The sequence below is a fragment of the Thalassophryne amazonica genome, chromosome 8, assembly GCF_902500255.1.
Source record: "Thalassophryne amazonica chromosome 8, fThaAma1.1, whole genome shotgun sequence".
NCBI classification, from domain to species: Eukaryota; Metazoa; Chordata; class Actinopteri; order Batrachoidiformes; family Batrachoididae; genus Thalassophryne; species Thalassophryne amazonica.
The window spans coordinates 114,519,928-114,646,148 of record NC_047110.1 but is presented as its reverse complement, the minus strand read 5'-3'; the positions used below and the strand labels follow the sequence as shown (position 1 = coordinate 114,646,148).

Below are 126,221 nucleotides of genomic sequence, written 5' to 3'. Positions count from 1 at the left end.
GAAAGACGTGCGGGCATCTGTGTGCGCCGCGACAGGAAAAACACCTCCGTGTTGAAAACCATTTGTAAAATTCAGGCGGCTTTTGATGCCTTTCAACAAGTGAGTAACTGAGAAATTGTTTAACAACTTGGGCATGTTCCAACTTGCCGTTAAGGTTTCCAACGGAGGTGTTTTTCCTGTCGCGACCCCCCGCGGTCGGGTCCGGCCCGACATGCGACTCTGCCCGCACGTTCTTTCATTACAAAATGTCCGTTAACAATGGAATGTCCGAATAAACTCCTCATGCCGACTTCTTCTGAAACTTTTCTGTTCTCTGACGACTTCCTGGGTCAACAGAGCCTGAAATGTGGAAGTTTTCAACTTGAAATGGCGAGACTCTGCCGCCTCAAAGCGCAGATCGCCGTCAGGCGCCGTGGGCCGTCCTTACGGCGACACTACCAGACCAAAATCTCTCATCAGCCGTTAAAATTTTTATCGAAAACCAGCTGAATTTATCGAATGGTGTCCACTCAGTTGTGCCTTACAGTTTTGAAAAAATTTTGATCAAACAAAGCAGCAGTCTCTGAGCCATTCCTAAACAATGAAAAATTGACGAGAGGGTGGGCAACTCCTCACTTAAAGACTGCCCACAGGCGAATGACGTAACCGACAGGCGTGAAAAAACTCTTGCATGCCCACGAGGGTTCAAGCATGTCTGATGTAATCACACGTGTGTCAGAGTAAGTTTAACACTTTCCTGACATAATTTTATGTCATTTCATTTTACTGGCTCCATATCCAGGTCAAAATGGCATTTTTTAACACGTATTTTGCGAGCATTTTTTTTTAGTGTGTTCAGTTGCGAATCTCCATTGAAAATGCATTAACATCCAGAAACTTCATCAATATTTTGCCCGGTTAGGAGACGTCATGTCGCTGTCCACGTTTTCATTTAAAAGAAAAAAATATATACAGATAATATCATAAAATGCATTAAAATTGTAATCCTGCAAACTAATCCCCATTTTTACTAAATATACCTGTAATGTGAATACGTCTTTTTTTCTGTAACTGTAGCGGAATACAGTTACCTTTTTTTTGTATCCTAATTACGTAACACCATTACATGTATTCCGTTACTCCCCAAGCCTGAAGATGAGAACCACAGCACAGGCCACAAAACCACCATTTGAACCCAGTTAGGTGGATCGGACTCAGAGGGGCGTGTTCAGATGTCTTTTGTCACACATGGCACCACCCAAGCTCCGCCCCTTTATGCATTAATGAGTTTGTTGTTTAGCTGCTGTAAACATGGTGACGAGCTTCAAATCGGCTGTTGGGGACACAGACTCTATCCAGGATAGATACAGTCTACCAGCTGATTGGCTCCTCCCTGCTGGCCAATCAAGCTTCAAAATGATGTCACAGCCAACTGACAACAGCTTCACAGGTTCTACACACATGGTTGCTAAGGAAAAAATATAAACGCCATGACAACAGCATTATTAGCATCCTACATACCTAACAAAACAAAATTACTACAGCGAGGGGAAAAAAAATCTGTATTATTGTTTTCCAGGTGACTGTGAGGAACCGTGCATGCTAGTTACCACCGCTGGAGATCCCCCCTCACAGGTCTGTATCGTTTTGAGCTTTATGTTAAATGCCACAAGCTAAACACGAAAACAGACACGATGACAGCAGCGTGAATGCCGGCTTGCACATGATTGCAGCGCATCTTATCATTTTTAATAATATTACTGATTAAATAGTTCTATATTTACATTTATGATCTGTGAATCACATATGATGAGCAAGCGCTTACAGTGCTGCAGGCACAAAACTACGGCTTGAAACGCTGACTGCATATAAATAACTCACCTTATTCATTTTGACCATTTCCACTGTAAACGACGAGTTCTAAGTGTGACATCACGTATCCATGACAGCGCACCAGCTGGTTTGACACCATCTTTTCAAAACAGTCATTCCGAAATGCGCAGTCTTTTCATCCTCGTAATTACAACGTTCCACACGGTCAGATGTGTTGTGATTTTCCGCTCGCTGTCGTGGGGTTTGGACTCATTGGGAAAGTAAGGTGTTAATGTTGGTGCTCACCCAACAATGTGGGGGTCAGGAGGCTGTGACATCAATTTCAATTCAATTTCAATTTATTTCATTTATATAGCACCAAATCACAACAAGGCCACCTCAAGGTGCGTCACACAAGTAAGATCGAACCTCAACCCCCAGAGCAAGAACACAGGTGACAGTGGGAAGGAAAAACTCCCTCTGATGATTTGAGGAAGAAACTTCAAGCAGACCAAAGTCAAAGGGGCGACCCTCTGCTTGGGCCATTCTAACAGTTACAAAGTTTTACAAAGCTGAAGAAACAGAAAACAGGAAATCAAACAACATAATAATATAAATGGTAAATGGACTGCATTTATATAGAACTTTTCCATCTGCATCAGACGCTCAAAGCGCTTTACAATAATGCCTCACAATCACCCCAATGTAAGGGTGCTGCCATACAAGGCGCTCACTACACACTGGGAGCAACTTGGGGATTAAGGGCCCTTAGTGATTTTCCAGTCAGGCTGGGATTTGAACCAACGATCTTCTGGTCTCAAGCCCAACGCTTAACCAGTAGACCATCACCTCCCCTAAAAAGAAGATGACACAGTCCACACAGGTGTCAGCACCACAGGCAGGAGTCATCCAGACCGTCAGTGGGCCTGTCCCCGCGACAGGGTCACCCCTGAATGCAGACAACAGCATGCAGCACCTGTGTCGGACCGGCCCTTACAGTTTGGATCCGTTAATCCTGCAATTCCACACGATGTGGTTCGTACCTCAGACAGAGAGAAAAAGAGCAGAATCATCACCTCAGAGCTCTGAAAAGTTAAGGTGAGGAACCAAAATAAGATTTTAAATTATTATGTAACAGGTGCACAGGATGCCACTCAGGGAACGTAATACCCCTCAGTTGCAGTTGCAAAGGCCAGAGTAAGAGGTCAAAGGTCATGTGAGCAGTTGCTGCTGAGAATGTGTCCGACGATCTAGTGTGGCATTCACACGGTGACATGAGAGCGCGCGTGTCCAAAGCACTGGTTTGGAGTCTGTTAAATACGTCCTTATGACATCACCAAGTGTTTGGAAATAACTGTTTCCAGACGTTCCATTTGATTTGGGAGTTCTGGCGCTGAAACGTATTAAAATACAAATGAAGGAACTGCAAAGGCTCTTATAAGATGTAAAGGCTACAGTCAGCACGTGGACAAATGTGGACATTCATCTCATTCTCACCTCTGATGTGTGCGCGTGTGTGCGTGTGTGTGTGTGTGTGTGTGTACTCTGCAGGCTCTCCACTTCACTGGTCCTTAGATAAATTGCCATCTTTTTCACATGTGGTAGTTTGTTCTTTCTTTACAGTACTTGTTGGACGAGTGGGCGGCACGGTGGTTAGCGGTTAGCACTGGTGCCTCACAGTAAGAAGGTCGTGGGTTTGCATGTTGTCCCTGTGTCTCTGTGCGTTTCCTCTCACCATCAAAAACCTGCTTGTTTATGGTCTGTTCCTTTCTCTGTCCTTGGCCAAGGCAGCGTCTCTACATCTGGAGTTGGTCCCCGGCCAGACTGCGACTGCCCCTAGTGGTTGGATTGTGTATAACTGTAATTAGGATGGTTAAATGCATGTTGTTTGAATGTACGGGTGATTCTTAGACTACGGGCACTTATTATGTCCTTTGATCATATTGTATGAAAAACAGAAAAAAGGGGAAATTTCACACTTTTATAGTTATCTTTACAATGAAAGTGTGTTAAGAAATTTGTTCTAGTAGTCTATGATGACTTTTTCACCTTTTTTCAGCATCATTATGCAAATATTGCCGTTTTGTGCTTGTCCCACACCCAGACTTTTGATCTTCAATGATAAAAATGAATGGTAAAGAAACGTTTTTTCTAATGTTTTAAAATATCTCTGAATAAAATATCAGTAAAATAATCAAAACATAATTGGGGTATTCAATGTCATACAACTGTTGTGATTTTATTAAACAAAATGTAGTTGTCCCACACTATTGCCGTAATTTCCACCACAACACTGTAATGTCCCTTTAAACAGTTTGTATGAAAGATTGTTTGGGTAGTTTCTATGGAGATAAACAGTGACATCAGAGCACATGTATATAGCGCCAAATCACAACAAACAGTTGCCCCAAGGCACTTTATATTGTAAGGCAATGGTGTGGTGGAAATTACATTTACAAGGCCAATAGTGCCCGTAGTTAAGGAATCACCCGTACATTGACAATAAAAGGCTGTTCTTTTTCTTAAAGTGTCATCACACTGTGACAGATTGAGTTAATGAGTAAACTGATTAATAAATAAAGGGTTGAAATAATTTGACCAGTGGCAAATATCACTTAATCCGTCTGTCTCCGGTGAATTTGGGGGGTCTGATGAATAAATAACATCACTTTTCCAATGGCAACACGGAGAGTCGCTCGGGCATCATGACGTCACTCTTCGTCACTACGTTCACACGCTGACAGCATCTTCTCATTGTGCCAGCAACAGCAAAGTCAGCAAGCAGCCTTCTTCCTCTGTGGCCATAGCAGAAAAGAAGTTCTAGGTATAGCCGCACTGTTATTAACGTCAGTGCCAACGATGTTAGGATGTGACAATCTGTGGTCACAAACATGGACAAAGAGAGGACCTGTGGCCTCACCAGAAAGATGTGTTCAACATCCATTATTAGTCTCTCTCCCCTCTCTGGGAAATGACAAGGCCTTTAGCAGGCTGAAATCTTTGAATAGGTGACTGGCACAGTTTTGTAGACAGCAAGGCTTAACTTTTATTGATAACTGTCTCTCTTTCTGGGGTCACCATGGCTTGCTGATGCCAGACAGAAGGTTTCCTGAAAGAACATCCATTCATCCATTAATCCATTTTCTTATTTGCAAACACAGATAAGCGTTTTACAGGGAGGGTAACGTTAGGACTCTACAGCAGACCACAGACCAGGTGGTTAGAGAACCTGCAGGGCCTACAATTAATGTAGGTGTGGAATCCATTAGCTTAGCAGTGAATCGAGGACAGGAAATGTACTAACAGTGAAGTTTATGTGCCAGAAATGTAAATTCTTCAAGTTGAGACTGTGGCCTGTTTCTGCAGAGCATAGAGGCTTACAGAGCTTTCTCTTATCATGCACCTGCTCTGTGGAATGATCTCCCTGCATCAATAAAACAGTCAGATTCTGTAGAGACTTTCAAGTCCAGACTTAAGACACACTTATTTTCCCTTTCGTATGGCTAGCATACTGGTATAGTATGTTACTATGCTTTTTACACTTTTAATTCATTTTATTAGTAAACAGAGCGTGCTGTGGCCTCAACTTTACCTAAAGTCTGAGTCTTTTAGTGAAGCTTAGGGCTAGTGGCCGGCGATCACCTTAGTATTTCTTCTGTTTTTCTTGTTGTTTAATGCTGGCAAATTATACTGTATTTGTTGTCTTTCTGATGCTTGATTCTGTTTTTTTCTCTCTGTTTGAGGTGCAGCTCCATCCAGAGATGGGTGTGGTGTCTGTTTCTGTAACCCTCCTGTCCTGTGCACCGGCAAAATTTCCTGTATATTCGTTTTGTTTGTGTCTTTATCATGGCCCAAGCAGAGGGTCACCCTTGAGTCTGGTCTGCTTGAGGTTTCTTCCTCAAATCAACAGAGGGAGTTTTTTCCTTACCACTGTCGCCTGTGTGCTTGCTCTGGGGCTTGATAAGGTTAGACCTTACTTGTGTGAAGCACCTTGAGACAACTTTATTGTGATCTGACGCTATATAAAAAATAAATTGAGGGACACGCTTTGCTAATTTAGTGCCCATTACTACACTGGATAACAGTTGAGGATGCCCCACTGGGTGTTTCTGCAATGTCAAATATTCTGTCTGCTACCTTCAGCCTGTGTGGAACTTCACAAAACCAAACATAATCAAAGGCATCTTACATATGGTACTCAGGAACATCCCTGAATCCAAACAGTCAAAATGTCAACCCTCGTGAGGTCCTTAGTTTGGGTCTCATGAACATAAGGTCAGAGTCCTCAAAATCACTGTTGATAAATGATCTAATGATGGAACACCACCTAGATATGATCAGTTTATGTGAAACCTGGATGAAACCTACTCCTGTCCTCCCTATAAATGAAGCCTACCCACTGGCGTACACATTTAGTCCTCTCCCTCATGATACAAAGCAAGGCAGAGATTTTACTTGAATTCATAAATCTGGGTTTAGCTTGCTACCTCCTGGAAGTCTAAAGTCTAAATTTCCTGGATTACTTTGAGATGAAAATAGAAGACATTAGGTTAAACATATCCCAGCATGCCTTAACCCAGTCACTACACCCTGTTATTGAGGTGGGCGCCACTACTGAGGTATTACTTAGATTTACAGAATTTGATAGTATCTCACTAGACATGCTGATGAAACTCGTAACATCAACAAAAAGCACAACCTGTTTATTTGATCCTATACCAACTAAACTGTTTAAGGACCTGTGGTCCACTCTTGTGCCGACTGTGCTGGAAATTATTAATCTCTCACTAACTTCTGGATCTGTTCCTAAATGTTTCAAATCTGCAGTGATTAAAGCATTACTTAAGAAATCTAATCTTGACCCTAGTGTATTGAAAAACTATTGGCCAATATAAAATCTATCATTTTGCTCTAAAATTCTTTAAAAAGTGGTTTCACAGCAGCTCGTAGACTATCTTACTGAGAATAATCTCTTTGAGCCACTGCAATCGGCTTTTAGAAAATATTCCACAGAGACGGCTCTCACTAAAATGGTGAATGATCTTCTGCTTGCAATGGATTCGGACACCACTACGGTTCTGGTGCTGTTAGATCTCAGTGCTGCTTTGATACCGTGGATCATCATATTCTACTTGACAGGCTGGAAAATCATTTGGGGATTACTGAGAGTGCCCTTGCATGGTTGACATCATACCTGACCAGACGTTCTCACTGTGTCTCGCACAATAAGGTGACTTCAAACCTTCTTCCCATGTAATACACGGTGCAACAAGGGTCTATTTTAGGCCCCCCTACTTTTCTCCCTTTATAAAGCACATCTGGGGCACATATTGCAATGCTATGGGAGGATTTAGAAGATTGTCTTGCTTCTGAGAAAATCTGGATATCGAACAATTTCCTACTTTTAAACTCTGATAAGACTGAAATGATGGTTCTTGGTCCAGTGAGACATCGGCATCAATTTGACACAATTAACATTTAGCCTAGGCTCATGTGTCATACATCACACTGACAAAGTGAGGAACCTTGGGGTAATTTTTGATCCTACACTGTCCTTTGACCTCCACATTAGAAATGCTACTAGGACTTCTTTCTTCCACCTGTGAAATATAGCGAAGATTCGTCCCATCCTGTCTATGACTGATGCTGAGACCCTGATTCATGTGTTTGTCTCTTCTAGATTGGACTACTGCAATGTTCTATTTTCTGGTTTACTGCAGTCCAGCATTAGGGCTCTCCAATTGGTTCAAAATGCTGCTGCCAGACTTTTGACATGAAGCAGAAAGTTTGACCACATTACACCCATTTTGGCGTCTCTTCACTGGCTTCCTGTCCCAGTGAGATCAGATTTTAAGGTTCTGCTACTAGTCTATAAATGTGTTCATGGACTGGCACCTCCCTACTTAGCTGACCTAATTAAACCCTACATACTGACCCGGGCTCTGCGTTCTCAGGGTGCAGGATTATTTTGTGTCCCTCGGGTGAATAAAAAGTCTGTGGGTCACAGAGCTTTCTCTTATTGTGCCCCTGTTCTGTGGAATGATCTCTCTGCATCAATAAAACAGTCAGATTCTGTAGAAACCTTCCAGCCCAGACTAAAGATGCATCTATTCTCCCTCTCGTATGACTAGCATAGTGTAGTATGGAACTATGCTTCCTCTCCTTTCATTTCATCTTATTAGTAATGGAACAGGTCTCAGCCTCACTCCATCTAAATTCTAGGTCTGTTAGTGAAGCTCAGTTCTAGCTGCCGGCAACCACCTTAGTATTTTCTCTGCTTCCCTGTAGAGTTAATGCTGGTGAATTAATACCTCAAGTGCAGTTATTTTCATCTGACTGATTCTGCTCTTTTTCTCTGTCTGAGGCACTGAGGAGACCTTTATTGGATGCTGGCCTTGCACCCCAGGGTGTCGGACTGACCTCAGGAAAACCCACCTGTTCAAGACCTGGAGACTGCACGAAGACAGACGTTTTTCTGTCTCAATAATGGACTGTTTTTGTTGCTGTTCTGTTTTTTCTGTCTCTTCTGCTTGTGAAAAAAAAAAAATATATATAAAAACCTTGTAAGGGCCCTGTCACACCTTGACAATTTAGCCTGCGTATGCCGACGTGTTCGTCAGACTGTGATGGTGAACTGGACTGAAATGAAGAGGTCAGACTTTATATTTACTCCGCGTGTGAATGAAACAGTCTGTTCGCATGAGGACTGCAGCTTTCAGCCAATCAGTGGCCAGCATTAATGGATGTATTTAGACATACGAGTAAATTACAAGAAACGTGTGCCAGCCATCACAAAACTTACCTACAACACGTGCGAAATGTATGAAGCACACGCTGGCATTTGTTGAAAGTTTTCAGCATGCCCAAAATTTTTCTAGGAGCTCAGCATATTAGGATGAATATCAGCAAGGTTCAATGTGTTTCAGCGTGATTCAATGTGCTCTTAACTTAGGAAAAAAAAAAACTTACCCATAACTTATTAGACTTATGTCAGCATTTTTTTAATACAGTTGGCATACGATGACTAAATCATCAAGGTGTGACAGGGCCTTAACTTTTAGAATGGCCTAAGCAGTAGGTCACCCCTCTGATTCTGGTCTGCTTGAGGTTTCTTTCTCATTATCATCAGAGGGAATTTTTCTTACCCCTGTCACCTGTGTTCTTGTTCAGAGAGTTGATAATGTTAGACCTCATGTGAAGCGCCTTGAGGCAGCTTTGTTGTGATTTGGTTCTACATAAATCAAATTAATTGAAATTGAATTGTGACACCTTCTTGCCAAGAGAATGCATCAGGTGCGCCCTGGCGTTCAGATAAAAAAAAAGTTTTTCTTCAGTTTGTCTAAATGAACAGTCGTGCATGTTGCTCCATCAAGAACTCTCCTCTCTCCCCTGGTGCTGAGACATCGGACAACCACAGGATATAAATATACTACATGAATATCGTAGAAGTAATGAACAAGTAGAGGACAAAACTGTAAACCAACCTACAACCACCAGGAAAGAGGTCCACTTGATATCCGCTCAAAGTTTTGAGCATGCACAAAACTTTACGACAGAGTTACCAGACATCAGCTGACAAGGAACGCATTTAATGAATGAGAACTTTCACAGAACAAAAATGGACATGAACGGATGTCAAAATTTCATAACTGTTACTCATATTTCTTTTCGATCCATCACAGTGCAACAGACTTTATTTAGGAGTTAAAATCAGTGTATTATCAGACTTTTTCTAGCTGCTCATTAACGAGTGCCAAATTAATTGCCTACATGTGGTTCTGTTCTGGACCATTTAAAAAGGTCCATTTAGTCTCCAGTTAGACTGGGTTGGTTGGTTGGTTTCTTTATTTCTATTAAATATTTTATGAATCCAATTCAGCCAAGTTCCAAACTTTTATTTGTGTAACTTGGCCCCCAGTCATCAGGACAGCATCACGTTGAACCAGTTTAGTTTGATTATCATGTTTGTCAGCAAACCGGCAGCGTGTTAAATTCTGGAACGTGTGGCTACAGATTGAGGAACAGGTCTGTTTGTGCACTCTGGGTGTATCCATCATCTACACCACCAACCGCCACTGCGCCATCAACACTGAAGCTCCTGTGATACAATCAACACAAACTCAACGTGGCTTAATACTGGACACTTAGAAATTAATCGGATTCACCACATTTCACTTGTAACTTCCCTGGATTTTTTGATGGATTAGGGAAAGAATATATTTTTGAATAGTTTATTGTGTAATCATTCAGAATGTTTCCATTTGCCTGGATACCTGTACGGTCATCATTTTGGATTTTAAAAATGATGGGCATACAGCTCACCTTCTAAGCACGTAGAGCTTCAATTTAAACAACTAAAATTACATTTTCAGGGTGAAAGAAGGCAACAGTATCGCTGGAGAAGTTTAACTGATCCATTTGGTGGCTATTTTTCTTCTCCAAAACAGCAGCTGTAAAATTAAAGTTTATTTGTGCCACAAATTCTACATTTTCTAGGAAGATTCACATCTTTAATGAAAGTGAGTTAAGTTATATGAAATTAAAGTGAGACTCCTTTGACAGGGAGCTGCCTCAGCGGGCGTGGTCCCTGTGATGATGGAGAAGGTGCCCCCTGCAGGCTTCTCCATCATCAACAATATTAAGTTGTCTTCCCAGAAATGTATAGTTTTCCTAATCACTTCAAAAAGCCAAGAAAATTACACAATGATACTGAAGCAAACTCAAAACAAGAGTTTTACAATAAATAAAGGAAAGGGGGACGTGGGGGGCACAACCAAATCTGATAAAGAAAATTAGAAAAAAAAAAATCAACATACAGACAAAAGGGGAGCTGTGGGGGTGAGAGGGTAGATTTTTCTTTTCTTTTTTTTTTGTTTTTTTACAGGGAGAAGTTGATCAGGAGCCACAAAACATGAACAAAACAAAATAAGTTCACAGGACTGAAAATTACGAGACAAACCACGAACAGCAGGAACACATGGAGTGAGATAGATGTGAAAGGAACATCGATTTCTATTTAAACCACTAGATGCCTGTGAGCTGTTGCCAATAGCCATCATCTTGCTTAGCGTCATTCCGCATCGTAAGTCATGACACTACAACCCCAATTCCAATGAAGTTGGGACGTTGTGTAAAATGTAAATAAAAACAGAAAACAATGATTTTCAAATCCTCTTCAACCTATATTCAATTGAATACACCACAAAGACAAGATATTTAATGTTCAAACTGATAAACTTTACTGTTTTTGTGCAAATATATGCTCATTTTGAAATGGATGCCTGCAACACATTTCAAAAAAGCTGGGACAGGAGCAACAAAAGACTAGGAAAGTTGATGAATGTTCAAAGAAGACCTGTTTGGAACATTCCACAGGTGAACAGGCTAATTGGAAACAGGTGAGTGTCACGATTGGGCATAAAAGGAACATCCCCAAAAGTCTCAGCCATTCACCAGCAAAGATGGGGTGAGGATCACCCACCACCTTCTCTGGGCCCAAGCTCATTTGAAATGAACAGACGCAAAGTGGAAAAGTGTGCTGTGGTCTGATGAGTCCACATTTCAAATTATAGAGAAGCTTGAATCTTCGACTGGACTGGGTTGCTTGACGTGAGGATGCTTCGCTTCAAATCGCATAAGCTTCCTCAGCTAAAATTCTTGCTCTGGTAGTCTGACTTCTGTCTTGACTCTTGTAGAGAAGAATAAACAGAAGCCAACAAAAGCTGGAGTTTTTTAAACCTAACCAGACCCTCCTACCGAGAGGCCGACTGCTATAGGCTAGTGACTAAACAATAGCTCTAGTTAGTTAGTTGTACAAGTTGTTGTTCTTTAGCCCTTCCCTCTGCAGTTGTGGGCACCTGTAGGGCTCTGTGTTGAAGAGTCCTGATCACCCCGAGCTTGTGTTCAAGGGGGTGGTTTGATCCAAAGAGCAGATATTGGTCAGTGTGAGTTGGTTTTCTGTAAACTCCTGTCTGGAGCTGCCTGTTCTCTCCAATCGTAACATCACAGTCCAAGAAGGCTAAATGGTTGTTTCTGGCATCCTCACGTGTGAACTTGATATTGGAGTCCACCGAGTTGATGTGTTCTGTAAAGTCCTCAACCTCCTGTTGCTTGATTTTGACCCATGTGTCATCGACATATCTGAACCAGTGACTGGGTGAGATGCCCGTGAACGACGTCAAGGCTGTCTTCTCCACTCGCTCCATGTACAGATTGGCCACAGTGGGGGATACCGGAGACCCCATCGCACAACCATGAATCTGCCTGTAGTAATTCCCCCTAAACAGGAAATACGTGGTGTTGAGACAGATCTCCAAGAGTTGGCAGATGTGGTCTGGTGTGAGTTTGGTCCTTTCAAGTAGAGACACATCCTCCAGCAGTCTCTGCCTCACAGCTGAGATGGCCTCAGCGGTGGGGATGCAGGTGAACAACGATGTCACATCAAATGACACCATAGTTTCATCTTCCTCCAGCTGCAGGTCCTTGATCTTGTTCACAAAATCTTGTGTGTTCTCCACATGGTGGTCTGAGTTACCCACTAGAGGAGCCAAAATCCACTTGAGGTGCTTGGCCACATTGTACGTGATGGAATCTGTGCTACATACAATAGGCCTGAGTGGCACGTCCTGTTTGTGGATTTTGGGCAGTCCATAGATGCATGGAGTGGCGTCCCCAGGGTACAGGTTTTGGAGGTAACTAATGAGGATTAGGAGGATTTTGGGTCTTAGAATTAGAAGGCTTCATTTTAAAATATTAGACCTCCAAAATAATCTTGATAGTCTTCACAAAAGGTTAGAAACCTTAGTGCGGGAAGAGGCCCATAATAAGATCACAAAGTTCATAGTTAAAATTCAAATGGCTGAGCATTTAAAAAGTAAAGAGCGGCAAATCAGGAAGTTTCACAACCTTTTAGTGCAGAAAAGGCGTACTTTCAGTGGGAGTAGTTTTAAAGATACACCCAGACAAATTAGTGACAACAAGGAAAATTGGGTAAAGAATCTGTCCGACAGGGTTCTTACACAGACAGAAAAGGATGTGATTTCTCAGTGACCCCTAAACATACACCGACAGTAGATTACATCACTGCAGTAGAGTTAGCCATTAAACATAACAGTCTGTCAGAGTCAGAAGCTGGGGACCTCCGACTAAGAGTCACAGCAGTGCTGAACAGTGCTAAGCCTCGTCCGTCCAACATCACAGGAGAAGAACAGAAAGCTTTGTCAGCACTGCAGAAGGACCAAAGCAACCTTATCCTGCCAGCGGATAAAGGCACATGCACGTTGGTCCTGAACACATCAATCAATCAATCAATTTTATTTATATAGCGCCAAATCACAACAAACAGTTGCCCCAAGGCGCTTTATATTGTAAGGCAAGGCCATACAATAATTACGTAAAAACCCCAACGGTCAAAACGACCCCCTGTGAGCAAGCACTTGGCGACAGTGGGAAGGAAAAACTCCCTTTTAACAGGAAGAAACCTCCAGCAGAACCAGGCTCAGGGAGGGGCAGTCTTCTGCTGGGACTGGTTGGGGCTGAGGGAGAGAACCAGGAAAAAGACATGCTGTGGAGGGGAGCAGAGATCAATCACTAATGATTAAATGCAGAGTGGTGCATACAGAGCAAAAAGAGAAAGAAACACTCAGTGCATCATGGGAACCCCCCAGCAGTCTAAGTCTATAGCAGCATAAATAAGGGATGGTTCAGGGTCACCTGATCCAGCCCTAACTATAAGCTTTAGCAAAAAGGAAAGTTTTAAGCCTAATCTTAAAAGTAGAGAGGGTGTCTGTCTCCCTGATCTGAATTGGGAGCTGGTTCCACAGGAGAGGAGCCTGAAAGCTGAAGGCTCTGCCTCCCATTCTACTCTTACAAACCCTAGGAACTACAAGTAAGCCTGCAGTCTGAGAGCGAAGCGCTCTATTGGGTGATATGGTACTATGAGGTCCCTAAGATAAGATCAATCAATCAATCAATCAACTTTTTTCTTATATACCGCCAAATCACAACAAACAGTTGCCCCAAGGCGCTCCATATTGTAAGGCAAGGCCATACAATAATTATGAAAAACCCCAACGGTCAAAACGACCCCCTATGAGCAAGCACTTGGCCACAGTGGGAAGGAAAAACTCCCTTTTAACAGGAAGAAACCTCCAGCAGAACCAGGCTCAGGGAGGGGCAGTCTTCTGCTGAGACTGGTTGGGGCTGAGGGAAAGAACCAGGAAAAAGACATGCCGTGAAGGGGGGCAGAGATCGATCACTAATGATTAAATGCAGAGTGATGCATACGGAGCAAAAAGAGAAAGAAACAGTGCATCATGGGAACCCCCCCACAGTCTACGTCTAAAGCAGCATAACCAAGGGATGGTCCAGGGTCACCCGATCCAGCCCTAACTATAAGCTTTAGCAAAAAGGAAAGTTTTAAGCCTAATCTTAAAAGTAGAGAGGGTGTCTGTCTCCCTGATCTGAATTGGGAGCTGGTTCCACAGGAGAGGAGCCTGAAAGCTGAAGGCTCTGCCTCCCATTCTACTCTTACAAACCCTAGGAACTACAAGTAAGCCCGCAGTCTGAGAGCGAAGCGCTCTAATGGGGTAATATGGTACTACGAGGTCCCTAAGATAAGATGGGACCTGATTATTCAAAACCTTATAAGTAAGAAGAAGAATTTTAAATTCTATTCTAGAATTAACAGGAAGCCAATGAAGAGAGGCCAACACGGGTGAGATATGCTCTCTCCTGCTAGTCCCCGTCAGTACTCTAGCTGCAGCATTCTGAACCAACTGAAGGCTTTTTAGGGAACTTTTAGGACAACCTGATAATAATGAATTACAATAGTCCAGCCTAGAGGAAATAAGTGCATGAATTAGTTTTTCAGCATCACTCTGAGACAAGACCTTTCTGATTTTAGAGATATTGCGTAAATGCAAAAAGGCAGTCCTACATATTTGTTTAATATGCGCTTTGAATGACATATCCTGATCAAAAATGACTCCAAGATTTCTCACAGTATTACTAGAGATCAGGGAAATGCCATCCAGAGTAACGATCTGGTTAGACACCATGCTTCTAAGATTTGTGGGGCCAAGTACAATAACTTCAGTTTTATCTGAGTTTAAAAGCAGGAAATTAGAGGTGATCCATGTCTTTATGTCTGTAAGACAATCCTGCAGTTTAGCTAATTGGTGTGTATCCTCTGGCTTCATGGATAGATAAAGCTGGGTATCATCTGCGTAACAATGAAAATTTAAGCAATACCGTCTAATAATACTGCCTAAGGGAAGCATGTATAAAGTGAATAAAATTGGTCCTAGCACAGAACCTTGTGGAACTCCATAATTAACTTTAGTCTGTGAAGAAGATTCCCCATTTACATGAACAAACTGTAATCTATTAGACAAATATGATTCAAACCACCGCAGCGCAGTGCCTTTAATACCTATGACATGCTCTAATCTCTGTAATAAAATTTTATGGTCAACAGTATCAAAAGCAGCACTGAGGTCCAACAGAACAAGCACAGAGATGAGTCCACTGTCCGAAGCCATAAGAAGATCATTTGTAACCTTCACTAATGCTGTTTCTGTACTATGATGAATTCTAAAACCTGACTGAAACTCTTCAAATAGACCATTCCTCTGCAGGTGATCAGTTAGCTGTTTTACAACTACCCTCTCAAGAATCTTTGAGAGAAAAGGAAGGTTGGAGATTGGCCTATAATTAGCTAAGATAGCTGGGTCAAGTGATGGCTTTTTAAGTAATGGTTTAATTACTGCCACCTTAAAGGCCTGTGGTACATAACCAACTAACAAAGATAGATTGATCATATTTAAGATTGAAGCATTAAATAATGGTAGGACTTCCTTGAGCAGCCTGGCAGGAATGGGGTCTAATAAGCATGTTGATGGTTTGGATGAAGTAACTAATGAAAATAACTCAGACAGAACAATCGGAGAGAAAGAGTCTAACCAAATACCGGCATCACTGAAAGCAGCCAAAGATAACGATACATCTTTGGGATGGTTATGAGTAATTTTTTCTCTAATAGTCAAAATTTTGTTAGCAAAGAAAGTCATGAAGTCATTACTAGTTAAAGTTAATGGAATACTCAGCTCAATAGAGCTCTGACTCTTTGTCAGCCTGGCTACAGTGCTGAAAAGAAACCTGGGGTTGTTCTTATTTTCTTCAATTAGTGATGAGTAGAAAGATGTCCTAGCTTTACGGAGGGCTTTTTTATAGAGCAACAAACTCTTTTTCCAGGCTAAGTGAAGATCTTCTAAATTAGTGAGACGCCATTTCCTCTCCAACTTACGGGTTATCTGCTTTAAGCTACGAGTTTGTGAGTTATACCACGGAGTCAGACACTTCTGATTTAAAGCTCTCTTTTTCAGAGGAGCTACAGCATCCAAAGTTGTCTTCAATGAGGATGTAAAACTATTGACGAGATACTCTAACTCCCTTACAGAGTTTAGGTAGCTACTCTGCTCTGTGTTGGTATATGACATTACAGAACATAAAGAAGGAATCATATCCTTAAACCTAGTTACAGCGCTTTCTGAAAGACTTCTAGTGTAATGAAACTTATTCCCCACTGCAGGGTAGTCCATCAGAGTAAATGTAAATGTTATTAAAAAATGATCAGACAGAAGGGAGTTTTCAGGGAATACTGTTAAGTCTTCTATTTCCATACCATAAGTCAGAACAAGATCTAAAATATGATTAAAGTGGTGGGTGGACTCATTTACTTTTTGAGCAAAGCTGATAGAGTCTAATAATAGATTAAATGCAGTGTTGAGGCTGTCATTCTCAGCATCTGTGTGGATGTTAAAATCGCCCACTATAATTATCTTATCTGAGCTAAGCACTAAGTCAGACAAAAGGTCTGAAAATTCACAGAGAAACTCACAGTAACGACCAGGTGGACGATAGATAGTAACAAATAAAACTGGTTTTTGGGACTTCCAATTTGGATGGACAAGACTAAGAGACAAGCTTTCAAATGAATTAAAGCTCTGTCTAGGTTTTTGATTAATTAATAAGCTGGAATGGAAGATTGCTGCTAATCCTCCGCCCCGGCCCGTGCTACGAGCATTCTGACAGTTAGTGTGACTCAGGGGTGTTGACTCATTTAAACTAACATATTCATCCTGCTGTAACCAGGTTTCTGTTAGGCAGAATAAATCAATATGTTGATCAATTATTATATCATTTACCAACAGGGACTTAGAAGAGAGAGACCTAATGTTTAATAGACCACATTTAACTGTTTTAGTCTGTGGTGCAGTTGAAGGTGCTATATTATTTTTTCTTTTTGAATTTTTATGCTTAAATAGATTTTTGCTGGTTATTGGTGGTCTGGGAGCAGGCACCGTCTCTACGGGGATGGGGTAATGAGGGGATGGCAGGGGGAGAGAAGCTGCAGAGAGGTGTAGTAAGACTACAAGCTCTGCCTCCTGGTCCCAACGCTGGACAGTCACAGTTTGGAGGATCCAAGAAAATTGGCCAGATTTCTAGAAATGAGAGCTGCTCCATCCAAAGTGGGATGGATGCCGTCTCTCCTAACAAGACCAGGTTTTCCCCAGAAGCTTTGCCAATTATCAATGAAGCCCACCTCATTTTTTGGACACCACTCAGACAGCCAGCAATTCAAGGAGAACATGCGGCTAAACATGTCACTCCCGGTCTGATTGGGGAGGGGCCCAGAGAAAACAACAGAGTCCGACATTGTTTTTGCAAAGTTACACACCGATTTAATGTTAATTTTAGTGACCTCCGATTGGCGCAACCGAGTGTCATTACTGCCAACGTGAATTACAATCTTACCAAATTTACACTTAGCCTTAGCCAGCAATTTCAAATGTCCTTCGATGTCGCCTGCTCTGGCCCCCGGAAGACAATTGACAATGGTTGCTGGTGTCGCTAACTTCACATTTCTCAAAACAGAGTCGCCAATAACCAGAGTTTGATCCTCGGCGAGTGTATCGTCGAGTGGGGAAAAACGGTTAGAGATGCGAACGGGTTGACGGTGTACACAGGGCTTCTGTTTAGGGCTACGCTTCCTCCTCACAGTCACCCAGTCAGCCTGCTTTCCCGGCTGCTCGGGATCTGCCAGGGGGGAACTAACGGCGGCTAAGCTACCTTGGTCCGCACCGACTACAGGGGCCTGGCTAGCTGTAGAATTTTCCACGGTGCGGAGCCGAGTCTCCAATTCGCCCAGCCTGGCCTCCAAAGCTACGAATAAGCTGCACTTATTACAAGTACCGTTACTGCTAAAGGAGGCCGAGGAATAACTAAACATTTCACACCCAGAGCAGAAAAGTACGGGAGAGACAGGAGAAGCCGCCATGCTAAATCGGCTAAGAGCTAGTAGCTACGCAACCTAGCGGATTCCTAAAAACACACAAAGTGAATAATGTGTAAATAATTTAGAGGTGATTCAGCAGAAGGAGTGCCCCAATCAAGGCACCAAACAGGCCATGAAGCAGCACAGGAAACGCACGACAACAGCGAACGCACGACAACGGTGCTAAAATAAAATAAAAAAAAAAAAAATAAAAAAAATAAAAACGAAAGCGTTAGCAAGCTAGTTAGCTTGCCAACGCTGATGAAAGTTAGCTGATAAAAGTGCTCCGTCGCGATGTTTCGACCATTAGAGGTCTTCCTTAGGCGTTGGAGCACAGTAAAAAAGTAAAAAGGTAAAAAAGTAAAAAAGTCTTGAAAAAGACTGTTAATTCAAGTCCAAAGCAGCAGGTAGCAGTCTCTGTGTAAACAGTCCCAACAGAGAGCCAAAATTCTGATGCAATCTCACTCGCTGTAGATCCTCCTCGGAATGATAGACACTTTGCATATTCTGCAGGCAGCAGTAGTTGATCACAGAACCAATGTTCATAGAGTTAGGGTGAGATGGGACCTGATTATTCAAAACCTTATAAGTAAGAAGAAGAATTTTAAATTCTATTCTAGAATTAACAGGAAGCCAATGAAGAGAGATGGTGTCTATGGTCTATGGTGTCAACTATTCCAGAGTCTCTTTTTCATCAGCAGTTTGAGCCAGGGGGTTTGGGGTGGCTGAAATCATGTAATTGGCTACAGCTTAAAGCAGCTAATGGCTTAGCCATCCCTTACCTGGGCTATTTGGAGTTGGATGTGGAGCTTTGTGGTAAACTGATGCCAGGATGTGGCATTTTGGTGGTTCAAGATGTGCCTGGTGTGTCTCCGCAGGCTTCTGGGGTCCTGGGGATGAATGTCATCCGCAGGTGTTATGGGGAACTTTTTGGGCAGTATGGGGTTTCCCTGTTTGATTTGCCAGCAGTGGCGGAGGCTCCGGAGTATGTCACGCAGGCGTTTCAGAAGTGCCACAAGGCTAGTGGTATTGTGGATCAAGGAGTAGGGAAGGGTAAGGTTCATGGGGGAGAGGCTTGTCAGATTCCGGGCGGTGTAATGAAGTTTGTTAGGGCGACATGCTCGGAGCGGTATTCTGGTGGGGCGGCTCTGTTTGAGCCTGTGGAGTCTGGCTTGCCTGCTGGACTGTTGGCATCTCCTTCATTGGTGCAGGTGGAGCAGGGTATAGCCTACATTCCGGTGATGAATGTGGGGTCGGTGGATGTGTGGTTACGTCCCCGGGTTATGATTGGCACTTTAGAGGAAGTTCGGGTTGTGAGTCTGCCTGCGGGGGTTGCCGAGGTGCCCCCGGTGGAGGCAGTAGTGGCCTCGCAGTCCATTTCTCCATCAGTGCAGGATCAGATTGCAGCCCTGGAATTGGGTCACTTGCCTCTGGAAGTACAAGGTAAGGTGAGAGCATTGTTGGGTCAGTTTAGTTCTGTCTTTTCAGCCCAAGATGGGGATCTGGGTTGTACTGACCTAATATCACATGAGATTCCGCTTCTGGATGATATTCCAGTGCGACAGCGGTATCGCAGAATTCCGCCTTCTGAGTATGAGGTTGTCAAAGATCACATCAATCAGCTGCTTGGAACACAAGTTATTAGGGAGAGTAGTGTCCTTATGCCTCACCTATTGTGCTGGTTAAGAAAAAGGATGGCAGTTTGCGCATGTGTGTTGATTACAGGCTCTTGAATGGAAAAACTAGGAAGGACGCCTTCCCTTTGCCTTGGATTGATGAGTCCTTGGATGCCCTCACTGGGGCTCGTTGGTTTTCTACCATGGATCTGGCGAGTGGGTATAATCAGGTTCCTGTGGCGGAGGCTGATCGTCATAAGATGGCCTTTTGTACGCCTTTTGGTTTGTTTGAGTGGAACCGGATGCCCTTTGGGCTTTGCAACGCTCCTGGTACTTTTCAGAGATTGATGCAGAGGATTTTAGGTGATCAGCAGTGTCTCTCCTTATTGTTGTATTTGGATGACATTGTGGTTTTTTCCTCTACTGTTGACCAACATCTGGATAGGTTGAGGGTGGTGCTGGAGCGTTTGCAGCATGAGGGGTTAAAGGTGAAACTCAAAAAGTGTGCATTTTTTCAGCAGGAAGTGCGTTACCTGGGGCATGTCATCTCTGATAAGGGGGTGGCTACTGACCCTAGCAAGGTGGAGGTGGTTGCTCATTGGCCACCTACGGTCACACTCTCGGAACTGTGCTCTTTTCTGGGCTTTGCCAGTTACTACTGCCGGTTTGTAGGTGGTTTTGCAAGGTTGGCAGCGCCCCTACACAAGCTGGTAGCAGAGTTGGCTGGGGTGAAGCCCAGTCGGGTAGATCAGCCAGTTTCAGGTTATTGGACAGAGGAATGTGGCCGTAGCTTTGAGACTTTAAAAGCTAAGCTTACCTCTGCACCTGTGCTGGCATATGCCGATTTTAGTCTTCCATTTATTTTGGAGGTGGATGCTAGCTATGGGGGGCTGGGAGCAGTGTTGTCTCAGGAACAGGATGGTAAAGTTAGGCTAGATTTTGGGGTACGGGCCGTCATAAGATCCAGGACCAGTGGTCCTCTGTGATGTATCGTGTCCTGAGGGCACCACAAGGAGAAGGGACTGTTTATACAATTGCCCCTAAGGATGATTTAACCAGAGCCAAGCAGGTTCATCGCTCATTGTTGAAGGTAGTGGTAGGGCTTGGGTCCCCTGATGAGGTTGTGGCCCATTCTCTGCCCCCTGTGGAGTTTTCTCCACCTGTGGTGGAGCAATTACAGGACAGGTGGTGGAGTAATGGCGGGTGGTTGGTGTCAGGATTCGAGGACCCTGCATCTACTTCAGTTGTGCGGGAAGTGGTGACTCCGCCTGCTCCTCAGGTGGAGGGGGTGGGAGAGGTGACCCAGGTTGCCCCTCAGGTGGAGAGTGCGGAGGTTGTGAGTTTACCTGCTTCCCCGCAGTTGAGTCCACCAGTAGATCCAATGGTTGCTGTGCCACCTCTGCCAGTGGAGTCTAGTATGTCTTCCCTCCCCCCTAGTGAAGAGGTTGTACTTCGGCGGACGACTAGGGTTACTGCGGGTCATCATTCTAATATTCATCATCTTCCACGGTCTGCAGTGCAAGTGGGTCCTTCTGGCCCTATGTAATATAGGTGGTATGATTAAGGTTAAGGAATGGGGTCTATTCCATCGTCTGGGCGACGACATAATTTGTGGGGGTGGATTGTAGCAGGATGGATGACCTTAATGATGTTCAGCTGGTGGATTGAGTGCAGCTGGTTGTGGCAGAGGAGTGTTTGCATAAAAGAGAGAGTGTGTGTGCTCTTCTTTCTCTTTCTGGAGACTGACTGCAGGTGTTTGGACGTGTTCACTTCCATGTTCCCGTGAAGACAGGTAGGTGCCGGCCACAGCTGCAGGCTCGTTGAGGTGTAGTGGTGAGTGTTTAAGGAGGTGGTTTTGTTGTACAGAGACCTCTGTGTGGGCTGTCGGTGGTGGTGCGCTGCTGAGTTTGTGGTGCTCTTGACGCTCTGGGGTGGTGTCGAGTTACAGCTGATTGCTGTGACAGACGGTTCGGTATGTACAGCACAAAGTAAGCTCCTCTTTCAGATATTTGTGTTATATTTATTTGTTTAAAATGTAGGATTTTGGACCAAGCTGTGGAAGGAGGCCCTGCTGCTTTGCTCTGGTGCTCTGCTGAAAGATTTCGTCCCGTGGGACCAGTGGATGTGCCCTGTTTGCTGTGCCAGCTGCGTGTGCTGCCGGGCTGCGTGATGCAAGGGCGCCCTCATGTGGTCATAATTGGTGGTGTTTTAAATGAGTTTTTTATAAAATTGTCTTTTTAACTAGAACTTCAATTGTTAATAAATTGTTTGTACTTGGGAACCACGTCTCTGTCTCAATTACAACGAACCTGTGTGTCTTAGGTTGAAGTTATTCAATTGTCGAATTCCCTGGGTGAAATTCCCAGGGTGGTTTCAGAAGTCCGACATACCATGTTCATTCATGATTTCTAATTGCCTTGACGATTAAGGAGTAAATTGTCCGCTTTGCCACATTTTGGTGTCGGTAGGCATCAGACTACGAGGCCAAGATCAACAACTTGCTCAGTGACTCCAGTACATACGAACGTCTGAAGAGAGACCCCACGAGTGGCTATAAGAAGAAAATCATTAGCTACCTCCAAAACCTGGAGAAAGAGGGACTCATCGACAGGCAGACATACTACAGACTGTACCGTGGGGACGCCACTCCGTGCATCTATGGACTGCCCAAAATCCACAAACAGGACGTGCCACTCAGGCCTATTGTAAGTAGCACAGATTCCAACACATACAATTTGGCCAAGCACCTCAAGTGGATTTTGGCTCCTCTAGTGGGTAACTCAGACCACCATGTGGAGAACACACAAGATTTTGTGAACAAGATCAAGGACCTGCAGCTGGAGGCAGATGAAACTATGGTGTCATTTGATGTGACATCGTTGTTCACCTGCATCCCCACCACTGAGGCCGTCTCAGCTGTGAGGCAGAGACTGCTGGAGGATGTGTCTCTACTTGAAAGGACCAAACTAACACCAGACCACATCTGCCAACTCTTGGAGATCTGTCTTAACACCACATATTTCCTGTTTAGGCAGAATTACTACAGGCAGATCCATGGTTGTGTGATGGGGTCTCCGGTATCCCCCATTGTGGCCAATCTGTACATGGAGCGAGTGGAGAGTGGAGGGCATCTCACCCAGTCACATATGTCGATGACACATGGGTTAAAATCAAGCAACAGGAGGTTGAGGACTTTACAGAACACATCAACTCAGTGGATTCCAATATCAAGTTCACACGTGAGGATGCCAGAAACAACCATTTAGCCTTCTTGGACTGTGATGTTACAATTGGAGAGAACAGGCAGCTCCAGACAGGGGTTTACAGAAAACCCACAAACACTGACCAATATCTGCTCTTTGGCTCAAACCACCCCCTTGAACACAAGCTCGGGGTGATCAGGACTCTTCAACACAGAGCCCTACAGGTGCCCACAACTGCAGAGGGAAGGGCTAAAGAACAACTTGTACGGAAAGCCCTCACAGTATGTGGGTACCCACGATGGTCCCTGGACAAAGTGCAGAAGTCCCAGAAAACAAAGAGACCGGGATAGACAGGAGACGGAGACAATAAGAAGAGGAGTGTCTCTCCCGTATTTAGCAGGAGTAGGGGAAAAACTACAGAGGATCTTCAGACAGCACAAAATCCCAGTTTACTTTAAACCTGTTAACACCTTGAGACAGAAATTAGTTCACCCTAAGGACAGGATCCCTAGTTACAAACAGAGCAATGTAGTGTATTCTATCAGATGTCAGGAAAACTGTATTGATCACTACATAGGTGAGACTAAGCAACCTTTACACAAAAGGCTATACCAGCACCGCAGAGAGGGTGAAAATGGACCTCAGTCTGCAGTTCATCTCCATCTGAAAGACACTAACCACATGTTTGAGGACAAGGAAGTTAAAATCTTAGCCAGAGAGAAGAAATGGTTTGAGAGAGAGGTCAAGGAAGCATTCTATGTGAAACAGTTGAAACCCAGCCTTAACCGGGGAGGGGGTCTGAGACACGCTTTATCCCCTGTTTACAATGGGGTACTCAGATCAAAGCAGTTTCAGTCTTTTGTTCATGGTAATGAGTCATTCACGTCATCGGCAGAGTCGTCAAGGGAGCCATCAGGAGAGGCTTCCGTCCCACAATTAGGAGGGACAGCTGCCCTGTCATTAGGAGGGTGCCAACTACAGCACAATAGGTGCTAACTAGAGCTATTGTTTAGTCACTAGCCTATAGCAGTCGGCCTCTCAGTAGGAGGGTCTGGTTAGGTTTAAAAAACTCCAGCTTTTGTTGGCTTCTGTTTATTCTTCTCTACAAGAGTCAAGACAGAAGTCAGACTACCAGAGCAAGAATTTTAGCTGAGGAAGCTTCTGCGATTTGAAGTGAAACGTCCTCGCTGCAAGCAACCCAGTCCAGTCGAAGATTCAAGCTTCTCTACTATGGAAACCAGCTGGACAACTGAGAGCCTACACAGAAACATATTTCAAATTGTTTTTGGAAATCATGGACGTTGTGTCCTCTAGACAAAAGAGGAAAAAGACCATCCAGATTGTTACCACTGCAAAGTTCAAAAGCCAGCATCTGTGACGGCATGGGGATGTGTTAGTGCCCATGGCATGGACAACTTACACATCTGTGATGGCACCATCAATGCTGAAAGGTACATCCAGGTTTTGGAGCAACACATGCTGCCATCCAAGCAACGTCTTTTTCAGGGACGTCCCTGCTTATTTCAGCAAGACAATGCCAAGACACATTCTGCACGTGTTACAACAGCGTGGCTTCATAGTAAAAGAGTGCAGGTACTAGACTGGCCTGCCTACAGTCCAGACCTGTCGCCCACTGAAAACGTGTGGCGCATTATGAAGCACAAAATACGACAACGGAGACCCCGGACTGTTGAACAACTGAAGTCGTACATCAACCAAGAATGGGAAAGAATTCCACCTACAAAGCTTCAACAATTACTGTCCTCAGTTCCCAAACGCTTATTGAGTGTTGTTAGAAGGAAAGGTGATGTAACACAGCGGTAAACATACCACTGTCCCAGCTTTTTAGAAACGTGTTGCAGGCATCCATTTCAAAATGAGCAAATATTTGCACAAAAACAATACAGTTTATCAGTTTGAACATTAAATATCTTAACCCAAGGCTTAAACTTGGGTTAAAGTGATCTGAAAATGCTGTTTTTTGCTGCATTCAGGTGCTGCGACAAGCTGACAAAAGGACTGCTGTTCAGCTGGTTAAATAAATAAATAAATAAATAATTGTGGAGTGAGCTTTCATCAGTGTGTATTATATGTAATATTAATGATGTGGGGAAATGATGAAATTGCTGATTAAAGGTTAGAAAATTATTTATTTTTTAATAACAAATTCATTCAAGTCTATTAATTAAACACTCTGATCCTCTTCTGTGTTTGTTTGACAAATAATGTCTGAACAAATATGAGACTGAGTTTGAATAAATGTAACAACATGGAAAAAGCAGATTTATCCTGAAACTCTCTTAAAAACACTGATCATGTCCACATTCATTTCTACTGTCTGGTTGTCACACATTAACCAAGATGGTGGCAACAGCCAGCGAATGAGCAGATCGCCGCGGCCCTCCGTCTAGTGATTAAATAGAAATCGATGGACAGGAAGGAAATGATGAGTTCATGGAGTGGTGAGAAACACAAACATCATCTCTGTCGACGTAATTCGTTTCAGTCGAGACCCCGACTTTCACCAAGCTTCATTAGAGTTGATTCATCAGGGTCTTTTAATAATACTAATAATTTGACAAAAGGATGATCTGGAAGAAAACGCAAAGTTTCCAGTGAGTTTGAAACTTACCGCCGCCGGAAATATGAAACCAACACGTTTCACCGCGCCTGCAAGAAAAGACAGAAACGACTGTAACATTCAAAACGTGACGTTAACGCCTCAAAATAATAATAATTATACAACCCCTGGCAAAAATGATGGAATCACCGGCCTCGGAGGATGCTCATTCAGTTGTTTAATTTTGTAGAAAAAAAGCAGATCACAGACATGACACAAAACTAAAGTCATTTCAAATGGCAACTTTCTGGCTTTAAGAAACACTATAAGAAATCAGGAAAAAAAATTGCGGCAGTCAGTAACGGTTACTTTTTTAGACCAAGCAGAGGGAAAAAAATATGGAATCACTCAATTCTGAGGAAAAATGATGGAATCATGAAAAACAAAAGAACACTCCAACACATCACTAGTATTTTGTTGCACCACCTCTGGCTTTTATAACAGCTTGCAGTCTCTGAGGCATGGACTTAATGAGTGACAAACAGTACTCTTCATCAATCTGGCTCCAACTTTCTCTGATTGCTGTTGCCAGATCAGCTTTGCAGGTTGGAGCCTTGTCATGGACCATTTTCTTCAACTTCCACCAAAGATGTTCAATTGGATTAAGATCCGGACTATTTGCAGGCCATGACATTGACCCTATGTGTCTTTTTGCAAGGAATGTTTTCACAGTTTTTGCTCTATGGCAAGATGCATTATCATCTTGAAAAATTATTTCATCATCCCCAAACATCCTTTCAATTGATGGGATAAGAAAAGTGCCCAAAATATCAACATAAACTTGTGCATTTATTGATGATGTAATGACAGCCATCTCCCCAGTGCCTTTACCTGACATGCAGCCCCATATCATCAATGACTGTGGAAATTTACATGTTCTCTTCAGGCAGTCATCTTTATAAATCTCATTGGAACGGCACCAAACAAAAGTTCCAGCATCATCACCTTGCCCAATGCAGATTCGAGATTCATCACTGAATATGACTTTCATCCAGTCATCCACAGTCCACGATTGCTTTTCCTTAGCCCATTCTAACCTTGTTTTTTTTCTGTTTAGGTGTTAATGATGGCTTTCGTTTAGCTTTTCTGTATGTAAATCCCATTTCCTTTAGGCGGTCTCTTACAGTTCGGTCACAGACGTTGACTCCAGTTTCCTCCCATTCGTTCCACATTTGTTTTGTTGTGCATTTTCGATTTTTGAGACATATTGCTTTAAGTTTTCTGTCTTGATGCTTTGATATCTTCCTTGGTCTACCAGTATGTTTGCCTTTAACAACCTTCCCATGTTGTTTCTATTTGGTCCAGAGTTTAGACACAGTTGACTGTGAACAACCAACATCTTTTGCAACATTGCCTGATGATTTACCCTCTTAAGAGTTTGATAATCCTCTCCTTTGTTTCAATTGACATCTCTCATGTTGGAGCCATGATTCATGTCAGTGCACTTGGTGCAACAGCTCTCCAAGGTGTGATCACTCCTTTTTAGATGCAGACTAACGAGCAGATCTGATTTGATGCAGGTGTTAGTTTTGGGGATGAAAATTTACAGGGTGATTCCATAATTTATTCCTCAGAATTGAGTGAGTCCATATTTCTTTCCCTCTGCTTGGTCTAAAAAAGTAACCGTTACTGACTGCCACAATTATTTTTCCTGATTTCTTATAGTGTTTCTTGAAGCCAGAAAGTTGCCATTTGAAATGACTTTAGTTTTGTGTCATGTCTGTGATCTGCTTTTTTCTACAAAATTAAACAACTGAATGAACATCCTCTGAGGCCGGTGATTCCATAATTATTGCCAGGGGTTGTAATTCATCAACTCACCTTCAGCTCAGGCAGCTAAATAAAAGTTAAAAAGTAAAAAAGTGTTTATCCATAAACATTAAAAAAGAAGCTGTAAAGAAGAAAATTAACTCATTAATGTTGTGCGTTATATTAAAAAGTTTTATTAAAAGGATAAAAGAGGTGTTGAAATATTAAAGTCGTGCAGAAACTTGGTCTAACTTTTGATTAAGTTCTCACGCGCAGTTTATTCACGTTTCTGAAGTTGGTCACCTACAGGTTGCACACACACACTCACAGACTGCACATGGGCGGGGCTCAGGCCTCGTTCACGCGTCACAAAGGCCTCTCTGAGCGCGCGGTACTCACGGTCAAAACAACCGGCGGGGTGGCACCGCACAGCAGTGTTAGCAGTGTGAAGCTAACAAGCCCGAACACACCTGTAAGAAGGTGTTTGAGAAGTACAACAACCGACAGGTTAAAGGTTTTCTTCTGCTTTAGAGGTTCTGGTCTCCAAGAGCACCACCAAAAGGCTCGGAGGTTAACTTCCAGGTGGTTAGCACTGTCACCTCGCGGCAAGAAGGTCCTGGGGTCGCTTCCCGCCTCTTCCTTTCTGTGTGGAGTTTGCATGTTCTCCCCGTGTCTGTGTGGGGGTCCTCCTCCAGTCCAAAAAAAAAAAAAAGGTCCAGGCACAGTTTAAAAAGAACTGAAGAACCAATAAAAGGTTCCGTCAGAGTTAATCTCCACTGGGACATTAAGAGCAAACCTCCAGTGGAGGAGGAGCTTCAAATTTGATTTTGTCAGGTTTTGTGACCTCATAAAGCAGGCTGAGATCAAAGTGAATGTTTTATTTATGACATCACAGTCAAGTTTCCCTCCACAGTGCTGGAAGTAACGAATTTTGAAGTGTGTTTCATGAAGCGACACTGCTTCAAACACAAACCACAATAATGAACATGTGAACAGTAAAATGCATTTTTAATTTCAAGACCACAAGCAACATGATCGTGTAGCTTTTGTGTTTACGATACGATACGATACACTTTATTGTCCCCTCAGGGAAATTTGTCTTGGACTCATGCTAGGTGCCTTACAAGAAAAGAGAAAACAAACAATACAGATAAAAACACAACCACATCCGTAACAAATTAACATGACAGGAGTCAGGAGAAACACCATAAATATTGCATAATTCCAATTTTAAACATTATTGTTTAACAATTTAATAGACATGGGGACGAATGAATTTTTAAATCTATTCAGTCTACTCCGAGGAATTCTGTACCTTCTCCCAGAAGGAAGGAGAGTGTACTCTGCGTGAAGAACATGAACTGAATCCATCAGTATCCTCTGAGCTGCTTTCAAAACAGACTCTTCATAGAGTGAACTGAGGGACTGATATTGTTTCTTTCCGATTATCTTCATTGCATCATCAATTTGTCTGTTAAGTTTCGTTTTAAATTGTACAGAAAGATTGCCGTACCAGGCAGTCATGCCATACCTAACTAGGCTCTCTAACACTGCCTGGTAAAACAATAACATAATTTTCTGATTGACTCCATACAAACGAAGTCTACGAAGGAAATAAAGTCTTTGATGGAATCGGGAGCACAAACTGTCCACATGTGCAGTCCAGCTGAAGGTATTGTCTATGTGCAGCCCCAAGTACTTGTATGAGTTGACCTGGTCAATGGGAATACCATGTATGACCACAGGAGTATGGTCCCCAACAGTCCTTAATGTCACAGAAATCACATTCCTGTTTGTACATTAGAACAATCAGGTGAACGGACACAACAGTAAGATGATTTTTGTCTGTCAGCCCATCTTTTGTTCACCAAATGTTAAATTATTAAAACTTAATTGATAATGTTCGAGCTAATCTAATCTGAATAAACAGTCGAGACCTTGCCACACATTGGAGCAGCTTTTGTCGCCATCTAGAGGGCAATGTGAGTATTTCAGGGCTTCTCTACATATATTCTACTTGTAAACTCAAACTTGACTTTTGGCAGCCGGAGCTTTGACCTCCCAGTGTTAATGGATAAAAATTTTGATGTGGAGTTTTACGGTTCTTGAGTTTTAGGAAGCAAAGGTTTTCCCGTACAGTCAGACGGGAGGATGGACGGAGCAACAGACAGCTGTGAAAAATCTGACAATACTGATGTTTCGATGTCAGCCTCCAGGGGGTGCTGTTGCCGCACAGACAGAACTGTGCCAGAGGAACAAAAGATGACAAAAACATCACAGTCTGCAGTCAAGAATGTCACTTTTAGGTTTTTTTTTTTAAAGCATGATGTGAGAGTTAAAGAGTATAAAGTCGTAATCTTTGAGTTGGACGGTAAATGGACACACTGACGCCACATGTTCAGTGACGTCACTTTTTGCACAAACAGAACGAAACCTGAACACAACTGAAGGGTTTTATTCCAAAACTGAAATCCACTTCCACATGAAATGAAGAGACTCTTTAGACTTAATTTTTTACTCGACTTTAAGGCTTTCAAAATGCAGACCCACTCCCCACCACCTCAAACAGCACACCTGGTTGTCATGGCAACGATGCCTGCCGCATCAAGTGACGCACCGTATGGCCATCCCACAAAATTAAACACGAACATGAAGATTAACTACAAGGTCCACACGGGCAACCAGGACCTGCTGGAGCAACTAAAGCTCCAACTATGGGCGGGTCCTACTCACAAACTACACGTCTGGTCCTGTGGCGTTCCACTGAGTGGAGTGTACTCATTTTTCTTCCCTAAACAGGACTAGGTCACGTGAGAGACAGCTAGACAAATGACAGCTAAACTCTGAGTTTAATAATTAACACAGTCTGTTTTAGGCCCCGTGTCCATACAGCACTTATAGGTCAACAAGAAACACTTCGTCCCAGTGCTTGTAAAGAGTAAATGCATTCCTCATGGGATTTGCTTCTATGATAATGAGGAATAGCTTGCAATGTTTTCCTATTAAAAAGCACTCACCCTCAGCAATAACATGGCATCTGCTCAATCTGCCATCACGGACAAGCACGTTTGTTTCTGCTCTTATAGATTTTGTGTGACAAAGCAGCTAACTGTAGACAGAATCAGCAAAAAAAAAAGTTCTCTCCTTCCATGACAGTGAAAAGTTTTACTCTCTCTCTGATTGGTTGCCTGAAAAGGTGCAGTGACGTCACAGCGTCTTTCTGAAAAGATTTTCAACTTGAAGTATTCAAAATGGCTGCACAATAAAAGACAAAGCACCTCTGAAACAGATGCTGGGGCAGGATTGTTTTGTTTTTTCCTCTGGGAGGCTGCATGTGGGTGCAAACGGCGTTCTCATTTAAAGTATTTTTAAAGAAAAAAGATACTAGTGGCCATAAAAATAATTACAAGAAGAGCTGCTGTATGGACACGGGGCCTAATGTCTGCATCCTGTAACAGTTCTTTTTGAGTGTCATATAAAAATTTGTGCCACAAATCCAACAGGTGCAATACTGAACCGCAAGCCCACAAACAAAACAAAGCACAGAGAAGAAGAAGTGACCACAACCTTAAGTGTCTTTATGACATCATCATGGATATTTGAACAGACACTGGTGATGCACAGATGATGTCCGTTACAAACAACCACAAAGAAGTGAACCTTTACCTGGACGACTCACTGTAACGTACAAAGCTGGAAATTACATCAATAAATGTTCATATTTACCTCCTTTAATTTAGCTAACAGCAAAATTCTTACTTTGAAATGTCAAATTCAATAAATATTGTTCTTTCTTTGCTCCAGACATTTGCCTTTCTACAAACTTAACCTTGAGCAGAAACATTTAATCTTTCAGTGACCAGACCTCCCACCCTGCAGACCTCCCGTCCCACAGACCTCCCACCAAGCCTAAGGTGAGCCTAAAGAGCACATATCAGCAAAGCTCCAAGATTAATGCTTCATGTCTGTAAGATTGTCCTTCATTTTAAACTTCTGTGGATGTATTTTCTTTTAAGACAGCTCACTGATGACATCATAAAGTAATAACTACAGATTGAAGCAAATAAGACTACCAGATGTCAGTTCTTTGAATTAAATTTTTAACAATCCGTTTTAAATACCAGACAGGATGAATTTGGAGTTAGTTTCTGTTCTTTTAAAGGCAGATGTTCAGCACTTTGGAATAAAACTCATCATTGACAAACATTTTACACCTGAAGCGTTTCTTCTTAAAGGAACCACCGACACTTTAACTGTCAAACATCTTCTTCCTGTCAGACTTGTCTTCAATGTTCTTACGCCAGTCTCCGACGTCGCGCAGCTGCTTGTCCTGTGAACACACAGAATATCTGTGTCAGTCAGCAGAACTGCCGGCCCACAGATGAGACACGTGCACAGAACCGCCGGCCCACAGACGAGACACGTGCACAGAACCGCCGGCCCACAGACGAGACACGTGCACAGAACCGCCGGCCCACAGATGGGACACGTGAGCAGAACCGCCGGCCCACAGAACCGCCGGTGCAGACAGGACAAGCAGAAACAATGAGCCTCAGTTTAAAAAATAAAACAAAAAGAAAAAACTGAGTGCAGCTTGTGCAGTTTGAACGCCACCATGGCCACGTACATTTGCTTGCTTTGATCCAGTCAATAAATAGAAAACAAAGTCAACATTGTACAAAATATAATACAGTTTTATGAAATCCTGCTTTTTCACAGAAAAAGAACTATTAAGCAGGTGAGTCTAGACTTTGAAAACTTTCAAAGTTGGTATTAACAGATTATTCAGTCTAAAATAGCTCTGTAGCTACAATTTCTCACAAAGCCAGCTAGCTTGGCTAGCATGCTAGCATGTAGCTATTTTGAAAACAATTTTACAGAGTTTGTTCGAGAGCAAACAACCTTTCCTGATAACATGTTCATTGTGATTTTACTAAATATTAGTATTTTGTGAAAGCAGCTCAGAAATATTACACTTTATTAAAAAAAAGTCTGGTGTTCTTCGTGAGCCGATTTGATAGATGCTAATATTTGTTTTTTGCAGGTTTGTTGGGCGTCCGCTGCATGAATCTGAACAAGGTGATTTTTAAAGTTATAGGAGGCCGTGCTGGTTTGCAGAATTCTCTCTGCTGACTGCTATTTCCACACTCACACGCATCACATGCTAACCTGTTTCAATGTTTCAACACACCACTCGCTCCTGTGTGCGTCCAGTGAACAGCAACACACCGGGTTCTGGGTGATTTCAGGATCTGACTACAAAACGACCATGAATAATATGGCGGTTTACACTACAGTCTGATTAGCGACACATGAGGATGACAACCAGTCAGCGTTCATCGCTTGAAGGGCGTTTCTGGGGCATGGCCAGTTCATGGTTGTAATGTGGACAATAATTAAACGGGTAATAAAAGTCAGGGGATCACAATAATGAAGCCATTAAGTTGTCGCTAGTTAGCATGCTAACATCTCTAAACAATACCTTGTAAAGAGGCGTTATCTGGTTACAAAAACAGCAACTTTAGATTTAGATGTGTTTATTTCTCACTAAATGTACAAAAAGATGTCAAACACACATTACATTTATACAGAAATCAAGTGGTTTTGAAGCATTTGCTGCCATCTTGGATTATTTTGTTGGAGTGAACCAACCAGTTGACATCACATTGCCATTTTACTCTGATTGGCAGTCACCGTATCACGATGCTCTGCATTTGCATAACATAGACTTCTGGTCTATCTTGGCCCCACCCAGCAGAGAGCATAGAGACCACTGTTCTTGACGGTCCAAAATGTCCACAGTGACTGAAAATGAATGGTGGCTCACCGAATGTAACTAATGTGACCAAAGTGTTAAACCAGCTGCGTCCTGGGTTAGGCAGAGATTTCCCGTCACTGAAAGGCAGCATGCACTTGGACACGCCCCAAATGGATTTTCACACATGCAGATAATGTTTGTGAATCACTTTTTCACATTTAAAAATAAATAAATCACCAATGAAACAAGTAAAAACTGACTTGTTATAATTTCAGAGAAAACTGACCGCTTTATTTTACTAGTTTTAGAAGTGTTTCATCTTTTACAAACAAAACAATGGCTTAAAAATCTTACAGTACTTACATACAGTAATAAAATAAAACAAAATAATAATTTTGCCTCAGATTTGACTCAAAACAAAAAGTTTTAAAAACTCACTTGAAAACATATTTAAGTCCTGATATGAAATTTGACTTTAGTGAGTCTGTCTTATACTATATATATAGATTAGACAGTTAAACTAGCAATGACGCACCATATTTAACAGATTATAAATCTTATTTTTTCTTTTTTACTAGTTTGACACTTTCATTAATAATGAATGAGTGAATGAATTTAGTCAGCACACGTGTGCGCACGCGCGCACACACACACACACACACACACACAACACAAAACCTTGTAAAAAAAAAACAGTTTCAGAGTTTCGTGCAGCTGAAAGGGTGTAGGCAGAAGCATAAGAATAACTACAATGACTATTTGTACAGAACTTTCCCAGGAAACTCTAATAAAAAAAGCAGAACCGTCAACAATATACTGCACAAAAATCCCAAATTAATGAGCTTAAAATACAGAAATAGGTGCAAGTTGTACTCCAGAAAATACAGCAAATATACTTGTTCATAGTTTGCTTTTTTTCCTGGTGTAAACATCCAAAGACAAGTAGTGAATTCTAACTAGAAGAGTTTGTGTTGGAGCCAAACCTTCATAATTTTGGAGAGTTGATATTGATCGTGATGGAGGAGGAGGATCCTGAAAAGGGTTTTTTTTTTATGTAAAGGTGGCGTGAAGCTGACACACGTGCTCACCTCCTCTTTCACCTCCTTCTTGACCTGCTTCAGGTTGGCCCTCAGGTCCATGTTGACCGTGTGTTTGGAGCCCAGCAGAGCCTTCAGCATGGCGTCGGCTGACATGCGGACCTTCTTCAGTCTGGGTCTCTTAAACTTTCCCCTCAGGTCCACAATCTTGATGTTGAGGTCTCTCACCTTCACATGGACACAAAAGGTTTTAATAAGGAAGAAAACCCAGACGACGGCCCAAACAATCAACCAAGACCCGTTTACCTTAAAATGCTTTAAAACACTTTGATTACACACGAAAAACTGATTTCAGTAACAGGTCTTAAACCAGGACAAACTGGACAGAAACTGGTTTGAACTCTACTAAACTGATGCTAACTGGATTTAAACTAAGTTTGAGAAACTGGCTATAATTGTCAAAAATGTATTCAATGTTTTTAAGTTTTCAGGAACAACATGTGAGGCTGTTGTCTGTATTTCTGTTCTCATTTCCTGACAAGAGACTAAATGGTTCAGTCGTCGTGGGAACCCCTCACGGACGAGGATGATGGTTTCTTGGTCGGTTCTTGGACGGGATGGTGGGTGTGGAGATGATAGAACAGGTCTGGTCTCCACGTGCACAGTTTCTCACGCACGCTGCACGTGGTTGCTGCAGGAAGCTTCTGCTGGTCAGGATCTTCCTCTTTCTCCTCAGTATTGTTCATCCACTTTTTTTTCCAGACGTGAGTCAAGGTTAGGGTATGCATTGCAGCGCAGAAAATCTACATCCAGGGTCGATCTACAGCCATCTGTATGGGTTTGTTTAAAGACGCTGACAAACTCGTGGTCCTTCACAGGTCCTTAGCCTGATTCGCTGGCTGGGAAATCCCGGCCGATCGGGGTCCGAGGACCCGCAGCAGCCTTCATCCACCATGGAGGACTTCTAGTTTTGTGTTCAAGGTTCGTGTTGAGCCGTCATGGTTACTGAGCCACCACAGGGTGAACAACATCACCTCTAGTGGGGCGGCACAGCAAAACAATTATTCATTTTGTGATAAAATCATGGAAATTGGCAGACATATTCTAAATTAATTACTGTTTATTTTCAGATATGGAGCCATCCTGGAGCTGACCTCTAATGAGCTACAGGTGTCAATAAAGAATTACACAGGGGTCAAAATTTAAAAATGTTCCAACCTACACCACATTATTTGTCTGATCATAACAATTCCAAAAAGGTATAGTTTGGACTATCTGTGGCTGAATGTTCTGGAGTTATGGGGTAAAAACAGCAAAAATGGTGTCAAAGATCAGTTTGTCACCATAAAAGGAAATAAAAGGATTAATAAATGGAATAGTTTTGACTGTGTTGAATGTTTGGTCTCCAAAGTAAAGGTCAAACAATGTCGACGTCCATTGGATTCTATGACATGTGACATATGTTACCCTGTAACATGGTAACTAAGCATGACAGATGGTGCAAACTATTCCTTTTTAAAATGCTATTAACTCAACCAATAATTTGCATCATTTTTACCAAAATTGGAGCAACTTTAACATTTGATGCTTGTACAAACTGAAACTGACCTTTGTCACCATTTTTGCTGTTTTTCCCCCATAACTCCAGGGAATTCAGTCATAGATAGTCCAAACTATACCTTTTTGGAATTGTTATGATCAGACAAATATGTGGTGTAGTTTTCAACATGGTTGGAGCATTTTTAAATTTTGACCCCTGTGTAATTCTTTATTGACCCCTGTATCTCATTAGAGGTCAGCTCCAGGATGGCTCCATATCTGAAAAGAAACATTAGTTAATTTAGAATATGTGTGTCAAATTCCATGCTTTATCACAAAATGAACTTTTTTTTTTTTAATGGAAATTTTAGCTAAGCTGCACCACTACACCTTATGTTGTCCCAACAGACGATCACCTACTTCATCTGTTACCCAGCTGTCAACATGGAAGAGGGCTTAGATTTTTTACATTTTAAGGTTGATTACTTTTTGAGTAATAAATGGAAATAGAACATGTAATCGTTGTACTGGAAGTCTAATGACAAAGATCAGAGCCGAAGTCCGGACTCACCTCGTTCTGAACCAGGTTGAGTTTGAACTCGATGCAGTATCTCTCTTCTTCACTGACGTCAATCTGCTCATGAAGCTTCTTACAGAGCTCCTAAACACAAAACAATTCACATGTGCATTTATCACGCACGCCAAATCAGAAAACGCCTCCAGGTGCAGTTGTTATGGAAAATCAAACTCCCTCAGCTCTGGTTTGATTCCTTTTTTAAACAGGATGAAACCTGAAGCAGACCGGACTCAGCAGGGCGAACATCATTTGTCATGTTTAGAAAGCGGATTAAAGAGTCCACGAGACCTCTGAGCCTTGTGAGTCCTCACAAAATATCAGAAAATGTCAACAAACTAAACTACAGCAAACAGCACTATTTATAATATGCAGAATATTATAAGTTTGTCAACAAATCTGTTTCCATGGAAGATTTTTTTTCCATTGTGAGTTTTAATTTTAATCTAATAAAGTGGGAGACAGTGAGTGAGTGTGTGTGTGTGTGTGTGTGTGTGTGTGTGTGTGTGTGTGTGTGTGTGTGTGTGTGTGTGTGTGTGTGTGTGTGTGTGTGTGTGTGTGTTAGTGTGTCCCTGTCATTTTAAAAATGAAGCTGTCCTTCAGAAGGAGCACCGTGATTTTGACCGACATGAACCCAAACAGCTCGGCTTCTCTGCTCCATCAGGTGCACAGACAGTGCGCTGATGTAAAGTTTGGAGCTTCCAGGTGATGTGACAGATGACATCAAGTGTGGATCTGTGACCTCTGGTCCTCATTAACTCATTTTTCATGCTGGTGCCTCCATCTGGTGGTTGTCAGATGTAACTGTGACAGATTTATAACTTGTGACTGTTGCACTGTAAACGGCCACCTGATTTTAGGAGAACTGACTCCTGACACGTTGACCTGGATTTGTCCGTGGCAGCGGCTGCAGGTGACGGTGCAGTTTCTGACGGTTTTGGTTTCTCACCTCCAGCTCTTCTTTGGACAACGGCAGCTCCAGAGGAGGACATTTCTCTGCCAGGAACTTTTCTCTTTCATCAACCTTCATTTTTGCTTCAGCCTCCAGCATCCCCATCGCCACCTGCCAGTATGGAGCTCTGGGAATGACATCATCACGCCGCATGAGCTACAGTGAGGCCACGTGACAGCGGAGTTGAGACACTAATTCTTTATTCGTTTCTTACTTTGATGGTATGTTTGCGTCTCGCGGACAGTCTCGCCCTGCGCGTACAGACACACAAAGAAACGTTATTTTTCCAGAATACAAGTTAAAGCTTCCTGTCAGTGCAGACAGGAAGTGTAGTTTGGGGGTTTGTTTTTACTAAATGTGAGAATCTTAAAAATTAGAACAAAACAAAAAAGTTCAAGATCTTTTGTCAAGTATTTCAGAAAGTGACATTTTTATATGTTCTAGACTCATTACATATAAACCTGAATGTTTCAAGCTTCTTTTTTTATTTTGATCATTTCGGCCTGCAACATGTGACAAACAGAAAACATTAATGTGGTGAAGAACCTTTAAAAAGAACTGTTACTCACTCTGACGCCATATTGTTGCTTCCTGAAAGAAACAAAAACCATCATGAGGTCGCTGTGCATTAGAACATACGACAGACACACACATCACAGTCAGTGCAGACAAACAGACACACGGTCACTTAGAGCATGCTGGAGTCATTTTTATGACACTTGTTTGATGAAGTGACAAAGATCTACAGATATGATGCTTTATTCACTTATATCTGCTTCATACCATTAAGAATACACGTTTAATACTGCAACAGCAGTTTACTTTTTCTCCATGAATTCAGACTCACAAACCAGCCGCATTGCAAACGAATCAGAGTACAAACAATATATAAACTACTCTGCGCCTTCTTACATGTGGCCAGTGGGGTTAATTAAAGGTTAATAATGGGTTTAGTAAGGGTTAATTAAGGTTTAATTAAGCACTAATTGAGGTTTACTAAGGATTAATTAGGGGTTTATTAAGAGTTAATAAAGGGTTTATTAAGGGGTACTTAAGGGTTAATTTGGGATTATTAAGGATTAATTAAGGGTTAATTAGGGTCTTTTTGAAGGCTAATAAAGTGTTTATTAAGGGCTAATTAAGGTTAATTAAGGGTTTGGTAAAGGTTAATTAAAGAAGTGACAAAAACAAGGACAAGGACAATGTCTGCAAGGAAAAACACAGATGCTAACAAAGACAGTCAGAAAAAAATGCTTACGTCCCTGTCATACTTTGACGATTTAGCCAGTGTATTCTGACAGCCCCATTTCCACTGAGTGGTCCGGGTCAGTATGGTACGGGTCAGAACAGTTACGTCTGGCTTGGTTTGTGTTTCTACCACTGGCAGAACCCTTTTGTTTGGCAGGTGGTGCATGTAGATGTTGACAAGCACACCATCGAGCGCGCGTACACTGTCATGTGACCTCACCCCTCCACATGGAGGCCAGAGTAATTGAACATTTTTTAAAATTTAGTTAAATTTAATTTTAGTCTTGGTGGATCATGGGATTTATTTTCATGGTGTGCAGAATGCTGAAGAATCGACTGATGTCTATAGTAAACACTGACGTGAATGGATGAGGCATTGTGACTCAACTTTTTTCAACAAGTGCCGGCATTCTACGATTCAGGCTGAGAAACACACAAAACACAGAGGGACTTCTTTGAAAACGAACTAAAGTATTTTCAGATGTCGTTTTCCAAAATCAGGATGCTTTATGTGGATAAGTTTTTGTCAGGCTGTGATGGTGGGTGGAAAGTCCCAAAACAAATTACAAATGACAAACTCTGACAGAAGGGGAATGTCTGTCATTTGGTACATTCTCCTTCCATCAGAACCTGTGCTTTGTAAATTTGTTTTGGTCGTTTGTAAATTTGTTTTTGCACTTCCCAGCCCCCGTAGGCTGTGATGATGAATCCGACTGAAACTAACAGGTCAATTTAAGACTTTATATCTACTCCGCGTGTGAATGGTTTTAATATTTGAAACAGTCTGAACAGTTCACATGAGGACCGCAGCTTTCAGTTGTTCAGCCAATCAATGGACAGCATCAATGGACGTATTTCGACTTATGAGTAACTTACAAGAAATGTGTGTCAACAATCGCATATTGTAAGGCAAAGCCATACAATAATTACGTAAAAACCCCAACGGTCAAGTAGAGAGGGTGTCTGTCTCCCTGATCCGAATTGGGCGCTGGTTCCACAGGAGAGAGATAACTTACCTACAACTTATGTCCCGCGTATTCAGGACATGAGACCTACGCTGGCACTCGTATATCAGTGCTCTTAACTTACACAAAACTTATCCATAACTTATTAGACGTACGCCCGTGTATTCGGCGTATTTTCATCAGCATACACAGGCTAAAAGGTCAAGGTGTGAAAGGACTTTGAAGAGGATTTAGTCGTGATGATCACAGTCGTAAAAATACACAGTATTGTTGAGTAACTGTGATTACGTGAAGGTACGTGTCCACATGTGTCTGTGAACACTATAAATATATGTGCAGGTGTGTGATCATGTGAATTATTGTGTGTTGCATCGTTGCTACACAGCCCTCAAACTGCAGCTGCAGCCCCACAGATGTCAGAAGCCCACCGCTAGGACAAACACCACAGGGCACAGAGCCCCTCCCACCCCATCAGGAAGGGACACAATCAGCAGTAGGACAGACATGTTGTGCTACCAGGAGTTGAGACGGGACTATGGACCAGCAACCCAGCATGAGGGTGCACCCCTCCACCTCACTGATGGAAGCAAAGCAGCCCTGTGAGCATGTGATAGAGGACACGCACCTCCAATCCAATCACCTGACAGGACCTGACACACCTCAGAAAGAGCAGGTTAATGTCCCACTTGGGGCGGTCCACCAGGTGCAGAGCTGGCAGCACCAAATCACTGTCACAGCCCCCAGAGCCAACAGATGCCAGGCAGGCACAGAATACAGCTGTACAGAAGGAACCTCATAAGGCAACCCATACTGCCCAATGAGTTCCCCCGACACCCCTGAGGCACACCCCTCCCACCTACGCCCAAGGCCCCACAAGGATACACGGAAACAGCAGGACCACCAAACATGTCACTGAGAGCTTAAACCGCAGAGAGCAGGGGCTCCAGAGGTCCCCAGTTGGCTCAAACCCCCCCACTAACCAGGTCCCCAAACCCCCCACTACCCACCCCACACTACACTAACATTGTGTGTTGAGTGTAGTTATGGGAGATATTTTGAGGACCACAGCTGACAGACCCCTCACCACGTCCCCCACACCCTTAAGACACCCTGCCCCCCCATGAGGAGCCGTGTGGGAGTCCAGTGTTAAGATGTATACGGAGTGTGTGCCAAGGTTGAGCCCATTAGACCCGTAATGCCAGTGGAGACCGAGATGTCTCAGTGAGGCAGCAGGTGGCCGAGAACCCTTAGGTCTCCTGGGCCTGGTTATTTTTATGGTGGTACTAAAACGTTTTAGGCTAAGTCACAGTCTCATTCGACCAGCGGTTAAAACGTAACATCAGACTAGAAAATAACCGCTTTATTAGCTGTTTTAAGGTTCCCGACTACGAGGACTTTTAGGAGGGTCCCAGGCCAAAGCTGTTTAAGAACAAGTCATTGTGGAAACAGCCTGAATTTTTATGTTCTTTGCCCGACGGCCCAGAAACACCTTAGTTTTGTTGTGGTTTTGTCATTGCGTTTGTCAGCACATTTTCTATGGATGTGAACCTGCTCTTCACCCGCAAAGAACGGAAACAATGCAACAACAAAAGGAAAAAGAACGTTTTACCAACGACGAAACAAATGTTCTGATTACAGGGTTAGAAAGGCATGAAATTTGAGTACTAAGCTTTAGTCTGAGTCCCAAATGCTTCACAGAACCAGGACCCGGAGTGTGCCCTAGAATTGGTGGAACATCCACCACCCCTTCATCCATCAGGCTATGGGACGACCTCACCTTACGGGGTTACATACATCAACCATCATCGAATCCTGTTGTACGGAGGAGAGTGTGGACAGGAAGACAGAAAACAAGAATAATCCAGCAACTAAAGAGGAACTGTGACAAGTTTATATAGTGACACCAAATGAGATGACAAGCAACAGGTGCATGATGTGACGAAACTATAAATTTAACAGGAGACTCGTGCAGAGAAAATAAAGCAGAACTCAGATTATGTCAAACAGAGGATCAGTGACCACAAAACTCTCAGAAACTATAATTATCAGACAGAACACAAGGCAGGGACAAGGGACGGATACTGACAAATCCAGTGGACGTCAACATTGTTTGACCATCACTTTGAAGACCAAGCAATTCAACACAATCAAAGCGATTCCATTTATTAGTCTTATTAACTCAACCAATAATTTTCATCACTTTTTACAAAAATTGGAGCAACTTTAACTTTTAACCCCTGAACAAACTGAAATTGCACTTTCAGAAGAGAAAATCACATCTTCATCAGAGTTTTCGGGTCTCTCATGAAGATTTGATTTTCACATCGAAACGTGAGTCTCTTCTGTATGTTTTCAGCACCTTAATACATTTTTCAGCACCTACTTCTGTGTTGCACCAGCTGCTCTTCTCTTCTACAAGTCAGTCCTACCTGGTTGCACCGGATTTTTTTGTGCTGTACAGATGCGCGGAGAAGTCTCCTTTTTGTTCTGAAATTTAACTTTGTCAGCATTTTTGCTGTTTTTACCCCATAACTCCAGAACATTCAGTCATAGATAGTTCAAACTATACCTTTTTGGAGTCACTACAGTCAGACTAATAATGTGGTATACCTTTTCAAAATGACTGCAGCATTTTCAATTTTGACCCGTCCCTGGCTACAATGACCACATCTGACTGTGGGATCCCAAGGTGTTACCAGGCCAGTGTGGTGATATAATCTTCCCAGATGGACATGCCAGGAACACTTCCCTAGGGAGGCACCCTGGGGGCATCCTTACCACATGCCTGAACCACCTCAGCTGGCTCCTTTCAACGCGAAGGAGCATCAGCTCTACTCCGAGCTCTCCACGGATGACCGAACTTCTCACCCTATCTCTAAGGGAGACACCAGCCACCCTCCTGAAGAAGCTCATTTCTGTCGCTTGTACCCGCGATCTAGTTCTTTCTGTCATGACCCGATACTCATGACCATAGGTGTGAGTAGGAATAAAGATTGGCCAGTAGATTGAGAGCTTTGCTTTTTGGCTCAGCTCCCTTTTCGTCACAACAGTGCAGTAGAGCGAATGCAACATCGCCCCTGCTGCACCGATTCTCCGGCCAATTTCACACTTCATCGTCTGCTCACTCGTGAACAAGACCCCGAGGTACTTGAACTCCTTCACTTGGGGCAAGACCGTATTCCCTGCCCGGAGTAGGTAATCCATTGGTTTCTTCTTGAGAACCATGGCCTCAGATTTAGAGGTGCTGATCCTCATTCCATCCGCTTCACACTCAGCTGTGAACCGATCCAGTGAGTGTTGGAGGTCACAGGCCAAAAGATGATATCAAATCATCTTTCATCCAAATATATAAAATGTGGCCTTGGCAACAAAAAAAGTTACAATCCTGTGGGTGGATTTTTCCTAGATATCAAATTAGGCTTGAAACCACATTTTTCTGGTCAGAAACTATAAAAGTTCTGTGAGCGATGCTCACTGGGAGAAACGTTCCATACTGACCCCCCCCCCCACCAAAAAAACCAACATCAAATGAACATCAGAGACATGATGATTAAATGATTAAATACAGCTAAGATGGTTTAAGTGGGATTCCAGGTCGGTTTCGACAGAAGGTCAAAGTGCCAATGAAGTTTCCCTCCATGATTTCTGGTCCGTGTTATTTGAATCTGGACACCTGATTTAATTCCAGAAAAAGTGACGAGCAAGGCGGGAACTGAACCGTTCACCCAGGAGGTGTTAATACCTACGAGCAGTGCAGGACTATTCTTAGCTGGTGGAGCTGCGTGACCAATTTGCTGCCATCGGTGGTTCGACAAACATTCTCGTCCTCGCAGTTTGTCCAGTCGCACCACCAGCAGGTCACAATTTACACTTTTCACAAAAAAAAAAAAAATAAATAAATAAACAGCTCATGCTGATTCATGACAGCACAGAACTGCTTTGGGTCCAACCAGGCAACCCAGTGGTCCATCTACCTGCTGCACCCAGGTGACATGTGGGCGTGTCCTTGTCCTGTCTAGTCTCTGGAGTCCTCAGCACTGAGACGTGCTTGATCACATGACCACAGTGTTAATAAGTCATCGATAACTAACTCTGGAAGTTACTTCAAGCAAATGGTAGCAGTGTGCTGTCCTGGTTTGTCCTGTGGGGGGCGGCGTGGGGCCGTGTCACAGCTTAGCCCGGCAACCAGCCTGAATTAGGCCGGATACTGGCCTCTCTCTCCTAACCTGTGATTGGTTGGTGGCCGAGATGCTGACATCAGCCTCACTCTGGTGTCACACGAGCGTTGCTCTCCTATTGGTCGTTTCGGAGTGGGAATTCCCACTCCTAAATGGCGGCCAGTATCCGGCCTAATTCAGGCCAGTTGTCGTGCTAGTCCCAGCTGACTGGACCAGAGCCGATATTTATCTGTGCACTTCTTTGTGCTTTGAGGTCACATCACCAATTTCACCACTGTTAGCATTTAACATGCTAACATGTAACACAGTAACTGTCACATGGCAAAGTCTTCTCAGTCACGCATCTCATGGATTAAATATTCCACAGTCAACACGTCCACACAGACTGGTCCTGTTGATCCCTTTGTGATTTTTTTCATGTGACTAGATTTTTGGGGTTTCAAGTCCAGCCCACCTGGTGCAGCTCTTTGCAGATGACACTGTGTTGTTCAGCACCAGAAGAGAGGACGCGGAGAAGAAGCTAGGAGAATGGAAAAGAGAAAGACTTCAAAAAACAAAGATTAACAGAAAGAAGAGCAGAAAATCCAGATTCAGAAGGTATCATGCAGTGAGACGTACTGCAAAGACGGAATCACATCAAATCCATGGTGTCGGTGGGAACTGAAGCTGGAGAACCTGGAGCAGAAACAGTTCACAGAACTGGAAGAGGGGATCAGGAGTGTGTGACCCCAAGAATTAAGGCAAAGGTTAAAGATTAGGTTTATTAGGCAGCGAGAAGACCAGCAATGACTTTTGGGGCTGAGACATGAACAGTGAAGGGAGCACAGGAGAAGAAAGCTGGACAGAATAAGAAGTGAGAGAACCAGAGGGTCAAAAAAAGAAAGTCCAGGAAAGCAGGTGAAGGTTTTCTGGATGTGTGACAAGATGAAATAATCAATATTTCTTTAAAGGAGAGATGAGAACGGAAGTACACAGGAAGAGAAAGAGCAGAAGGCTGAAATGGGGGTGGATGGATGAAAGACAACTGGAAGGAAACTGAACATGAGAGTAACAGCTGGGTCAGCTGTTACTCTCATGTTCAGCATCACCAGGTAACAACGAGGTGAAGAAGGAGCTGAGACAGCAAAGTTCTCTGTGTACCAGCTGGTGTGAGTTCCAGCCCCTCAGCGATTGTTCTGAAGTTTGGATCCTGATGAAAGACTGATATCACAGATACAAAGGACGGCCACGTTCAGCAGTGAGGACTCCTAACATCAGAGATGACCTCAGAGAAGAACCACTGCTGATGGTTCTCCACTGGAAAATGGACGGGTTTTCCTGAAGATATGGTTTTGAGGTATCAGTGAAGACATCCAGAGCCAGGCTTCTTATTTTGGTCCAAAAAAACTTCTCATTCAAGGGTTAAATCAAAGGAGATATTTGGATGAGCAGTGAAACATCTCCAACACCTAAACAGGAACTCTGATTTCTTTCAGTGTAACTTCTGGACATTTTGCACAGGAAGGACTTTGGAAACATCTTGAGGAGAGATTTTGTTTGTTACTTCTGCACTTCATCCTCTCACAAGCGTCCTCATACTGTTACATATAATCACAGATTTGGTACAGAATTAGGCCGTCAACTTCAACCAGAGATTTCCTGTAAGCTGTGGACATAAGGCCTCTTCTGAAGGTCCCGGATCGTCACATGTCTGAGGAACTGTGGCTGCAGATTATGGCTCTATTCCTGGAACCACAGCTGTTCCTGAGCTCTTCCTTATAGAGAAAAAAAAACAAACAAACAAACAAAAAAACAGCAGGCTCCTCCTAAAAGAAAAGACATCTGACAGGCATCCTGGAACTCACAGTGGCCAAGAACAAATAACTGTAAACCTATATCGGGCCGGGGAGGGACCTGAAGACCCCACCACGTATATTTAGACACTTGAAGCTGGGAGGACTCGGCAGCAGGTTTCTCTGACTAAATTTATCTCCTGATTCTACTCTTCAGTAATTTCTATCAACGGGCCGGTCTTTGGTCCCGGGGTGGTAAGGTTCACAGTATCAGGGTTAGGCCAGACCCCTGAAAGTGGGCGTGGCACTACCACAGAGGGTGACTGAACTTACCACCCATACATTACTGGGTATACATCCTTAGTTAATATTTATGTATGGCGGCCATCCAGGGTGGCAGCACCAGACACCAGGTCAATGAAGTATTCCACAGGGGTCAACATTTAAAAATGTGAAATGCTAGTTTGGACTATCTATGACTGAATGTTCTGGAGTTATGAGGTAAAAACAGCAAAAATGGTGACATAGGTCCATTTCAGTATGTTCTTGGGTCAAAAGTTAAAGTTGCTCCAATTTTTGTAAAAAGCGATGTAAATTATTGCCTAATATGGTTTCAAAAAGTCTGTTATGCTTAATTATCACTTTACAGGGAAACAGCCTTGTTTGACTGTTATTTTGGAGACCAATTATTAATCCTCTTAAGTCAACCAATAACTGTATAAACTGAAAGTGACCTTTGTCAGCATTTTTGCTGTTTTTACCACATAACTGTAGAACATTCAGTTGTAGATAGTCCAAACTATACCTTGTTGGAGTTTCTATGATCACACGCATAATGTGGTACACTTTTTCAGTATGATTGGAGCATTTTTACATTTTGACCCTATGTGGCTACAGCTGCCACACTGGATGGCCACCGTACATTTGCCTAGGTCATGGTATACTGAGGGTGGATTGTAAATTAGGTCAAAATTAGCTGTAGGCTCATGGAGTATCTGGAAAATTGAAGGAAATGTTAGATATATGACTGGATTTCCAACATAAAGCTCCCAGGTTAAAGTCTAACTTTAATAAACTTCCAATAGATCAGTCACCAAAACTCCTCACTGCTCAGATACACACACATTTAATAAAGAACCTGACAGAAATGTGTGCTCTAGTCTTTAAAAATAACAGGATCCAAATAAGAATTCAAGAACAAAGAAAAGTTTGCACCAGCTACTACGTGCTAACTGGCTAAGCTAGCTGTCTTGTTAAACAGCAGTAGTTTCACTTCTTATATTTTCATTCTGTTGGCATTTTCCAGTCACATGTTGTGGACAAACTAAGTCCCACACAGACATTTTCTTATTTCAGGACACAGAAATAAAACTTTATTAAATATTTGCAAAAAAATGATCTGTGCTAGCCTGTTTTACAATTAGCATCAAACTTTATTGACATAAAAACAGTTAAGAGTCAATCCAGATTTTAGAAAACTTATGTTACGCGGCTAGCTAACGTCATCACGAGCTGTGTTTTGACATGGTTTGCGTTAGTGGGCTCGTTGGATTGTGGTAGAGCAACATGATCAGGTGTATGTGCGATCTTGTAGGTGATTGCGCGAAACGATACTGGACTGGAATTTGCTATAAAAATTCAGCAAACATGATTTTGCGAGACATCCTGAAATCCGCAGATGGTCCACCGGAGTCCCAACAAAAGTCACTGATGGAAAGATGTGAATGTGACACCATTATTACGTTACCGTTACTTGGACTAAATTTGGCAGTGGGGGATTAAAGCGACTGAAGCCGGCAGCTGGAGGAGACAGTCCGGTTCGCCTTCGAGCTCCTCGGCGCTGACAGGAGGATCAACACGGCAGGATTTACATTTTCAAGTACGCGCCTTGTGGTGGTGTTAGCTTTCACCGTCCACACGTCGCCGCCGCTTTACCGCCACATGGCCAAAAAACCCCTGCAAACTCCAGAAAACTGCTCAGGACTAAAGATCGGGAGAGAACTAAAACACACAAACAGAATCTGTTACCAGGTAAACCTATTGATCAGTGATTCTCAACTAATAATCAACCAGTCAATACAAAGTCAATGACATCATCAACAGCTCAATCAATCACAGAGGAAGAAGTCATTGATCAGTCAGAGAAGATGTTCACGTTAAAATTCTGGTTTCAAGCACGAAAACAACAATAACAAAAAAGTAAATACGTAATTTAAAAATCCAACTACACTAATGAATACATTTTTGAAAAAAATGGGTTTTTTTTCCAAAAAGGTGAGGAAGCGTGACAAAGTTCCTACCTGAAGTGTGCAGCGAGTGGAGCTGGTGACTGAGTTCCTGGTGGGTCGAACCCTCTAAAGGTATATATTGCAGCCGGTGGCAGCGTTTGAAGGCTCCGGCGTCTCGTTATGGAAGCAGATTACGAGTCACACCAATGAGCTGGCAAGGTCATGAAATACAGTCCAGAGGCACCGCTACCGCCGCCTTCCTCATTAAAAATAACCGCCCTTTAACAACATGCTGTTCCACCAGAAAACATCCACACAACAAATAAAAAATAAGTAAATAAACATCCACACAACAAATAAACATCTACAAATAAAAACCTTAAAAAAAACATCCACACAACAAATAAACAATAATAAACACCCACACTACAAATAAAAACATCCACACAACAAATAAACAATAATAAACACCCACACTACAAATAAAAACCTTAAAAACATCCACACAACAAATAAAAACCTTAAAAACATCCACACAACAAATAAAAAATAAGTAAATAAACATCCACACACCAAATAAACATCTACAAATAAAAACCTTAAAAAAACATCCACACAACAAACAATAATAAACATCCACACAACAAATAAAAACCTTAAAAACATCCACACAACAAATAAAAAGTAAATAACATCCACAACAAATAAACATCTACAAATAAAAACCTTAAAAAAACATCCACACAACAAATAAAAAATAATAAACATCCACACAACAAATTTAAAATAAGTAAATAAACATCCACACAACAAATAAACATCTACAAATAAAAACCTTAAAAAAACATCCACACAACAAATAATAATAAACATCCACACAACAAATAAAAACCTTAAAAACATCCACACAACAAATAAAAAATAAGTAAATAAACATCCACACAACAAATAAACATCTACAAATAAAAACCTTAAAAAAAACATCCACACAACAAATAAAAAATAATAAACATCCACACAACAAATAAAAACCTTAAAAACATCCACACAAACAAAAAGTAAATAAATATCCACACAACAAATAAACATCCACACAGCAAATAAAAACCTTTAAAAAAATAAACATCCACCACACAACAAATAAAAAATATACATCTACACAACAAATAAAAACCTTAAAAACATCCAAATAAAAAATAAGTAAATAAACATCCACACAACAAATAAAAACATAAATGAATAAACATCCACCACACAAATAAAAAAATAAGTAAACAAACATCCACACAGCAAATAAATAAACCTTAAAAAATAAACATCCATGAAACAAAAAATAAATAAACATCCACACAACAAATAAAAACCTTAACAACATCCACACAAACAAATAAAAAAATAAATAAACATCCATGCAACAAATATAAACCTTTAAACAAAACATCCTTTCAGTTAAAATACTTTTAGATTTTATTTCTGGCTGTTGCACGTTCCGTGCCTCGAGCTCAGCTTGTGGGTCAGTAATCTGGATCCACTTTCTTTCAAACATGATAACTCTAAACCTAAAAATGCCAGCCGCCCTTTAGCCGAAATTTGAGAATTACATCCAAACCAGGTGAAACGTGCTGCGTTCAAACTCCTCATGGGGAGCTGGAAGTCATGATTTCATTTACTGAGCTGAAGAACAAGAAGTAGGACCAAGGCACAAAAGGTTTGCTGCCAAACAAAGAGTCTCTGGACTCTGCAGGCATCAGTAAAACTCCAGACTTCGCCCCCTTGTGATGTCACAGGGTTGACTGTGTTCTGCGTTACCGTTACGCTCCTTAGTGTCGTCACAGGAAGTGTCGCTATTGCTGTCAGCACTCTATTGGATTGCTGAGCTGATTCTGCTTTTCTCCGTCGCCACCTGGTGTCTAATTGCAGGATAGTTCATTAATGCTGCCTGTTAAAGGGGCGTGGCTCTGCCATATTTACCACACAGTGATTAGACAAAGGCGAGCGCCGTTAGCTGACTCGTGTAGCATTTGTCCCCAAAAATTCTGACGTTTAACATCGTGCGTTTGTTTTGCTTTTTGTTTTTTTCACGTTGTTAAATGCTGCTTGATTATTAAAAACTAACAGTCGCATTTTCGTGGCAAAACTTACGGAAATCATCACCACACAGTCGGTAAAGAACTGATCCTTATTAATTCAGGGTTCAAATTCCAACATTTAGAACTTTAACTTTTTATGTGGAGAAACTAATGAAATCAGGAAAGCGACAGTTAACAGGAAGTAACACGGTTCAGTTTTACCTCTCAGGCTGAGAACAGGTCAGGTCAGGTCATGTCAGGGAACAAGCACTGGTGCTGCTGCATCCACCACACTACAGAAACACCTTTGGTCCTGGATGGCAACCACCCAGGCAGAGAGTTGGTCCTTCAGGATATCTCCAATGTTACCATCTGTCTGCTGCAGCAGGTGAAAGGTGGACATGTCCTTGACCTTCTCCAGCTGTTGAAGTCCTCACCACTGAGGCACCTGCATGCTGGATCACGTCCACAGGATCATGGACAGAATGTCGTCCTGAGCTTTGATTACTTTCTGCCATTATCTGTTGATGCTTGTGAGAACAGAGTGTGACATATTTGGGGTTTGTAAAGATGAGAAACTACTTCAGCAGGTGTCACATGTTTATTTGGTGAAGATTCGGGAAGGTGCACATTGGCTCCAAACACTATCAGGCAGATTTGACAAATAACCAATAAGTTTAAGCCCAAAGGAACTTTGGGAATGAAGCTTTTGACAGATGATGTTGTGGTTTATGCCTCAGCCTCAAACATCTTCTTTCTTCCGTCCATGCCAGATTTGTCTTCAATGTTTTTACGCCAGTCGCCGACGTCACGCAGATTATCCTGAAACACAAAGAGGTCATCTGGTGTGAAAATGTAGCTTGGTCAACGTGCACTATCGTTAGCTACTTTCATCCACAAACGTCTGAAAAATTACCAAAAATACCTGTGGATTTTCAAACTAAAGTTACTTTATCATCCCAGTTGTAGGTTTGGGGGACACGAGTCTCCTCACCTCCTCTTTGACCTCCTTCTTGACCTGCTTCAGGTTGGCCCTCAGGTCCAGGTTGACTGTGTGCTTGGAGCCCAGCAGAGCCTTCAGCATGGCGTCGGCCGACATGCGGACCTTCCTCAGGACAGGCTTCTTGAACTTGCCCATCAGGTCTTGAACTTTGATCTTCAGCTCGTCGATCTGGAACACGTTGAAAAGACAGTGGTCATGAAGACTGATAAGACTGAAGTGTGTATGGAAGACAAAAACTTCTTCAGGAAATTACGGAAAGTTTTACTGTCAACACAAGTGAAGAATTTAACGAAACACCACAAGGAAGCTCTGAAGCTCCACGAAGTCGTTCCAACCACGTATTTTTCAAAGTTTCCACACAGCCAGATTGCTCTGTGACAGGTTGACACAGACGTGGTCAGAAAACACGAGTCCTGGGATGCCCTGAAGTTAACCCTAACCCAACCACAGAGGGGACGTAAATCCTCCTCCAGAGTCTCCGTCCAGTTGGACAAATGTGTTCTATACAGTGTGCAAATTTGAGAAATTACAGAATCAAACCTGGATCTTAGAATTCTGCTACTGTGCAAGACTTCCAGAAGTGTGCAAGCCAAGGTCCGGGAGTGTCAGTATTCCCAAAATTCCAAAACTTTTATTAAACCATAACTCTTTTACCAACCTTAACCCCAGATTAGTTAAGAGTCCTTTGCAAGGCACGGACATCTGGTTTAGAGCATCCTTCCAAAACCGGAGCAGTGCAGCGACATTCAAAAGACAGTGGACAGTATTTGGAGTGCAAATATTCCAGGTTTGTTCACAAATCTGCAGCCTTAAGTCAAATCTAGGAGCATAAACTGCTGCTGCGCTTCACTGCATCCAGGACACCAGGGAACTGCCTTAGGTCCAGAATGTCAGCCACCCAGGCAGACAACTGGTCCATTCCCACATCTCTAAAATAACCGTCTATCTGGACCACAAGGAACAAACACAGGGATCTCCTCTCTACTCAAAAAACATCTCCAACAAATGAGTTCTACGTCTGTGTGGAGTGCAGAACTTCCAGAAAGCACAACATTTACTTACAGTACCTCTTTGTTGGTTTTGTTGACCTTCATCTCCAGGTCGTATCGTTCTTCGTCAATCACATCGATCTTGTGGTGGATCTCACGACACAGCTCCTGAGCAAAGATGCAAGTGGCAGCGTGGAGAAAATCACCGAACACAAACACCCAACAGCTGAATTTTTCAATTTCAATTTATTTTCATTTATATAGCACCAAATCACAACAAAGTTGCCTCAAGGTGTGTCACACAAGTAAGGTCTAACCTTACCAACCCCCAGAGCGGCACACAGGCGACAGCGGTAAAGAAAAACTCCCTCTGGTGATTTGAGGAAGAAACCTCAAGCAGCCCAGACTCAAAGGGGTGACCCTCTGCTCGGACCATGATACAGACACAAAATACAAAACAATTCACAAAATGAATATACAGGAAATGTTCCCGGTGTACAGGACGGGAGGGTTACAGAAACAGACACCACACCCATCTCTGGATGGAGCCACACCTCAAACAGAGAGAAAAAAAAAAAACAAGAACAGAAGAAATACTATGGTGATCGTCGACCACTAACCCTGAGCTTCACTAAAAGACCCAGACTTTAGATAATGTTGAGGCCGCGGCATGCTCCGTTTACGAATAAAATTAATTTAAAAGAGTAAAAAGCATAGTAACATACTATGCCAGTATGCTAGTCATACGAAAGGGAAAATAAGTGCGTATTAAGTCTGGACTTGAAAATCCAGAGTTTTATTGATGCAGGGAGATCATTCCACAGAACAGGGGCACGATAAGAGAAAATTCTATGACCCGCAGACTTCATAGAGCAAGATGAAGCAAGATGGCGGCGCGCACGGGTGCAGCGGTTTAGCTCTCCAATTTGGTGCTTGTTTTTGTTACTTTTTGCGCGTATATTCTTCGAGTTTTGTAAAGTGACCCACAGCTACAGCCGCCAGAACCTTATCGACCTTGGTCTGAGGTACAAACTGTCGGTTACGAACGAATTCCACCAGTACCACAACATCCCAGAGGACATAGCGAGAACACCAGGCTCTCCATGGATTACCAGCCTGCCCAGCAGGCGGAGAAGGCGGCATAGAGACAGGAAGCAGAAGCGAGGATGTCGGTCCGGCTCCGATGCTAGGTTACGTAAACAACCACACAGACCAGCATTACCGAGCCTCTTCCTCTCAAACGCCAGATCCATCACCCATAAAATGGACGAATTGGAGCTACAGATGGCCACAAACAGCTTTGTGCTGAACTGCAGCGTTATTTTCATCAAGGAGACGTGGCTTCACCCACTGATCCCCAACGCTGCAGTTGAGCTAGCAGGCCGCACGCTACACCGGCAGGACAGAACCAGTGATTGGGGTAAGTGCAGAGGTGGAGGGCTCTGTGTTTATGTGAACCGCGAGTGGTGCTGTAGCAGCAGGGTCACTGACTCTCACTGTTCTCCTGATTTAGAGGTGCTGGCAGTCTCGTGCAGACCTTTTTATCACCCAAGGGAGTTCACAGTAGTCGTTGTGTTTGCTGTTTACATCCCACCCGATGCTAACATTAGCACAGCCCTTAGCCTCTTGCTTGCCTGTGTAAATAAACAGCAGCTCGCCCACCCGGACGGCGTTTGTATTGTTGCTGGTGACTTCAACCAAGCGTGTTTAAAGACTGTGCTCCCTAAGTTTGTCCAGTACGTGAAGTGTGCCACCAGAGGGGAAAATACTTTGGACCATGTCTACTCAAACATAAAGCACGCGTACAAAGTCACACCCCTCCACCATCTCGCTGGATCAGACCATCTCTTCCTGTCCCTCACCCCCACCTACACCCCCCTGCTGAGGCGAACAAAGCCACAACGGAAGACAATCCAAACCTGGCCTGAGGGAGCGCTCTCCCAGCTACAGGACTGCTTCTCACGGACTGTATGGGATTTAATCTCCAGCCACAACCTGCAGGAGAACACTGACACTGTACTCTCTTACATTAAGAACTGTGTTGACACTGTCACCGTCAACAAAAGGGTCAGGGTTTTTCCAAACTAGAAGCCCTGGATGAACAGCGCAGCCCAGTCCCTATTAAAAAGCCGCAACACCGCCTTTAAATCAGGGGGCAGGGCCCTGTACAGCGCGGCCAGGTCCGATCTGAAAATAGGCATCAGAGAAGCCAAGGCTGCCTACAAGGAAAAGATAGAGGACTACTTCGCTGTAAATGACCCCAGAAGGATGTAGCAGGAAATAAATCATATAACCAACTACAGAAGCAGCAAACCAGGAAATGCTAGGTCTGACGCCTCGCTGGCAGAGGAGCTGAACCGCTTCTTTGGCCGCTTTGAAGCAGCCAGACCAGCAGCAACTCCACACCCACCACCCTCCAGCACTAGCACGCTAACACTTCAGGAACACGAAGTGAGACGTGTGCTGAAGGCGGTGAACCCCAGGAAGGCGGCCGGCCCCGATGCCTCAATGCGTGTGCTGACCAACTGGCTGGAGTTTTCACCTGCATCTTCAACCTGTCCCTGTTGCAGGCCATCATTCCACTATTCCTCAAATCTTCCATCATCATTCCAGTCCCAAAGAAGTCAGCAGTGGAGAGCATAAATGACCACAGGCCTGTTTCACTTACGCCTGTGGTCATGAAGTGCTTTGAAAGACTGGTCTCTCAGCACATCAGGGCCTGTCTGCCTCCCACTCTGGACCCCCACCAGTTTGCCTACAGGATAAACCGCTCCACAGAGGACGCTATCACCACAGCGCTCCACACCGCGCTGAGCCACCTGGAGCACCAGGGGAGCTATGTGAGGATGCTCTTCCTGGACTTCAGCTCAGCCTTCAACCACATCATCCCGGAGATCCTGGTTCAGAAATTGACACATCTGGGCATCTCCACCCCCATCTGCCAGTGGATCAAGGACTTCCTCATAAACCGTCCACAGTCTGTGAAACTTGGCCCCCACCTTTCCTCCACCATCACACTCAGCACCGGTTCCCCTCAAGGCTGTGTAATGAGCCCCCTCCTGTTCACCCTTTACACGCATGACTGCTCTCCGACCCATCCCACAAACACCATCATAAAGTTTGCGGATGATACCACCGTGATTGGGCTCATCTCAGGGGGTGACGAGACCGACTACAGAGACGAGGTTAATCGACTGACAGCGTGGTGTTCAGCTAACAACCTGCCGCTGATCACTGGTTGCTCTCTGCCCAGCCTGGAGGACATTGCCAGCTCTCGCTACCTCAACACAGCTGCCAGCATCAGCAAAGACACATCCCACCCCAGCAACCACCTGTTTGACCTACGACCCTCAGGCCGACAGTATAGGTCAATCAAAACTAGGACAAACAGACTCAGGGTCAGCTTTCTCCCCAGAGCGATCACTGCACTGAACAATAACAAATCACTCTAATCTGCACCTTCAAGTCTCTTGTGCAATATCTGTAAACCATGTGCAATATTCCTGTGCAATATGATTCCACAGTTGTATATAACTCTCATTTTACATTACTTAGTCCACATTTCATTTTAATTTATTTTACCTTATGTTTATATTAGTTGTACATATACTCTGAATAATTTATTGTTAAATTTCACTATCTTTTATCTGGCTAAAAATTACTCGCACCACGAAAAGCATCTTTTTGTAGTTGCACTCAAATCTCGTTGTAATGCAAATTACAATGACAATAAAGGAGATTCTGATTCTTATTCACCCTAGGGACACAAAGTAGTCCTGCACCCTGAGAACGTAAAGCCTGGGCCGGTACGTAGGGTTTAATTTGGTCAGCTAGGTAGGGAGGTGCCAGTCCATGAACAATTTTATAGGCTAGTAGCAGAACCTTAAAATCTGATCTCACTGGGACAGGAAGCCAGTGAAGAGACGCCAAAATGGGTGTAATGTGGTCAAACTTTCTGCTTCGTGTCAAAAGTCTGGCTGCAGCATTTTGAACCAATTGGAGAACCCTAATGCTGGACTGTGGAAAACCAGAAAATAGAACATTGCAGTAGTCCAATCTAGAAGAGACAAACGCATGGATCAGGGTCTCAGCATCAGCCATAGACAGGATGGGACGAATCTTCACTATATTTCACAGGTGGAAGAAAGCAGTCCTCGTAGTATTTCTAATGTGGAGGTCAAAGGACAGTGTAGGATCAAAAATTACCCCAAGGTTCCTCACTTTGTCAGTGTGATGTATGACACATGAGCCTAGGTTAAGCATTAACTGGTCAAATTGATGCAGATGTCTCACTGGACCAAGAACCATCATTTCAGTCTTATCAGAGTTTAAAAGTAGGAAGTTTCTAGATATCCAACTTCTCACTGGTGCAAGGCAATCTTCTAAGGGTTTTATGTGACGAGATTACCAGCAGTTATCAGCATTTATAGCTGAGTATCATCAGCATAGGTAATCCCAAAGCGCCGCAATATGTGCCCAAGGGGTGCTATATAAAGGGAGAAAAGCAGGGGGCCCAAGACGGACCCCTGTGGAACCTCAAATTTCACGTCACTTAGGTTAGAGGTCATGTTATCGTACAAAACACAGTGAGAATGACTGGTCAAGTATGCAAGTCCACCTGTTGCTATTTTATTGAATACCTTTAATATCTTCCATTTCACTTGTCTATGTGTTTGTGGATATTAGTTACATTAAAACCCTGAAATATAAAACTAAAAATTCCAACATGAGGAGTAAAAACAAAGAAACAACCACATGAATCTCCAACGCTCTGTACACTGCATTAAAGGTGAAATCAATGAGCAGAAAAGTCACATGTCACCTCAAAATGCTGCACATGGATCCGGTTTAAACCTTCACCGGGTCTCAGTCACAGTTTGTAAAGTCTGTAAAACAGCATCTGGACTTTTCCTCACAGTATTTTGATGGTCACATGGACATTTTTGCAGGTTCTGGTCTTTGGACTCTGGGGAGACGTGGGTCAGTACCTGCAGCTCCTGCATGTTCCTCGGCATGGACACCGGGGGACAGTGTTCAGCCATGTGCCTCCTCTTGTCCTCCGCTCGCTCCCTCTCCTCCTCGTCCAGGATGCCTTTGGCGATGGACAGCATCAGACTCTGACAGCACACCCAGTGATTGACAGCTGTCATTCAAACATCGCTGACATCACAGAGTCTTTATGCCATCATAAAAACAAAACTCATTTACCTTTAGGTGATGCTTCCGACTTGAAGATATTTTTTTCCTGAAAGATTTTTTTTTTAAACATACACACAACAATGTGAGGAAAGTGTCAGAAATCATATGATCTGTTTTGCAAGAAATAACATGTTGACCTTTGATGTGTCACTCATGGTTACAAGTTTGGTGTTTAAAGGTCAAAGGTTGCGAGTATGTACTTTTATTGAGCTGTTGTAAGCTTCAGATTTTGTAGAAACCTGTTTGAGTTTACGTGCGTCAGAAATATGAATGACTCACTCTGACATCTTGGTGACTCTGTTGGTGTCAAACCTGCAAACAAACAAACAAACATTTTCAGCACAGTTAATGTACACACCACACACACACACACACACACACACACACACACACACACACACACACACACACACACACACACACACACACCCAAGAGAGCAGCAACATGCACAGCAGAGATTAGTGAGGGAAGCCACCAAGACACTGACGCTGGAGTGACACACTGGAGCGGCTGTGACTGGAGAGTCAGTGAGTGTTGCTGCACCAGTCACAGTTTCATAGTCGAGTGGAACAAAAAGACTGATAAAAAGACGGGAGGCAAAATCTAGGCTTAGAAACGTGTTTCTGTCGAAAGAAGCCAAAGTGGTAAAGGTCAAAGGTGGCGAATCCTTTTAATAGGCAGGGACGGGAAGACAAACAGGAGGTGACGGTCAACTCAGGCCAAGGAGGATCAGGTCTGGAATCCTTCTGTCCCGTCTCAGAGAAATAATGACGCCACTTAGAGGAAACATGACACCGAGTCCATCAGCCGAGGTCCAGCTCCAGGACTCAGCGCAGACCAAATTAGGACAAGAATCTGGGTGCAGTTGTTCCTGCTTGACATCTCTGGCATTAAAGCTTCTTCTTCTGGATGATTATCAGAAAACACGTCAGTCTGTGGAACAATCCGGATCCAAGCTGAGGTGACAAACTTCACCTCTAAGTGACAACAAGGTCAAAGGTCAACCTGTTCCAGCTTCAGGCATAAACCAGAAATGCTGAGACAGAGTTTCACAGGTTCTCCTGGTTGGCCTTTAAATTAGCAGTGATGGGGCACTTGCTCACAGCTGGGCGATGTCACGTTTCCACCTGCTGCCTCACAATCCGCTGTCAGTTCCTTGGCTGTGATCCTGAGGTTCTGTTGGACTTTTAGTACTAAAGTTCATTCATTCCTGGCTGTTAATTTGGAGCTCTGTCCTCAGTGAGGTGAAGTCTGTTTGGGCCTCAGACTGTACAGTTCCTTGTGGCACCATGAACCATTTAGAGATGGTTCATAAGGACATGGGTGCAACCAATTGAAAATGTTTTGACTGAACATTTTCTGTAAGTGGACGGCCAAGCGCTGAAGGCGTGAAGTCCCTTAGAGGGGTCCGGGGGCATGCTCCCAGCTGGAAATTTTGAAAAACTGGTGTAATTTGGTGCATTCTGAGAACACTTTGGTCAGTTTTTCTTGGTTTGAAACACAATTGGATTTGACTCTTATATTGGAACAAAATATGGCTCAAGTCTTGATTTCATTAAAATTTTCAATTTCAATTTAATTTTCAATTTATTTTCATTTATATAGCACCAAATCACAACAGAGTTGCCTCAAGGTGCTTCACACAAGTAAGGTCCAACCTTACCAACCCCCAGAGCAGCAGTGGAAAGGAAAAACTCCCTCTGAGGAAGAAACCTCAGGCAGACCAGACTCAAAGGGGTGACCCTCTGCCTGGGCCATGATACAGACACAAATTACAGAACAGTTCATAAAACGAATATACAGGCGGCACGCTCCGTTTACTAATCAAATCAAATCAAATCAATTTTATTTATATAGCGCCAAATCACAACAACAGTCGCTCCAAGGCACTTTATATTGTAAGGCAAAAGCCATACAATAATTACAGAAAAACCCCAACGATCAAAACGGCCCCCTATGAGCAAGCACTTGGCGACAGTGGGAAGGAAAACTCCCTTTTAACAGGAAGAAATCTCCAGCAGAACCAGGCTCAGGGAGGGGCAGTCTTCTGCTGGGACTGGTTGGGGCTGAGGGAGAGAACCAGGAAAAAGACATGCTGTGGAGGGGAGCAGAGATCAATCACTAATGATTAAATGCAGAGTGGTGCATACAGAGCAAAAAGAGAAAGAAACACTCAGTGCATCATGGGAACCCCCCAGCAGTCTAAGTCTATAGCAGCATAACTAAGGGATGGTTCAGGGTCACCTGATCCAGCCCTAACTATAAGCTTTAGCAAAAAGGAAAGTTTTAAGCCTAATCTTAAAAGTAGAGAGGGTGTCTGTCTCCCTGATCTGAATTGGGAGCTGGTTCCACAGGAGAGGAGCCTGAAAGCTGAAGGCTCTGCCTCCCATTCTACTCTTACAAACCCTAGGAACTACAAGTAAGCCTGCAGTCTGAGAGCGAAGCGCTCTATTGGGGTGATATGGTACTACGAGGTCCCTAAGATAAGATGGGACCTGATTATTCAAAACCTTATAAGTAAGAAGAAGAATTTTAAATTCTATTCTAGAATTAACAGGAAGCCAATGAAGAGAGGCCAATATGGGTGAGATATGCTCTCTCCTTCTAGTCCCCGTCAGTACTCTAGCTGCAGCATTTTGAATTAACTGAAGGCTTTTCAGGGAACTTTTAGGACAACCTGATAATAATGAATTAATTTTAGAGATATTGCGCAAATGTAAAAAAGCAGTCCTACATATTTGTTTAATATGTGCATTGAATGACATATCCTGATCAAAAATGACTCCAAGATTTCAAATGAATTAAATGAAGTAAATGAATTAAAAGAGTAAAAAGCATAGAAACATACTATATCAGTATGCTAATCATACAAAAGGGAAAATAAGTGCGTCTTAAGTCTGGACTTGAAAGTCTCCACAGAATCTGTTTTATGGACGCAGGGAGATCATTCCACAGAACAGGGGCACGATAAGAGAAAGCTCTGTGACCCAGAGACTTCTTATTCACTGTAGGGACACAAAGTAGTCCTGCACCTTGAGAACGCAAAGCCCGGGCTGGTACGTAAGGTTTAATTAGGTCAGCTAGGTAGGGAGGTGACAGTCCGTGAACAATTTTATAGACTAGTAGCAGAACCTTAAAATCTGATCTCACTGGGACAGGAAGCCAGTGAAGAGACGCCAAAATGGGTGTAATGTGGTCAAACTTTCTGCTTTGTGTCAAAAGTCTGACTGCAACATTTTGAACCAATTGCAGAGCCATAATGCTGGACTGCGGTAAACCAGAAAACACAACATTGCAGTAGTCCAATCTAGAAGAGACAAATGTATGGATCAGGATCTCAGCATCAGCCATCGACAGAATGGGACAAATCTTCACTATATTTCACAGGTGGAAGAAAGCAGTCCTCGTAATATTTCTAATGTGGAGGTCAAAGGACAACGTAGCATCAAAAATTACCCCAAGGTTCCTCACTTTGTCAGTGTGATGTATGACACACGAGCCGAGGCTGAGCGTTAACTGGTCAAATTGATGCCAATGTCTCACTGGACCGAGAAGCATCATTTCAGTCTTATCAGAGTTTAAAAGTAGGAAGTTTCTAGACATCCAACTTCTCACTGATGCAAGGAAATCTTCGAAGGATTTTATGTGGATGAGATTACCAGCAGTTATAGGCATGTATAACTGAGTATCATCAGCATAGCAGTGAAAGGTAATCCCAAAATGCTGCAATATGTGCCCAAGGGGTGCTATATAAAGGGAGAAAAGCAGAGGACCTAAGACGGACCCCTGTGGAACCCCAAATTTCATGTCACTAAGGTTAGAGGTAGTGTTATTGTACAAAACACAGTGAGAACGACTGGTCAAGTATGACGTTAACCATGCAAGGGCACTCCCAGTAATCCCAAAGTGATTTTCCAGGCTATCAAGTAGAATATGATGATCCACTGTATCAAATGCAGCACTGAGATCTAACAGCACCAGAACTGTAGTGGTGTCCGAATTCATTGCCTGCAGAAGCTCATTCACCACTTTAGTGAGAGCCATCTCTGTGGAATGATATTTTATAAAAGCAGATTGCAGTGGCTCAGAGATTATTTTCAGTAAGATAGTCCACAAGCTGCTGTGAAACCAGTTTTTCCAGAATTTTAGAGCAAAATGATAGATTGATATCGGCCGATAGTTTTTCAATACACTAGGATCAAGATTAGGTTTCTTAAGTAATGGTTTAATCACTGCAGATCTGAAACATTTAGGAACAGATCCAGAAGTTAAAGAAAGATTAATAATTTCCAGCACATTAGGGCCCAAGAGTGGACCACAGGTCCTTACACAGTTTTGTTGGTATAGGATCAATAAACAGGTTGTGCTTTTTGTTGACGTTATGAGTTTCGTCAGCACACCTAGTGAGATACTATCAAATTCTGTAAATCTAGGTAATACCTCAGTAATGGCGCCCACCTCAATAGCAGGGTGTAGTGGCTGGGTTGAGCCATGCTGGGATATTTTTAACCTAATGTCTTCTATTTTCTTCTCAAAGTAATCCAGGAAATCTTGTGCTGTAAAAGGAGAGCGAACTACAGGTGGTTGTCCATGAATAAGAGTTGCCACCATGTCGAACAAGAACTTTGAGTTATTCCTAATGTTACCCTCCCTGTAGAGCTCTATCTATTTTCGCAGACAAGATGGCAGCACCTTCCCCAGTAGGGTGGAGGCCGTTCGGCATCAGCAAGCCACGGAGGCCCCAGAACGAAGTCCAGTTATAAATAAAGCTAAAGCCTTGCTGTCTACAAAATTGCACTAGCCACCTATTCAACAATGTCAGCCTGCTAAACGCCCCATCATTCCCCCCTGAGGGGAGGGGACCAGAGACTATTAATCGATGCAGACACATTTTTCTGGCAAGGTCACAAGTCCTCTCTATGTCCATTTTTGTGACCTCTGAGTGCTAAAATGTATTTACTATCTTGTATGTGTCTGTAATAAGTTTCCTCAAATGGACTGACTGTCTGCATTAACGGACTTTAACTCTGCTTTCACTGTTTTCATTTTACATTTATCAAATTCTAAGTGTGGCTTAAAAAAAACAAATCAATAATTACACCCTTTCTGCTTTTAGTAAACAATATACTTAAAGACATGATAACTACTGTCAATGAAAAGTCTTTTACCACTTGTAAGTCATTTAAAACTGATGCACTAGTTACAAAAATAAAATTAAAAAAAGACCATCACCAGATCAATGCCACATGTTAAAGCCAAATACCACCAGACCAACTGAATTCTAAATAAACTGTGAAATACTATCACTGGAATGCAGCACTTTCAAATGCTACCAGTTGTAATATAAATAATAAAAATCATAACCAGTGAATACACCTGTACACTAGGCATGTGGAGATTAATCAATACGAATGGGTGTCTAGATATAAGTGTATTGATTTATTCAGTGTGCATCGATTCAACTGAAGGGTGAAATCGTGATGCATCGCTTGCTGACTGCTTTCATCAATTTTTTTTCCGAGGCACATTGAACGCACCATCACTGCTTCGCGTTGTGTTTTGAACACAGACGGAAGCCAGAGAGCACATTTCTACCACAACAAAATGGAGGTCCACGAGAACAGCTGCAAGCAGTCGGAAGAGATTTTTGATGCACCTAAAACATTTAAATCAGGCATTTGGAGATACTTTGGCTTTTTAAAAAAGATGGGAAACTTGACAAGACGCAGGTCGTTTGTAAAGAATGTTGTGCTGCTTAACAGTATCGACACGGCTGCAGATTGTAAACCGAGCTCCAGCAAAACTGGTAAGAAAGTATCTGAAATTACTTTTGTCAATGAGTGACTGACTTTAAGTCACTCACTGAGAGTGATGCTGTCTTACTGTTTAAGTTCCGACAGTGTGATGAAACAGGTTCCAAATATGAGGGAACCGATTCCTGTTCCTTAACCCTCTGGGGTCCGAGGGCATTTTTTGGACAGTTCACTCGCCTGGCATAAATGTTTTATTATTGCTGTTAACAGCTCTCCCTGCATCCCACAATCAAGGTTTATGTTTCTTTTTTTCAGGACAACCTGTGCTTTCAGAATACGAGGTCTATTAGAAAAGTATCCGACCTTATTATTTTTTCAAAAACCATATGGATTTGAATCACGTGTGATTACATCAGACATGCTTGAACCCTCGTGGGCATGCGAGAGTTTTTTCACGCCTGTCGGTTACGTCATTCGCCTGTGGGCAGTCTTTGAGTGAGGAGTTGCCCACCCACTCGTCGATTTTTTTCATTGTTTAGGAATGGCTCAGAGACTGCTGCTTTGTTTGATAAAAATTTTTTCAAAACTGTAAGGCACAACTGAGTGGACACCATTCGATAAATTCAGCTGGTTTTCGGTAAAAATTTTAACGGCTGATGAGAGATTTTGGTCTGGTAGTGTCGCTTTAAGGACGGCCCACGGCGCCTGACGGCGATCTGCGCTTCGAGGCGGCAGCGTCTCGCCGTTTCAAGTTGAAAACTTCCACATTTCAGGCTCTGTTGACGCAGTAAGTCGTCCGAGAACAGAGAACTTTCAGAAGAAGTCGGCATGAGGAGTTTATTCGGACATTCCATTGTTAACGGTCATTTTGTAATGAAAGAACATGCGGGCAGAGTCGCATGTCGGGCCGGACCCGACCGCGGGGGGTCGCGGCAGGAAAAACACCTCCGTTGGAAATCTTAACGGGCAAGTTGGAACATGCCCAAGCTGTTAAACAATTTCTCAGTTACTCACTTGTTGAAAGCCATTAAAAGCCGCCTGAATTCTACAAATGGTTTTCAACACGGAGGTGTTTTTCCTGTCGCGGCGCACACAGATTTGCCGAGTCGTCACGGAAACGACTCGGCGAATTTGCGCGTACGTCTTTCATTAAAAAAATGTCCTTAAACAGTGGAATGTCCGCATAAATTTCTCATGCCGGCCTCTTCTGAATCTTCTCTGTTCTCTCACGACGTCCTGGGTGAATTAAGCCTTAAATTAGGATGTTTTCAGCTCGAAACAGGCCGACGACAGCGCCTGGAAGCGCTGCAGGACGTCCCGCTCCGTGGGAAGTCCTTACACCGACAGAAACACCCCATAATCTCTCATCAGCCGTTAAACTTTTCACAGAAAACCAGCTTAATTTCTCGAATAGTGTCCACTCGGATATTCCTCACAGGTCCAGAAAAATTTTTGATAAAGCAACGCGCGCCGTCTCGAGCAGCGTGTGAAACAAAGGAATTCAGCCGAGAGGGCGGGACCACATCTCACTCAAGGACTGCCCACAGGGAAATGACGTCACCGACACGCGTGAAAAAACTCACGCATGCGCACGAGGGTTCAAGCATGATTGGTGTAATCGCATGTCATTCAAATCCATATAGTTAAAAAAAAAATAAAAGGGTCGGTTTATTATCTAAGAGACCTCGTATATATGTTTTTGTTGTGTTTTATAAGTGTAATAAAGGTTTACAATCAAAAATAGGCAAGGAAAAAAATAAAGCAAAAAATAATTTTCCACACACATTTATTCAAAACACACAGCAAACTTTAATAAACAACTGTTTTGACACTTTATAAAGGTAATTTGAGGTCTTATGTGAAAGACTGTACAACAAAAAGGTTTGAACAATAAACACAAATGTACATTTTGAACAATATATATATATAAAATGGTCTATGCGTTTTGTTATTTTGATATGGTAAACAGTGCTTAACGCTGAGAAAGCAAGAGTTATCCAGTAACATTCACATGCAAACTGGTGGAGCAATCCTGATAGTTACACACTCTTTGTTTGAGCACGTGAGATTGTCATCAGAGGCTATCCATCTGCTTTCACTGATTGCTGTGCGTAATGGCGCAGGGTGCGCATTGGAGACCAATAGTATGTATTTGGAGCACCCAGGGGGCTATTCAAACGGGCCAACTAGTAACATATCACTCCTGAAAATGATCTTTGGCTTTTCACGTGAGGTAAATCTGCCCTACGATTGGATTTTGGAAAACCGTGTGACGGTGAATCAATTCAGACTGGACACTCACATTGTGCACATCATCACACAGCTTCAATGAGGAGTACAAAGATGGCCAATGGCTGGCTTGAAAGTCCGCGGTGTTAACTTTTCAGCAAAAAAAAGTCTCATATCATTAAAAAGTTATTTATAATTTAGTAAAGCTTGGTCTTAGCCGTCGTATACGACGGCGTCGGCCCCAGAAGGTTAATGTTGACTCTGGTAAACTTGCTGCTTATAAGGAGCAGTGGTGGGCACAGTTCTGCTCATCCGCTAATTAGCGAAGCTAACTTTTTCATTAGCAGATTATCTTTTCAGCTAATTTTGAAAACCTTCAGAAGTTTAATTAGCTTCCGCTAAATTTAGTTCCACTAGCTTTCAGTCCGCTAACATCTCTTTACTGGCATAGTGAGTAAGAATGGTCAAAAATGTTTGTAAACCCTAAAACCAAATGTTAATTCTCGTCTGTTAGGTGTTTTGCAACAGCCAGGCTGCTGTACGAAATTTTGCCCCTCTGCCCTCCCTCAACACTCTTAAAATAACATGTATTACAGTAATAATAATAAACAAACAAACAAACCCCGAACTCCCATAATGCATTGCTGCAATGCATTATGACCGACAGTGTGTCTGCTTTAAAAGACAGTATGTGCATAACATGTACTACAATAATAATAATAAAAAACAAACCCCGAACTCCCATAATGCATTGCTGCAATGCATTATGACCGACAGTGTGTCTGCTTTAAAAGACAGTATGTGCATAACATGTACTACAATAATAATAATAAAAACAAACCCCGAACTCCCATAATGCATTGCAGCAATGCATTATGATTGACAGTGTGTCTGCTTTAAAAGACAGTGTGTACATGCAAACATTTACTTTTTTTAAGTGAAAAGACAGTTATTTATGGAGTTAAATTTGTCTCATTAATACCTGCAAATGCACAGAGGGTGATCTACAAATAGTCCTTGATTTGCACACGTGTTTTGTGATTCACAAACAAAAATTGTAAATTGTTGGTTTTTACAAATAGATGTGTATTTCGTAAATACATCATTTTTTCCATTTGTAAAAAACAAAAAGCAAAACAAAAACAGCATTTGCAAAACTGATAATTCTGTTTGTGAAGTATAACTCAGCATGTTGGCCGCTTTATTCTTTTTTCTTCATTACTTTAAAAGTGCGATATTTTCACTTTGTAAAAATGACAAAGTTGCTGTTAATGTGTTGATAAACTGTCCGGAATTAGTCTGTTTATAAATGAAACCATGAGTGAAAGTGCCTTCCGTTTTATCTGCACTGCCACTGTGAAAGGTAAGCGAGACGTTTTTGCTGCAGGTGACAGGATGTTTAAAGACACAAGCACTGCACCTGTCCTGTACACCAACAGCATTTCTTGTATATTCGTCCGTGAATTGTTCTGTGAATTGTTCTGTAATTTATGTCTGTATCATGGCACAAGCAGAGGGTCACCCCTTTGAGTCTGGTCTGCTTGAGGTTTCTTCCTCAGAGGGAGTTTTTCCTTACCACTGTTGCTCTGAGGATTGGTAAGGTTAGACCTTACCTGTGTGAAGTGCCTTGAGGCAACTTTGTTGTGATTTGGTGCTATATAAATGAAAATAAACTGAAAATTGCACTGAAGTTACTCAGAAGCCTCTGCAGCACTAAAAGGCGCCAACAGTGTGCAAGTCAATACTGAAAGTTAGCTGTTAGCAGTCAGCTGTAACTTCCACTACATTTTTTTTTAGGAGTTTATGGGTTTAGCATTCTAAAAGTTAACCTTTCAGTTAGCAGATTAGTGGTTATAGAAGCTAACTTTATGGTCAGCTGTGCCCACCACTGTTAAGGAGAAAAACAAATCCTCTGCCTCTAGTAGAATCAGAAGAAGAAGAATACCATAGTACCATACTGAATCGCAGCTTTGATTTCTTTGCATCACGTTGAATCACATTGTATCACACCAAATCACATCATATTGCATTATGAGGAATTGAATCTCCATCACATCGGGAACAGGGGTGAATCGTATCGCACTGTCAGTATTATCATGTATCGCTAGATGTATCGTATCGCAAGTAGTGTATCGATGTGCGTTGTCATTGTCAATGATGAGACTCACATGCCTGCTGCACAGTATTTAGCACAGTGCTTTAATTTTACCTCAAAATATTTTATTTTACTAAATATACAATATATAATATAATATATATATTATATATATAATATACAATCCGCGAGCTAATAAAGGCATGCAAAGCCTTTTCAAGGTCAATCAATTGTAAGGCCTGAAAAGAAGTTTCTGTAAGAAGTATTTTAGCCATAAGGTCAAATGAGAGGGGGAAGTGTTGGGTTTTGAAATACTTAAAAGACACTGGACTCATCGACAGGACTTAGTGCTGCTGTAACGGACTGATAACAGCAGGTGGCTGCAGTGGAACAATAAGGATGCCAGCTGCTGTTAAACGCCACAGAAGAAGAAGAAGAAGAAGAACAACAACAACCTAAAGACCAGGGATCAGTATCACGTATGTCTACGTAAGGAACGTCCACCAATTCTGAAAAGAAACCATGATCCAGGAGCTTCACACTGCAGAACCCGGACAGTGGCACCGGCCCAGATGGATCACAGGGTCCAGTGGGACCAATTCAACACTTCAGTCCTGAATCACAAACCAAAGTTCACTCATTAAACCCAAACTCTGTTACTTTTATCAGGTTGTATGTAAATGTTTTGTCACTCTTGCTGACATTCTTCAGTCACAAATCACTCCTGCCACCTTTCTCCACCCACTCCACCCTGCCTGCACTCTCTTCTTCACCTCTTTACCACACTCTCCATTACTTTGGACAGTTGACCCCAAATATTTAAACTCATCTACTTTCACCACTTCTACTCCTTGTAACTGCACTATTCCACTGGGCTCCCTCTCATTCACACACATGTACTCAGTCTTGCTTCTACTGACTTTCATTCCCCTTCTCTCCAAAGCATATCTCCACCTCTTCAGACTAGACTCAACTTGCTCTCTACTCTCACTGCAGATCACAATGTCAGAGAGAATCAGAATTGCCTTTATTGTCATTGTAAATTGCATTACAACGAGATTTGAGTGCAACTCCAATGTCATCTGCAAACATCATAGTTCATGGAGACTCCTGTCTGATCTCATCAGACAAGCTGTTGTGAACAAGAAAGGGCTCAGAGCTGATCCTTGGTATAATCCCACCTCCACCTTGAATGAGTCTGCCATTCTTACTGCGCATCTCACCGTTGTCACACTATTCTTGTACATGAAAATTCAGTAAGGTATGTCTTCTATAATATATTCCAGTTCTAAGGTAGAACTATGCTAGTGTATACTAAGGTATATCTAAATATCTAAAAAAGGAAGAGTAGAATAGAGTAGAGTAGAGCCACTTACGTGCCTGGTCTTGAGAACCAGGGATGGTTCTCATGACATGTCCTGCACTACCCTCACATACTTCTCTTCCACTCCAGACTTCCTCATATAATACCACAGCTCTTCTCTTGACACCCTTTCATAAGTTTTCTCTAAAGCCACAAACACTCAATGTAACTCCTTCTGGCTTTCTCTATACTTCTCTATACTCCATCAGTATTCTCAGAGCAAACACTGCGTCTCTGGTGCTCTTTCTCTGCATGAAACCACACTGCTGCTCATGCTCACAGATCTTCACCTGTTTTCTAAGCCTAGCTTCTACTTCTCTTTCCCATAACTTCATGCTGTGGCTGATCAACTTTATGCCTCTGTAGTTACTGCAGCTCTGCACATCACCCTTGGGCTGCACGGTATGACCTAAAATTCATACTGCGGTATAAATTGAATCCCTGCACGGTAACGGTATATATCACGATATAAACCTAAGTGTAAAAATTATAATGTGCTTCTGAAAGGGTCCCTTAGCAAAGGTAAATTGATCAAAATAAAAAAAAAAATGACAACAAAAAATAAAAACATATATAATGGTAAATGGACTGCATTTATATAGTGCTTTTCCATCTGAATCAGACGCTCAAAGTGCTTTACAATTATGCCTCACGTTCACCCCGATGTCAAGGTGCTGCCATACAAGGCACTCACTACACACCGGGAGCAATAGGGGATTAAAGGCCTTGCCCAAGGGCCCTTAGTGATTTTCCAGTCAGGTGAGGATTTGGACCCATGATCTTCTGGACTCAAGCCCAACACCTTAACCACTAGACCATCACCTCCCCCAATGTAATGTAATTTTGAAAGCACTTACTGTGCAGACCTCAAAACTACTGGTACAATTTGCCGGAAGGTACATCTAAGATGCACCCTAGATTTGATGTTTTGGTAAAAGAATAAATTTATGGTCAACGGCTGAGGTTTCATCTCTTGAACACTAGATGGCACACCCACTCTGAATACTTGAAGCACCTTCAGGACAAAAGTCAACACGAAACCACCAAACCCACCAAAACATATATACAGTGAGGAAAATAAGTATTTGAACACCCTGCGGTTTTGCAAGTTCTCCCACTTAGAAATCATGGAGGGGTCTGAAATTTTCATCTTAGGTGCATGTCCACTGTGAGAGACATAATCTAAAAAAATAAATAAATAAATAAAATCCGGAAATCACAATGTATGATTTTTTTAATATTTGTATGTTACTGCTGCAAATAAGTATTTGACCCCCTGCCAACCAGTAAGAATTCTGGCTCACACAGACCTGTTAATTTTTCTTTAAGAAGCCCTCTTATTCTGCACTCTTAAGAAGCCCTCTTATTCTGCACTCTTTAGCTGTATTAATTGCACCTGTTTGAACTTGTTACCTGTATAAAAGACACCTGTTCACACACTCAATCAATCACACTCCAACCTGTCCACCATAGCCAAGACCAAAGAGCTGTCTAAGGACATCAGGGACAAAACTGTAGACCTGCACAAGGCTGGGATGGACTACAGGACAACAGGCAAGCAGCTTGGTAGAAGACAACTGTTATTATTTATTAGAAAGTGGAAGAAACACAAGATGACTGTCAATCTCCCTCGGTCTGGGATTCCATGCAAGATCTCACTTTGTGGGGTAAGGATGATTCTGAGAAAGCTCAGAACTACACAGGAGGACCTGGTCAATGACCTGAAGAGAGCTGGGACCACAGTCACAAAGATTACATTAGTAACACATCATGCTGTCATGGTTTAAAATCCTGCAGGGCAGCAAGGTCCCCCTGCTCAAGCCAGCACATGTCCAGGCCAGTTTGAAGTTCACCAGTGACCATCTGGATGATCCAGAGGAGGCATGGGAGAAGGTCATGTGGTCAGATGAGACCAGAATAGAGCTTTTTGGAATCAACTCCACTTACCATATTTAGAGGATGAGAACAACCCCAAGAAAACCATCCCAACCGTGAAGCATGGGGGTGGAAACATCATACTCTGGGGGTGCTCTTCTGCAAAGGGGACAGGACGACTGCACCGTATAGAAGGGAGGATGGATGGGATCATGTATTGCGAGATTTTCGCAAACAACCTCCTGGCTGGGTCTTCCAGCATGACAATGACCCCAAACACACAGCCAGGGCAACTAAGGAGGGGCTCCGTAAGAAGCATTTCAAGGTCCTGGAGTGGCCTGGCCAGTCTCCAGACCTGAACTCAATAGAAAATCTTTGGAGGGAGCTGAAACTCCAAACCTGAAAGATCTGGAGAAGATCTGTATGGAGGAGTGGACCAAAATCCCTGCTGCAGTGTGTGAAAACCTGGTGAAAAACTACAGGAAACATCTGACCTCTGTAATTGCAAACACAGGCTACTGTACCAAATATTAACATTGATTTTCACAGGTGTTCAAATACTTATTTGCAGCAGTAACATACAAATAAATTATTAAAAAATTCATACATTGTGATTTCTGGATTTCTTTTTTTTTTTTTAAGATTATGTCTCTCACAGTGGACATGAACCTAAGATGAAAATTTCAGACCCCTCCATGATTTCTAAGTGGGAGAACTTGCAAAATCGCAGGGTGTTCAAATACTTATTTTCCTCACTGTACCTAATACTTAATTTACTCATATTTGAAGTCAGTCTGGGTAAATTGATGTTACATGGCTGATTTTGTCTTTCTAATAATAAATAAACAACAGCTTTGCAAATATCAGTGATATAACAGGCGTCTCACAAACTTACATGAACAGCAGTGAGAGTCAGTCACCTTGTGTACCCGCAAGAAACTGGTACACACACACACACACACACACACACACACACCCGCTTCACAGAGGAGTTTTCCTTGATCGAAAAACTCTGTGGCTGCTATCGCGGTTAGTCAGTGGAGTCCAAATCTCTACCGTTGGCCAAAATTATACTGTGTACCGGATAAACCGGCTAAATTGTAAAGTGCTTTGAGTGTCTGATGCAGATGGAAAAGCGCTATATAAATGCAGTCCATTTAAACCGTGCAGGCCTTGATCACCCTTGTTCTTAAAAATAGGAACCAGCACACTTCATCTCCACTCCTCAGGCATCCTCTCACTTTCCAACATTTTATTAAACAATCTGGTTAGAAACGCCACTGCCATCTCTCCTAGACATTTCCATACCTCCACTGAAATGTCATCTGGACCAGCTGCCTTTCCACTCTTCATCCTCTTCATTGCTGCCCTCACTTAATTGTTAATAATCTCTTGCACTTTCTGATTTACTGTCACCACATCATGCAACCTTTTCTCTCTCTCATTTTCTTCATTCATCAGGTCCTCAAAATATTCACTCCCCCTTCTCAACACACACTCACTTGTCAGCACATCTGCATCCTCTAACCTGCTGCACATCCTTTCAGCTCTGTCCCTTTGTCTGGCCAATCAGTACAAGTCCTTTTCTCCTTCCTTAGGGGCCTATCTCACTGGACTGTGACAGCGAGAAAAATCGCTTGATTTAACCTAACATTTGCTGAGTGGCGCTCTTCCCTCGCTTCATTCGCAGGGTGTAGTACCTAGATTTTGACGATTAGAGGTGGTTTCATCAGTCACACTGTGACAACAAGTATAATTATTTTATATAACGAAGCGTCCAGCAGAACACAGCAGGGTGCATTGGCACAACAAATTGTGCGGCAGTGTGTGGTTAAATGTGTGCAAGTGTCAAGTTACCATTAGCCTGATGTTTTTGTTACCATTGTTGACCGTTCCTTGTCTCCTTTTTTGCCTTGTGACATCAGCAAAACATGTTGAATGCCAATCACTCAAGTCTGGGCCCAGCATTTCTGTCCAGCCATTTCAGTACATGGAATGATCTGGTCAAAAATGGAGTGACTCAGACTCTTTTTGGTTAACAGTGCACGCGCATGGTCAACAGCTGGCACAGCAGGAAGACAAGCTATCCGTGCCATTTGCTGGTTTTAGTGAGCTGGCTAAATGACAAGATACCATGATGACCTCATTAAGCGCTCAGGTCAGACAGCATTTGGCCAGACAACATTATCAAGCTCATCTAGCAAAGTGGACCGAAAGTACCGCGAGCCTGCTTCCGGGACCGTCGCCAGCGCCACTGGTTCCAATTTTGGACTCTATTTTTTGTAATGAAATCTCCCGTTTGGAACGTTTTTCTGGGGAGTCCAGTGACGTCGAGCCGTTCATCATCCAGTGTGATTTACTTTTCGAATTAATGCTGTTAGTTCTTTGAGCCCACGAGTGACTTCCACTCCTATCTCCAAGCCGAAATGCCAGGCTTTAGTGATAAGGGATTCCATCACTCACAAAGTCAGTTTACAGACACCAGCTGACATTAAATGTAGTCCGGGAACCAGAACTCATGAACTGCATAAGGGTAAACAGACAACGGAACATGAAACTAGATACAGCCACATCGTTATTCACGTCGGCGCCAATGATGTCAGAATGAAGCACTATGAGGTCACAAAAATGGACATAGAAAGGACTTCTGACCTTGCCAGAAAGATGTGTCGGCATCAATTAATAGTCACTGGTCCCTGTCACTGATGAGGCGTTTAGAAGGTTGACATCGTTAAACAGATGGCAGACGCAATTTTGTAGACTGCAAGACTTTAGTTTTATTGATACCTGGCTTTCGTTTTTGGGCCGCCGTGGCTCACTGAATGGCCTTCACCCTACTGGGGAAGGCGCCGCCATTTTGTCTGCGAACATAGAGAGCTCTACAGGGAGGGTAATATTAGGACTTTACAGCAGGTCACGGAACAGGTGATCAGAGACCCTGCAAGGCTTATGACTAATGTGGGTGTGGAATCCATTAGCTTAGCAGGGAAATTAGTGCAGAAAATCCACTGTGGTGATAGTGCAGTTTATGTGGCAGGGAGGGAAATTCGTCCAGTTGAGACTGTGGCCTGTTTCCGCAGACGTGTCCATAAAAATCAGAGGTACATACTTTGCAAACTTAATATCCATTACTACATTGGATGACGTTGAAACTGAGGATGGCCCGCTGGCTGTTCCAGTAGTATCAAATATTCTGTGTCTGCTACCAACAATCCGCATGGAATGTGTCAAACCTAAACTGACTTCCAGGCATCTTATATATGCTACTCTGGAGCCACTCCTAAATCCAAATACTCCAACTGTCAACCCCACTGAGGTCCTGAGCCATACCGCAGCTATGACTGTGCCACTGAGTTGCTCCCGGGAACCAGTCCTGCAAGAGGCAAGCTGTACTCATTGTCAGTGCCTGAGCGCCAGGCTATGAAATACTATATCTAGGACTCCCTCACTGTTGGACTAATCTGTCAATCATCCTCTCCAGCCAGCGCTAGATTCTTCTTTGTAGAAAAGAAAGACAAGACACTACATTCCTGCTTAGGTTACAGGGGGCTTAATGACATTACTGTTAAGAATTGATGCCCCCTCCCCCTCATGGCTTCTTGTTGTTGTGTTTACAAAATTAGATCTGCGCAACACCTATCATTTGGTCAGAATAAGGGAGGGGGACAAATGGAAAACAGCATTTAACATGTCCACCAGACACTATGAGCATTTAGTCATGCACTTTGGCCTCACAAATGTTCCCCCGATTTTCCAAAATTTAGTCAATGATGTCTTGTGTAAGGATTTAAACAAGTTTGTCTTCATTTAGTGTGATGACATTTTGATTAACTCCCCCGATGAGGACACTCACTCCCATCATGTCCATACAGTGCTTCTGTGGTTTCTCCAGAACCAGTTGCACAAGGAGAATAAGTCTGAGTTTCACAAGCCCACAGTGTCTTCCTTGGGGTTTATGTTAGCTGAGGGGGAGATCAGAATGGACCCTGAGAAAATCACGGCCGTAGCTGATTGGGAAGTGCCCCGCACCCAGAAAGAGGTCCAGAGGTTTCTCTGGATTACAAACTTTTACAGAAAATTCATTATTAATGTTGTGAAAGTGTAGTGACACGGACCCACAACAGGAGGCGCAAATGAACGGTCAATAGATGAGCCAAAAAGTAACAATTTAATGTTGTGAAATGTGCACAACGAATATACAGACAATCTCAGAATATGATTACAGTCAAATTACAAAGGTGACGTGTGGGCAGGCTCGAGGATAGAAGACGTCTGTCCTGAGAAGGGCCGGAACCACACGATTTCCGCCACCACCGAACCTGGTGAATACTGGAGCCGCCAAGTCCCAAATTCCCAGGTGATCACCGTCTCCGACTGTCGGATCTGGTACTGCTGGCGAGAACAAAGACAGTCAAGTGTGGGTGTGTGTACACCCAGTAACAACAACGGTGGGAATGTCACCTCCACCTCTCACTCAATATGTGATGAGTACCGCAGTAATTCGTCAGGGGAAAAGAGTGCCGTCCTACACTCGCTCAGCTTCCACAGAAAAAGGAACCGGTACTCCTGCAAACACTCACAATATACAGATATATTGTAACACAAAACGGCTGAGGATATTACCTTCAATGAAGTACGATATCTCGGCGATGAGGTGGAGATGACGGGTTTTATGGAGTGAGATGATGAAGAATGAGTGACAGCTGTCAGGAAGTAATGAGTGAGTAACAGCTGTCACTCCCGGCTGTGTCCGTGGCGGCAGCGCCCTCTCGTGCCTGAAGCCCGCACTTCAGGCAGGGCGCCCTCTGGTGGTGGGCCAGCAGTACCTCCTCTTCTGGTGGCCCACACAACAATTAACTTCAGTTTAGTGGCTTTGCCTTGACACAATCTTACCTCCTCTCATAGGTCATTTGACTGGTCCCCGGAGTGCAACAAGGCATTTTGGATGCTAAAGAGCTCTCACAACTGCCCCTGTGCTACTCCTCCCAGATCCCACCCAGCAGTACATGGTTGAGGTGGACGTGTCTCACGTTGGCATATGGGCCGTTCTGTCCCATATTTGTCCCTCAGATGGTAAAGTACACCTTTGTGCCTTTATATCCACGAAACTGTCGTCCACAGAACGCAATTATGACAGTGACAACCGCAAACTGCTAGTGGTCAAAGTGGCCTTGGAGGAGTGGTGCCACTGGTTGGAGAGGATACAGATGCCATTCCTGATGTGCACGGCCTCACGACCAGCGTCGTCAGTGACTACGGCCTCAGGTGAACAACGTCGTCACTCACTACAGCCTCACGTGCACAGCGTCATCATTCACTACAGCCTCACGTGCACAGCGTCATCACTCACTACAGCCTCACGTGCACAGCGTCGTCAATGACTACAGCGCCATCACTCACTACAGTCTGACGTGCACAGCGTCATCACTCAATACAGCATCACGTGCACAGCATCATCACTCACTACAGCTTCACATGCACAGCGTCATCACTCACTACAGCCTCACGTGCACAGCGTCATCACTCACTACAGCTTCACGTGCACAGCATCATCACTCACTACAGCCTCACGTGAACAGCGTTGTCACTCACTACAGCTTCACGTGCACAGCATCATCACTCACTACAGCTTCACGTGCACAGCGTCATCACTCACTACAGCCTCACGTGCACAGCGTCATCACTCACTACAGCTTCACGTGCACAGCATCATCACTCACTACAGCCTCACGTGAACAGCGTTGTCACTCACTACAGTGCCGTCACTCACTACAGTCTGACGTGCACAGCGTCATCACTCACTACAGCGCCATCACTCACTACAGCCTGACGTGCACAGCGTCGTCACTCACTACAGCGCCATCACTCACTACAGCCTGACGTGCACAGCATCATCACTCACTACAGCCTGACGTGCACAGCGCCATCACTCACTACAGCCTCACGTGAACAGCGTCATCACTGACTACAGCCTCACGTGAACAGCGTCGTCACTGACTACAGCCTCATGTGAACAGCGTCGTCACTCACTACAGCCTCACGTGAACAGCGTCGTCACTCACTACAGCCTCACGTGCACAGCGTCGTCACTCACTACAGCTTCACGTGCACAGCGTCGTCACTCACTACAGCCTCACGTGAACAGCGTTGTCACTCACTACAGTGCCGTCACTCACTACAGCTTCACGTGCACAGCATCATCACTCACTACAGCCTCACGTGAACAGCGTTGTCACTCACTACAGTCTGACGTGCACAGCGTCATCACTCACTACAGCGCCATCACTCACTACAGCCTGACGTGCACAGCGTCGTCACTCACTACAGCGCCATCACTCACTACAGCCTGACGTGCACAGCGTCATCACTCACTACAGCCTCACGTGAACAGCGTCATCACTCACTACAGCCTCACGTGAACAGCGTCGTCACTCACTACAGCCTCACGTGAACAGCGTCATCACTCACTACAGCCTCACGTGAACAGCGTCGTCACTCACTACAGCCTGACGTGAACAGCGTCGTCACTCACTACAGCCTGACGTGCACAGCGTCATCACTCACTACAGCCTGACGTGCACAGCGTCGTCACTCACTACAGCGCCATCACTCACTACAGCCTGACGTGCACAGCATCATCACTCACTACAGCCTGACGTGCACAGCGCCATCACTCACTACAGCCTCACGTGAACAGCGTCATCACTGACTACAGCCTCACGTGAACAGCGTCGTCACTGACTACAGCCTCATGTGCACAGCGTCGTCACTCACTACAGCCTCACGTGAACAGCGTCGTCACTCACTACAGCCTCACGTGCACAGCGTCGTCACTCACTACAGCTTCACGTGCACAGCGTCGTCACTCACTACAGCCTCACGTGAACAGCGTTGTCACTCACTACAGTGCCGTCACTCACTACAGCTTCACGTGCACAGCATCATCACTCACTACAGCCTCACGTGAACAGCGTTGTCACTCACTACAGTCTGACGTGCACAGCGTCATCACTCACTACAGCGCCATCACTCACTACAGCCTGACGTGCACAGCGTCGTCACTCACTACAGCCTCACGTGAACAGCGTCATCACTCACTACAGCCTCACGTGAACAGCGTCGTCACTCACTACAGCCTCACGTGAACAGCGTCATCACTCACTACAGCCTCACGTGAACAGCGTCGTCACTCACTACAGCCTGACGTGCACAGCGTCATCACTCACTACAGCCTGACGTGCACAGCGTCATCACTCACTACAGCCTCACGTGAACAGCGTCGTCACTGACTACAGCCTCACGTGAACAGCGTCGTCACTCACTACAGCCTCACGTGCACAGCGTCGTCACTCACTACAGCTTCACGTGCACAGCGTCGTCACTCACTACAGCCTCACGTGAACAGCGTCATCACTGACTACAGCCTCACGTGAACAGCGTCATCACTCACTACAGCTTCACGTGCACAGCGTCATCACTCACTACAGCCTCACGTGCACAGCGTCATCACTACAGTCTGACGTGCACAGCGTCATCACTCACTACAGCGCCATCACTGACTACAGCCTGATGTGCACAGCGTCATCACTCACTACAGCTTCACGTGAACAGCGTCATCACTGACTACAGCCTCACGTGCACAGCGTCATCACTCACTACAGCTTCACGTGAACAGCGTCATCACTCACTACAGCCTCACGTGTACAGCGTCATCACTCACTACAGCCTCACGTGCACAGCGTCATCACTCACTACAGCCTCACGTGCACAGAGGCGTCACTCACTACAGCCTCACGTGCACAGCGTCGTCACTCACTACAGCGCCATCACTCACTAGTCTGACGTGAACAGCGTCGTCACTCACTACAGCGCCATCACTCACTACAGTCTGACGTGAACAGCGTCGTCACTCACTACAGCGCCATCACTCACTACAGCGCCATCACTCACTAGTCTGACGTGAACAGCGTCGTCACTCACTACAGCGCCATCACTCACTAGTCTGACGTGAACAGCGTCGTCACTCACTACAGCCTGACGTGCACAGCGTCGTCACTCACTACAGCCTGACGTGCACAGCGTCGTCACTCACTACAGCGCCATCACTCACTACAGCCTGACGTGCACAGCGTCATCACTCACTACAGCCTCACGTGCACAGCGTCATCACTCACTAGTCTGACGTGCACAGCGTCGTCACTCACTACAGCCTCACATGCACAGCGTCATCACTCACTACAGGCTCACGTGCACTCAGGTCCTCACCTTGCAGTGGGTTCCAGTCTTCAGATTCACATTTGGCCTCTTCGCTGGTTTTATATACGACTTTGCAGTCGCATAGGAAACGGCATTTCTCTTTTAGGAAGCTGACTTTGTCCCACACCAATGGGCTCCGTGAGACCTGAAACCTGATTCGCGGCTGGGCTGAGCCTTATAAAGGACCTTCTGGAATCAGAAAGAACAGACCCTGAGAACATAAACAACTCTGAGCTTTGTGTTGAAAGCTCAGGACGCAGCAGATGGACGAGACATTTCAGGACCCATTAAGACACCGTTAGCATCAGCTGTTCCTCAGAGTAGTTACACTGGGGGTCTCAACAAGGGGCCCGGGGTCTGAATAAGGGCTGTAAGCCAGTTATTGGACAGTCTGTCTGATGCTGCGACCTGTATGGCCAAGAAATGCAAAGTTAGCCATTTTCAAAGGTAAAAGTAAAGGTCAAAGGTCAACTGTAACTCGCTTGTGTCGCTTGTGATAAGCCCCCGCAAAATATGGTTGCCATCCAGCTGAGAAGGTTAAAGGTCAATTCTTGGCTTCCATGCCAGAGAATCGAGCTTCCGGTTCTGTCTGTTTTTTTCTCCGTTTGTGTTTTTAGAGTGAACAGATGTTTTCTTAAAATTTAACCCGAGGCAGTAGGAGGCAGTAACACCAGGTAAAGACACTCAGGGTGGGTCCTGGTCTCCTGCCTGAACCACCTGTGCAGCAGAGTCAGAGTAAGTCCTTTTACTTTTACTTGTTGAAGCTGCAGAACTACAGAGAAATACTTTAGAGAACCTCCTGAGATAAATGAACATCTTCACATATGATCATTTGTTCTTTCTCTACATTGTTGCTAAACTCTGGCAGCATGCTCTAGTGCTGCCACATCCACCACATGAAACAGACCTGCCCCGAGTCCTTGGTGACCATCACCAGTTAAAACATTTTCGACTTTGTTCCAAACATCTGCCAGCTCCGCCCACTTAATTACTCACTGAACTGGTCCTACAGAATGAAAAAACATTTGAAACTGCGGGACTTAAAACAATAATGACCAAATAAACATGAATCATCTCTTTAATATTCCAGTTGTACAAATTAGATAAGTACATCACTTCACATATGTGAACGTCATATTCACCTAGAACATTCTGGGCCACTGAGAAATCACCTGAGAGAAGGATGAAGGACAATAATTCAGTCTGTTGTGATGAAGACTTCACTTGACAAAAGAAAATCCAAAAATATGCCGAAAAATCATTTACAGCAGCACCTTGTAAGAACATATCATCTGCAAAGAAACTGATCACTCGTCATCGATAACGTAACAGCAAATATATTACAGCTCAGAAAACTTTACACCAGCATCACTTAGCCAAAAATAAAACGTCAGAAGCATCGAACAATATTCAGCATTTTACAACAAATCCAGAAACATCATATACAGTGTGCAAACGTCACCATACGGTCACAATAAGGATTCAAACGAAGGCACCAAACTGTTGCCAACCTACTGCACTGTGATCACATGACAACCAAACTGTACCACCATTACCCACCACATGGCAGGGAAGAAACAAAAACACTATATGAAGGTGTTTGAACTTTGATCCTAATTTGTGGACATCAGGAGGACATTTTCTATGTCCACGTTCTTGCTGAGTTAACACTTTTAACATGAAATAGGAGAAGAAAAAAATGAATGTGGACATCAAAAGAATATGAATTTTCAAAAAACATCTGTGGAGGCTCAACATGCTGTTAAAGACCCAAAATAAACCCATCAATGCCCAAAGAAATAAATGCATATAGACATGGACCCGACAGGCCCCGGACGCAGCCCGACTGATTAAAAACAATAATCAATCTAATCAGACTGAAACAGGAAGTGACATCAGTGTGGAAACACCAACTGGGCATCATCCCAGAAGTAAACATCAAACCAAAGATCGTAATTAGGATTTTGTGGGAACATGTCTGACTGTTCAAAGTGAATTCAGTTCAGTGGGAAAGTAGTAATACGGACCATCCACAAACTACAGACAGACCAGACGGCCCACAGGTGAACCTCAGTCCACAGACAGCCCACAGACCTTCCAGAAAGTCCACAGTCCACCTGTAGACAGACCAGCCGGCTGACAGACAGCAGACAGACAAACGACAGTCCACAGACCATCTGAAGACAGACCATCCACACACACGTAACTTCATAGACTAGAATCTGTTTGTGACAAGAACCCAACAAAAAGATGGTGCCGGTGCGTCCTCACAGAGGACAAGACGGCCGTCTGATCATCAGGTTAACTTCTGGAGTCCAGCTGAATCGAACTCGCTGCTGCTTACAACCGTAGCAGCATCTCAGACCCACAAACTGCTACACTCACTGATACCAGCAACACAGATTTTAGTTTGGAAGAAAAAGGAAACGTTCAGACGTGACATGTCACACGTGGCATCAAAAAGCTGTCTAAACTGCATCTCAAGTGGCCTCAAGAGCTTTTTTGTTTGCTTGCTTTTAATCTGTGATGTAAATAAACCACTGAACATTTTCAAAGTGAAACCAAAAGATATCAGGTGAGGCAGGAACGGCAGCACGGCGCACAGGAAGTGACCGGCACCACCCCTTACATTAAAAACAAAACAAACCTCGTGACAGAATGGACATGTGACGTCTGGAGCAAATCTGGATCAGAATCTCAATTTGATATAAACAAACCTTCGGAGTTTTAACAGAAAACTGACACATTCAAATCTTTTTTTTGGGGGGGGGGGGGGGGGGGGGGGGGGGTCAAATGACCAAAACATAATAAATTGAATTATTTTTTAAAACAGAAAATCTTTTGCCACAAGATGGAAGCAAAGTTTGTTAAATGTCTGGTTGCATTAGTCGAACCCCATATGTGACGGCGAACTTCAAGCGCCACCCAAAAGTGCATTTAGTTCCAGTGTGAAGAAAACTGTAGACAAACTCCAAAGACTGGTTCCCGCTTGAATCTTGAATGACATCAAAAACGTCCTGAGATCTCCTGTTAAAGAAAAAACAAAAAACACCCCGACAACATCGAGACGCACAACTATGACCAACTACAACATTACACCAAGACGCCGTTTATGTCCCGTTCACAGGGCCAGAAACACCAGGGTTCGAGACTCTGATACTGTTCAACAGTCACCCATGGTGAGGCGCTATAGACCTGCAGCACAAAACTGAGGGGCACGCGCACTGGAACTGTCCAGGACCCAAAATGACTGGCTGTTCTGCAGAAACTCTGACAACTCTCAGGATGTCCCACAAAAGAGCCGCAGTGATCAGTGATAAAACTTCAGCAAAAACCAACAGAAGGTTGAAACTGGACACACGCGCACGCGTTCAGCGAGAACTCGCACTTGCAGACTCACAACTCGCCCAATGTTGGACTGATACATGCGGCTGAACAGCAAGCAAAGACTTGACATTTGCACTCTGCGTACAGTTCACCCGTATTTGTGTCCATTTCCTAAAAGCTTACGGATGGTGAAGAAATGTGGCAGCGCCAGCAGAAATCACGGGGGCAGCATAGCACAACCCTCAGGATACGAAGACTGTATTTAATAGTACACCAACAGCCTCAGTCTACACGTTTGTTTCTTTTGTAGCAGACATGTTTGATGTTGCCAGAAAATTTCAAGATGGACTAGATCGCCCTCTAGTGGATATTCTTAATATCTTTCACCAACATAAAGGACATATGGAAGGATGAGTGAAGTGGCAGTTACACAATTGGACTAAATCCTGTACTTTACCCGAAACAGTCAAGATCCAGGCGAACACCCTATATTTCAGAGCTGTTGTTGTTCATTCGGCTGCTCCCATTTTTTTGTTCAGGGTCGCCACAGTGGACAGAGCCAGATCTGCATTAGTATTTGGCACAAGTTTTGGCACCTGACAGGATCAGGCTGACACAGAGCAGACCGGCTGCTACTTCAGAGATGGACAACGAGATATTTCTCCCAGCCTGTTGGGAAACCGTTCAGTCGGCGACACAGAGAACCATTCAAACCTGGGTGGACTGAGACAATGCAGATGCATGAACGGGATTCAAACCAAGGTCTGTGTTTCAAGGTTCTTGAAATGGAGCAATATCTCCACCTGGTGGACATTTGCCATTAATGCAGGGACAACAACTTTTTTGCCAAGAGCTCCAGTACATTAAGTATATGGACAATTTTTCTATTGCAAAAGACTGTTGCAACTTTTGGTTTTCCTCCCATTTTAATTGGGCATAAAACAACAGTAAATAATTAATAACAATAACAACTGCATAAAACATTCATGAAAGAAATGGTGGTGAAACATGCAGCGGTGGCTATGTTGCTATGTGCAGGACTTTACATGAGTTAAAAAGTAAAAGTAGTTACCCGAGTGTGTGTGTTTGCTATACATCTATGTGTACACAAGATGTGTGATAAAGTGAACAAATATGAGGAGGTGCATCAATGCCATGTTGTCGCCACACTGCAGGCGGGGCCCTTGATCAATCACCCCACTCCCTTGCACAAGCGGTGTTGGATGTGATTACGTTGAGTACTTATATGGCCACTGTGCCAGTGAAGCACAGCCACACAGGGCAGGAATGATGGGGAAGGCGGGGTCACTGCTAGTTCCCCCACCCAAAATATCCTTCAATCACAACAGTGAATTTGGAGCCTATTAGCTTTTGCTCTCACTAAGTAGTCAAGGACACCATCGTAGAATTGCAACAACTGCTGATAAAAAATCTGACATCTGAAACTGACCCACAAAATCTCCCAAGGGCTCGTTTTGATGATCGACTGATGATTAAAGACTCCAACAAATATCCTACAGAACAGGGGACGGTCCTCCATCCACCCGCTGTCCTGCCAGCGTAAACTTCATGACCTGACAAAGGAACACTTTCATGTAGCTGTATAACAGCAGGACTTGGTTTTGCTCCCTGAGAACCGGCTCAGTTTGTTTGGTGTTTGTCCACAATAAACTAAATGTTGTATCGAGGGAACCTCACTTATCTGGTCCCGGTGTGGGTTTCTCTGTTCCATGACACTGCCACACCCATAATGGTAAAATTATGGTAAAATTAATGTATGAGTGCAAATGTCCATATGAAAATGTGGTTTGTGCTCAGGGAGCAGCAACTAAAACCGTGGTCCTGGTGGGGGCGCCGTCCATCTGATACAGAGAACTGGAAGACCAAAGACCACTCGTGTTTTCTGCTTTTCCACATGCACGAGCCCCACCCACACCTCTAACCTTACAAGTCTAACACAACCAGAAGAGAACCGGGGGCCACGCTGCCTAATGGGAACGTAGTCCTCCCCACTCACCAAAAATATCTCCATACCAGACCAACCCGCACGCCTTCTGACTGTTTTCAATAATGTCCCATAATCACCAGAAACACGAGTGTGAAACGACCCGGAAGAAGAAGTAGATATCTGCATTCACTGTAATTTCCTGTGAGCGGATCGACTGAGCCTGGCCGTAGGCAGCCGGCGCTTCTGGTCTAAGATTTACAATTAGCACCACAGCGTCCCCTGCACGACAGCCCCACATGGTGCTGAGCTTCCAGTCCCTCCCACTTTACACTGATAACCCTGGTGTGTCCGGCAGCTTCGGAAGAAATACGTCAGTTTTATAACTTAATGAATCTCTGAACCTTGTGGGAAAGTTCACATCCAGTTTGACCGTCTCCGGGGAAAAGGCACAGCTGCCGTTGGTCGTCTACAGGAAAATATCCAGTGCTGTGGAGAGAACTTTAAATAGCAGCTGAGGATGCTAGGAAACATGGTCAAGTCCATGCCACCTTGCGAGAGATGGCTTGTTTGAAGCACTCGGGGTCGACATAGACGCCGGGACGCAGCGCCCTCTCCAGGCTGACCAGCACATTTTGGTGGCACTCCCTGATGTTCACTGGGTACTTGGCCCTCAGCAGCTCGTAGGCGGCGATCAGCCTCATGTTCTGCTTCACCATCAAGTACTGGATGATGCACGTCGGCGCCAGGGAGAACCCGTCTCGACAGTGGACCAAGACACGTTTCCTCTTCTCTGTGGAGGCGTTGATGCACTCATTGATGTCTTCGAAACAGCGGTGTTTCAGAGATGGGCCACCTCCCAACGCATCCGGCACATCACCGATATCCACCTTGAGGCGAGACCAGCTGTGGCGGGTGCCACGAGAGCAGGTACACGGTATGAGGCTCAGGCTGGGACCCAGTTCGCCCGGCACACTGCTCATGTCGATGATGCTATCTATATTGTTGCGGCACAGGGTGCGGCCGTTGTATGCCGCATTCAGATTACCAACGTAGATGTAGTCGGTCACCTTTGAGATGACGGGTTCTGAGTACTGGAAGTGTTCTGGTCCGCTGGGCTTGGGTTCTGGAGTATCGGAGACCCGGGTCCCCATCCCGGCGGGCCCCGTGGCGGCTCTCCTGCTGTAGTTCCGCAGCTTCTTGGATTCTGAGCGAGATGGAGGGTTGGAGTCGGACTCAGAGCTGCTGTTCCAGGGTGGCGAGAAGAGAGAGAAGCGGCTGGAGGATTTGGTCTTGTTGAGGATTTCCACCGGGCTGGACAGTCCAGAGCTGAAGACAGCAGAGGACGGTGACGCACAGAACAGGGATGCCCGCTCCAGAGAGCCGGTGCTACTGGCAGCTCCTGCACTGTGAGCCTGCTCCATCTGAAAGACAGAAAAGACATGCCCAGGTCCGTATTTTTGTCCAAAACATGTCCCCACAACTTTAGGAATCAAAAGGATTCTGTATTCAGTAGTTAAGAAGTTTTTCTACGACCTCATTCTTTAAAGAAAGAGACGCTCAACGATGACACTTCACACAGCGCAACTCCTGATACGACACATCTCTTCTAAAACAAAACCTTGAGTTTAAACATCACTAAACCGCCTCATTACATACAGCTTATACATTTTTTTCTCAGAACTTCAAAGTTATTCCTAACAGTCTGTCCATTTCATTTAAAAAGAGATACAAACTTATGAACAAATACTTCATTTGATTGTAGGTGTATTACACGTTTAATAACACCACAAAGAAATTAACTAAAATTTTTAGTACAAACTGATATTTTGATGAATTGCAGAACAAGAAGAAATCATGTTTATTTAAAAACGTGAAAAGTGAACATATTTAAAAATAGATTTTCTGATTATTTTTTACACATTGCATTGTGCATAATTCACTTTTTCTACTTTACAGTTAGACATGTTTAGAGTTTCACGTTAGCTTTAACTCGTTTTTATTTTTAATTGATTTATTTATTTAACCTTTATTTAACCAGGAAACTCCTAATGAGATTAAAACCCTCTTTTCAGCAAACATTACACAACAATTACAATTAAATTCACACAATTAAAATGACATATGAATAAAGAAAAAGTTACAATTTAAGAAAGTCAGGTGGCGATGCTGTGGCGCACAAGCGCGCTTGACGTGAACCTGCTGCTTCTCTAACGCTCAAGTTTTAATTGGAAATCACATTCTGGAACATTTATTATCAGCAGCATCTTTACAGGCTCACGTCCTAAATGACCTCTTCATCTGAAGGGTCACGTCAGTGATCATGTGACCTGTGAGAGTCGGTGAACACAATACTGTCCTCAACATTCTCTTCCGCCCACCTGAGCTTTCAGGTTGTCCTTCCATTCCTGCGTCTCCAGAGCTCTGAAGCGCCCGCTGCTGTCGGAGGACACAGACGCGCAGAGGGGCCGGTGGTGGGCCCTGGGGGGCAGCTGGGGGGTGAGGGCCACTGGCGGGGGTCGCGCACTGGGCCGCTCGCTCCTGTTCATCATCAGATCAGGACAGGAACCTGAACCACACAGGAACACAAACTCAGCATCGTGTGAGCACAAATGTGCCGACCCGTTAACGGGGGAAGTCACCTACCGGCACATTGGGACTGACGAGTGACGTGGGTCTGCAAAAGGCTGCGAAGAGTTCTGATAAGACCTGCCAAAGAGAGGTCATCTTAAAAAATAAAAAATTACAGACCTACAAAACATTAAACAACTACAGACCTACAAAACAAAATACAGACCTACAAAACATTAAACAACTACAGACCTACAAAACAAAATACAGACCTACCAAACATTAAACAATTACAAACCTATAAATAAAATACAGACCGACAAAACACTAAACAACTACAGACCGACAAAACACAGACCTACAAAACACTAAACAACTACAGACCGACAAAACACAGACCTACCAAACACTAAACTACAGACCTACAAAACACAGACCTACCAAACACTAAACAACTACAGACCTACAAAACAAAATACAGACCTACAAAACACTAAACAACTACAGACCTACAAAACAAAATACAGACCTACCAAACATTAAACAATTACAAACCTATAAAATAAAATACAGACCGACAAAACACTAAACAACTACAGACCGACAAAACACAGACCTACAAAACACTAAACAACTACAGACCGACAAAACACAGACCTACAAAACACTAAACTACAGACCTACAAAACACAGACCTACCAAACATTAAACAACTACAGACCTACAAAACAAAACACAGACCTACAAAACACTAAACAACTACAGACCTACAAAACACAGACCTACCAAACATTAAACAACTACAGACCTACAAAACAAAATACAGACCTACCAAACATTAAACAATTACAGACCTACAAAACAAAATACAGACCTACCAAACACTAAAAAACTTCAGACCTACAAAACAAAATACAGACCTCCAAAACATTAAACAACTACAGGCATACAAAACAAAATACAGACCTCCTAAACACTAAACAACTCCAGGCATACAAAACAAAATACAGACCTCCAAAACACTAAACAACTACAGATCTACAAAACAAAATACAGACCTCCAAAACACTAAACAACTACAGATCTACAAAACATACAGACCTCCAAAACACTAAACTACAGATCTACAAAACAACATACAGACCTCCAAAACACAACTACAGACACAAAATATAGACCTACAAACTCAAAACATCTACAGACATACAAAATACAGACCTACAAGACACTAAACATCGACAGACCTACCAAACAAAATACAGACCTACAAAACACTAAACAACTACAGACCTACAAAACAAAATACAGACCTACCAAACATTAAACAATTACAGACCTACAAAATAAAATACAGACCTACCAAACACTAAACAACTACAGACCTACAAAATAAAATACAGACCTACCAAACACTAAACAACTACAGACCTACAAAACACTAAACATCTACAGACCTACAAAACACTAAACAACTACAGACCGACAAAACACTAAACATCTACAGACCGACAAAACACTAAACAACTACAGACCTACAAAACACAGACCTACAAAACACTAAACAACTACAGACCTACAAAACACAGACCTACAAAACACTAAACAACTACAGACCTACAAAACACAGACCTACAAAACACTAAACAACTACAGACCTCCAAAACAAAATACAGACCTACCAAACAAACAATTACAGACCTCCAAAACAAAATACAGACCTACCAAACACTAAAAAAACTACAGACCTCCAAAACAAAATACAGACCTCCGAAACATGAAACAACTCCAGGCATACAAAACAAAATACAGACCTCCAAAACACTAAACAACTCCAGGCATACAAAACAAAATACAGACCTCCAAAACACTAAACAACTACAGATCTACAAAACAACATACAGACCTCCAAGACACAAACAACAACAGACATACAAAATAACATACAGACCTACAAGACACTAAACAACAACAGACATACAAAATAACATACAGACCTACAAGACACTAAACAACAACAGACATACAAAATAACATACAGACCTACAAGACACTAAACAACAGACATACAAAACAACATACAGACCTACAAAACACAACTACAGACACAAAATATAGACCTACAAACTCAAAACATCTACAGACATACAAAATACAGACCTACAAGACACTAAACATCGACAGACCTACCAAACAAAATACAGACCTACAAGACACTAAACATCGACAGACCTACCAAACAAAATACAGACCTAAAAGACACTAAACATCGACAGACCTACAAAACAAAATACAGACCTACCAAACATTAACTACAGACCTACAAAACAAAATACAGACCTACCAAACATTAAACATCCTGATCAAAAATTACTCCAAGATTTCTCACAGTATTACAGGTCAGGGTAATGCCATCCAGAGTAAGGATCTGGTTAGAGACCATGTTTCTAAGATTTGTGGGGCCAAGTACAATAACTTCAGTTTTATCTGAGTTTAAAAGCAGGAAATTAGAGGTCATCCATGTCTTTATGTCTGTAAGACATTCCTGCAGTTTAACTAATTGGTGTGTGTCCTCTGGCTTCATGGATAAGTAAAGCTGGGTATCATCTGCGTAACAATGAAAATTTAAGCAATGCTTTCTAATAATACTGCTTAAGGGAAGCATGTATAAAGTGAATAAAATTGGTCCTAGCAGAGAACCTTGTGGAACTCCATAATTAACCGTAGTCTGTGACGAAGACTCCCCATTTACATGAACAAATTGTAATCTATTAGATAAATATGATTCAAACCACCGCAGCACAATGCCTTTAATACCTATGGCATGCTCTAATCTCTGTAATAAAATTTTATGGTCAACAGTATCAAAAGCTGCACTGAGGTCTAACAGAACAAGCACAGAGATGAGTCCACTGTCTGAGGCCATGAGAAGATCATTTGTAACCTTCACTAATGCTGTTTCTGTACTATGATGAATTCTAAAACCTGACTGAAACTCTTCAAGTAGACCATTCCTCTGCAGATGATCAGTTAGCTGTTTTACAACTACCCTTTCAAGAATTTTTGAGAGAAAAGGAAGGTTGGAGATTGGCCTATAATTAGCTAAGATAGCTGGGTCAAGTGATGGCTTTTTAAGTAATGGTTTAATTACTGCCACCTTAAAAGCCTGTGGTACATAGCCAACTAATAAAGATAGATTGATCATATTTAAGATCAAAGCATTAATTAATGGTAGGGCTTCCTTGAGCATCCTGGTAGGAATGGGGTCTAATAGACATGTTGATGGTTTGGAGGAAGTAACTAATGAAAATAACTCAGACAGAACAATCGGAGAGAAGGAGTCTAACCAAATACCAGCATTACTGAAAGCAGCCAAAGATAACGATATGTCTTTGGGATGGTTATGAGTAATTTTTTCTCTAACAGTTAAACTTTTATTAGCAAAGAAAGTCATGAAGTCATTACTAGTTAAAGTTAAAGGAATACTCGGTTCAATAGAGCTCTGACTCTTTGTCAGCTTGGCTATAGTGCTGAAAAGAAACCTGGGGTTGTTCTTATTTTCTTCAATTAGTGATGAGTAGTAAGATGTCCTAGCTTTATGGAGGGCTTTTTTATAGAGCAACAGACTCTTTTTCCAGGCTAAATGAAGATCTTCTAAATTAGTGATTTCCTCTCCAACTTACGGGTTATCTGCTTTAAGCTGCGAGTTTGTGAGTTATACCATGGAGTCAGGCACTTCTGATTTAAGGCTCTCTTTTTCAGAGGAGCTACAGCATCCAAAGTTGTGCTCAGTGAAGATGTAAAACAATTGATGAGACAGTCTATCTCACTCACAGAGTTTAGGTAGCTACTCTGCACTACGTTGGTATATGGCATTGGAGAACATAATAAAGAAGGAATCATATCCTTAAACCTAGTTACAGCGCTTTCTGAAAGACTTCTACTGTAATGAAACTTATTCCCCACTGCTGCAAATACAGACTTACAAAACACTAAACAACTAGAGACATATAAAACAAAATACAGACCTCCAAAACACTAAACAACTACAGGCATACAAAACAAAACACAGACCTGCAAGACAATAAACATCTACAAACAAAACAAAATACAGACCTACAAAACACTAAACAACTAGAGACATACAAAACAAAATACAGACCTATAAAACACTAAAAACTACAGACATACAAAATACAGACCTACAAAACACTAAAAACTACAGACATACAAAACAAAATATAGATCTCCAAAACACTGAACTACAGACATAGAAAAACAAAATACAGACCTACAAGACACAACTACAGACACACAAAATATAGACGTACAAAACACTAAACAACTACAGACATACAAAACAAAACAACTACAAACAACCAAACACAGACCTACAAGACACTAAACATCTACAAACAAAAAATACAGACCTACAAAACACTAAACAACTAGAGACCTCCAAAACAAAATACAGACCTACAAAACACTGAACAACTACAGACACACAAAATACAGACCTACAAGACACTAAACATCTACAAACAAAACAAAATACAGACCTACAAAACACTGAACAACTACAGACACACAAAATACAGACCTACAAGACACTAAACATCTACAAACAAAACAAAATATAGACCTACAAAACACTAAACAACTAGAGACCTCCAAAACAAAATACAGACCTACAAAATACTGAACAACTACAGACACACAAAATACAGACCTACAGGACACTAAACATCTTCAGACCTCCAAAACAAAATAAAGACCTGCAAGACACTGAACAACTACAGACATACAAAATACAGACCTCCAAAACACTAAACAACTACAGACATACAAAACAAAATACAGACCTCCAAAACACTAAACAACTACAGGCATACAAAACAAAATACAGACCTACAAAACTAAATATAGGCCTACAAAACACAACTACAGACATACAAAACAAAACACAGACCTACAAGACACAACTACAGACACACAAAATATAGACGTACAAAACTCAAAACATCTAGACATACAAAATACAGACCTACAAAACACTAAACAACTACAGACATACAAAACAACTACAGACATACAAAACACAGACCTACAAGACACTAATCATCTACAAACAAAACAAAATACAGACCTACAAAATACTAAACAACTAGAGACATACAAAACAAAATACAGACTTACAAAACACAACTACAGACACACAAAATATAGACCTACAAAACACTAAACAATTACAGACATACAAAACAAAATACAGACCTACAAAACACTAAACAACTAGAGACCTCCAAAACAAAATACAGACCTACAAAACACTGAACAACTACAGACACACAAAATACAGACCTACAAGACACTAAACATCTACAAACAAAACAAAATACAGACCTACAAAACACTAAACAACTAGAGACCTCCAAAACAAAATACAGACCTACAAGACACTGAACAACTACAGACACACAAAATACAGACCTACAAGACACTAAACATCTTCAGACCTCCAAAACAAAATAAAGACCTGCAAGACACTGAACAACTACAGACATACAAAATACAGACCTCCAAAACACTAAACAACTACTGACATACAAAACTAAATATAGGCCTACAAAACACAACTACAGACATACAAAACAAAACACAGACCTACAAGACACAACTACAGACACACAAAATATAGACGTACAAAACTCAAAACATCTAGACATACAAAATACAGACCTACAAAACACTAAACATCTACAAACAAAACAAAATACAGACCTACAAAATACTAAACAACTAGAGACATACAAAACAAAATACAGACTTACAAAACACTAAACAACTAGAGACATACAAAACAAAATACAGACATACAAAACACTGAACTACAAACATACAAAACAAAATACACACCTACAACACACTAAATGTCTAAAGGCATACAAATCAAAATATAGACCTACAAACCAACTACAGCCATACAAAACAAAATATAGACCTACAAAACACAACTACAGACACACAAAATATAGACCTACAAAACACTAAACAATTACAGACATACAAAACAAAATATAGACCTACAAAAACACAAAACGACAGACATACAAAACAAAATATAGACCTGCAAATCACAAAACAACTACAGACATACAAAACAAGAGAGAGAGGGAGACAGACAGACAGAGAGGGAGAGGGACAGAGAAAGGACTTAATTTTTAATTTCTACTCTGTAATGCTTTGACAATGTAAACATGTCTCCCATATCAATAAAGCTCCACTGAAATTGAAAATTGAGAAGCATAGACAGACAGACAGACAAAGTGCTGTCTTTTCCCTTTAAGTCTATAAAAATAAGGCTACAAAAGACTATAAAAAAGTACTTAATTCTTTCAACAAAACATAAAATCTAGGCTTTCACCTTAGATATACCTTCTGGTAAATTGTAACTGAACTTTCAGGTCTTCTTTTTAAAGAAAATCCTCCTCTAAACACTTCATACCTACAAAACACAAAAACTACAGACATACAAACAAAATACACACCTACAAAACACAACTACAGATGTACAAAACAAAATATAGACCTACAAAACAACTGAAGACATACAAAACAAAATAGACCTACAAAACTACAGACATATAAAAATAGACCTACAAAACACAAATACAGACGTAGAAAACAAAATATAGACCAACACAACATAACTAGAGACATACAAAAAATACAGACCTACAAAACTACAGACATACAAAAAAATATAGACCTACAAAACAACGACAGATGTATAAAACAAAATATAGACCTACAAAATTCAAAACATCTACAGACATACAAGACAACCTCTGACCCTCAGCACAGGTGCCCCGCAGGGTTGTGTTCTTTCCCCTTGGCTTTTCTCCATCTACACAAAATCCCTCACATCCACCCATAGTTCAGTTTCCATTCTTAAATATGCAGATGACATTACAATAATTGGACTCATCACTAACAATAACGAACATCACTACCGTGAACAGGTCACCCAAGCAGTGACTTGGTGCCAAAACAATAACCTACAGCTTAACACATCAAAACCCAGGAACTCACAGTCGACTTCTCACGCTCACCCTCTCACAAAATCCCCATTTTCATTTCTACTCAGTCCATCTCTATCACTGAGTCATTCAAATTCCGAGGTACACACATTAGTAACACACAAGTGAAAACTGCATTCGGATCAAATCTACAAAAAAAGCTAATAAAAGATTATTTTTTCTCGGACAACTCAAAAAATTCAGTCAGGCACAACATCCTGCTTCAGTTTTACACCGCCATCATTCAATGCGTTCTCACCTCATCCATAATTGTCTGGTATGGAAATCTGGACTCCAAAAGAAAATATAGACCTACAAAACACAACTACAGATGTACAAAACAGACCTACAAAACTCAAATGATCTACAGACCTACAAAACAAAATACAGACCTACAAAACAAACTACAGACAGAGGCTACAAAACAAAATATAGACCTACAAAACAAACTACAGACAAAAGATACAAAACAAAATATAGACCTACAAAACTCAAGACATACAAAACAAACTACAGACCTACAAAACAAACTACAGACAGAGGCTACAAAACAAAATACAGACCTACAAAACAAAACTATAGATACAAAACACAGACCTACAGGCGTACAAAACATAGTTCTACAAAACTACAGATATACAAAACATAGACCCACAAAACATAAAACAGACCTATAAATTTTAATTTAACCTTTATGTAACGAGGTTAGTCCCAATGAGATCGAAATCTCTTTTACAAGGGGGACCTGGACAATTATAAAGATTCCAATTCACCTAACAAAACATAACACCACAGACATACAAAACATAAAACAACTACAGAGATCCAAAACAACTACAGACGTACAAAACAAAATATAGGCCTACAAAACTAGAGATAGAAAACAATAGATGTTCACAACAAAGCATAAAATAACTATAGATGTACAAATCTAGATATAGACCTACAAAACATAAAATAACTGTAGATGTAGAAAACAAAATAGATGTACAAAACATAAAATAATGATGTACAAATCAAAATATAGATGTAAAAAAGAAAATATAGATGTGCAAAATATAAAATAACTATAGATGTACAAAACAAAATATAGACGTACAAAACAAACTATAGATGTACGTAACAAAATATAGACATACAAAACAAAACAGAGGCACAAAAACACAAAAAAAATGTAGATACATAATATAGATTTAGAGAACAAAGTAACTCTAGATGTGCAAAACAAAATAACTCAAGATTCTACACACAACACACCAAAATGACAACAGGAAAAAACCTTTTTTGAATTTTATCAAAGTTATTAAAGGGTCATTCCATATGAAATGAGCCAAATTGAGAACATCTTCCAGTTTTAAGGTCTCAGAATTGCTCTGTTTTTTTATATTTTGTGGTATGAGGTGTAAGATGAAGATTGCACTTCGTTCCAGTTAAATATCTCCACCCATTCCGATTTTATAGGCTGTTGAAAAAGGGGGCGTGGCAACGTTAACCCTTTGTTATTGTTTTGTAAGCATTTTTAAGAGGCTCTAACTCAAAAACTAAACAAGATATCAATTAGATTTTTTCAGAATGTATTAACTCTGTCTTAAACTCTCAGAAAAAAATGATTTTTACAAACATTAACCCTCCACTGGCCACACAGGATCAGGGTGAAAATTGAAATTTGTACGGTACTGAAGCAAAATCAGCCGAATATAGGCTCACTTTTCTCACATACCATTGAAGATAGTGTTTGCTTTTAGTTTTCTGGAAAGCACATGCCAGGGGCTTCCAAAGGAAGTGAACTCCAGACTGATGCTGTTATTTATTTCAGAGCAATGTTAACCCTTTTCAGCCTTGGTTGCCGGGCGGGGCACTTTTGGACCCCTTTTTTCACCATGTGGGTATCTTCTGATTTTCAAAAACTATGTATCATCTAAAAGTTCTTGATATGTGCTGCTAGAAAAATTACCCACTGATATAAAACAAACACCCCTACACATAGAATTAAAGCCCTCTTTTCAGGGTATATCACACTTTTTGCATATATTTTAATGTACAGTCGTATGTACATAAATGTACACAATACATAGGAGTTATGGTGCATAGTTACCTAAAATGCATAAATAATACATGTACAACAGCTCTTTTTCATTTTTTTAAAAATATAAAATATGTAAACCTTGAACTAAATAATTATGTTAACATCCTAATGCATTCTGTTATTCACAATCAACCCTTGTACCTCTGGTTCTGGACAAAAAAGCCCACAATTTTGCCAGGCTACTCTGTAAATATTGACTTCTACTCTGTTGCCAACTTCAGGCTGTCAAACCATGCCTGCACTCTGGAAGCTTCTTGACTAGATAAAACATAGTTCCTTCCACGTCCAGTGGTGTCTGGAGCATCCATCAAGAGAATGTGAGTCAAAGGTACCCAGCATTCGTCCACCCTACGACGCCAGTGGAAATTTAAGGCTGGTCCATTTGGGTGCATAAATGAAACTTTGACATCGCCATTCTCTTGAGATTTCTCAATGATATTTGCTAACCACCAATGGCCATCATACAAGCAGGCCACATAATGACCAGGGATACAGTCTGCCAGTTTTAGAGGCTCAGGTATAGGGGTACTGCACTCAAATCCGACCTCCTCTTCGCCCAACAAACGTTTGACGAGAATGGTACCATTCCTAGTTACACTGAAACAGTGGTTATCCCTGGTACCCAGAACTTTCTTAGCCCCCTCAAATCTCTTCAGCTGCTGCTTTGAGTGCTTCTGAACATCCTCACTCTCAACAAAAATTGTCTCAACCCCCTTGATATTTGCGTGAGCCCACTCAAATAAGTCATGGGGAGTAAGAATATGACCCGAAGCAATTGCTTTCATACTGTGCCTGGCTGCCTCCCGCTTGATTGTGCCCCCTATTCCATCGCAAGGACTCTTTCCATGAGAAGTGGCAAAAAAATGCCATTCTGCTTCCATGCCAAAGTCTTCCTTGTGATGGAGAAGGTTGCAAAAGTTCTTGAAATTTTTATATTGGGAGGCTGCCCCATCGCTGAAGTAATATGCTTTGCTTAAAGTTGTCGGGATACCTGTTTTGATCAGGGGCACAACCTGAGTGAGGAAATAATGAACTGCAATTGTGTTGTGTTGCAAGTGACTGCTGATTACACATATGCTTCGACAATGCAGGGAATCATTCATCTTGTAGTACACAGTAAAGGGATGCAGGGTTGCTTGGGAATTATCCCAGTGGTAACCCTGTGCTGCATCCTGTACTACAAATGAGTAATTCTCAGCAAAGTCAAGCAGAATGATGCATTTATCTTCCCCCACGTTAGTTTTTAGCTTTTCCAGAAAAGCCCCCTGATTCTTAGCAATAAAGTGATGGGTGGTTAGTTTATCAACCATGGAAGCCAACTTCTCAGTGTAGGCCTGACGATCAAGAACATGCTCTACAATAGTTGTTCTGTCAACGGTAACCCATTGCTTGAATCTAATTTCCTCAAGCCCTGCCACAGCCAACCGTTCCTCTAGAAAAGAGACAAGTGCCTCATTTCCCGGACATAGCTCACATCGGTGAAGCATGCAAGTTTTTGACTGCACTGAACAGACCATCTTTGACATCAACTCATGATAATCAATTTTATCACCTGGCAAGCTTGCTAACATTAATTTGACATTTTGGTGTATAGTACAAACACATACTGAGTGGGTCCCCTTTGCTCCAACAGTAACATCACTTGGGTCTCAATTCACAAAATTTGGACAAGCCTATGTACATATTACTGTACATTAGAATATATGCAAAAAGTGTGATATACCCTGAAAAGAGGGCTTTAATTCTATGTGTAGGGGTGTTTGTTTTATATCAGTGGGTAATTTTTCTAGCAGCACATATCAAGGGCTTTTAGATGATACAAAGTTTTTGAAAATCAGAAGATACCCACATGGTGAAAAGAGGGTCCAAAAGTGCCCCGCCCAGCAACCAAGGCTGAAAAGGGTTAACATTGCTCTGAAATAAATAACAGCATCAGTCTGGAGTTCACTTCCTTTGGAAGCCCCTGGCATGTGCTTTCCAGAAAACTAAAAGCAAAGCACCATCTTCAATGGTATGTGAGAAAACTGAGCCTATATTCGGCTGATTTTGCTTCAGTACCATTCAAATTTCAATTTTCACCCTGATCCTGTGTGGCCAGTGGAGGGTTAATGTTTGTAAAAATCATTTTTTCTGAGAGTTTAAGAAAGAGTTAATACATTCTGAAAAATCAAATTGATATCTTATTTAGTTTTTGAGTTAGAGCCTCTTAAAAATGCTTACAAACCAATAACAAAGAGTTAACGTTGCCATGCCCCCTTTTTCAACAGCCTATAAAATCGGAATGGGTGGAGATATTTAACTGGAACGAAGTGCAATCTTCATCTTACACCTCATACCACAAAATATAAAAAAACAGAGCAATTCTGAGACCATGAAACTGGAAGCCTTGGTCTTTTCATATGGAATGACCCTAAAAATAATAATAATAAAAAAATAAATAAGAAATCACGTGTACTTAAGTATTCACAGCCTTTGCGCAATACTTTGGTGATGCACCTTCGACAGTAATTCCAGCCTCAGGTCTTCTTGAATATGATGCCACAAGCTTGGTGCACCTATCTTTGGGCAGTTTGGTCCATTCCTCTTTGCAGCACCTCTCAAGCTCCATCAGGTCAGATGGGGAGCGTTGGTGCACAGACATTTTCAGATCTCTCCAGAGATGTTCAGTCAGATTCAGGTCTGGCTGGACCACTCAAGGACATTCACAGAGTTGTCCTGAAGACACTCCTTTGATATCTTGGCTGTGTGCTTAGGGTCATTGTCCTGCTGAAAGATGAACCTTCGCCCCAGTCTGAGGTCAAGAGCACTCTGGAGCAGGTTTTCATCCAGGATGTCTCTGTACATTACTGCATTCATCTTTCCCTCAATCCTGACTAGTCTCCCAGTTCCTGCTGCTGAAAAACATCCCCACAGCATGATGCTGCCACCACCATGCTTCACTGTAGGGATGGTGCCTGGTTTCCTCCAAACATGATGCCAAAGAGTTCAGTCTTTGTCTCATCAGACCAGAGAATTTTGTTTCTCCTGGTCTGAGAGTCCTTCAGGTGTCTTTTGTCAAACTCCAGGTGGGCTGCCATGTGCCTTTTACTAAGGAGTGGCTTCTGTCTGGACACTGTACCATACAGGCCTGATTGGTGGATTGCTGCAGAGATGATTGTCCTTCTGGAAGGTTCTACTCTCTCCACAGAGGAATGCTGGAGCTCTGACAGAGTGACCATCGGGTTCTTGGTCACCTCCTGACGAAGGTCCTTCTCCCCCAATCGCTCAGTTTAGATGGGCATCCAGCTCTAGGAAGAGTCCTGGTGGATCTGAACTTCTTCCATTTACCAATGATGGAGGTCACTGTGCTCTTTGTGACCTTCAAAGCAGCAGAAATGTTTCTGTACCCTTCCCCAGATTTGTGCTTCCAGACAATCCTGTCTCAGAGGTCTACAGACAATTCCTTTGACTTCATGCTTGGTTTGTGCTCTGACTGTCAACTGTGGGACCTTATATGAAGACAGGTGTGTCTTTCCAAATAATGTCCAATCAACTGAATTGACCCCAGGTGGACTCCAATTAAGCAGCAGAAACATCTCAAGGATGATCAGAGGAAACAGGAGGCACCTGAGCTCAATGTTGAGCTTCATGGAAAAGGCTGTGAATACTTATGTATTTGTGATTTTTTTTTTTTTTAATAAATTTGCAAAAATCTAAAAAAAAAAACAAAAACTTTTTTTCATGTTATTATTATCGGGTATTGTGTGTAGAATTTTGAAGAAAAAAAATATGAATTTCATCCATTTTGCAATTTGGAATAAGGCTGAAACATAAAAAGTGGGGAAAAAATAAATGCTGTGAATACTTTCTTGACTCCCTGTGTGCGCACACACGTGTGTTTGTATATATATATGTGTGTGTGTGTAAAACCTAATTTCAGTATGCTGATCAATTTTGGTGTTTATCATGATCTACAATTTGATCAGTTTGACGTGTACAACTGAAGCCTGAAGAAATCTGGGGGTTTGTTCCTACAACTTGAATAGTCCTCAGAAGGGGGCGGGGCTAACACCCGTGGAGGAGGTACTCACAGCTTGGGGGCGGACCTAAGCAGTTCCGAGGTCTGTCACCGTTTCATGTCGACCGGCTGCTTTTATCCGCGTTTCATGAGTTTATTTAAGGAGGAGGAGGTTTATTTCTGAACCGAGTCGATACTGTTACCGTCATTCTTGACTTTATCCAGCGGCTCTTTGCTCCACCTTTGTTGTGCTTCCATGTTCCGCCCCCTGCTGGCACTCCATCATCTTTCACCGATTAACGGTCATTTCCGAACCGTTACTAACGGCTACTAACGCAGCGTTAGCAAGCTAACAGCCGTCATCTTCACAAACGTTGCGACTGTTAGCCGCTATAAAACACGCGCGAACGTCACAGACCGACAAAATAAAAGGACGGATTTTAAACATCACCGACGAACAAAGCACAAAAAGATTTTAAAGAAACTCCGAGCAGCTGGAGAACAGGTTCGTCACACCGTCTCATCTTCTTCATATGAGGTTTACTTGGCTACGCTGCAACAGCGCCACCGCCTGGCCGGGAGGTTGCAGCAACGGTATGACCAGACTTCCGGCCTCGGTTTCCCATGATGCTTCACTGCTGCACCTGATTTAATCCGCTTTAATCCACGTTACCGTTCCTGTTGCATGTGTTTGACTAAAAGACACAAATCAGGGTTAATCTGTTTTAAGAACCGCTTAGCATATTTAAAGAATACTTTAAAACAAGTTAAAATCAGATTTGCCTCCTCGTCCACCTGCAGTCACACCTACTCCCAGTTTTTGTTATTTTCCCGCAAATTTGGTTTTTCAGGGGGTGAGACTGACGTTCGGGTGGAGTGTGAGGTGTCGGTACAAACCACGAAGAAAGTTTCCTGTGGGCGCTCGGTGGTGAGGATGCTGTGGCCGAAAACCAGCCACAGCATTTACCAAAAGCAACAACAACACGAGGTCACCCCAAGAAGTTACAGGTACAACCAGCAACAGGTCCACGAAAGCACTTCTTTGAATTACACCCAAGGTTTTGCTTTCTCGACAGTTCTTTCTTTTTTGTTTTGTAAATTCTTACTTTATATTCTAATGCATTTTGACAACACGTTTTTCTATATTGTTTTATTGTGTTCAATAAAAAATAAATCTTGTCTTGTTGATGGCCACAAGTTTCAGGAAAGAAGAACCAGGCTGTGAATCCTCCAGAATGACACGAACCGAGTGCCATGAACTTATGTTAATCCATATTACAAGGGGAATTTCCCAACTTAAAAAAAATTTACTGTATTGTTCGTTCTCAGTTTCTAAGAAAAAAAAAACCCTTATCACTTTTTTTCTGATGTCAAGGATGATAAAACTTTTTTTTTTTTTTAATGGGGCCAAATTATTCCTAAGGAAGCTTTACAGTGAAACCTTTTAAAATGTGCATCATTGTGTGTGTGTATATATATATATATATATATATATATATATATACACACACACACACATTAAAAAGTTTCAGTGCAAATCAACCTTAGGAATAATTAGGCCCCATTTTAAAAAATATTTTATTATCCTTGACATCAGAAAAGTGATGAGGGAGGAATTTTCTAATTATTATTTTGTTAGGAACAGCTTGCACACATAAGCAACAGTAGCCTAAGATTCAGTGCAAAGCAGCCTTGGGAACAATTAGCCCCCAGACCCAAACAGCAACAACAATAAAAAGTTATCATCTTTGACATTGATGAGGGATTTTACTGCCATAATTTTGGTTCATGTATTTTATTTTGCATTATGCATATTTTACATGACATTTAACTTAGATTTAGATGAGATTTATTGTCATTGTCGTTACACGAGTGCAGAGGCAACAAAATTACATTCACACTCCAATTAATTTTTTGGGGTGCTTTTTTTTTTTGCCACCGAGCGCTGACATGCCCTTTCTCTGACTGGTTTGCACCGACGCTGCACACTCAACCCGTGCGTTAGTCTCACCCTCTTGCAGGTCAGAGTTGTGAAATTCAGGAGAATGTCATGCTTTAGCACGAGAGCGTGACAGCATGTCAGGTCCCACACCAAATGCGTGAGACCTGACAGGTCTGTTCTTGTCTCCTAATGATTATCCGGATGGTGATTTGTTTTTTTCTCTGTGTTGATTGGCTCTGCCTCAACTGGTATCCCGGCAACCCAGTGACCTGATGATGTCACTGAGTGTGCACATCACTGAGTGTGCACGTGGCTGCCTTTGTCACTAAGCACATGGGTGTGTCAGCCGAAACCACCGTCAGCGTGTCAGAGGTCAGCCACATGCTCAGGGTTCTCCTCTTGCCGCTGTGGTTTTTTCCAGGGGAACAGCAGCGACTTTACGTTGTGTAGCTGCCTTCACGCCTTTGGGTACAGGTCTGGCAGTGTGAGCGCGGGCCCGAATCCCCGGACTCTCCTCATGAGTGACGATGGAAACGGTTCACTTCATGGAGTCATCTCTTTTGGCTCTGTTAATTTAACCGATTCATTCAGTCACATTTGAGGGTTATTTAGATTCCGCTCAACTCAGTCATTTGTTTACGCTTTGTTCAAATTCCGACTCTCAGATCAGTTAACAGCGACGGACTCAGGCTGTTCAAAAAGGGCATTTCCTGCACGATGGGGCCAGTAAAACTCTTCTGTGCATCACATGATATGTGACGAAGCACTTGGTCCTTGATTTGTCCGCAGGTTCCCTGCAGGTGCCTTTCTGACGGAAATCGGTCCCTGTTAGACACGTCGACCCTCCCTGTGAGAAAACACGTGTCCCTCAAGCAAAGAAAAAAAATGACCTGTAGCAGTGACCTATAGTCTCCCCCAAAACACACCCTCTAGTGGCCACAGTCTCAGCTGACACCCAATACTATGATCAAATTTAGAGTTTTCCTCTCAAACCCAGCTTACAAAACAGTTTTACGACCGAGCGCTGGTTATAAGATATGCCAAAATCTCATTTATATTGAATCTTGTCTGCACTGTTCATTTGTTACATTTTTGTATCTGTCAAAATTATGATTATGATCTCAGAAAACATATATATTTAACAGAAATTACAGATAAAAAACAGCTTTGCTCAACGCTGAGGTTTATTAGAGTTCATACTGGAAGTGCTCAGATTAGGAAGTAAAATATTAACATTTTAAATAAAAATTTTAGTCCTTTTTATCATATAATATTACGTAAAAAAAAAAAAAAGATTTGATGATTCAGAGTCCTATAATGTCCGTGAACGTGTGCAATCATCTCCTCCTTGTGGATTTGAAATGTTCCAGAACCGTCTCTTGGCAGTTTTTTTTTTCCCCATCAGAAGGGGATTTTATGTTTAAAGGGGATCTTGCGTTTTAGGGTCAAGGTGGCATTGACCTGTTGATTGGTCAGCAGGGTGTGCCACTGAGCGACCGGTCGCCGCGGGTTGGACAACATGTCAGCCCAGTGCCTCAGCTGGTTCCCTGTGGCATCACAGCCGAGGTAGATCTTGCCCATGGAGTCGTTCCTGCTCAGGGCGTCGTGGTCCCACACTGAGATCACCAGGTTGACCCTCTGCAGTGGAGAGACAGTTCAGGTGAAGACCTTGCAAAATGCAACACACCAGGTCCAGGTCAGGATGTCCTCCAACAACCTGCTGAGACTCTCTCATGTCTACTGTCTGTCAATTTAACTTTTTTGGATTTGGCATTTACAATGAAAATTAAATTAAAGACAACCTCATATTTTTAAGTAATTTTGTTTGTTTTTGAGATGTTCAACTTAAAAAAAAAAAAATCTGTATTAGTTGATAAAAAATGAAGATTAACTTTGATTTGTTCAAAGGACACATCGAAGGTGAAGGACTCGTTGTAATATGGGTTGAGAGTTTTCTTCTTAACAGATGTCATCTGTTTCTTCCACTTCCTCCTGTCCAGAGCAAGCTGTACCTTCACATATGGATCTGTGAATTCAGAGCGAGTGAAAATTACACACAACTCTTCATCAGCCAAACCATCAGCCAGGCTTACATGAGCTTGAGGCGTCTCAGACCTGAAGCTCCGCCGGTGTCCATGCTCTTCAGGTTTTTGGCCTCCAGAATGACCACCGTCAGTTTGCCTGCAGTGGGGACGTAACGAAGAGAGAAGCAGATCTCGCCCAGGTTTTCTTCCTGTACCACACAAACCACACAGAACACGTCAGTCTCACGGGAATGGCAAGGTTTCGTTTCTTAAGGAATATCAAAGTAAAAAAATGTAAAAATAAGGGTGCTCAAAAAGACACATTAAATATCAAACAATAAAGCAGCACTCCCTCTGTGCTCTGAGCTTTTCTATTTTCCCAGTCTCTCTGCGTGTGCACATTTAGTACATGTACAGTAGTGTTCAGAATAATAGTAGTGCTATGTGACTAAAAAGATAAATCTACATTTTGAGTATATTTCTTATTGTTACATGGGAAACAATGTACCAGTAGATTCAGTAGATTCTCACAAATCCAACAAGACCAAGCATTCATGATATGCACACTCTTAAGGTTATGAAATTGGGCTATTAGTAAAAAAAAAAAAAAATAGAAAAGGGGGTGTTCACAATAATAGTAATGTGGCATTCAGTCAGTGAGTTCATCAGTTTTGTGGAACAAACAGGTGTGAATCAGGTGTCCCCTATTTAAGGATGAAGCCAGCACCTGTTGAACATGCTTTTCTCTTTGAAAGCCTGAGGAAAATGGGACGTTCAAGACATTGTTCAGAAGAACAGCGTAGTTTGATTAAAAAGTTGATTGGAGAGGGGAAAACATATACGCAGGTGCAAAAAATTATAGGCTGTTCATCTACAATGATCTCCAATGCTTTAAAATGGATAAAAAAAAATAGACGCGTGGAAGAAAACGGAAAACAGCCATCAAAATGTATAGAAGAATAACCAGAATGGCAAAGGCTCACCCATTGATCAGCTCCAGGATGTGGAGTTAATTTATTTGCTAATTTATTTATTTAGCTAATTTATTTACAAGAATCCCCCACAAAGTCCCTCTGTTAAATAAAAGACGTGCAGAAGAGGTTACAATTTGCCAAAGAACACATCAACTGACCTAAAGAGAAATGGAGGAATATTTTGTGGACTGATGAGAGTAAAATTGTTCTTTTTGGGTCCAAGGGCCACAGACAGTTTGTGAGACGACCCCCAAACTCTGAATTCAAGCCACAGTTCACAGTGAAGACGGTGAAGCATGGTGGTGCAAGCATCATGATATGGGCATGTTTCTCCTACTATGGTGTTGGGCCTATATATCACATACCAGGTATCATGGATCAGTTTGGATCAGTCAAAATACTTGAAGAGGTCATGTTGCCTTATGCTGAAGAGGACATGCCCTTGAAATGGGTGTTTCAACAAGACAATGACCCCAAGCACACTAGTAAACCAGCAAAATCTTGGTTCCAAACCAACAAAATTAATGCCTCGCAGATGTGAAGAAATCATGAAAAACTGTGGTTATACAACTAAATACTAGTTTAGTGATTCACAGGATTGATAAAAAAGCAGTTTGAACATAATTGAGTTTGTAGCGTTAACAGCAGATGCTACTATTATTGTGAACACCCCCTTTTCTACTTTTTTTTTTTTTACTAATAGCCCAATTTCATAGCCTTAAGAGTGTGCATATCATGAATGCTTGGTCTTGTTGGATTTGTGAGAATCTACTGAATCTACTGGTACCTTGTTTCCCATGTAACAATAAGAAATATACTCAAAACCTGGATTAATCTTTTTAGTCACATAGCACTACTATTATTCTGAACACTACTGTAAGTCCCGTCTTCTGAAACCGTTCTCCCAATACATTTATAAAGAGACTTCTCACTACTCGCCATATAGCTGTTGAATTTATTGAAGACAGACTGCAGCTGTTTTGCAGAATTAAGTACAAAAATGACATTTAGAGGTCAAAAATGCCTATGACCAAGAATGTGGTTAGACTAGAGTCTGTACAAGACTGGCAGCTGTTGGACCTGTTAACAGGCTCCAAGTGCTGTTCCGTGTGGAGGAGGGAGGTTTGAGGAGGGGTGGCTGAGGAGAGAAACTCTGTTATGTCCTGAAATGTGGCACCAGTGCAACATCTATTGGTTGAGAAAAATCAATCACAGCACCTTCAGATAAAATCATATTTTGCTGTTCCTTTTCTTTTTAAGTAAACATTATTCATATGGCACTGTAGTGTTTAGGAACACAAATTTAATGTGGGGAACTGTGCTGGAGTGGACTCGAGGTGATGTTGGGACTTCTCTTGTGGCTGGTGGAGGATGCACACTAACTTCAAATGTTTCTCTTCCAAACATGAGTAAAGCTCAGTGGGAAAAAGCTAAACAGCGACCTCAAACTGGGCGGGCTTGGCGAGGTCTCGCCACTCCTCGATGACGTTTTTCCAGTCGATGTCGGAGAGCTGCAGCCTAACCTCGCCGATTATGTTGTGTTTGGAGAATCGGTTGAAGTCGATCACTTGCATCACTGCTGTCGACTTGAGGAGTGAAGCTTTGGAAATCTGTAAAAAGCATTTGTACAGGTGAAGAAAACATTTACGGCTCATTTATTAGTCAAGCGTAAACTTTGCAGATGTTTGTCTGTTGTCTTTTTCACTCTCTGTTTTATCCTCCACCGGCATGTCAGCAGATGGCAGGTAAAAGGTCGTCACACTGTAAAGGACTGAATTAATTTGTTTGGTTGCAAAGATCGCCTAATCCACTGGTCTCTGGTGGATTTGGGGCTCTGAAGGAATGAGTGGACAACCGCCAGATGCGGGTGCATGGTGCACACATAAAACTAACGTCCACTGGATGTCCACTGGCAAGCTAATAAACAGAGACAAAACTGTAAACAAACGTGCAACCACTGGGGGAGCTCTCTGTCTGATGTCTTGAGCATGCACAAAACTTTCCAAGACTTGCCAAACATCAGTTGGCCAGGAACGCATAACGAATTAGAAAAGGACTTTTACAGGATAAAAACAGAAGTCAAAACTTTGTATCAGTTACTTAAAGTTTCCTCAATCCACCACAGTGTGACAGCAGCATAAAGTCAAATCAAATCAAATCAATTTTATTTATATAGCGCCAAATCACAACAAACAGTCACCCAAGGGGCTTTATATTGTAAGGCAAAGCCATACAATAATTACAGAAAAACCCCAATGGTCAAAACGACCCCCTATGAGCAAGCACTTGGCGACAGTGGGAAGGAAAAACTCCCTTTTAACAGGAAGAACTGCAGTTCATCCATTAAGACATGCTTTGTTGTTGACACAAGAACTTAAACATGATTTATCCAGTGAGTCATCCACCTGGTCCACCCGCAGACTGAAGTTGTTGTGCTGTCTTGGTGTTTGCTCTGCTCTGCTCCCTCAGAGCACAAACACAATATGCACTAGAGGCTGCCAACTCCTGCAGACCAGAGACGTCTCCGAGCTCCAGGGTCGAAGACCCCTCGGAGCCAGTGACATCAACCGGAGTGGGGCTGATCATCTTTGCCGACAGATCGACTACCTCTGGTATGGAGCCAGACATGCTCACCGACCAGAGAAACAAAGCAGAAAGTTCTGGTTACCCTGTGTCCACCCCGGAGCCAAGAGACAGCTCTGCTGAGGAACCGTGCATCCCCTGCTGGACCAGCCCTGATGAAGGCACAGACGAGGATGAGAAACCCAAATGACCGACATGGGCAGGGGAGTGAACACAACGGTTTACAAGCACCCACACATGCATAACTGACAGAATGCATATACATGACAGGGACCCACAGGGATGACAGACAGCAGAGGACACACACACAGACAACCAACAGGTTACAGGCAGCGGGCAAACGCATATCCCGTATACACAGAACAAGACAGAGGACAGACAGGGTAGGCAAACGCGCACACACAGCAGAAGAACTGGCATATACATAGATTAATTTATAAGACAGTTCTTGGACTCCTTCCTTCTTACCTGTGGACAAATTCATAAAACAAAAAAGTTCGGGGAGCTATTCTCTTTACTTCCAGGATTTATTCCTGAGGCCTGATCTGGACTCTGGGGGACAGGGCATTTAAATGGAGCTGGTCTCAGTCAGCACTCAACGTTTCAAAGATGGATGAATGTTTTGACATTTTGACCTGCAGAGGGCACCTCACCTGGAAGGTGAACTGCTCGTTAAAGATGGGGTTGAGCATGTTCCTGAAGACTTTGGTCTCGCAGGTTTTGGATTTTTCAGGGCAGAGGTAAATTTTGACGTAGGGGTCAGAACTTCCTCCCAGGTCCATGGCCTTCAGACCTTCAGCTCGCTTGATCCCCACCGTGAGCTGCAAACAAGAACACGAGAGAACAGCCTGTTTTCAGAGGTCTCCACAGGCCAAAGGACTGAACCCAAAGGCCGGAGTCCACAACCACAAAGCAGTCAATCAGATACATACGAGGTCTGTTAGAAAAGTATCGGACCTTTATTTTTTTCAAAAACGTGATGGATTTGAATCACGTGTGCTTGTATGAGCCAACCTTGAACCTTCGTGCGCATGCGTGAACATTTTCACTCCTGTCGATTGCGTCATTTCCTGGTAAGCAGCCTTTGTGTGAGACGTGTGCAGTGCGCTCGGCGGATTTTCATTTCAAGGAAAAACATGGAACAACTGGAGCAGCGCCGCATCAAATTTTGCCAGAAACTGGGTGACAGCCAGGTGGAAGCCATTCGGATGATTCAGACGGCTTTCGGTGACGATCCTCTGGGCATCACACAGATTAAGGAGCGGTACAACCGGTTTAAAGACGGCCGCACAATGGTGGAGAGCGAGCCACGCTCCGGTCGGCCATCAACATGCTGAAATGACCAGATCATTTCCAAAGTGAACGCTGTGGTGATGTGGGACCGTCGTGTGACTATCCGAGAAATTGTGGAAGAGGTGGACATCAGCAGTTTTTCGGTACATTCCACTGTGACAGAAGATTTGGCCATGAAAAGAGTGGCTGTGAAATTCATGCTGTTGCTGATGGCGGAGCAAAAGCGCCTCCGTGTTGGAAGTCTCACAGGACATGTTGTGACATGCCCACCTCTTCCACAATTTCTCGGATAGTCACACGACTGAAAAGCCACCGAAAGCCCTCTGAATCATCCAAATGGTTTCCACCTGGCTGTCGCCCAGTTTCTGGCAAAATTTGATGCGGCGCTGCTCCAGTCGTTCCATCTTTTTCCTTGAAATGAAAATCCGCCGAGCTCACAACACACGTCCTCACACAAAGGCTGCTTACCATTAATGATGCAATCGACAGGTGTGAAAAAGTTCACGCATGCGCACGAAGGTTCAAGGTTTGCTCATACAAGCACATGTGATTCAAATCCATCAGGTTTTTGAAAAAATAAAAAGGTCCGATACTTTTCTAACAGACCTCGTAAATACATAAAAATAAAAAAGCATATCCACATAAGACTGACATCATTTTTACATGTCAGAACAGACACAAGAACATTTCCAAGTCACGGAATATCAGTTGGAGCTGAATTACATCAGTTCAGAGTGTGAGAGTGTCTCAGAGAGCCACTGATCTCAGGCACATCGAGAATCTCGGACGTCAATGTAAAAAACACCTGACAACTTATGGAGTCATGAGGTTGATGGACAGTGGTGTCAGTGTTTTGACAGAGATGTCCATTTTGGACAGAGGCGTCCATGTTGGACAGACATGTCTGTGTTGGACAGAGGTTTTTTGAATGAGTTTGTTTCAAATGAACCACTGTTCAGTGAGACTCAAATGACATGTAGTTCCCACATTTTGAGGGATTGTCACCTGAGACACTGAGACCATGTGGTGCTTTTCTTGAAGTGGGTGTCTCTGTGTTGAGGACCCTCACAAATGGAGAAGACCAACCGACCGACCTGCCACCTGATAGATGTTGATTTTTATGAGGCTGGGGATGGGTGAGATGTGTGTCAACCAGGACCTGGTACAGTTTTGTGGAGTGGTGGATTAGTGACAGCCAGATCCACTACATGCTCCCAGACAGGACCTGGTACAGGACCTGGCATTCAGCTGATATTGGAAAGGAACTCAGTTCCATTGCGTTTCCTAATGGGATAATAATACACTCAACAAAAATATAAACGCAACACTTTTAGTTTTGCTCCCATTTTGTATGAGATGAACTCAAAGATCTAAAACTTTTTCCACATACACAATATCACCATTTCCCTCGAATATTGTTCACAAACCAGTCTAAATCTGTGATAGTGAGCACTTCTCCTTTGCTGAGATAATCCATCCCACCTCACAGGTGTGCCATATCAAGATGCTGATTAGACACCATGATTAGTGCACAGGTGTGCCTTAGACTGCCCACAATAAAAGGCCACTCTGAAAGGTGCAGTTTTATCACACAGCACAATGCCACAGATGTCACAAGATTTGAGGGAGCGTGTAATTGGCATGCTGACAGCAGGAATGTCAACCAGAGCTGTTGCTCGTGTATTGAATGTTCATTTCTCTACCATAAGCCGTCTCCAAAGGTGTTTCAGAGAATTTGGCAGTACATCCAACCAGCCTCACAACCGCAGACCACGTGTAACCACACCAGCCCAGGACCTCCACATCCAGCATGTTCACCTCCAAGATCGTCTAAGACCAGCCACTCGGACAGCTGCTGAAACAATCGGTTTGCATAACCAAAGAATTTCTGCACAAACTGTCAGAAACCGTCTCAGGGAAGCTCATCTGCATGCTCGTCGTCCTCATCGGGGTCTCGACCTCACTCCAGTTCGTCGTCGTAACCGACTTGGTTGGGCAAATGCTCACATTCGCTGGCGTTTGGCACATTGGAGAGGTGTTCTCTTCATGGATAATTGGCAAAGCTCCTGGGGAAAACCTGGTCTTGTTAGGAGAGACGGCATCCATCCCACTTTGGATGGAGCAGCTCTCATTTCTAGAAATCTGGCCAATTTTCTTAAATCCTCCAAACTGTGACTTTCCAGGGTTGGGACCAGGAAGCAGAGTTGTAGTCTTACACACCTCTCTGCAACTTCTCTCCCCCTGCCATCCCCTCATTACCCCATCCCCGTAGAGACGGTGCCTGCTCCCAGACCACCAATAACCAGCAAAAATCTATTTAAGCATAAAAATTCAAAAAGAAAAAATAATATAGCACCTTCAACTGCAGCACAGACTAAAACAGTTAAATGTGGTCTATTAAACATTAGGGCTCTCTCTTCTAAGTCCCTGTTAGTAAATGATATAATAATTGATCAACATATTGATTTATTCTGCCTTACAGAAACCTGGTTACAGCAGGATGAATATGTTAGTTTAAATGAGTCAAGACCCCCGAGTCACACTAACTGCCAGAATGCTCGTAGCACGGGCCGAGGCGGAGGATTAGCAGCAATCTTCCATTCCAGCTTATTAATTAATCAAAAATCCAGACAGAGCTTTAATTCATTTGAAAGCTTGACTCTTAGTCTTGTCCATCCAAACTGGAAGTCCCAAAAACCAGTTTTATTTGTTATCTATCGTCCTCCTGGTCGTTACTGTGAGTTTCTCTGTGAATTTTCAGACCTTTTGTCTGACTTAGTGCTTAGCTCAGATAAGATAATTATAGTGGGCGATTTTAACATCCACACAGATGCTGAGAATGACAGCCTCAACACTGCATTTAATCTATTATTAGACTCTATTGGCTTTGCTCAAAATGTAAATGAGTCCACCCACCACTTTAATCATATCTTAGAACTTGTTCTGACTTATGGTATGGAAATTGAAGACTTAACAGTATTCCCTGAAAACTCCCTTCTGTCTGATCATTTCTTAATAACATTTACATTTACTCTGATGGACTACCCAGCAGTGGGGAATAAGTTTCATTACACTAGAGGTCTTTCAGAAAGTGCTGTAACTAGGTTTAAGGATATGATTCCTTCTTTATGTTCTCTAACGCCGTATACCGACAGTGCAGAGTAGCTACCTAAACTCTGTAAGTGAGATAGAGTATCTCGTCAATAGTTTTACATCCTCATTGAAGACAACTTTGGATGCTGTAGCTCCTCTGAAAAAGAGAGCTTTAAATCAGAAGTGCCTGACTCCGTGGTATAACTCACAAACTTGCAGCTTAAAGCAGATAACCCGTAAGTTGGAGAGGAAATGGCGTCTCACTAATTTAGAAGATCTTCACTTAGCCTGGAAAAAGAGTCTGTTGCTCTATAAAAAAGCCCTCCGTAAAGCTAGGACATCTTACTACTCATCACTAATTGAAGAAAATAAGAACAACCCCAGGTTCTTTTCAGCACTGTAGCCAGGCTGACAAAGAGTCAGAGCTCTATTGAGCCGAGTATTCCTTTAACTTTAACTAGTAATGACTTCATGACTTTCTTTGCTAATAAAATTTTAACTATTAGAGAAAAAATGACTCATAACCATCCCAAAGACGTATCGTTATATTTGGCTGCTTTCAGTGATGCCGGTATTTGGTTAGACTCTTTCTCTCAGATTGTTCTGTCTGAGTTATTTTCATTAGTTACTTCATCCAAACCATCAACATGTCTATTAGACCCCATTCCTACCAGGCTGCTCAAGGAAGCCCTACCATTATTTAATGCTTCGATCTTAAATATGATCAATCTATCTTTATTAGTTGGCTATGTACCACAGGCTTTTAAGGTGGCAGTAATTAAACCATTACTTAAAAAGCCATCACTTGACCCAGCTATCTTAGCTAATTATAGGCCAATCTCCAACCTTCCTTTTCTCTCAAAAATTCTTGAAAGGGTAGTTGTAAAACAGCTAACTGATCATCTGCAGAGGAATGGTCTATTTGAAGAGTTTCAGTCAGGTTTTAGAATTCATCATAGTACAGAAACAGCATTAGTAAAGGTTACAAATGATCTTCTTATGGCTTCAGACAGTGGACTCATCTCTGTGCTTGTTCTGTTAGACCTCAGTGCTGCTTTTGATACTGTTGACCATAAAATTTTATTACAGAGATTAGAGCATGCCATAGGTATTAAAGGCACTGCGCTCGGTGGTTTGAATCATATTTATCTAATAGATTACAATTTGCTCATATCAATGTTGAATCTTCTTCACAGACTAAGGTTAATTATGGAGTTCGACAAGGTTCTGTGCTAGGACCAATTTTATTCACTTTATACATGTTTCCCTTAGGCAGTATTATTAGACGGCATTGCTTAAATTTTCATTGTTACGCAGATGATACCCAGCTTTATCTATCCATGAAGCCAGAGGACACACACCAATTAGCTAAACTGCAGGATTGTCTTACAGACATAGACATGGATGACCTCTAATTTCCTGCTTTTAAACTCAGATAAAACTGAAGTTATTGTACTTGGCCCCACAAATCTTAGAAACATGGCGTCTAACCAGATCCTTACTCTGGATGGCATTACCCTGACCTCTAGTAATACTGTGAGAAATCTTGGAGTCATTTTTGATCAGGATATGTCATTCAATGCGCATATTAAACAAATATGTAGGACTGCTTTTTTGCATTTGTGCAATATCTCTAAAATTAGAAAGGTCTTGTCTCAGAGTGATGCTGAAAAACTAATTCATGCATTTATTTCCTCTAGGCTGGACTATTGTAATTCATTATTATCAGGTTGTCCTAAAAGTTCCCTGAAAAGCCTTCAGTTAATTCAAAATGCTGCAGCTAGAGTACTGACAGGGACTAGAAGGAGAGAGCATATCTCACCCATATTGGCCTCTCTTCACTGGCTTCCTGTTAATTCTAGAATAGAATTTAAAATTCTTCTTCTTACTTATAAGGTTTTGAATAATCAGGTCCCATCTTATCTTAGGGACCTCATAGTACCATATCACCCCAATAGAGCGCTTCGCTCTCAGACTGCAGGCTTACTTGTAGTTCCTAGGGCGTGTAAGAGTAGAATGGGAGGCAGAGCCTTCAGCTTTCAGGCTCCTCTCCTGTGGAACCAGCTCCCAATTCAGATCAGGGAGACAGACACCCTCTCTACTTTTAAGATTAGGCTTAAAACTTTCCTTTTTGCTAAAGCTTAGAGTTAGGGCTGGATCAGGTGACCCTGAACCATCCCTTAGTTATGCTCCTATAGACTTAGACTGCTGGGGGGTTCCCATGATGCACTGAGTGTTTCTTTCTCTTTTTGCTCTGTATGCACCACTCTGCATTTAATCATTAGTGATTGATCTCTGCTCCCCTCCACAGCATGTCTTTTTTCCTGGTTCTCTCCCTCAGCCCCAACCAGTCCCAGCAGAAGACTGCCCCTCCCTGAGCCTGGTTCTGCTGGAGGTTTCTTCCTGTTAAAAGGGAGTTTTTCCTTCCCACTGTAGCCAAGTGCTTGCTCACAGGGGGTCGTTTTGACCGTTGGGGTTTTTACGTAATTATTGTATGGCCTTGCCTTACAATATAAAGCGCCTTGGGGCAACTGTTTGTTGTGATTTGGCGCTATATAAATAAAATTGATGATGGTTGATGATGGATGAATCCATGTTCACACTGTTCAGGGCAGATGGCAGACAGCGTGTGTGGCGTCGTGTGGGTGAGTGGTTTTCTGATGTCAATGTTGTGGATCGAGTGGCCCATGGTGGCGGTGGGGTTATAGTATGGGCAGGCGTCTGTTATGGACGAAGAACACAGGTGCATTTTATTGATGGCATTTTGAATGCACAGAGATACTGTGACGAGATCCTGAGGCCCATTGTTGTGCCATACATTCAAGAACATCACCTCATGTTGCAGCAGGATAATGCACGGCCCCATGTTGCAAGGATCTGTACACAATTCTTGGAAGCTGAAAATGTCCCAGTTCTTGCATGGCCGGCATACTCACCGGACATGTCACCCATTGAGCATGTTTGGGATGCTCTGGACCGGCGTATACGACAGCGTGTACCAGTTCCTGCCAATATCCAGCAACTTCGCACAGCCATTGAAGAGGAGTGGACCAACATTCCACAGGCCACAATTGACAACCTGATCAACTCTATGCGAAGGAGATGTGTTGCACTGCATGAGGCAAATGGTGGTCACACCAGATACTGACTGGTATCCCCCCAATAAAACAAAACTGCACCTTTCAGAGTGGCCTTTTATTGTGGACAGTCTAAGGCACACCTGTGCACTAATCATGGTGTCTAATCAGCATCTTGATATGGCACACCTGTGAGGTGGGATGGATTATCTCAGCAAAGGAGAAGTGCTCACTATCACAGATTTAGACTGGTTTGTGAACAATATTTGAGGGAAATGGTGATATTGTGTATGTGGAAAAAGTTTTAGATCTTTGAGTTCATCGCATACAAAATGGGAGCAAAACCAAAAGTGTTGCGTTTATATTTTTGTTGAGTGTATGTTTGGGAACATTTTTGTTCTGTCTGTCTTCTTAGTTTAATGCGACATTCCAGCAGTGACACACGGACACTTTACAGACAACTTCTTGTTTTAACCAACTACTTAGAAGGTGCAGTTTTGTGCTTTATTTGAATCCATGTGCCATTTGATATTCTTCATCAGTTAATATTGTTAAACCAGGAAACTAGTTAGTTCTGGTTGAGGTGTCTCATGGTGAGATCACACAACCAGAATGTGTCTTATGTTTCATCTAAATCTTCTGTAGTTAAATATGTAGTACCTCAGGGTTCTGTTCTTGAGCCCTTGTTATGTTTAGGTTTGGGTCATGGAATGACCTTCCACCGTTCTGCTCTTGGTTCTGTGTTACTCACCTAGTAATGTTTATCATATTAGGAGACTAACGAGGAAAATGTCACCTGCACCATGTGGCTCCTGAAGGTAGCCAAAAGCTAGCGCTGACATTGTGTAAAATATAAACATCTCATCAGCCTACATCCATAAATGACCTTCTTCTGGATAAACATTTGCCATCATTTCAAGATACACTTACTGCCCACTTCATTAGGTACACCTCAATCCTACAGGGTTGGACTCAGATGAAGTTCATTTCTGTTTGTAGCTTATGAGAAGTGCGTGTTAGCCACATGGCTAAGTGCACAACACCATGTTCACACAGAGGTCATGTGACTGTGTTCCTTCACTGGGGGTCATGTGACGTGAGGTTCAACAAAGGAATAAAGGTAGAATCGGTCAGTGTCCAGACGGTGGTCTCACTTCAGACAGAGTGGCGTTGTACTCCAGAGAGTAGAGCAGCTTTCCTCGCTGGAGCTTCATGGCACCGTAATCCACATCGCCGACATCAGGCTGAACCTGGCGGGTTACAGGAAACACGAGACCAGGTCAGACACTGGCATCACAAACTGGGTCAGAACTTCACCCTGGACCAGACCACGTGTTGTGCAGGACACCGTGGTGGGTTTTTAGGGTTTTCGGTGACTTGCTGGCCTCGGTTCTTTCAAACATCTAAAACATGACACCATTCTCATTTCATGCACAGTTTCTGTCTTTTGCTGATGAGAGCACCCTCTAGTGACTACTTGTTTTTTTTTTTTGTACATCTCATAAAAGTCAACTTCATCTTGTAGCACCAAGTGAATCTTGTGAATCTTTGACAAAAGCCCCTGAGTCCACCTGAAGGCAGAGGGCGCCATCACCCACCAGTGCTGTTGAGGTTTTTCCGTTCGCACCCTTCAGTTTGAGCTGTTCCTGCTGCTTCTTCTTCTTCTTCTTCCTGTTCCTGCAGCAGCACTTGATGCAGATACAAAGACAGCAGAGGATGATCAGCAGAGCTCCGCCCCCAAAGATGGTGTAGATTGCCCATCGAGGCACTGCAGACGTAGGGACAGTGTAAACAAAGTAACCCAGAGAGCACGCACTAGAGCAGACAGTTTTGCCAACAGCCAAAACTAATCTCCACATGTTGTTATTAATGCCACCAGTAGGTGGCAGTCACAGACAGTTTGCACTAGAGTCTCTTTAGTCAGAGAGTAGTGACAGCTGGGAATAAGATGCCATTTTGGGGCCAGTTGTGCTGAACCACTGAAGCGCCGCTTGCACAGCGCGCTCTGACTATCCATGTATATGATGTCACTGCGCAAAGACGGGGTAGTTTAGGGAGGACTTTGAATGTTTATTTTTTTCTTCGGGGGGGGGGGGGGGGGGTTGTTATGGAGAGGACAGTGTATATGAGTATAAGCTCCAATATCAGACTGCTTGTTGCTAGATATATCAGCCATTATCATATACTTATAAATGATACGCCAATATGATTAGATAAAATACTAAAGAATAAATAGCAATACACCCTTTTCACGGACGGGTAATATTTTTCATACCACCCGAGTAATCAGCCAATCCGGACAGCGGAGCGGCGCCACGACGAAGAGGCGAGGTCAGAGGAACTGTGAAATACTGGTGAGTCACTATTAATAATTTCTTACGTGTCCAACCTCATAGGTTGATCGTTAAAATTAAATTTGTTAGTTCTAAAAGCAATCATAATTATTTATAGGAAAACGTTCTATTTTTTTCTACTAAGGTTTGAACTTTGAGTGTTTACACAGGAGAGAAAAGTGAGAAAATGGTAATGCCCGTTTGAGAAAAGTGTGTAGTATAAAGTGTGTAGTGAGGGGTTTTACAGCCTTAAAACATCTATAATAATTGTAAAAATAACGCTGACTACTTCGCGGATTTCGCATATCGCGGGTTATTTTTAGAACGTAACTCCCTTTCGTGGCCTCACAGTTTCGATGATTTTTTTAGTTCAATTTTGCATGCTTCTTTTTTTTTTAAAACAGCGCATTGTGTTCTGCGTCATCAGGCGGGCCGCTCGCGGCACCGTGATTGCTCTCACTGTCTCCGATGCGCTTACTGAGTCTGCGGGCAAGGTAAGCACCGCAGCGGGCCACTCACACCGCCCGCTGTCTGCTGTGCCGAGCTGCATGCAGCAACAGGTCCAGAGACTACGCTCGCTGTATTGATGCGCAGCGCCCGCTGCATGGTCTCGGTAACCGCAGCCGCAGAGCTCCGTGGCCTTGAGTTGGATTCTTTGTGGTTCCCGCATCCATACCCCAGGAGGCAGTGAGCGAAGGGAGAGCATGCGCATTGTGTTCTGCGTGCATTTATCATTTATAGGTATATGATAAAATCGTTATCAAGTTGTTCACCAATGAATATGGCTTTATACGGTATGGTTTTCTGAAGGGTGTATAAAGCCATATTCACTGGTGAACAACTTGATAACTGATAATATCTGCGGGTTAATCACTTCATTTAAATCATAGGTGTCAAACTGATTCCAGAAAAGGCCAAGAGGGTGCAGGTTTTCTTTGTAACCACCAACTCCACCAGGTGATTTCACTGATGAACATCACTTTGAGTAGATGGGAATTTTATGGTCAACAGTATCAAAAGCAGCACTGAGGTCTAACAGAACAAGCACAGAGATGAGTCCACTGTCTGAGGCCATAAGAAGATCATTTGTAACCTTCACTAATGCTGTTTCTGTACTATGATGAATTCTAAAACCTGACTGAAACTCTTCAAATAGACCATTCCTCTGCAGATGATCAGTTAGCTGTTTTACAACTACCCTTTCAAGAATTTTTGAGAGAAAAGGAAGGTTGGAGATTGGCCTATAATTAGCTAAGATAGCTGGGTCAAGTGATGGCTTTTTAAGTAATGGTTTAATTACTGCCACCTTAAAAGCCTGTGGTACATAGCCAACTAATAAAGATAGATTGATCATATTTAAGATCGAAGCATTAAATAATGGTAGGGCTTCCTTGAGCAGCCTGGTAGGAATGGGGTCTAATAAGCATGTTGATGGTTTGGATGAAGTAACTAATGAAATAACTCAGACAGAACAATCTGAGAGAAAGAGTCTAACCAAATACCGGCATCACTGAAAGCAGCCAAAGATAACGATACGTCTTTGGGATGGTTATGAGTAATTTTTTCTCTAATAGTTAAAATTTTATTAGCAAAGAAAGTCATGAAGTCATTACTAGTTAAAGTTAAAGGAATACTCGGCTCAATAGAGCTCTGACTCTTTGTCAGCCTGGCTACAGTGCTGAAAAGAAACCTGGGGTTCTTATTTTCTTCAATTAGTGATGAGTAGTAAGATGTCCTAGCTTTACGGAGGGCTTTTTTATAGAGCAACAGACTTTTTTTCCAGGCTAAGTGAAGATCTTCTAAATTAGTGAGACGCCATTTCCTCTCCAACGTACGGGTTATCTGCTTTAAGCTACGAGTTTGTGAGTTATACCACGGAGTCAGGCACTTCTGATTTAAAGCTCTCTTTTTCAGAGGAGCTACAGCATCCAAAGTTGTCTTCAATGAGGATGTAAAACTATTGACGAGATACTCTATCTCACTTACAGAGTTTAGGTAGCTACTCTGCACTGTGTTGGTATATGGCATTAGGGAACATAAAGAAGGAAACATATCCTTAAACCTAGTTACAGCACTTTCTGAAAGACTTCTAGTGTAATGAAACTTATTCCCCACTGCTGGGTAGTCCATCAGAGTAAATGTAAATGTTATTAAGAAATGATCAGACAGAAGGGAGTTTTCAGGGAATACTGTTAAGTCTTCTATTTCCATACCATAAGTCAGAACAAGATCTAAGATATGATTAAAGTGGTGGGTGGACTCATTTACTTTTTGAGCAAAGCCAATAGAGTCTAATAATAGATTAAATGCAGTGTTGAGGCTGTCATTCTCAGCATCTGTGTGGATGTTAAAATCGCCCACTATAATTATCTTATCTGAGCTAAGCACTAAGTCAGACAAAAGGTCTGAAAATTCACAGAGAAACTCACAGTAACGACCAGGTGGACGATAGATAACAACAAATAAAACTGGTTTTTTAGACTTCCAATTTGGATGGACAAGACTAAGAGTCAAGCTTTCAAATGAATTAAAGCTCTGTCTGGGTTTTTGATTAATTAATAAGCTGGAATGGAAGATTGCTGCTAATCCTCCGCCCCGGCCCGTGCTACGAGCATTCTGACAGTTAGTGTGACTCGGGGGTGTTGACTCATTTAAACTAACATATTCATCCTGCTGTAACCAGGTTTCTGTTAGGCAGAATAAATCAATATGTTGATCAATTATTATATCATTTACTAACAGGGACTTAGAAGAGAGAGACCTAATGTTTAATAGACCACATTTAACTGTTTTAGTCTGTGGTGCAGTTGAAGGTGCTATATTATTTTTTCTTTTTGAATTTTTATGCTTAAATAGATTTTTGCTGGTTATTGGTGGTCTGGGAGCAGGCACCGTCTCTACGGGGATGGGGTAATGAGGGGATGGCAGGGGGAGAGAAGCTGCAGAGAGGTGTGTAAGACTTTTCTGTTTTTGTTTGTGGTTCAGATCACATCTTCTCCTGTGTGAGATACGTATCCAAGGACCTGGCCCACCAACTCGAAATAAATTTAACCCGAGGAATAGATTGAATTTGGGACGGGACACAAAAGATCCAGGTAATGACACTGTAAAGGGACATAAGAAGACAAGGGGACAATAAGAAGTGAGAAGCTTGATGATGGTGAACACATGTAATTGTCCATGATGGCAGCAATAACAATTTGGGTTCTGTCCCGATGTCTGGAGAGAATCTGAACATACGACATGTAACAAAGCAGGACTTAAAATGATTTAACTGCTTTGATTAACTGGATAGGAGGAGCTTTAAAACACACCTTTGTTTTTCCTTTATAAAGTAAATTTAATGATTTTTCAGAGGCAACAAACTCACTCACTCACACACACACACACACACACACACACACAGAGGCTATTACTGGTCGATGGACACAGGAAATTAACCTTTTGTCTTTTCATCATTTTTTTATCTATTTACCTTGCAGAGCTTTGATGATGAAGTCGCTTCCATCCCACCCGGCTCACTTTAGTTTCCCAAATTTTTGTGTCTGTTGAAATCTGAAGAGAATCTGTAGATCTTGAACACCTTGTTGTGTCCATTTGTGCATCTGAATGCACAACCCGGTATTTTCCGCAAACAAATAAACTGGATATACACGCAGACAGCTTAACAACAAACACAAATTTGACCCTAAGAGTGCACCACGAGTCACGTGACATGTCAATACTCTCTGTATAAAGGGACTCTAGTCTGCACGTCAGGGTTTTCTGGTAATGATGCAATTTGGTGACTTACACGGAATCTTGTCCAGGAGATTGTTGAAGAAGCCGACGGCAGCGGGGGTTGCGGTGGTGGAGGGGACAGTGGTCGTGTGCAGCACTGTCACAGTGGGCAGAGCCTGTGATGGTTGTGGGGGCGGCATGGTGACGAGAGTGAAGAAATCTGGAAGAAACAATAAAGAATTTGAGAGACTCACAATGGCCACTAGTGGTCAACAGACGTAAGACTCTGGATGAATAATGCAAAGACAAAAAATGAGGCAAGAGGTGTGGCAGTGACTTGTTCCAGGACCTGCTGGATCTGCGGCTCTCTCAGCGTGGAGTAAACAGTGAGACTGAAACAGTCTATTTAACTGCAGGCAACCGTGCAGAGGCGACTGGGAGCGCAGAGGCAGGCGGCTGGGAGTGCACTCTTGTTGCAGATGTTGATTGTTGAAGCCTTTCTCTGACTGCTGAAATAAAACAAACTGCTGAAGTGACATGGTGGAATTCCAGCTCCACCATCAGCAAACAATGATGCCTGATTCTCTCCGATAACAACAAACGTTCCAAACCGTCCACTCCCAGACCTGGAACCTGAAACCACGACTGAACTGACAAACAGCACCTCAGTGAAAAATTACACACATTATGCACATACAGATACATCTCAGCACTTTGCACTATTTTGAAACACAGGTGGAAGATAGGGCCCTTGGAGTTACCAGAGCAACTTAAAAACTTGATGTTGACGGTTGTCAGGAAGAATCTCGATGTTGACAGTAACTGGACGTCAGCTCGTTGAGCTGCTCATCCAAGTCACCTAAGAGGCTGCAGTTTCTTGAAATAATGTTTTGCACTTCAGGACCCCCTTATTCCCCACCACAGTGTTCACATAACATCCAGTTGGTAAATTTTGAATCCTGAAAAACTTTCAAATAATGTTACAAGTTTCAATTTGCCAGTTTTCAGATGAACAGAAACAAAAGTTTGTCTAAAATGTTTGCAGCCGAAAAACAAGTTTGATTAAAAGTTCACAGCCAGAAGCTGTTGACACAGTTCAGAGCAGAGACGAAAAACCAATCCAACATTTTATACAGATAAAAAGGAGTATTTAATAAAACCAACGAGTGACTGGAACACAGAGGAAAGAATATTAAGAAATATTGGAGGAGAAAGAAAGAACCCCCCAAAAAAGAGGAATAAAGAAAAGGAAGGAGGGAGGGAGTAAAGGAGGGGCAACGAGGAAAGTAAGAAATCAGGGAGGACGAGGCAGGAGGGGAAGGAAATATGAAAGAGAGGGAAGAAAGTGAAAGACAGAAGAAAGAAGTGATAAAAGCTAAAATTAAAAGCAGAAAAGAAAGGTATTAGATTATGGAAAGAAAGAACAGTAGCATTAAAGTGGATGGAGTGAAACATGAAAGTTGGTAGATTAAAGAAACAGCACAGGAAATAACACGTAAGTTTAATGTGTGTTAATGGAGCTGGATCATACCTGTGCTCAGTACCCAGACGAGGATTTTCTTCTCATGTCTTCAGTCCGTGTGTTCAGTCAGCTTCAGCTGATCTTCCGAGGTACATGTTGAACTTTCGAACCACGCCCGCCGCTCACAAACACACACCAAGTGTTTGAACAGAGGCGGAGTTGCCCGTCTGATTCTGGAGTTGCCGACAGACGGACTGAAGATGTGGATCAGGCCAACGGCTACGACAATTAGCCCGGTTACCGATATGGACCCATGACTCAGAGACCAGGTCAACATTCAGCAGAAACAAAACAGATCAATGATTGTTGTGAAGCCAGAAGGAAACTCCACAAAACCAACCTCCACTGTGCAAACAAGGCACATAACTAAGAACTTGGAAAAAAAGACGTTTTTGCTCGATGGTTGTGATCACCAACATCAGATACAAACGACTACGACGCCACGTTTGTTGCATGTGTGTGAGCAAAGAATGAGAGACGGAGCGAGGCATTCAGGACCGGTTCTGACATAGACAGGGCGAGGGGCTCTGCAGTCGCCCTTAGAGACACAGCGAGGGGCTCTGCAGTCACCCTTAGAGACACAGCGAGGGGCTCTGCAGTCGCCCTTAGAGAAGGGCTAGGGGCTCTATAGTTGCCCTTAGAGACAGCGAAGGGCTCTGCAGTCGCCCTTAGAGACACAGCGAGGGGCTCTGCAGTCACCCTTAGAGACACAGCGAGGGGCTCTGCAGTCGCCCTTAGACACAGGGCGAAGGGCTCTGCAGTCGCCCTTAGAGAAGGGCGAAGGGCTCTGCAGTCGCCCTTAGAGACAGCGAAGGGCTCTGCAGTCGCCCTTAGAGACAGCGAAGGGCTCTGCAGTCGCCCTTAGAGACAGCGAAGGGCTCTGCAGTCGCCCTTAGAGACAGCGAAGGACTCTGCAGTCGCCCTTAGAGTCAGCGACGGACTCCGTAGCCGCTCTTAGACACAGGGCAAAGGGCTCTGCTGTCGCCCTTAGAGAAGGGCTAGGGGCTCTATAGTCGCCCTTAGAGACAGCGAAGGGCTTTGCAATCGCCCTTAGAAACAGCGAAGGACTCTGCAGTCACCCTTAGAGACAGCGAAGGACACTGCAGTCGACCTTAGAGACAGCGAAGGACACTGCAGTCGCCCTTAGAGACAGCGAAGGACACTGCAGTCGCCCTTACACAGAGGGCGAAGGGCTCTGCAGTCACCCTTAAATCAAATCAAATCAATTTTATTTATATAGCGCCAAATCACAACAGTTGCCCCAAGGCTCTTTATATTGTAAGGCAAAGCCATACAATAATTACGGAAAAACCCCAACGGTCAAAACGACCCCCTGTGAGCAAGCACTTGGCGACAGTGGGAAGGAAAAACTCCCCCTTAACAGGAAGAAACCTCCAGCAGAACCAGGCTCAGGGAGGGGCAGTCTTCTGCTGGGACTGGTTGGGGCTGAGGGAGAGAACCAGGAAAAAGACATGCTGTGGAGGGGAGCAGAGCTCAATCACCAATGATTAAATGCAGAGTGGTGCATACAGAGCAAAAAGAGAAAGAAACACTCAGTGCATCATGGGAACCCCCCAGCAGTCTAAGTCTATAGCAGCATAACTAAGGGATGGTTCAGGGTCACCTGATCCAGCCCTAACTGGAAAAAAGGAAAGTTTTAAGCCGAGGGTGTCTGTCTCCCTGATCCGAATTGGGAGCTGGTTCCACAGGAGAGGAGCCTGAAAGCTGAAGGCTCTGCCTCCCATTCTACTCTTACAAACCCTAGGAACTACAAGTAAGCCTGCAGTCTGAGAGCGAAGCGCTCTATTGGGGTGATATGGTACTATGAGGTCCCTAAGATAAGATGGGACCTGATTATTCAAAACCTTATAAGTAAGAAGAAGAATTTTAAATTCTATTCTAGAATTAACAGGAAGCCAATGAAGAGAGGCCAATATGGGTGAGATATGCTCTCTCCTTCTAGTCCCTGTCAGTACTCTAGCTGCAGCATTTTGAATTAACTGAAGGCTTTTCTGGGAACTTTTAGGACAACCTGATAATAATGAATTACAATAGTCCAGCCTAAAGGAAATAAATGCATGAATTAGTTTTTCAGCATCACTCTGAGACAAGACCTAATTTTAGAGATATTGCGCAAATGCAAAAAAGCAGTCCTACATATTTGTTTAATATGCGCATTGAATGACATATCCTGATCAAAAATGACTCCAAGATTTCTCACAGTATTACTAGAGGTCAGGGTAATGCCATCCAGAGTAAGGATCTGGTTAGACGCCATGTTTCTAAGATTTGTGGGGCCAAGTACAATAACATCAGTTTTATCTGAGTTTAAAAGCAGGAAATTAGAGGTCATCCATGTCTTTATGTCTGTAAGACAATCCTGCAGTTTAGCTAATTGGTGTGTGTCCTCTGGCTTCATGGATAGATAAAGCTGGGTATCTGTGTAACAATGAAAATTTAAGCAATGCTGTCTAATAATACTGCCTAAGGGAAGCATGTATAAAGTGAATAAAATTGGTCCTAGCACAGAACCTTGTGGAACTCCATAATTAACCTTAGTCTGTGAAGAAGATTCCCCATTTACATGAACAAATTGTAATCTATTAGATAAATATGATTCAAACCACCGCAGCGCAGTGCCTTTAATACCTATGGCATGCTCTAATCTCTGTAATAAAATTTTATGGTCAACAGTATCAAAAGCAGCACTGAGGTCTAACAGAACAAGCACAGAGATGAGTCCACTGTCTGAGGCCATAAGATCATTTGTAACCTTTACTAATGCTGTTTCTGTACTATGATGAATTCTAAAACCTGACTGAAACTCTTCAAATAGACCATTCCTCTGCAGATGATCAGTTAGCTGTTTTACAACTACCCTTTCAAGAATTTTTGAGAGAAAAGGAAGGTTGGAGATTGGCCTATAATTAGCTAAGATAGCTGGGTCAAGTGATGGCTTTTTGAGTAATGGTTTAATTACTGCCACCTTAAAAGCCTGTGGTACATACACTCAACAAAAATATAAACGCAACACTTTTGGTTTTGCTCCCATTTTGTATGAGATGAACTCAAAGATCTAAAACTTTTTCCACATACACAATATCACCATTTTCCTCAAATATTGTTCACAAACCAGTCTAAATCTGTGATAGTGAGCACTTCTCCTTTACTGAGATAATCCATCCCACCTCACAGGTGTGCCATATCAAGATGCTGATTAGACACCATGATTACTGCACAGGTGTGCCTTAGACTGCCCACAATAAAAGGCCACTCTGAAAGGTGCAGTTTTGTTTTATTGGAGAAGGATACCAGTCAGTATCTGGTGTGACCACCATTTGCCTCATGCAGTGCAACACATCTCCTTCGCATAGAGTTGATCAGGTTGTCAACTGTGGCCTGTGGAATGTTGGTCCACTCCTCTTTAATTGCTGTGCGAAGTTGCTGGATATTGGCAGGAACTGATACACGCTGTTGTATACGCCAGTCCAGAGCATCCCAAACATGCTCAATGGGTGACATGTCCGGTGAGTATGCCAGCCATGCAAGAACTGGGACATTTTCAGCTTCCAAGAATTGTGTACAGATCCTTGCAACATGGGGCCGTGCATTATCCTGCTGCAACATGAGGTGATGTTCTTGGATGTATGGCACAACAATGGGCCTCAGGATGTCGTCACGGTATCTCTGTGCATTCAAAATGCCATCAATAAAATGCACGTGTTCTTCGTCCGTAACAGACACCTGCCCATACCATAACCCCACCGCCACCATGGGCCACTCCATCCACAACACTGACATCAGAAAACCGCTCACCCACACGACACCACACACGCCGTCTGCCATCTGCCCTGAACAGTGTGAACCGGGATTCATCCGTGAAGAGAACACCTCTCCAATGTGCCAAACGCCAGCGAATGTGAGCATTTGCCCACTCAAGTCGGTTACGACGACGAACTGGAGTCAGGTCGAGACCCCGATGAGGACGACGAGCATGCAGATGAGCTTCCCTGAGACGGTTTCTGACAGTTTGTGCAGAAATTCTTTGGTTATGCAAACCGATTGTTTCAGCAGCTGTCCGAGTGGCTGGTCTCAGACGATCTTGGAGGTGAACATGCTGGATGTGGAGGTCCTGGGCTGGTGTGGTTACACGTGGTCTGCGGTTGTGAGGCTGGTTGGATGTACTGCCAAATTCTCTGAAACTCCTTTGGAGACGGCTTATGGTAGAGAAATGAACATTCAATACACGAGCAACAGCTC

At 42.8% G+C, this 126,221-nt stretch overlaps 4 protein-coding genes across 6 annotated transcripts; all 4 read right to left on the bottom strand.

Moving 5' to 3' along the window:
- Positions 1-31,109: 31,109 nt before the first annotated feature.
- On the bottom strand, positions 31,110-50,038 carry LOC117514995 (troponin I, fast skeletal muscle-like). The gene is made up of 8 exons (XM_034175556.1): positions 49,964-50,038; positions 47,639-47,692; positions 37,745-37,766; positions 37,390-37,426; positions 37,173-37,302; positions 36,221-36,310; positions 34,162-34,338; positions 31,110-31,645 (listed from the first exon to the last, which is right to left on the bottom strand). Exons 1-8 carry the CDS (start codon positions 50,036-50,038, stop codon positions 31,565-31,567), a joined length of 666 nt encoding a protein of 221 aa, XP_034031447.1. The 3' UTR covers positions 31,110-31,564.
- Positions 50,039-50,255: 217 nt separating this feature from the next.
- On the bottom strand, positions 50,256-78,426 carry LOC117516359 (troponin I, fast skeletal muscle-like). Its single transcript, XM_034177323.1, has 7 exons — positions 78,408-78,426; positions 57,106-57,138; positions 56,836-56,872; positions 56,616-56,744; positions 51,706-51,795; positions 50,630-50,806; positions 50,256-50,457 (listed from the first exon to the last, which is right to left on the bottom strand). The coding sequence occupies exons 2-7, from the start codon at positions 57,111-57,113 to the stop codon at positions 50,365-50,367; spliced, it is 534 nt and encodes a 177-aa protein (XP_034033214.1). The 5' UTR covers positions 57,114-57,138; positions 78,408-78,426; the 3' UTR covers positions 50,256-50,364.
- A 1,032-nt stretch (positions 78,427-79,458) lies between these two features.
- Positions 79,459-99,926, bottom strand: LOC117516358. Of its 2 annotated transcripts, none has more exons than XM_034177322.1 (4): positions 99,474-99,926; positions 86,317-86,379; positions 86,052-86,239; positions 79,459-85,094 (listed from the first exon to the last, which is right to left on the bottom strand). In XM_034177322.1, exons 3-4 carry the CDS (start codon positions 86,220-86,222, stop codon positions 84,207-84,209), a joined length of 1,059 nt encoding a protein of 352 aa, XP_034033213.1. In that variant the 5' UTR covers positions 86,223-86,239; positions 86,317-86,379; positions 99,474-99,926; the 3' UTR covers positions 79,459-84,206. The 2 variants fall into 2 exon arrangements, with proteins under 2 accessions (XP_034033213.1, XP_034033212.1); XM_034177321.1 differs by having other exon boundaries at positions 99,604-99,926.
- A 2,746-nt stretch (positions 99,927-102,672) lies between these two features.
- Positions 102,673-122,269, bottom strand: syt8 (synaptotagmin VIII). Of its 2 annotated transcripts, none has more exons than XM_034177318.1 (9): positions 120,789-122,269; positions 120,513-120,659; positions 115,985-116,154; positions 115,541-115,636; positions 107,577-107,744; positions 105,783-105,950; positions 103,458-103,575; positions 103,235-103,368; positions 102,673-102,980 (listed from the first exon to the last, which is right to left on the bottom strand). In XM_034177318.1, the coding sequence occupies exons 1-9, from the start codon at positions 120,976-120,978 to the stop codon at positions 102,744-102,746; spliced, it is 1,428 nt and encodes a 475-aa protein (XP_034033209.1). In that variant the 5' UTR covers positions 120,979-122,269; the 3' UTR covers positions 102,673-102,743. The 2 variants fall into 2 exon arrangements, with proteins under 2 accessions (XP_034033209.1, XP_034033211.1); XM_034177320.1 differs by having other exon boundaries at positions 121,971-122,262.
- Between the last annotated feature and the right edge of the window lie 3,952 nt (positions 122,270-126,221).

Bases quoted from the DNA above. Each gene is read 5' to 3' on its own strand.
- LOC117514995 (XM_034175556.1), bottom strand. From the start codon at position 50,038: ATGTCCACCTTTCACCTGCTGCAGCAGACAGATGGTAACATTGGAGAT. The intron at 36,311-37,172 runs GTGAGAAACCAA...TTTTGTGTTTAG, and splicing joins TGTCCAAAGAAGAGCTGGAG to GAGCTCTGTAAGAAGCTTCA. The intron at 31,646-34,161 runs GTGAGCACGTGT...GTGTGTTCACAG, and splicing joins AGAAGGAGGTGAAAGAGGAG to GACAAGCAGCTGCGCGACGT.
- LOC117516359 (XM_034177323.1), bottom strand. The intron at 56,745-56,835 runs GTAAATGAGTTT...GTGTGCTGTCAG, and splicing joins GTCGGAAGCATCACCTAAAG to AGTCTGATGCTGTCCATCGC. The intron at 50,458-50,629 runs GTGAGGAGACTC...TTTGTGTTTCAG, and splicing joins AGAAGGAGGTCAAAGAGGAG to GATAATCTGCGTGACGTCGG.
- LOC117516358 (XM_034177321.1), bottom strand. From the start codon at position 99,658: ATGGAAGCACAACAAAGGTGGAGCAAAGAGCCGCTGGATAAAGTCAAG. The intron at 86,380-99,603 runs GTAACAGTATCG...TCTCTTTGGCAG, and splicing joins GGATAAAGTCAAGAATGACG to GTCTTATCAGAACTCTTCGC. The intron at 85,095-86,051 runs GTGGGCGGAAGA...TCTGTCTTTCAG, and splicing joins AGGACAACCTGAAAGCTCAG to ATGGAGCAGGCTCACAGTGC.
- syt8 (XM_034177318.1), bottom strand. From the start codon at position 120,978: ATGTCACTTCAGCAGTTTGTTTTATTTCAGCAGTCAGAGAAAGGCTTC. The intron at 115,637-115,984 runs GTGGGTGATGGC...GTAACCCGCCAG, and splicing joins GAAAAACCTCAACAGCACTG to GTTCAGCCTGATGTCGGCGA. The intron at 103,576-105,782 runs GTCGCTGTTTAG...TGTGTGGTACAG, and splicing joins CCAAGCCCGCCCAGTTTGAG to GAAGAAAACCTGGGCGAGAT.